Raw genomic sequence first — 144,179 nt, 5'->3', positions numbered from 1 at the left:
AGCCTCCTCTTGACCTGGTGTCTCTTGGCTTTGTTGGCTTTTAGAACACAGAATGGTGGTGCTGGTAGGCATGTCAGGAAACTGGTCTTTGGGGTCTAATAGACTTGGATTTGAACTCTGACTCTGTCACTTAGCAGCTATGTGACATGGGACACATAATTTGATCTCTCCAACCTTTGGTTCTCTTACACATAAATTGGGACTAGTAATTTACATCTCACAGAGCAGTTATGAGGACTAATGGGATTGTTCTAATTATGTATTGCTATGTAACAAACTACTCCCAACCTACTAGATAAAAACAACCATTTTATCACATCTAACAATTCTGTGGTTCAGAAATTCTGGAAGGACATGTTTGAGTGTTCAGTGTCTGATCCACATGTGTCAAAGGGGGCAACTGGGGCTGGAGCATCTACTTCCAAATTGCTTCTCCACTCACCTGTACAGTGCCTCCCTGACCCTTGTTCCCTCTCTCCACATGGCTTCTTACCTTCCAGGGCCTTTCCATGAGATTTGAGTTTCTCACAACATGGTGGTTTCAGGTGGTTGTACTTCTTATGTGGCAGCTGGCTTCTAATAGACAGGTGCCAGGCAAGTGGAACTGTCCCTGTAATGGTACAGCATTACTTCTACTCTGTTATTGATCAAGGAAGCCACAGAGCACACCCACCAGACATAAGTATGGGGGTAGGGTAAGAAGTTTCACATACTTCTCCTGATGGGGATGGGGTAAGAAGTTCACATTTTCACCAGAGCATGTGGATTGGGAGATACTATGTGGAAATATTTGGAAAACAGTTTAATGACCACATGGTGCAAGGGTAGGCACACTTTTACAGTAAGGGCCAGATAGTAAATATTTGGACTCCACAAACCAAGTGGTCTCTGTCATGATTACTCAACTCTGCTGATGTTGCACAAAGACAGTCATAGCTAAATACCTAAATAAATAGTTACAGCTGTTTTCCAAGGAAACTTTATTTACAAAACAGGGAGCAGGCCAGATTTGGTCCGTGGGTCAAAATCAGTTTGTGATTTTTTACACATGTGTGACAAATAATAAGTGCTCAGTAACAGCATAAGGTATTATTGTCACCGTTATTAAGAACCTTCGGAAATCACCAAATGACTGTTCACCTTCATTTCTATTTACAAATGGAACCTGACTTAGCCAACATTCACGGTTTGGTACCAGTAGTGACCCAGTGCTCCCTCTTTTCAATTGACTGCGTAACCTGCGCCTACACTTCAAGTCCTAGTAAATACCACTCTCCTCCTTCCTGATTCCCCATCAGCCTTTGTCTCTTGCACTGCTGAAGAGCAGCAGGTTTGGTGGGACCTGAAGCCTATTAAATATAGTCAGGTCCTCTTTAAGAAAAATAATAAAAATTATGAGTAAAAGTGAATATTTAGGATGAAAAAAGAAATCGTAGCAAATAACAAATTTTAAAATGCTAACAGATGCCACAAAGTCCAGAAAAATGACATAGCCTGACATCTCTGTAATACTTTTCCCTAAGATCTGATCAAATTTTTAATTTGATTTTGTAATATTTACTATAGAAAGACTAGAAAAATAATATAGTTTTCTTCTGACATGGTTAATCAAATTTTTGAAAATTTATTAATAGTTAAAGAACTCATTAATGATGCCACAAAAAATTTTGGAACTATTGTGAAATAAAAAAAACTTAATCAAATTTCTTTAATATGTGAGTAGGAAGTTTTCAGGGCATTTCAAGTTCCTTGTGCAGTGACTCATCTTAGATACTCTGAATCAAACCACCCAGTGAGCCTGTTATTGGTGTTCTTGTTGTAGTTTCTATTATTAATTTTATATTCTTTCATTAATATTATCATTTCATGTCAAGAAGACAAAATATTTAAAAAATGTCCAGTGTGTTTATATAACTCACTTTACTTCATTGATTATCAAACCATACAGAAACTTACTCACTAATTTTATTGGAAAGTTATCTCTTCCTTCTTATTAATTACTTCCTTTGGTAGTTTTTGTTTTTGGTGCAATTTGCCTTTCAATATCTGAAAATTTCTATTAATTTCCTTAGTTTTCTTGATCACTTGTTCTATATTCCATTAATTTTTTTAAAAGTCCCTGAACCTTTATTATGAAAAAAATTTAATACAAAAAGTTTTAAAAATGCTATAATAGCCACCAATTTTCTGAAATTTTTGTTTTTAAAAAATAATTTTAAAGCATAAAACAAGGTATCTTTCATGTATATTCAAAACAATACATTCTCACTTGATTTATTGAAATCTTTATCAATTTGTCTTTTCAAATGGCAGTTAAAATGGTATACTAAAATGTTACCAATTTTTTTTGCATAGCATTTTGCATTTCATTCACGTTCAGATACGTGAAATGCACAAATATGTCCCTCCTCAATACAGACTAAATCTCCAATTTAATTTCCTCATAGCTGAACCCAAAAACCTACCAGCCTATCTGCTGCCACCTGATACTAGTAAATGTGAGATGAAAGCACAGTGAGAGTGAGAAAATATCATAACCTTAACTCAAGGTAATTAAAGTACCTTACTTTGGAAAATTTACAAGAACAAATGAATACATTGCTAACCTCTCCCATGCCTTATTTTGCTTTGTTTTGTTTTGCAGGTGTGAGGGAGGTTCTTCTTTAAAGGAGTGCAGAAATGGCAGGCAATATAAGTACAGCAAAAATCATGGGCTAGGGTAAGCTACCTTTTTTGCTAACCAAACCAGTAAGACTCACTGCAAATCTCTTTTCCTCTCTGAGCCTGGCTGTATACCCCAGCTCAGTAAGAATCCATTTTAGCCCACATATGGTTATAAGGACTGAGGAAGAATCCACATACTCAAGCTAGTAATGAGAAATATTTTGTTTAAATGATTCTTTGAGGAAAAAGGAAAAAAGGACTCCTGGACATGGACCACAGTGTGGTGATTGCCAGGGGGAGGTGGGGAATAAGGGGACTAGAGGTAATGGAAAAATACAATAAAGATGAAATAAAATATAAAAAAATAAAAATAAATTTAAGAAATGATTCTTTTGAGTTTCATTCTTTGGGATTGTTTTTCTCTAAACTTTATCTTTCTTCAAAACAAAGGATTAGAAGGTTTATACAAAGTCTCCATTTTCTACATCATAAATATAATCAAAACATACCCTTTAGCTAGAAATATGTTATCCCAGATGCCAAAAAAAAAAAAAGCCCATAATTTTCTACACAATGGCTCCAAAGAACCCTTTGTAAAAGACCATTGATTTTCATCAGCACACTCATTAATTTTCATGTCGTTCTAAGTTTTGGAAACAAATGAAGTTATTAATATTTGAAGACACTGGGCACTATTTCCTGGCCACCCCATTGAAAAGGTCTCACAGTCGACTAAAGACAAGTAGGGTCTAGACCTAAAATCTAGAATGAGAGCTAGGCTGACAAAAAGCCAGGGCTCGGCCACTGTGAGGGAAGTTGAGGTTTGGAACCACCACAGGCATCGAACTGGTTTGCAGAACTCGTGATTCGCAGTCTCAGGTGAGCAGAGAGGAGAGTGTGTGGGAGCAGGCCAAGGGAGATGGCATTCCAGACCTGAATCTGAAGTGTGGCCCTGGATAGGCTAGACTGTGTCTATCTTTCTGAAATAAAAACAGCAATCCCTACTTCCAGAAAACAATGTTAAGGGAGACCAGGCTATAAAAATGCTTTTTAAACTATAGAAAAATGTGAGTGAAGATTGCTTTTAAAATGGCCACTTATTTAGAAAGCAAAGAAGAAACCATCAAATTACCCAGCTTTTTAGCGATAAAGAGACATCAGAAATAAGTAAGAGGCACATTTAAGAAAACAATGGGACAGGTTGCTCAGGCTTTCCCATCCATTCAAGGGTGATTGTTTAAATGTCACTTTAACAGGAAATCCTTGGACGGGTTCCTGCTTCCTCTGCCTGGGTTTTCCTCTTTCTCTGCCTTTTCCCCTGCTGAAAGGAAAATGTGGCTCTGTGACCTTTAACTTTCTTCAGCTCTCATATTCCACGGTTCCAAAACTTGACGAGGTAAAGTGGTTTCTGTTGTCCTTACCCTCTCCCACCATTTCCAGGAACTTCTCTATGAGCCAGGGCTGTGGTCTTTCTCAGCACAGCCTGAGAGTGGAAGAGGGTTCCTCCCCTTGAACGGAGCTGTGTGACAATCCAGTATGACCAAGCACCGGAGGGAGGAAGAGGGGGTGGGCAGCACTCAGAATCCAGGCTGACAGGATTTCACTATGAACACTAAGATTTATTCACTAGTGAACTTTAGCACACTATCATGTGTAAACATATTTACTTTCTTGTGATTTCTGGGAATAATTCTGGGATCAGTTCCATGAGAGAAGAAACATGGAAGCATACTATATCATTTGTCCTTGAAAGATAAGACTCTCATCCGAGGATGCATAGAGCCTGTGCCTGAGAGATGGCCTGTAGAGAGGAAAGGTCCCCAGGAAGTCAGAAGAGGGAAGAAACAAGACGCAGTGCAAATGCAAAGCCTTCCTCTGGGGGGTCAACTTTGAGCCAGGGTGTGAAGGATCGGTGGGATTTGGACGGAGACAAGAAAAAAAGAGAACCTCAGGAGTCCAATAAGCCAATATTTATCAGATCAGTTGCTCAACAAACAGTCCCAGGAAAAATGCACCAGATTCTCAAGATTTCTGGAGGTTTTGTTTCAGACTTTCCGTTCCCAGCACCTCCCTTTGTACTGGTATGTTCAGTTTCCCTCCTGTTGTTTTGCAGAGTATTCTTCTTCCCTCCCCATCTCTTTTGTTTTACTTTTATTTATTTTTTATTTTATTTATTTTTAGAGAGAGGAGAAGGGAAGGAGAAAGAGAGGAAGAGAAACATTAATGAGAGAGAGAAAGAGCAATTGGTTTCTTCATGAATGTACTCTGACTGGGAATGAACCTGCAACCTAGGCATGTGCCCTCACTGGGAATCGAACCAGTGACCTTTTGCTTTTCTGGGCCACATCCAACCAACTGAGCCACACTGGCCAGGGCCATACTCAGTTCTTTCAGATTGATATTTCCATTGGATCGTCTATTTGACTCTTGTATTCTCCCCTGGATGAGCTAAAATTTTTTTTAATTTTTAAATTACAGTTGACATTCAACATTATATTAGTTTCAGGTGTACAGCCTAGTGTTTAGATATTTATATAACTTATGAAGTGTTCCCCCCATGAGTCCAGCACCCCCCTAACACTGTACATCATCTTAATCCCTAGATTCCACGTGGCTTAAACAGACAGGGTGCTATGACAAAGTCCAGCATAAGGCAAACTTAGAGTTCACACAGGCCGATAGCCCCAGCTCTGCCTTCCTCTGAGGGTTCATCATGAGCACACTAGTGAAATAGCTATGGACATTCCAGACTTCATTCTGGGCATAGGCTTTCCACAAAAACAATGGAAATTCTATTGGAAAAGTGAGGAAGGACTTTCCCAGAAGCCCTCTGCAAAATCCTCCTTGCATCTCATTGACCATCTTTATATCAGATGCTTGTTTATGAACCAGTCACTGGCAGGAGAATGTGATTTCACTTGGGTAAACCAGGCCTTTCTTGGGAGCTGGAAGTGAAGCATGTGAGTGTTGTGAGACAAAAGTGGATCCCTATCATCAAAACAAACAAGCAAAATATAACCAAAGACACTGAAACAGAGAACAGGCTGACAGTGACCAGAGGGGAGAGGGGAGGAAATTTCAGGGGAAAAAGGGAAGGGTTTACAGGAACAAATATAAAGGACGCATGGACAAAAGCAAGGCGGGGGGGTGTTGAAAAGGGAGGGAGGTGGGGAGGGCTGGGTGGGTGGGGTGGGATGGGAGTAAAAGGCAGAAAACTATACGTGAACAACAATTAAAATTTTTTTTAAAGAAATAACTATTAATAATGAAAAATGGATCCCTAAAATAAATCGATGCTCTGTCGGGGGAGAAAGTGGAGAACAAATGCTGGGCAGAAACCCACAATGTCCATGAACTCAGAAGTTTAGGTCCCTCTTGACTCTGAACTCGTTCCATTCCCTTTTCTGTTGTTACAGAACAGAAAGAGTTCATCCACCCAGCACTAGACACAGCCAAACACTAAACATGGAGAATTTCACTGGAGAAAGACTGACTATTTTATAATGAATGGCACCACCCAGGAGAACTCAAAGCTAAAGCACAAAAGCCCACACTCCTGATTCAAGTTTGGGGTGGGTTTTTAAGGTTATACAAAACAGGAGAGAAAAGTTTCATTGGAGAACTTGGAGCTTGGCCATTTATGGTAAAAGAAGTCAACACAGAATCTTCCTGGACAAAGAACCCTTTGCTTCTGAAAGAGGTCAGGTGTTCAAATTCAGTTATATTCTGGTCCTTTGCTTCTGTGGGGTGGGGTTGGACATTGGGGAGATTTTGGTTCCAGGTGCAGCTAGAGGTCAAAGTTCTCTCCTCTGTGCATGCTTCAGCTGCATGACTTGCAGTTTTGTTCTGTTGTCTCTGAAAAGCAACTTAGTATCTCTTTAAACAGGATAGGACCAGTTTCAACTGGTTCTGTGGTAACACTGTTTTGGATTTTTCTGATTCCAACTTGGATCCAATGAAAATGGTCCCACTTATCTGGAAGTGGAATTCAGTCACTAGGGAGAAAAGCCAGGTGAGGGAAGGGATGGTCTTGAGAAGACAGTATTGAGTGTGGGAGACTGCAAACCACAGCACTTAAGAGCAGAGCTTAGGAGTAAGATACCCAGCTATTCTGTCAAAGGCTGTGGGATCTTGGGGACTCAATCTCAGTACCCAATGAGCCTCAGTTTCACTATTTCTAAGTGAGAATAACAGTACTAGTCTTAGTGTTGTTGTGAAGATTAATTGAGATACTAGAAGTGGAATGCTCTGAGCTTGCCACATCCATGGGCATTCGATAAAAATAGCTACTTTGTTATTATTTCTGAGAAGTGAGGAAACAGCCCACAGGGAAACTTGGGAATGGGTCAGCAGGAGACCACAGCAGGTCCTGGGGGCTGTGAGTAAAATCTTTGGAGTGAGGAGAAAAAGATTTGATTTGAGAAGAGAGGAAAAGGGCTGGAATCACTCCTTTCAATGTGTTTTATTTTATAGCTCAGGCCTCAGAGAAATATCCCTCACCAGTGGCACAGTTCAATAGACACGGTACTAGCCCATACATCTTAGAGCGTTGTTCCTTCTGCCACATCCCCTATAAATCACAAAAAACAAATACCTTAACACAGCTGTGTGAACTTGGGGAAATTATGTTTCTTCTGCGGGTCTTCATTTCTCAACCTACATAATGCTGATCTCTCATTCCTTTGGCCCTAATATACTGTGAGCCAAAGAACAAAATTAGAATTTCGGCACAGCATTTCCAAAAGGTTCCCATTTCTGTCCCAGACTTGTGGTCTAAGTATTATGATGATTTACTAGGCATAAGGAATGTATCCTTAGAGTTTCTCTCTTTATTTAGAGGATACAAGGAATGTAAAACCAGCCTAAGAGTTGGGGCATACGGATAGATGATTCATTCTCATCATACTATCTTTTGAATGGTTAATAGCTACCCCTGCACTACACTCATTCCTTATCTACCTGAATGCCATTTCAGACAAACAAACAAAATAATTACCCAAAAAAGGGGACAATTTTAGAGAGACACTGGCAAGTCTGATGGACTCTGGTGATGACATTATTTCTAACTCTGCCACCCACAGGGGGTGTTTGTGCAGATGCCTTGCCGTAGTCGGCGAGAAGCACAGGGTCACTCGCCTCAGGCCCCTGAATCTCTTGGCAAATAGAAAAACTCCATCACTTCAGAGCCCTCTCAGAAGGCGGGCATTAGTATTCACTTTCACGAGAAGCCAAGAAATTAGAGTTTTACTAAAACCAAAAATTGCTGGCAGCTTTGCCAATCCACCTGAGGCTTCCTAGCTTCCAGGTAGGCGTACCTTGTTTTACTGCACTTCGCTTTACTGCACCCCGCCTGTGTTGTGCTTTTTTATAAACTGAAAGCAAGACCCCACCAGCAAAAAGATTACAACTCGATTTATTGCCATACTGCTTTACTGTGGTGTTCTGGAACCGAACCCACAACGTCTCTGAGGTGTGCCTCTACGCAAGTTCTCACTCCCATTTGGGAAGTAAACTCTTACAGAATTCTTGAATTTAAGAACTGGGAGGACTTTAACAGATCCTTATGCCAACCCAGCACATTTAGAACTTAAATCCCTGTAGTTAATGTCTCTATCTGCCAAGGTGTCATCTAGCCTCACTTGAATGCCTCTAATGAAGGTGCCAACAGAGAATATGCAGAAAAGGAGCCCAGAAAGATTGGATTCTGAGGACTAAGTGTGTGGAGGTGGTGATGGGGTGATTAAGGAATCCTGCTGCAGGGAAGGAGGGTGTTGAGACCTCACCTTGGGTCTGGCGCCTGTGGAGACAAGGACCCAGGGCGGGCTTCCTCACACGTCAGCGTTTGCATACGCAGCCTGCTAAGGGGAGTGGAATGGATGGGATGGGCAGGTCCAGAAGGGGAAACAAACCACTTACTTCCCTAAGCAGCACTTTCTCCAAGTAACAGTTTGGCACTTGTACATCTTGGTCTTTCTGAATTGTGTTGCAAGGACAAAAATATTGGGTCAGACATAATGAGACTTCAGTTACTATCCTACATCTGCCAGCAATTACCAGTTAATCTTGGACATGTTCAAAATATTATCTGAAACTTAGAAATAGGTGAAATTATTGGGTGTTCCTTCAATGCTGGACTTTTTGGACTGTCTTACCTCACCTTAAGGCAGAGCCTCGTTTGGAGAATTTTGTTCAGTAGAAATGCAAATAATTTCTTCCCGGTGAAACTAATAGCTTTGACATTTACAGTTTATGATCCTGTTAAACATAACCCAGTTTTTGAATAGCTTATAACCCAGCAAGCCATTCAACTGCCTATTTGTACAAAGCTTTTCATATGCTCTTTGGGCCAGTCTTAAATCTCACTACTTTCCTCATTAATTAATGAGCTCAGTAAAAACTTTGAAACCTGTTCATTTAACATCTGTATGGGAGACATGATTTTACTTTTCTGAAAATGAATCTTTAACAGGCAACTCACTGACTTCTGCTTCCAAAGATCTGGTTTCTGTATTTGTTAAAAAATACATTAGGACTAGGGGGTCTCTAAAGGCCCAGTCTAAGGTGTCTGAACCACTTAGCTACCTGGGACCCTCTTTCCCAGATTCCTGGGGAAATCTCCAGAGAAAGGGTCACTCCAACTCTTTGCTGCAGAGAATTGGAGCCTGACAGTGCCACTCCTTGCCACTCAACCCCCAGAAAAGTGGTCAGATCACACTAGAACACTACTCTGCTCCCCTGCAGCAGGTCTACGATTGTTTAGAAGTTCCTAGGAAGCAGACTACAATGTTTTGCTTGATTTACTTCCATTCCCCTGCCTCTCCCTTCCATAACTACCATCTACTCCCCACTAAAAACCTCAAAAATTTCAGGCTCTGCATTCCCAGGCTTTTAGCTAAATCTGGAGGGTAAGGCATCCCCACTGAGTGCTCACCTCCTTGACATTCTAAATGGAAATCGGTGTCTTTTGGCCTCCGCTGAGGCAGCAGGGGTCAAATTGCTTCTCTCTTCACTCCCAGGACTCTAAACCCACTTCCGGCCCTGACATCTGAGGAATCTGCCCTTCCAAACCTCCAGAGGCTTCTCTTCCTCTGCCTCCTTGGCCTGAGGATGTTCAGCCATTGTACTCCAGCTGGAAGTACCTTGAATTCACCAGGGCTGAGGAAGTGAAGGGTAGACAGAGGCACAGCACATGAAAGAAGGGGCAAGAAAGGCCACTGGATGCATTTAGCATTTCTTGAAATCCATAGCTTTTGGTCTTGGTCTATAATTAGTAATCAACACATAGAAAAAAAATCCATTTTAGAGGATGATGGCTTTGTTAACAGGAGTTTTTTGTTTTTTGTTTTTCCTGAGTCTTCCCAGGTCAGATCTTCATTTGCCTGAGAATCATCTCAGGGCTTACAGTGTTCATAAAATAAACATGGTTCTCTTCTGATCCCAGCTTGCCTGCGTGACCAGACTGATAATACTCGCTCATGGCTTGGTGAAGTACTGCTGTACTTCTCTCCACTCCTTTCTTGTTTTCAGCAACATTCTAGTCTTCTATATCAGGATTTAGGCTAATTCTTAGCAAGGGAATGAAGTCATGATTCTCAGGCTCCCAGGCACATCTGGCCTCCCTACTCCTCAACTATACAGCTTGTGGAAGGTGCTGGAAAAGGGGTGTTGGGGGATAGATGGTTGTAATTTGGTATCAACAAATTAAATAATATTTATTTGGTGCTGACAAGGTGCCATAGAAACAAAATCATCAAATGCTTGGTTGTGGTTATCCTTGAAATGCAATTTTAAATCAATTAGCAATACACCTATTTGACACCTGGAGTGGGTCTGTTTTTTTAAACACCTTCCTCCTTTACCTAGCAAAGAGTGTAGAGATCCTCTGGTCCAGTTAAAGACAAATTTCTCCAAGAACTTTTGGGGACAAGAGCATTTGTATCCCTGAGAAGAAAGGCCAACTCCAAATGGGTCACATACCTCTTTATAAAACCCTTGAATCTTAGGGACATGGTTCTTTCCAGGTTCAAATTCCAGGCAAGAAAAAGAGCCAAAGAAAGGGCCAGGGTGGATACTCCTGCTTCACTCCACAGCAAAAAGAGAGGAGATGCAGGAGGAGGAGCAGGGGACAGGGGTGTGGAGGGCCCAGCCTGGCCCTTTGTCCCCTCTGGACCTGCCATCCTAGTGAATCCAGACCCCAACCTCCCTGGAGCCCAGCCCCTTAATGTAATAATGACAAAATTAGAGCCACCCTTAAAATTTAAAAGATACAGAGGTAGTGATCTCCAGCATATCCTTGTTTAATTCACCAGTCTGGCCCCTCAGAAACCAATCAAATCCTGGAGAGTGACATTGGGCTATCTCAAACTCAACCAAGAAGAGGTCCCAATTATGACTGCTGTGCCAGAGTGATATTTTTGCTAGAGCAAATGCACATTGCTTCAGATACATGGTATATGGAGATTAATCTAATGAATGTATTCCTTTTTAACCCTATCAAAGGTAATCAGAAGTACTTTGTATTCACATAGAGAGGATAGCAGCTTGCATTTACACTTTTGTCCCAGGGCCATGTTAACTCCCTCATCCTGCATCATAATGTAATCTGCAGAATCTGAACCATCTGGACATTCTGCAGAACATCACATTGGTCCACTGTATCAATGACATCATGTCAATCTGAGCAGATCAGTAAGAAGTGGCAAATGCATCAGAGACCTTGATAAGACACATGTGCTCCAAAGGGTAGAAAATAAAACTGAAAATGATCCCTTGCCACATCCTAAAAGTTTTAGGGGTACATTAATTTAGAACTGCCAGGCTAGCACTTTCAAAGTAAAGGTCAGTTATTGCATCTTGACCCTCCCATCACTAAAATGAAGCACAGTACCTGGTAGTCCACAATTTGATTCATTTACTAAATGATAGAGAAAGCTGCCAATTTAGAGTGGTCTGAATAGGAAAGGGCTCTGCAGCAGGTCCACAATGCTATGCAAGCATTTTTGTCATATGGGCCATGTGGTATTTATGACCCAGCAGATACTTTGATATTACAGTTGTCTGTACTGGGAAACAGTGCCATGTGGTATTTATGGCAATACCAAGTTGGAGAAACACAATTTATAACATTTGTGTTCTGAAGCAAGGCCATGCCATCTGCATCCAAGAATTATGTGCCATTTAAAACACAATTCTTAAATGCTATTTGGTGGTAATAGAGGTAAAACTCCTGATCAAGAGATATCAAAAGATGATGTGGCTAGAGATGCCCATCATGCTCTAGGTTCTGAAAGGTCCATTAAGATAAAAGGTTGAGCAGGTCCAACACAATTCATCAGAATATGGAAGTGTTGTAGCCAGAATGACCACAAGTCAAGGCTAGAGATACAAGTGAACTGGGTGAACTGGTGGCCCAGCTCCCATGATGACCACCACTGGTGCACTAGTACCTCTCCTTCATCTCATAGCTGAGATGCATGGTGATTGCATGGTGGTGGGGCAGAGGTGAGGGTGGGGTTATATCACCTAACACAAGCCAACAGGGGAAGGAGAAGGTCAATCTTGGTTCCCCAATGGTTTTGTGGTAAAAGCTGAAAACAGACTGTGGCTACATTACAGCCTCAGTCAAGGATGGTATATGCATTATACTCCTTTCATTCTTAAAGGAATAGTAATTCATTTTTACTAGAATCAGCACATATTCTGATATGGGCTTGCATTTCTTGCTGGTAGGACTTCAGCCAGCATGAGTCTCCAAGGGCTTATGGAGTATTTGATCCACAAACCCAGGATCCCACATGTTATGATCAAATTGTGTCCCCTCAAAACTTATCTATTGAAGTGCTACCCTAGTCTAGTATCTCAGAATGTGACCTTATTTGGAAATAGGATTGTTGAAGATGTAATTAGTTAAGATGAGGTCTTACTGGAGTAGGTAGGCTCTAATCCAATTTGACTGGTATCCTTATAAAAGGGGAAAATTTGGAACACAGATATACACATGTGAAGAATGACCTTTGATGGGCAAAGGAGATACCAGGGTAGTGTTTCTACATACCAAGGAACTCCAAAGATTGTCAGCACACCACCGGAAGGTAGGTGAGAGGCATGGAACAGATTCTTTCACAGACTTAACAAACTAATAAAACACATAATATCACATTAGATAAATGATCAAATTTGTAGCAGAAGAGTTACAGCAGAGGTGATAGGCCAGAGGATTTCCTGGTCTTGTCAAATACAACATCACCCAGAAGCTGCCAGCCTGTAAAATTAATGATATAACCTCTTACAGATGCAGTTTGGTACAGCTCAGAGATGCTGTCTTGTGAAATGAGTCACCGTCCACCAGGATGTAGTACATCCCAAATTAATGACCACTATATGATCTGTCACTCATAATAGGTGAAATATATAGGCCTGGAAATCAAGAGGTGAAAGTAGGAGTGAGTTTGTTTACCATTACCCATGTTAAATCCATTGTCATTTTTGTGGGTCCTATAGTCAGAATTCAAAGTTGGGCAGGTCTGGAGATCCTAGATAGGAAATGCTTCCACTAAGGAACTCAGTAAGAATCTCATAACTGGTTATGACTGGTCTTTTCAGAGATCTTTTGCCAAGAGATCAAGAGGCAAGAAAAAGAGTCACTCTCCTGATCATCAAAGGGAAATAGACTGCTGTTACACAGTGTGGGTAAGAAGAACACATTTGACACCCAAGTATTCCACTAGGGCATCTCTTGGTACTTTCCTGTCCAAGTTTGACAGCAGATGGACAAATGTAGATGTCACAAACTGAGAAAAGCCTTGTGGCCAAGGGCTCAAATTCCTCATGGGTGAAGGTCTGGATAATCCCATTAGTTAAGCCACCTAAACAGCAGAGGTACCAAGGTAAGGAGAATCAAGAATGGGTAGTAAAGGGAGATCAGGAGTAAACAGTTGCCATCCCAAGACCAGATGTAGTGGTGGGGTTGGGGGCTTTGATTGCCCACTAAATTTCTCTCTTCATTGTTTTTTTCAAGACAAATAAAAGTACTGGAGAATCTTTTCCCAGATGCAGAGCATTTTATACCCAGGAAATAGATTCAAGTGGTCCAAGGCCTGGGTTGCAGTGGATGGAGGCTGTGGTGTGCTCCCCAGATTCCTCTTTCAGGACTAGAGCACTTATCTCCCCAGCTTCTGGAAGCATAGCCTGCTGTAGGCTTGTAGCTGAGACCCTCCCAAGGACTTGCTTTCAGCCACCGGGAGATGTCCCACCTAAGGCTAACCCAGAGGATCATGTCCAATTAGTTTTTCATAAACATTATACCTTCTCTTATCTTTCTGAGGTGCCAATACTAGTTTTACTTTTTAAATACTTTTGTCTTCTTATCCTTGAATTATCTCTTTTTATTCAGATTTCCCATTTTTAACCTTTATTTCTTCTTCTTTACCTTCACATTAGGGGATTTATCAAATATTTGATACTCCCTTGGCTATCTGTCCAAATGCAATTGTGAGACACTAAAAAGCTGACTGGAGGCTCTGCAGGGTCTTAGCATCTGATGGGTTTACTCTGGAGCTGAGTTGGTCAGTCCATTGGAGGAATCTCCCTATGATCTCCCATTTCACTATATGTACTTTTTTTCTCTTGAACTGATCAGTTTTCCCCAAGAGGTACCATTCATTCTCTCGTGGGTTTGAGGGTTGGGTGGGTCGGACACAAGGTTGGCTCCTAGGTTTGGTAGTGGGCCAAGGGATTCCCACTAGACAGCATGTAGACCTTCAAGATGTTTCTGATTGCTGAGCCATGCTGGGTCCATGTGCCCAGAATCCCTCTGTGTCAATGTCTTCAGAGTATAAACCCCCAATCTCCCTAGAGTAAGTTAAGAGTGATGACTAGGCTACTTAAAAATGGGGGAAAGAAACTTGGCATACAGTGTTCAGCCAGTACTCCTACTTCAGCCTTCCTAGGTCCCACCTTCAGAGCTTTTGTTGCCTACTATTTTTAAGCCCTCTGAAACTGTGCAGCATGAATTGCCTTGTACCTCAGTTTTCCCTTACCTGACTTATCTTTCAGATCTCTCTACTCTGCTAAGTCACTTGCCTATCATTAGTCCATCAGCTTTCTAGCTTCGACCCATTCTCTTTGACCTTGTGTATTGATGCCTTTTTTTCCCCCTTTTAGGGACACTGGAGTTTCCAGAGAGATCAGTGGGAAATACATGTTTTTAATCCTCTATATTTCATTGGAAGATGTTAATTTGTTTTACGGATGGAAAAACTGAGGCCCAGGAAGGGATAATGACTAGTCCCAGGTCATAAGCATAACCAGGCTAAAAATAAAGTGTCTAGTCCCCAGGCCAGTGTTTTTTGTGAAAGAACCAAAAAGTATGAAAACAAAAGGAATGCAGAAATCCAGTAGGGTGGTTAGGGCAGAGTGGTATTTTTAAAAAGAGAGTGCTGGTGAGAATGACCTAAGAGAAAATGAAAAGAGAGCCTTGTAGAAATACCTAGTAGACAGATGGAAATAAGGAGCGAAAGATGTCACCATACATCTCACCACCTCAGGACTGGCAAGTTCTTACATTCTTCCCAAACCAATGCTGGAAGTAGTGAGAGCATATGATAGATCCAAGTTCAAAAATCAAAGGTAATCTCTTTAGGGTGGAAATATTGGATGGCTTTAAGTAGGAGAAAAAGAAGAACAAGGGGATGGGTATACAAATTTTATATTTTTATTTTATTTTACTATTTTTTTAGCAATGAAGAGAGAGAGACATCAATGTGATAGAGAAACATCAATTGGTTACCTCCTGTATACTCCCTGACTGGGGATTGAACTCACAACCTAGGTGTGTGCCATGATGGGAATTGAACCTGCAACCTTTTGGTTTGTAGGATGATGCTCCAAGCTCCAGGCAACTGAGCCACCCAGCCAGGGAAATATTATTCATTTATAAAATGCTCTTTTTCTTATTAAAACTGGAGCATATTTAAAACATAATAGCCTGATCCCTGCAGGACTGTTGATAACTGTATTTGCTTTTTACTGTTGTAAAAGATGACCACAAATTTACTGTCTTAAAACAACATAAATTTATTATCTTACAATTCTGGAGGTCAGAAGTTGAAAATCAGTCCCACTGGACTAAAGTCATGTGTCAGCACAGCTGGCTCCTCCTGGAGGTTCTAAGGGAGAATCTGTGACTTTGAGTTCATGAGCTTCTAGAGGCTGCCTGCATTCCTTGGCTCATGGCTCCTTCCTCCATCCTCAAAACACATCTTTCCAACCTCTTGTTCCATCATTATATCTCCTCTTCCTAACTTTGATCCTCTTGCTTCCTTCCTATAAGGTCCCTTGTGGTTGCATTGGGCCCATCTTGATAATGCAGGATAATTTCCCAGTTTGGGGGTCCTTAACTTAATCATATCTGCAAAGTTCTTTTTGCTATACAAAGTAATACACTTGTAGGTTCTGAAGATTAGAACATGAACTTTGGGGGACCATTATTCAGCCTACACAGTAACTTTCTAATAACACTCATGACCCCAAATTCTTGTGAAAATACAGTCTATATATATTGATACCAATGAATAAATGAGTGAATAAATGAACAAACACCTTTTAGTTATTCAACAGATATTTATTATTGGGCTTATTATCTGCTAAGTCATGTTTTAGGCTACGTGGAAAGGAAGTCCAGAAAACCAGGGATTAGTCTATAAACTTGACCCTGCTTGGTCTCAAAGCAAATTCTTTGTCATAGTGGTTCATTGATTGCCATGAAATTAAGACAAGAGGAAAAAACAAACTTATTTTCATCATTCTATTTAAATTATCTGCCGAGAACCAAGGCACAAAGAGCAGCAACACAGATGATACAGCCCCACTTGAGTAAGTTATCCTGGCCACGGGAGGTACGTGGCATCGTCGAGGTAAAGGATCTGGAAGAGCTGTCTGGAGCAGGTGCTCTGTGTGAATACCTGTCCTGGCTTCCCCAGGTGGCTGGAGTTCTCCTGAAACTCCCACATCCATGTGTAGCTGCCCCCACTGAAGGTAATGGGTCTACTGCCCGTGTGGGCTGTAGGTCTGTCCACCCTGGGGAAAGTGATTCTGCTGCTTGGATGGGCTGAGACCCTGTTCCACATGCAGCCTGCCGGTCTGCCCCTGGTGTGGGCTGTCGGCCTATCTCCTGTTTGGACTGAGGGCCTGCCCCAGGCATTTGGGTTCCAGCAGTGGCATGGCTGGGCCCTGACATCTTATGCTCAAAGGAACGCCCACTCCCCTGAGCTTCCTTTGCTCCAGGTGACTGGTCCCTACAGCTACTTGCTCTCTGTGTGGGCTGTGGGTCTGTCCCCTTTGTAGCCTGAAGACCTGCTCCTGGTGTGGCTTGTGAACCTGTCTCCTGTTTTGACTGTTGGCCAGACCTCCTTAGAGCCTGAGAGTATGTCCTCTGAGGGATCTGTTGTCCTGACCCCAGGGTGGATTTTGAATCTGCCCTCACTGAAGGTAATGGGCCTACTGCCCGTGTGGGCTGTAGGTCTGTCCATCCTTGGGGAAGTGATCCTGCTGCTTGCATGGGCTGAGACCCTATTCCACGTGCAGCCTGCCGGTCTGCCCCTGGTGTGAGTTGTCGGCCTACCTCCCATTTGGACTGAGGGCCTGCCCCAGGCACTTGGGTTCTAGCAGTGGCATGGCTGGGCCCTGACATCTTATGCTCAAAGGAACGCCCACTCCCTTGAGCTTCCTTTGCTCCAGCTGACTGGTTCCTAGCTTGTTTTTGTCCACAAATGTCACCAGTGTGAGGCAGAGAGCTCCCAATCTCCATGTAGGGGAGAGGGGATTTGGATGGTTTTGTCATGCAGTTTTGTGAGCTCTGAACACAGAAGCCCAAAACACATGCCTCACAATTGGCCATGTCATGGGACCCATCCAAAGGCAACTCCGGGATCACTGGTATCTCTGAATACTTCTTGACACCGTCTCCGTAGTATCTCTCCCGAATACGCCGCACCAGGTTGTTCAAAATCCTCATGGTGCTATCCGAAGAGAACTTGGGCTTCTCAAATCGAGGCCGGGAACACTTCTGGCACCTCTGACCAAAGAGCCGCATAAGCACCTGACCCTGGGACTTCCGGGGCTCCAGGTGCATGTGACACAGGATCTGCACTTGGGCAGAAGCCCAGTTTCGCTTGCATGAGGAACACGAGAACCTGCAGATAGAAGGAAGAAGCCCATTGTTCCCTCAGTTGATTGGTGACCTAGGGAAATGTCCAGCCTTGGCCTCTAAGACCCCTTTCAATTTGAAAAAGTATATGTGATATTGACAAATTGACCAATGAGAATAAGAGAAACTGTGTTTCCAATAAAGCTTTTTTCTGCGACCTGTTGAGCTTCCACCCATACATGATTCTAAGTCTGCCTCTTTGCCAGTAAGACATTTCTGGGAAAAATATTTCTGCCATCTGCCAGCAAAATTTAGTCCTCACAATGGTCAAGGCAAACTCTTATGCAGTATGGTGGTCCTTGCTTATCCGCAGGCACATATGACCCCCCACAGTGCGTACCTGAAACTGTGGATGGTACCAAGCCATGAATGTACTTTTCTCCTGTATATACATGCCTACGATAAAGTTTAATTTATAAATTTGACACAGCAAGAGATTAACAACAATAACAAGTAATAGAATAGAACAATTATAAACTAATACTCTTCAGCAATTTTTACATTGTTTAGCCCAAACCTATTCCTGAATCTGTATGACCATCCCTTCCTTACTCACAGTAAATGTCCACTGTTTCAGGGATCTGTTGCTGGAGTCTTCCTCCAGGCTCAAAGTTTTCTGGCACAATACATTGCAGTCAATTGTGGTATAATTTTGTTTATGTCTCTTAACCACAGATGTAATGCCTTTTCCATATTAACTTAGCACTTACCATGCACTGTGGCTGTAAGTTTTGCAGTTGGAGATGTGACAGCAAAACTAGCACAAATTTCTTTTTCCTTCCTCACAATTTCATGAATAGGAGATTGATTCTTACTGTAAGTCATAGCAACCTCAGCATATAAATTTTTTCTTATTAAGCCAAGAACTTTCACCATTTCACTTAAAGGAAGCACTTTGGCATATCCAAATTGCCAGCATCACTACTCTGGCACTTTGGGGCCATGATGAACTAAAATAAGGGTCTCTCGAACACGAGCTCTGTGAGAAGGCTACTAAGTGACTGATGGGTGGGGAGTATATGCCATGTGAAGACACAGGACAAGGGGATAATTCACATCCTGGGCAGGTTGGAGTGGGACTTCACGAGATTTTATCAGGCTACTCAGAACAGCATATGATTTAAAGCTTTTGAATTATTTATTTCTGGAATTTAACATTTAATATTTTGGACCACAGTTGGCTGTGGTCAACTAAAACCACAGAAAGTGAAACCATGCATAAGGGCAAATACTGTGCCTATTTTGAAGCAGGCACTGTGATTGGTGCTTTACGATGTTATATGATTTCATCTCTAAAGCCCTCCTTCAACAAAGGTATCATTGAGCCCAATATCTAGATGAGGAAATTGAGTCATAAGGGTGATAAAACTTGCTCAAAAACATACAAAATAAGTAATAGTATAGTCATGCTTTAGTTCCCAGCCATTTTGCAGACAACCTTGTTTACTTACCTACTATACAGCATCACCTCTACTGAGCAATGTGGCTACTTTTGCACCTAGAAAAACTGACTTAGGACCTGGGGTCATAATACTTGGCTTGGACACCCTAGTCCATAGTTTATCTCAGGGGGACCTTGGAGAAAGCATTTCCCTACGCAAAGCCTCAATTTTTATATCCATCAGGTGAAAAATATCCAAAGATTATATTGGCATCATTAAAGGAGATGGCACATGTAAAAGCACTTTGTAAACAACAAAATGCGCTTCAAAAACAGGTTGATACTTTTCAATGGTATGTTGGTAAATTGCTTATCCCATCTCAGAATGACTATCAAATCAATTCATCTGAACAAGAGAAGCACCTTCCTGTTGGGGGAAGTGCCTCAAGCAGCCCTGGCTGGTTAGAGACACTTCCATAGCTCATTGGCTTAGAAAGCAGAGCAGAAGGACTGCTGCATGGGCTCGGGCCAATGCCCTGAAAACTGTTCTGTAGTGCCCCAGGGGCTTCATTTGGATAATGGATTCTGCCACTGAAAATATTACATACACTCTCTGTATTTTATATATGCTCTATAATATGTGACACATACATATATGTTATTGATACATTTGTTATAAATAAATTAAGTATATATATATATATATATATGCATTGTCATATGGGAATGGAGAGGGAAACATTGCTCTGCTTTAGGAGAAGCAGAAAATGCTTTAAGGAGCAGGTGGCACTTGAGTTGGTTCTTAAAGGATGAATAAAGAAGGAGAAAGGGAAGGGTCTTCCAAACAAGCAGAAATCATGGACAAGGGAATAGAAGCCTGAAAATGCATGGCATGGCTAATAATTCTTAAGGAATGAGCAGAGGATACCTGAGGCAGGATAGGGGCAGGCAGGGAAGCAGGTGAGGTGGGAAGTAGAGGGAAGGTCCCTGAGTGCCATGTCAAGAGAAAAGACTTGATTGTCCATGTCAGCAATTCTCACCCTCCTGACATGAGGAAGGAAGCTGGTTCCTGCCACCTGGAGTCTCACTAGAGGCTGAAGAGAAAGATGGCCAGTAAGAGAAAGGCATTGGTTAGGGACTCCTGGCACTAGGGTTTATATTTCATTCTTGTAGCATATTTCGCTTTTATTGTCCCAGGTTTTTAGTAAAGCAATATTCAAAGTGACTGCTTGGCATTCATCAATTCTTGGGGCTTTAATGGAAGGCTCCAGCCCAGGGCTGTTCCTGAACAAGCCCAGCAGGGCTGCTGCAGCCTGGGAAAGCCAGTCAGAACTGACAGGGGAGATAGCAGAAGGCACTAGATAGAGGCAGTCTGGAACAAGTGAGGTGGTGTGGAAATAGGAGGACAGATTTACAGAATATGGAAATATTCCTCTGGGTTTCAAGAAATATTTAGGGAGGAAACCTAATAAAAGAAGAAACTTCCTCAGGTAAGCAAAAATGGAGGCTTGAAAGTCTAATTTAGATTTTAAAGAACACTGTGACCACAAAAGGATGAAAAGCCTAGTGGTATTTGTTCTTCTGCTTCTTTTTTTAAAAAAAAGTCCCCATCAGAAGATATGTTTATTGATTTTGGAGAGAGGGGAAGGTAAAGAGAAAGAGAGAGAGAGAGAGAGAGAGAGAGACATCAATCGATTACCTTCCATATGTTCCCTGACCAGGGATTGAACCCACAACTGGGATATGTGCCTTGACTGAGTATCAAACCCACAACCATTTGGAGTATGGGACAATACTCCAACCAAATGTGCCATCAGGCCAGGGCATGACATTGTCCTTTTAACAAGCTCTCAGAGGAAACAATTAATGCTAAGCTGAGCCCCTTTGCCTAGGAAGGTTCACTGCCAAGCAAGCTCTCACCTACCTGCCAAATGCTCTTTGCTGGTATTGTTTCCACCCTTGGGCCACACAGTCTGGCTGAAGAGTCCCATCCAACTTCAGGGTCCATCTGGCCCGGGGTTTTACCTCCTGGATCAGTTCTTGAAATGTCTTTTCCCAGGTCGCAACATCCAAAATTATTTCCTCTTGAGGTTTGGAGTTCATGTTTAGTGAGTAGCTCCCTCTTTTACTTGATGTGCAACAGGAAAAAAAAAGCAGTTTCAGTTTCCCCGACCACAACACATTACTAAGTTTCGTTTTAGACTGAGTACACAGGACAAGTCTTTTTCCTGAAGACAGAGGGCAGCAGAGTTTTGCTAGTTTGTAAACAGGCAACTATCTGAGAGACATCCGAGCACAGAACTCTGTTCCAGTTTCTGGGGGGCACCAATGTTAGCTTTTATTTAAGTTTTCTTTTATTTCACATCATGCAAAGCGCTATGCTCAGCACTGGGGCAAGTACCATTGACTAAGACACAGTTCCCACCCCCAGTGATGCTCAAACCCTTACGCAGACCCAGGCAGTGGGTGGGGGGAACATGTGTTCCCCACTTGTCTCATGCACCCAGTGAACTCTCACCAGTGTTAGAAGAACCATCTTGATTGAAATCCTTAGCTAATGGTTTGGTCTTCTGATATCTCTGGGGTCCAAGGGCAGGACACCAGGTAGAATGAAAGGACTATTTAACCCTGCCTTTCACTATGTAAATTATCTTGGGGGCAGTATACAATTACATGTGGGAGCCATATTTTAGTGGCAAGATAGACAGAATTCTTGTTCATGAGGTGAAGGATTGAGACTAGATGTGCTTTAAAGTCAGTTCTAATTCAAAGAGACTGAAATTCTAGTAAGTAAGCTCTGTCCCTCTGAAGTTTAAATTCAAATGGGGGACATAAGACAAGAGGACACTTATGTCCTTGGAAGCCTGATTACAGTTACTGCATCCCAGATATGATTGGCCTGTGTTCTCAGGCTTTTTAGACTTTAATGTGCTCTGGAGGCGGCAGCACCCTCCCCTTCTTCCCTCCCTCCTGGGATAGTCTGTTCTATACAAATTCTCGCTGCTTTCATAACTGTGCACACTGAGGGCACCTATGCCTATGCAGACAATTGTAGGAGCTTGGAATTGAACCCACAGAGTATTAGAACTGAAAAGCCCTTAGGAACCAACTTGTTCTATTTCCCCCCTGATTCGTATGTGTAAAGAAAACTGAGACCCAGAGGAAAGATGTTTCTGGTCCAAGGTCACACAGCAAATTAGTGCCAATACTGGGTCAGAACCCAGACATCCCGTGTCCTACCTCTGAGTCCTGCTCATCTGCCCCAACCATACATAGGTCCTTTCCCCACCCTTTTCTTCTACTTTCTGCTGGATCTAAGAACCCAATTTCATTCTTTTTATTAGTTATCTTCAGAGCATGACCACATACGCTGCCTCCTGACTCCTCCAATAGTCATTTTTCCCAAAATGTAGCCTTGACTGACCCATTGCACTCCCTGCCCATTGCCCTCTGCCTCTGCTTTGTGTGTTTCTTTCAACATGCACAACAGCTCTGGGCCAGCCTGATTCAATGGACAGGGAAGGGGGGAGACTATGGATACGAGCTGAGATTTGAGGGCTGAAAGAAGCCCATTACCTTCCCTGTAACTACAAGGAAAAAGAAGAGAAGAAAGTTATGGCCCTTCTAAAACCCCATGGATTTACTGTAAACCACTAGATTCTTTGTACCAAGGAATTGTGACTCCAGTATAATAGAATCATAGATTTGCTTTTTTGGAAGAGACCTGAAATAGTATCTTGTGACCCTTCCCCCCATGTCACTGAGAAACAAGGTATAGAAGTGACTCACCCAAGTCACACAGTGCGATGGCGGTGACCTCTAAGCTCTCACCAACAGTTGGTGCCTTATCGTAGGTTGGTCAAAGAGTTCTTAAAAAGACAGTAGGAATAGAGGCAGGATCCCCCAAAGCAACAAAGCTCAGGTCAGTTCTGTGAAAGGAGGCCATGGGAAAATTTAAATTTTCAGCAGTTCAGAGCTGGAATACATCTACAGAATAATCTAATCCTGGGGTGGCAAGCGATTTTCTCTCCCATTCTTGCCCAAGACCAACCTTGCTAATCGATGCTTGAATACTCTCTGGGTCTGGATGTTACTTCAGAATCCCTTTCATCTCAGTTCTGGATAGCCACTACTGAGCAATTGGTAAATAAAACAAATTTTTTTTGCCATTTCTGCAATAGCGCAGCTCCCTTATTTTACAAGTTTCAGAAACCAAAGCCAAGACAGATTTGCAATAAGTAGAGCTAAATCAGTTTCGTAATCTTAGATATGCGCCCATTTTCACAATATCACATGATCTTTCACAGATAAGTCTAACACAAAGCTTACCACAAACAGATGTGTTTTTCTTGGGGATATTTTAGGCTTGGGAATAAAGCAGGGTAGGCATGAATGAGAGGGGCTGAGGGTGTGAGACTGAAAGAGGAGGTAGAGGCTCTGCCTGTGGTGATCATCCACTTGTTAACTTGTTTCTGTAGTTACTTTAGTTTGCAAGTGATAGGAAATGAATGGAGGGACTTGATTTAATTGAAGGAGAAAAACAAGAAACAAGACTGTAGTCCTTAATGTAGCAAGAATTTTACTTATATTTTAAACATCTCTTCAACCAGTTAGCATAAGTTCTGGAGGTATATGTGGAACAGATACAGAAAATTTCATGGTGATTGATCTGGAGAACAAGGAGGCAAGGTGATTCCTAACCTAAGTCCATTTTTTTCCCACTTCAATCAAGGTTTCAGAATAGGGAGAAATAAATTCTGGACTCAGAGTCTCTGCTGTGTTGGTGATGTCAGATACATCTTCAACTCCCAGACACTAAGGTGGCCTTTCTCATACATAGCTGAGCAAGGACTCAAATTTCTGACACCACACTAAAACCCATGAAAGCATGCACACGTCTAATGGAGGAGTGGATTGCAAATGGGAGAAGAACAGGCAGGAGGCACAGGGAGCTATTTTGGGTAATCTGAGTGGGGTCTTCATGCTGCTCCTCTAAAGTTCTTCTTTCTGGGCTGAGGACCCTGAGCACATCAGAAGAACCACTAATCCAGTTAGGACTATCTCTCAGCATAAGGTCAGTCTGGAGGAGAAGGGTGGTAGTAGGATCACAGCATTCTAGAATGTAACAGAAGGGGCTGGTTCCCCTACACTGCACAGTATGGATAATCACAACTAATTACAACAAGGAGCAGTGAAGTTTAAGGAAAAGCAGGTGTCTTACAGTTGTCTTACAAATATCAAAGAACAGTGGGGTCTGGTCAGGATGGCAGAGTAGGTAGACACTGCACTCAACTCCTTCCATGAACACACCAAAACAACTAAATTATAGGTTAAGCAACCTGGATAATCATCTAAATAAAGACTAGCTGGACAGCAGTCCTATAATGATGGATATAAAAAAGAAGTCACGTTGAGATTAGAAGGAGCAGAGATGCAAAAGGGGCTGACCTCATACCCATGTGTGGCAGTTGAGAATCTGGATGGATATCTCAGCTGCAGAGGTCCCCTGAGAAGCAAGGGGTCTCAGCTCCACATGGAGCTCCCCACAGAGCTCCCTAGTCTGGTGCACCAGAGCTGGGAAGAGGATCCCACATAACATCTGGCTGTGAAAATCAGCAGATTCCTCTTCCTTCCTGGTGAGACAGTGAGAGGGTGAGACAGAAGGCTGCTGGAAACCCAAGCTCTCTTTTAAAGGACCAGCACACAAACTCTTGCTTGCAAGCACTCACCTTAGGTTCTGGAGGAGGGAGGGTGGCTATTGAGGGGAGGGGCACCAGAGACATAAGGGGAAAGACTGAGTTGTGTGACTTTGATGCAAGGGCTGGAAGGATAGCTACAACCATCCCTGTGATGAATCTTCCCACATTGCTGACTGGAGCCATCTTTGCTGTTTTGAGCCTTCTCCATACATAGCCAAATATGAACTTGTTTTAGCCTGGTGATTTCTATTAGCTCCCTGAGGCCCTACCCCATCCACTTGTCCATGGCTAAGTCTCTTTCGGGGGCAACCAGCCTGGGCCCACATTAAAGTTTTTCTTAAAAAACTCCAGTGAAGCTTTGTGTATGCCAGATATATAGGTTGAAACTGAAGTGTGTGGCTGCAGTGAGAGGGCTAACAAGACAGCTGCCATTGTCCCTCCTTTGAGACCTCCCACTACACAGCCTAACCTAATTCTGCATTAGCCTGGTGAACTCCATTAGCTCCACAATGATGACTCAAGACCCTGACTCACCCAAGTTGTGTTCCACCTGAGGCTCTTTCAGTGGCTGAGCCTTATGGGTAACTGTGTGACAGAGATGGGTCTGACTTGCTCCAGGGCAGCCAGCGTTGGTTCTCAGTGCAACCCTTCCCACATGCATCCAAGCCCAACACAGGCAGCTACCAATTGCAAATTGCTCTGTAGCTCCTCACGGGTAACCCCGGGGCAGTCTTAGGCAGCATCTGACATGAACATGCAACAGAATCTCTCCAAAGAGGCCCCAGAACCAACCCGCTGGGTGGCCAGCTTCAGACCACAACACAACACCGCTCCATTAGCTCCACAAGTGGCACACCCAAAGGAAGTTTTCAGTAGGCACCATAGCCCACTGATTTAAGAAAAAATAATGTAAAGATCAATGAAATGAAGAGCTGCTTCTTTGAAAAGATAAACCAGTTTGATAACTCCTTAACCAGACTCATCAAGGGAAAAAAAGAGAGGACCCAAATAAATAAGATCAGAAATGAAAGAGGACAAATGACAACTGACACCATAGAAATACAAAAGATGGAAAGAAAATATTATGAACAACTATATACCAACAATTGGAGAATATGGAAGAACTGGACAAATTTCTAGAAACATACAATTTTCTTTTTTAAAAATGTATTTTATTGATTATGCTATTTCAGTTGTCCCATTTCCCCCTTCACTCCTCTCCACCCTGCCCACCCCCTCCCACCCACATTCATGTCCTTTAGTTCATGTCCATGTGTTATAAGTTCTTTAGCTTCTACATTTCCTATACTATTCTTGCCCTCCCCCTGTCTATTTTCTCCCTACCATCTATGCTACTTATTCTCTATATCTTCTCCCCCTCTCTCCTCCTCCCACTTCCCTGTTGCTAACCTTCCATGTGATCTCCATTTCTGTGGTTCTGTTCCTGTTCTAGTTGTTTGCTTAGTTTGCTTTTGTTTTAGGTATGGTTGTTACTAACTGTGAGTCTGATGTCTTTTTTTACTGTTCATATTTTTCTTTATCTTCTTTTTCTTAGATAAGTCCCTTTAACATTTCATATAATAAGGGCTTGGTGATGATGAACTCCTTTAACTTGACCTTATCTGAGAAGCACTTTATCTCCCCTTCCATTCTAAGTGAAAGCTTTGCTGGATAGAGCAATCTTGGATGTAGGTCCTTGCCTTTCATGACTTGGAATGCTTCTTTCCAGCCCCTTCTTGCCTGCAAGGTCTCTTTTGAGAAACCAGCTGACAGTCTGATGGGAACTCCTTTGTAGGTTACTGTCCCCTTATCTCTTGCTGCTTCTAGAATTCTCTCTTTCATTTTTTTACCTTGGCTAATGTAATTATGATGTGCCTTGGAGTGTTCCTCCTTGGGTCCAACCTCTCTGGGACTCTCTGGGCTTCCTGGGCTTCCTGGACTTCCTGGAAGTCTATTTCCCTTGCCAGATTTGGGAAGTTATCCTTTATTATTTGTTCAAATAACTTTTCCATTTGTTGTTTTTCCTCTTCTTCTTCTGGTACTGCTATAATTCGGATGTTGGAACGTTTAAAGATGTCCTAGAGGTCCCTAAGCCTCTCCTCATTTTTTTGAATTCTTGTTTCTTCATTCTTTTCTGTTTGGTTGTTCCTTTCCTTCTGGTCCCTTCCATTGATTTGAAACCCAGTTTTCTTTCCATCACTATTGGTTCCCTGTGCATTTTCCTTCATTTCTTTTATTGTAGCCTGCATTTGTTTATCTAATTTATGACCAAAGTCAACCAATTCTGTGAGCATCCTGATCACCAGTGGTTTGAACTGTGCATCTGATAGGTTGGCTATCTCTTGGTCACTTAAAAAAAAAGTGGCTCTGGGGCTTTTAACTCTGTTTGAGCCATCTTTTTTTATTTTATTTTATTTTTTTCCTTTGGTCTGGTCATGCCTGTTACGTATGAGGGGCGGGGCCTTAGGTGTTCACCAGGGCAAGGCACCCTAGTCGCTGGGTTGTGACGTTGTGTGTGGGGGCGGGTCCGAGAGGGAACAATGGCACCTGCTCTGCTCTCTCTAGGACTTCAGTCCCCTTTACTGCTTCCCACAAGCAAATTGGGCCTTTCTGGTGCTGGCTCCCGGGTGGGTAGGCTTGTGTACTTTCTCGGACTCTGTAGGTTTCCCCAAGGAGCCTCCTGTGAGGCTAAGAGAATCTCCCAGCCTCACCTTCCACAGGTGTTTTCAGTCGGTGCCTTTAGGCTTTGTTTTCCGGCGCTGGGTCCCTCAGTTGTGCAGTCTGTGTTGCTGCCCATTTTTGCTTAGTTTGTCTGCACTCGAATGTGTGGCTGTGGACAGCCAGCTGCCTTGCGTGCCTCACTGGGTCTGCTCCTTGCCTCCTGCGCCCAGGGTCTGCCACCGGTCAGTGAGCTGCCCCTGCACTTCTGGGGTCTGCCAACTGCTGTCTGCACCCTGCATGCCTGCGTCTGCCAGCCACTTCTTTTTCCCGCCAGGACCCCTCGACACCTTTCCGTAGGCCTCCGACTCTGCCCCTCCTTACCGGTCTGGATGTATGGTAGTCAGACTTCCATTCGGCTCATTTCTCTCTGTTCTGGTTGTTTTTTGTTTGTAAATTTTTGTTGTCCTTAGTTTGGTTGCGTGAGGAGACACAGTGCAACTACCTATGCCTCCATCTTGGCCGGAAGTCAAAACATACAATTTTCCAAAGCTGAATCAAGAGGAACTCGAAAATCTGAACAGACCAATTACTACCAACAAAATCAAATCAGTAATCAAAATACTTCCAACAAACAAAATTCCTGGACCAGATGGCTTCACAGTGAATTTTGCCAAACATTCAAAGAAGAATTAACACCTATCTTTCTCAAATTATTCCAAAAAGTTCAAGAGGAGGGAAGATTTTCAAGCTCATTTTAAGGGACCGACATTTTTCCAACTTCAAAACCAGACAAAGACATTACAAAAAAAATTATAGGCCAATATCCCTGATGAGCATAGATGCAAAAACCATCAATAAAGTATTAGCAAACCACATTCAATATATTAAAAAGATCGTACACCACAATCAGGTTGGCTTTATTCCTGGGATACAAGTTTGGTTCAATATCAACAAACCAATTAATATGATATATTACATTAGTGAAATGAAGGATAAAAGGCATATGATCATATCGATAAACACATAAAAAGCATTTAACAAAATCCAATATCCATTTATGACAAAAACTCTCAGCAGAGTTTAAGTAGAGAACACACACTTCAACCTAATACAGGCCATATATGACAAACCACAGTTAACATACTCAGTGGGGAAAAGCTGAAAAACATCTTCCTTAAGTCCAGGAACAAGACAAGATTGTTCATTTTCATCCCTTTTATTCAACATAGTATTGGAAGCTCTAGCTACAGCAATCAGAGAAGAAGAAATAAAAGGCATACAAATTGAAAGGGAAGAAGTAAAACTGTCATTATTTGCTATATAGAGAAAACCCTAAAGATTCGGCCGAAAAAGTACTAGACTGACAAATTAATTCAGTGAAATGGCAGGAAACCAAATGAACATTCATAAATTGGTTGTAATTTTATATACCAATAATAAACTACCAGAAAGAAAAATTAATAAAACAATCTCATTTACAACTGGATCAAAAGCAATAAAATATCCTCAGAGTAAATTTAACTAAGGAGATAAAAGACCTATGCTCAAAAAGTTATAAGACACTGAAGAAAAAAACTGAAGAAGATACAAATAAATGGAAACATATGCCATGCTTATGGATAAGAAGAATTAACATCATTAAAAAGTCCATACTACCCAAAGCAATGTACAGAGGTTCAATGTAATTCTTATCAAAATACCAGTGGCATTTTTCACAGAACTAGAACAAATAGCCCTAAAATTTATATGGAACCACAAAAGGCCCCAAATAACCATAGCAATCTTAAGAAAGAAGAACAAAGTTGGAGGAATCATGCTGATATCAAATTACACTATAAGGCTATAGTAACCAAAACACCATGGTATTGGCATAAAAACAGACATATAAACCAATGAAATAGAATAAAGAGCCCAGAAATAAACTCACACCTATATGGTCAAGTAATATATGAAAAAAGTGACAAGAATATACAGAAGAGATAGTCTATTTAACAAATGGTGTTGGAAAAATTGGGCAGACACATGCAAAGAAAATGAAACTAGGCCAACTTCTTATACCATATACAAGATTAAACTCACAATGAATTGAAGACTTAAATGCAAGACCTGAAACCATAAAACTCCTAGGACAAAACATTGGCAGTAAAATCTCTGACATTTCTGTTAGCAATATTTTTTTCTGATATATTTCCTAGGGCAAAGGAAATAAAAGAAAAAATAAACATTTGGGACTACATCAAACTAAAAAGTTTATGCACAGCAAAAGTAACAAACAAAATGAGAAGACAGCCTACTGAATGTGAGAAGATATTTGCTAATGATACATCCAATATAGGGTTAATATCCAAAATATACTTAAAACTCATACAATTTAACACTACCACCTCCTCCAAAAACCCAATCTAATTAAATAATATATATGCATAACCACTAGACATGGACAACATGGTGATGATGGTCAGAGAGAAGGGGTGCCGAAATCTAGGTGGAGGTGGGCAAAGGTTGGGGAGGAACAGGGACATCTATATTAGTGTTAACAACAAAAATAAAGTAAAAAGAAAAACAAATTGGGCAGAAGACCTGAATAGAAATTTCTCCCAAGAAGATATGTAGATGGCCCATAGACATTAAAAAGAACAGAGAAATACCAATCAAAACCACAATGAGATATCATCTTACATCTGTTAGAATGGCTATCATCAATAAATCAACAAAGAAATGTTGGCAAGGGTGTGGAGAAAAGAAACCCTCATGCACTATTGCTGGGATTACAAATTGGTGCAGCCCCCATAGTAAAAAGTATAGAGTTTCCTCAAAAAAAAAAATAGAATTACCTTATGGCCTAGCAATTCCACTTCTGGAAATACACCCAAAGAAATCCAAAACACTAGTTTGAAAAGATATATGCCTTTGAAATAAATAAATAAGCCCCTTTGCTTATTTCAGTGTTATTTACAGTAACCAAGATATGGAAGCAGCCCAAGTGCCCATTAATAGGCAATTGGATAGAGAGGAAGTGGAACAGATATACAATGAAGTATTACTCAGCTATAAAAACTATGAAATCTTACCATTTGCTACCACATCGATAGATATAGAGAATATTCTGCTTAGTAAAGTAAATCAGACAGGAGAGACAAATACCATCAGGTTTGACTGATATATGGAATCTAAAGAACAAAATAAAGGAACAAACACAACAAAAACAGACTCACAGATACAGTGAGCTCACTAAGGGTTGCCAACTGGGAGGTGGAGGGGCAATGGGTGAAAAAGGTGAATGGAGTAAGAAGTTATAAAATAGTCACAGGGGTGTAAAGTACAGCATAGAGAATATAACAAATAATATTGTCATAACTATGTACGGTGCCAGGTGGGTAACAGAACTACCAGGGGATCACTTCATAAATTATATAATTGTCTAACCACTATGTTATGCACCTAAAACTAATATAAAATAAAAATAAAATGATATTACAGTCCCTCTTATGAAAAAAGAAAAGTCAAAGAACACATTTATCAAATACCTATAATCTGCCAGCCCTTATTCTCAGGCAGGGTACAGTCTAGCAGATCAGACAGGTGTGTAAAGAGCATCTATCTTCATTTCACTTCTCACTTTCCTCAGCTTATTCTTTTACTTGAGAGCATAGATTTGTAGTCAGCCTTCCCTGGTAGAGTTCTAGGCCCACCACTTATCCTCTTAGCAGCCTTGGGCAAGTCCCTTAACTTATCTGTTTCTTGGTTTCTCCAAGTGAGGACAATAATATCACCTACCTCACAGAGCCATTGTGCAGCCTGAGTGAGTTTAAAAATAGTTATTGGCACTTAATAAGCAAATAGAAGTGTTTGCTATGTTTTTGTTTTTGTTGCTATGTTGCATGGTTCTTCCTAATTTACTGTGTAGTTCTTTTTAAACATGTTAGATATATAGCAAAATATAATTACAAATAAGTATTTTTTAATTATAGCACCGGGAAAAAAAACTACAAATAAGCACACACACACACACATATGTATATATATGAACTCTGAGAGCAGAACAGAATCTGTCCTGGGCAGAGATACATATTTCTATCACACCTTGTTATCTAACCTTCAGCCCCACTCTGTGCACCTCTCTGGGAGGGGCTGGCTCTTCCCAAGGACTCACATACCACCTTTGTCTTGATAGCCAGCCATCCTGTAAGTAGTGAAATAAAGTAGCATCCAGAGATGGATACTACTCAGAACAAAGGTTGGCCTACTGAGGACACCTTTCAAGAGAGCAAAGATCACACTAAAAGGACAATAAAGTGAACCCCTTAGAAAGAACCAGAAGAAATGTGTGAAGTCAAAAGAACTGAAGTAAAAGTTCACAAGTTTTCAAAGGGGCAGTTTGTCTCACAATTTCTCTGAAAGCCTGCCTGGTTCCAGGCTTCACACTGTCCATCTGGGATGCTGCGGTTTGCTTCCACACACAACTGTTTGAATATCTGGGGGCAGAAAGAACTTTAATGAGCTTAGAGAAAGCTGAGCCCCAGAAAGAAGTGTGACCAACCCCCAGCTGCCCAGCCCATCATTGCCACCTGCAAATAGAGGCTCTGGCTCCCATCCTGGACAGCCACCTCTTTGACAGCACAGGTGGTCTAAAAACCAGAGTCAGAACTCTCCAGGTAGCATTCCAAGGCTGTGGTGAGGACGTGTTAAAGCAGTGACTTTACCCACCCCGAACCACTACCCACACAAGGGGACTAAAGTTATACCTTTAACTGACTTTTCTTCCCATCTCTGACTCATTTCACCCAGTCCCTTGCTCCTGCCCTCAGGAATTACCTCTCACAGTCTCAGCCTGCGCTTTCAGAAGAATCCCAACCAGCACCGAGGTCAAAGACCAAAGAGGAAAAGGCTCAACAAACTGGAAATCAACAACTTTCCTCAGATAATGATGAGAATTCAGATTCATCAGAGAATTCAGGTCATAGGGCCAGCTGTAGCCCTGAAAACTGAAGAGCTAGATGGTGGACACAGAAAAATCACAGCTTATTGGAGCCAAATGCCTAGGATCACAAGCCAGCACTGGAGCCAGTTATGGAAGGAAAATTTTTACATTGTCTTTGGCCAGTTGCTAGAGGCTCATTGAGGCAAAGCCTGAGAGTTAGAGAATCGAGGTGTCCAGCTTTAACTCTTTCATTAGTTTGACCTCTAGGAGCATCACTGGGTTTTCACTATGAAGATGGAGAAAAAACTTTCTAGAGCTTCTGACCAGAGGAGGAGAAAATTGGTAATGTTTTAAAAATACTCATAACTCTGTTTATATCAATATCTTACCTCGAGAGAAACTTTTTCACTTCAGCATAATGCTTAGGTGTTACAAAACTGTAACCAACCTTGGGGGCGGGAGGAAACACCCAACGCCAACCCCTTCTAGCCTTCACTGTGGGGCATAGGAACTACCTTATTCCTTCCTGTGTGTGCTTCCCTTTCTACCTGGTAATGAGACCACAGCTCATCACGCTTGCAGTGAAGAGAGGAAAGCAGGGCATATGCTCGAAGAGGCAGGGCCACACCTGTGTTCTTCTCTGGAAGAGGAGCCAGATCCTGCACAGTTCAGACTAATTCTGTGTTTATCTCATCAAATCTGAGGGAGAAATAAAGAATTTAATCATCTATGAAGGTTCTCAACAGACAACCAGAATTATTTAATCTCCAAGCCTTGGGAGAGACTTTAAAGATTCTCTAAATTCCATTCTTTACTTGCATGCTCAGTGATGGTGAACACTTAATTATGAATAAAAATTCACATAGTGTCTTTAGAGTGACTCAGAGAGATCTGGCCTTAGAAAACAAAGGTTTATGTTCCCTCTGCAACACTTGCTGAGTTAGTTAAGCTCTTTCAACCTTAATGTCCTCATCTATAAAAGAGAAATACGAATACCCATCCCATTAGGTTTCATGATATATACACCAATATGATATAGATATAAACCATAACTACAAAATTTCAGATAGTATTATTTCATAAAAAAGAATAAGCAGAGGCTTGAAATAGTAGCACTTGAATAAAATAGAGTACTTGAACTTAATATTCAAAGTGTAAAGAAGACATAAGTCCCCACATATGGAAAGCAGAGAGATATTAAAACCAAGAACCTAGAAAGTGTTTATGTCTGTGTGTTGTAGAGAAGAAAAGCAACAGATATAATAAATGACTAAATTTTAGAGCACTTTACTTCCTAGATTGTACCTTTATCCCCATATCTATGTGATCTCTACAATAATCCAATGGCTTATGATTCTTAATAAAGAATGTTTCACAATAGAGACATCTAATGCAGCTTGGTAAAATACAGTTGTCCAAGCCCACCTCTGGAAATTCTGATTCAACACGTCTTGGGCTGGGGAGAGTATGTATTTTTTTAAAAGCTCCAAGAATAGTACTGAAATACACTTCTGCGTAAAGATCACTATAAATTAAAAATGGGAGGCTCAGGAAGCTTGAGAAACTCGCTAAGATTTAACATAGGCATGACAGAGGGAGGAGGTGCAGCCAGGTGCTTTAAGTCCCACTTGTGTTCTTTTTTCCACCCTGTGATTCTGGGAGGCAAGGTCAGACTTCACTAGTCTAATCATAATGGCTGAGTTGACCTGGCACCAGAAAGCTGCTTGCTCTCTGGTGGATGGAGCCCAGGAGACAGCCACAGTGTTAATGTATGAATTTAATTAACAACAGTGCACATTGATCCAGGGAGGAGAGCTACAAGAAATGGAGACAGATCACTCAGAGCCATTGCAACACAAAGCTGGGAAGATGCTGTGCAGCCTGCTGATGGTCATACCTATCAGCAGAACTTGACTTTATGTCTGTGTGGCTTCAGTCTGGCCATGAGAGTGCAGCTCAAGTTTTGATGAGATCCCCACAACCCCCGCCCCCGCCCCACCCCGCCATGATGTCAGTGAGAATTTTAAACCTGTGCAAATAGCAGCCAAGACCTCAGGCTAGTAGCAGGATTCAAACAGGCTCAAAGCCACAGGCTCTTCTAAGGGTGGTATGCTGAGTGTTTTGAAGGCCTCCTGATCTTGACCTCAATGTAGCTATGTTGTAAAGATTCAGAATCGTGCTCCCAAGGAGAGTTCACAAAATTCAGGCTGAAATACTTTCCACCGAAGCTATTGATTTCTCCTGAGTTCATTTCAACAGGTCATTCTCACGGCCTAGTTTGTGTGTCTCTATGGGGCACTCTTCATCCTCAGCCACAAGAATGAAGATTAAGTTTTTCATTGTTGTTGGGGGAAAAAGAGGTCAGCTTGCTCTCTCTCCCTGATGACTCTGCAGAGATAATTTTTTCATTTTATTTTTTAAAATCCAGATCCATTATAACCCTGTTTCAATGAGGAGGGACTTGGTTGGTCCCAAGAGCCTCTTTCAGCATTGGGTATCAGTCACATGTGTCAGGTCTGCAGAGAGGGATGAGTGAGGGCTCCAGCTTTGAAACAAAACCCAGTGTGCACACAATATGCTCCGGAGGTGGAGACGCTGGAGATTACAGGTGATAAATGCTACTTGAGTCATCAGCGCTATTGCACTATTTTGTCTCCTTGCTCTTCCCTTGCAGTCCCCAGATTTGTCAGGCCCTGTCGTGCCCAATTTTGGTCACAGCCTGATGGATGTCATAAGGCTGTAAACACTCCCGGGTTTTACTTTTCTGTGCGCTGTCTCCTACTTTGTACTTGTTATAATCCATGTCACCCAATAATGGATTAATTTTGGAATTCACTCTTGGTTCTTATTAAGCTCCTGAGGTTTGGGAAATAATTGCTGCAAGTGCTAATATGTGGAACTGAGCTGAAAATTATTCTGGCACAGATATTCAGGGAAAAGAAAATGCTGTCCCAGGGAATTTGATAAACGTAAAGAGGATCAGATTTGGGGTGAGAGGATCTGGACTTGAATTCTGGCTGCGCCAATGGCAGATGGCCATGATCTGGACAAGTTCCTTCACGTGCCTGCCTCAGGGTCCTTTTCTGCAAAATAAAGTATTGGAGTAGATGGTCTCCTAGTTCATTTCCAGCCCTGACATTCTGTGGTTGGGTCAGGGCTCTGGACCTACATTAAGTGATGCAAAAGAGTCCTCCTGCATCCCTGTTAGTGTTCTTGACAGTGCCAGGTTGTCCCAAGTGTGTAAGACAGTAGCGAACTGGAGTGCAGTTCTCTAGATGATCAGAAACCTACCTTCTGGTAGGGTTTACTTTCCCCTTAGTGAGACTAGGGAGGAGGTAAAGCTGAGGAACAGATCTACAATGCGCCTGCTGGGAAAGGAGGAAGATGGTTTGTATAAGACAGCATATAAGGATAGTGAAGTACATGGGACTAATTACTATGGATGCACTAGACAAATGGCTACCTGGAATTACCAAAGACCTCTCAAGTTTAAGATGATGCAAAGTTATCCCAGATAACTCCCAAGAGCTAAACTACATGCAGGAGACTTAAGCTCTCAAGAGAGCATTTCATTCAACATAAGGGTTTTGTAACTGAACAAAACCATCATTCCAAGCTACCAGCTGCCCCTCTTGGGAAGTCTGGTGCAACATAAAGAGGGCCAGACTAAGAAGGAAAGACCTGGGTTGGAATCCAAACTCTTCCAGAAATGGGTTGCAGTGACTGGTTGGGGTGACCCTACTGTGAGGATATTGAATGGTTCCTCACCCAAGGTCAGCTTGAAGAGATGACTTTAAAGCCTGTTAGAGATAGCTCCTCCCCTTCTTACCACCCTTTCACAGATGGAAACACAAAAGATTTAAATAATCTGTTTATTATCACATAGCTGCTAAGTGACTGAGCCAGGATTTAAAACCTGGTGCTGTAACTCTAGAATCTGGCTCTGGGGGCTCACTCATTTCTGGGCCTTCCCACATACTACTGTCTCTGGCTAGCAGTCCCCTTCATCACCTCCTTACCCCGGAAAGCCCTACCCATCCCTTAAGTCTTAGTTAAGATGTCTTTTCTATGATAAATAATCTTTTACTGATTCCCCACACCTGGATTCAGTGCCAATCCCCTGTGCTCCCAAGGCAGATAGTATTTCTACTATAACATTTTCACACATGCAAAACTTTGCTATCACCTCCTCTATGAGCAGGAACATTTTCTAGCTGGTGCACTGTTGTGTAGAGTTCAAAGGGGAAAAGATTCAAGGCTGAAAAATCTATCTAGTCAAGTTATTTTCACTTTCTGGGGGAAAAGATATTCTTAACAAGTAAGAACTCAGTATATATATCTGCACTTCCAAAAAATCTCTTTAAAATTATGCTCTGAAAAGATAAATAAAATAAAAGCTCTAGAATAAAAATGTCTTTAGTATGCCAATATTTAATATGGATTTTGGTGTTAGCATCTGAGAGACAATTTTTACCACATTTAGGATGGTTTTTACCCCCCCCCCAAAATTGAAGGTAAAAGTAGCCGTTATTTTTAAGAAGAGAACTTACAGCATAGTGGGAATTACCTCCTGTGTGGGGTTTCAGACCCCGCACAAGATTATAGCTTCGAACCAGCCAGGCCTTTGCTCCTCATGGGTGAAGTAGAGGTAGTGGAGTGGGCCTGAGGCCTCTTCCCAACAACCTTGTGAAAATCAAACATTACAGATGGGAAGATACCTTCTTGGAAGTAAATCATGAGAATGTTTTACTACTGATGTTACTACTGATGTTACTACTAATACCAATAAGAATTAGAGTTATGATAGAATAGAAATGGGCTGCCTCATTGTAGCAATAGAACTCCTTGTCACTGGAAGCATTCATAAGGAAGTTGCACAACCCTCTCTTAGGTGTTTGGGGAGACAAATGCATCGGACATTAGAATATTAATCTCTGAGTCCCTTTTTAATTTTCTACAAGGCTATGATTTCTCCAGCACTTGGAAATGTCATAGGCCTGGGAGCCACGATTTCCCTGATGTTAAACTCAACTCCATGAATTTAAATCAAGCAGGAGTAAATGCTATATTCCAAATTAGGCTAAAGTGTGACTTTGATATGTGGCTAATGCACACAGACTTCTCTTTCACTGATAACAGAAAACAAATTATAATGGGAATTCTCTAGTAAAATATCTTACTGCAGCCCATTGACATCACCTTGGTAGGCTGAGGGAGAGACGGATCCCAGGCATCATCAGCAAAATTTGACAAAGCCTCTCTCTCGAGCCCTGTGCTCTAAGCCCACTTGCTCCTTCTTCCTCCTAGGCTCAGAACCCAAGGCTCCCATCTGGGCCCAGATGGGGTTGGGTTCACAGACTACAAGTTACCAAGAAAAACCATCCACCCATGCTCAAATGAAAACTGAATAAAAACTGTGTCTCTGTCAGTTTTTAGATCCAAAGTATTTTGAAACTTAGTCTTTCTATATTTATGCTGGAAACTGATAGTAGAGCCTCATCTCCATGAAACCAAAGTGTCAGAATGAAAAAGGAAAGGGACAACCCATCTGGCTATTAAAGCTTGCTTGGTTTACTTGATTCACTTACTCAACGGTCACCAAGAATCCTTCAAGTGCGGAGGCACCTGACTCAGCACCACATCGGGGATCCAGGAGAGAATGGGTGACAAGTTCTGTTTCTCAGATATTTATTGTAATAGGTACCAACAAAATATGACAAAATAGAAAATGACCATAGTGAGTAGAAGCAGGAAGTTCAGTTAAGGGGTGAATGAGACATGGAAAGTTTATTTTTTACCAAGAGAATCAGATAACTTTTCCTGGCCAGTCAGTATTTGAGCTGGGTCTTGAGGAAAGAGAATTATATAGATGTGCCAGGATAAAGGTGAGCCAAGGCCCAGAGGCAGGTACATTCATGGGACAAGAAGCTACCACATGGCATTTATCAAGTGCTTACTGTATACCAGGTGATGTGCAAAGCTCTTTAAACAAATTATTTCATTTGGTTGAGAAAACTGAGGCACAGAGAGGTTGAGTTGCTTCTTTAAAGTCGCACAGTTTAGCAGTGATAGAATTGATACAATGTCTGGTGGTGATTATAGGAGTTGTGTAACAGCCACTAATTCTAGATCAAGAGGCATTAGGTGCCAATTGAATAATAACTGTAATTGAATAATTTTAAATAATTTATTATTTAAATAAATAAATAAAAATAAACTCACAAAACTGGCAAGGGACCATAATTAGGGTCACTAACAATTAGATTCACGTTCCTTCTACCACATGAATTCTGAAAGACTAAGGTAACTTGTTTTCCAAACAATTATTCAGTGACAAATTCCTGAACCATAGTGCCCAGCACCATGCTTTCTCAGAGTGCTGAGCAGGTGACAACAGGGGAGACTTGGTACCTTCCCATCGCATGGTCTACACTAAAAGTGGTGCTATGCCTCCTGCTGTGGAGTTGTACCTTAGCACCCTCTAATGTAGGCAAATGGGGAAAAACCAAACAGCACCAAAATTTCCCTTTAAAATCCTTCAGGGAGCCCACACAACAGAAGCTGACTTAATGTCTTTCATTGAATCCAACACCACCTGTCGGTCCTGCAGAGCTCAAACTGATTTCTGCTTCTTGGTGATGTCTCACATGAAGTAGCTGGGTTCAAGACGCCTTACAACTCTGAGTGGCACATAGGAAATGAGCCACGTTGAGGATGTGGCAGGCTTTCACCTCCCATCACACACTCGGCTTGTCCTGGGGCCTCTGTTTATAGAGTGGTCTCCCCATGTTATTCAAATTATCTTCCTGCTCTTCTTCATCCTTAGACTGCGTGTAAGATGTGCCTGCACCAGATAGGCGAGAGAATTTGAGGCAGTGTGTGGTAAAGTTCTCTGTGCCTAGTAGACAGTCCGTGCCGGGTATGCGTGGAGTGTGTGTGTATGTGTGTAGGGGACTCATGCATAAATGAACAGAGAGGTGAGATTTTTCCTGAAGAGGAAAGTCTTTGTGGAACTAGCAAAACATACTGTGGATTTTGTATTAGTGATTTACAGAATCCTGGAATTAGAATGCCATTTGAGGGCCAAAGGCTCCCAGATGGTGCCCAGTGCAGGAAATGCACCTGCAGCATCTTGGGCAGATGGCTTCTGCCTGAATGCTCCAGGTGACACACTCACTAATTCCTGAGGAAGCCCACTTTGTGCTCAAACAGCTTCAAATGTTGAATAATTGTTCAGTATATTAAAGTAAACTTAATAGCTTCTAGTGCTATCTCCCAGACTCGCATGGAATGAGTCTCTTGTCTCTTTCCTCATGGTGGGTCTTAGGGTGCTTACCCCAGTCAGTCAGATCACTTCCTGCCCAATGTTCTGTTTTTCTCATCATGGAGCATCATGCATGGATGGTGTACATGTGTGTGCACACACATGCACATACATGTTGAGGTGTGTAGGGGAGGGAGAAGAGAGAATTGCAGCAGTTCTGAGTTAGTGGAGTATAAAAGCCATATGAAGGAGGGGGTTGAAAACCAGGCAGGCCATACTGCACGGAGCATTGCGCTGTAAGAAAAGGTTGGGCTTTATTTAGATGGGAGAGTAACACCGCCTGGTTGACAATTTAGAAAGATCTTTCTGCCTGCTTGCAGAGGAGACATTTGTAGCACCAGGACAGGAAGGAGTCCACATGAGAGCCAATGAGGCCTGAGCAGAGCAAAGGGCATAAAGATCTCCATTAGATGTACTGGAGACAAAGACGTGTCCAAGAAATCTTCGGGGGTTGGTGACTTAGACAAACTTTTGAGGTGCAGAGAGAGATCAGGGATGACACCAATGGGTGATGGGACAGTCAGCGGATGAAACATCTCCAAGAAGCTGCTGCCACAGAATTTTCATTCTGCAGCCTCAGAGCCCTCCCAGTGGAGTGTCTGCCGAGAAAGAAATGATACATTAGCTGTGGGAGTTGGCAAGAGGAGTAGAAAACACTAATTACAGGCCAAGATAATTAACCAGCAGGTCTGGGATCAGCTGCATGTAACCTCAGCTCATCTGCTCCTGAAAATGGCCAAGGGACGATATGAGGGGAAAGTATGGGCAGGACATTTTGCAAATGCTAAGGGAGCAGCTGAGCTCAGACCTTGGTGACACTTGAATTTAATGTGCTGGTCACTTTGGCTCTAGTTTCTGGAGCCCTTGGGGTGCCATATGCACTGCAGCCAGCCAGCCAGTTGTCCAAACGTCACTTATGCCTCTAGGCCACTAATTACTGGCCCCCTTTAGCCTTATTGCTACTCTCCATTAGGGGCTTGTTGGGGACGTGCACAGGAAATGGATGGGAGGCCATTAGACTGTCCAGGTGGAGAAAGGTCAGGTCTTGCCTCCTGGGAGAAAAGCCTAAACTGTAGCTTTGTAATCTGGTATTTGAAGCATGAGAAATATCTCAGGACTAGGAAGAAAGAATAAATACTCTCTTGTCTCAACCTACCCAGATGGCCTTGAGCAAGTACACTGTTGCATTTCACATAGCTTTCTTTTGCTTCTCTGTTATGTGGGCCTAAATGATTCCTACTGGGAAGATTATATGATATCAGAGCCATGGGAGTATGCATTGAAGGAGCTGTTGTCACTGCTGTTGATGTTAACTGCTAACCTGGACATTTTGGTACATTTAACTGTATGATGTTGGGCAAGTCACTTCTCTCTCGGCCTGCTTCTTCATCTGAAGAATTGCCTGTGGAGCATCTTAAAAATGCAGGAGCACACACTCCAGTCCAGATAGTATACAAGGAAGGACCCACCCAAACACTGATTTATAAAAAGTTGTGTATTTATTCTTACATGTTTAACTTCAGTCACCTTCAAAGTACTATCCACTTATCAAGACATTTTTTTCTACTGCTCAAAACAGTTTTTGAACTTGTTAATTTTGATGCCTTTTAGTGCTTCTGCTGTTTTTTTGTTTCACTTCTTCCACATCAGCAAAACATTTCCCTTTGAGGGCTTTTTTCATCCAGGGAAACAAAAAAATGTTTGGGATCAGGTAAATAGGGAGGGTAGGGTATAGGGTCATGCTATTTATGGTCAAAAACTGCAGAACACTCTCCAGGGTGTGTGCAGGTATGCTCATAAATCACCCATCAAGAAATGGGCAAACGTGTTGAGTGTTCCAAAAAAATTCACTGAAGCCAAATGCAGCCTCTCCCTACACTGCCAGCTGGTACACAGATACAGATGGGTTTCCAGAACACTCACCTACTGGGGGAAGCCTATACTACAAGTGGCCCAGCCTGCAGAAGATAATTCCGTTTTGGGGGGCCCCCTTCATATTGAAGTAGATTCTTAGGGGATATTAGAATCCCGTGCTCACTAAAAACCATTGAAATAAAGTCAGGTGCCACCTGCTTCTCACCTCTGTATACCTGCTCCCCCCATGGCTGGAGCCATTGATCTCCAGCCTCAGGATAAGCCTGCCCACAGCCTCCACCACTGATCCTGTCCTCAGGCCAAAGCTCTGGAGCTCAGCAGCAAGCCCCTCTGTGCTAAGCTGGCTCAGACCTCCTGTTTTAGTCTGACCTCTGAGCTCTGGCCAGCCATCAAGATGTGGCCTCACCTTGTCCTCTAAAAGAGCTGCATTGCAGGCTCATCCAGCCCTGACTGGCAGGGCATTGCCTTGCTTTTCACAGAGTCTGGGTTTTGTCCTTGAACTTGAGACTAATGGGAAGAGACCTGTGATTGACTGAAAGATTGTCTTGCTCTGGACCACCTGCTGGGATCATCCAAATACCCCTTGCTGTTGGACCCCTCCTTTTGTCACGTTACATATCTCTGTCTGCCTCACTGCACATGGCCTGTTGTCTGCCCAAGCAGGTGGGCCTTCAGCCTCCAGCTTTGTTCCTTTCCCATTCCAACTTGACTCTTACTCTGTCCAGCCACAGTTAAGGTCATTTTGACCAGTTCTGCCCCACCGTGCAATTTCAGTGGTTTCTAAAACCCCTCTCAACTTGAAAAGTCACAACCAGACTGGTTGCTTTGGGCCTTAAGTAAAGCACAGGGTCTCTCTGGGCTCAGCTTGCTCATCCGTAAAACAGGAGTGCCAACATCTGTCTGCCTTGTGAGAGCACTATCTCTGACTCGAACACTTCTCCCCACCTATCAACTGAACTAGTCCTACTCGTCCTCAGGCCTCAGGTCTTAGATACTGCTTCATAAACCAGGTTTCCTTACCAACATTCCTCCATCGCTGCTGTGTGCCATGACAGCAACCTGTTCTTTCCTTTGCACTCTTTAAATTCACACAGTTCATTGTGAATTATCAGCTGAAAGTCTCTCTCCTCTCCTAGTCCATCAGGTCCCTGAGGGCAGAAACTGCCTTGCTCACCAACATTGAATCCCCCATGCTTGGAGCATAGTAAATGTGAGGCTTGTGTCTGATGACTGACAGATGAGGTGTTGGGTGTGTCTGGCACACACACAGCAGGTCCTCAGTGAATATTATTCCTTCCTCTCTTCTCCTACAGAACACTGTGCAGCCCATCCCAGGACATGAGCTGCCAGTACAGGGGAGCATCGGAGTAGAGCTGGTTCTCGAGGTCCATGCTGGCTTTCCTTCTGGGCCCTGTGGAATCTACAACCCTGGCAAAAGCCACAAGCAGCTGAAAGTCTGGCAGTGATGCCCTTATCCGCAGTTATCAACATTAAAAGACTCCCATCTGAGAAGCTCTTTAAAAATACCAGTGCCTGTATCCAACCCACAGAGACTTTGTTTTAATTCTCTGGAGTGGGGCCTGGGCTTTGCTATTGTTCAGTAATTCCCCCAGGTGACCTCAATATGCAGCCTCGATGTGAGAATGATTGCAAATGGTCCAATGACCATTTTTCAGATATGAAGATGAAGCACGGGAGAGAAAGGAATTAACCCAAGAACCCATAGCTTAGATGTCCACCCACAGCTCTTCCCACTGCACCAAGTAGCAAATTGAAATCCCCTTTACCAATCACAGAGACGGCTCTCCTGGCATCAGACCAGGCTGGGAGCAGAGAGCTTGTTTTTTTCCACCCTAGAAAATCTGTTATTAAAAGCCTGTTTGTGCAAGAAGGATATAATTAAAATTGAATGAGTATAATTTCTTTATCGCAATGAATATTAATTGAAGGTAAACATAGCATCAATATTCATTTAGAGGAAGATGGAGGCTAAAAAGCAGACTGCTCATACCAGGTTTGTCAATCACATCAGAAAAATAGCAGGATGATAGGAACCCGACAACAAAATGCTGCTCTATTTTCCTCAAACCCTCTTGGATACAGAAATCAGTCAAAATGCAAATCTGCTGCCAGTTGAGTCCCATGACTGTGCATGTCTCTGCCTTGCTCAGGGCTCAGCTCGCAGAAAATTTTAAGCTGTAAAGGCTTTTTAAAAAAATCTTTTGATTTTATTTATTTATTTTTAGACATGGGGGAAGGAGGAGGAGAGAGAAGAAGAGAAACATTGATGTGCAAAACAAACATGGATCTGCTGCCTCTAGTGCACCCCCAACTGGGGACCTGGCCTGCAACCCAGGCATGTGCTTTGGCTGGGAATCGAACCCAGGGCAACCTTTTGGTTCATAGGCCTGCACTCAATCAACTGAGCCATACTAGCTAGAGATGTAAAGGTTTCTTAATGCAAGGTCAGGATGCTGGAGGGGCAACTGTCCTCTTTGACCCTCCTGGAGAGGGAGAGAGGCTAAGCAGACCCAGGCTCAGCCATGTCCTTCTGGGCTGTGAGCACTGGATAAATGGCAAAAGCACATTACTTCCCAAGGAAGAAACCCCAATGTCCTGGGGGGTCCTCAGCTATGTAAAATGGGACTCAGCTGGGAAGGGTTTTTAAAATGCAGATTGCCAAACCTCTCCCTGGTCCTACTAAATCTAACTTTTTTTTTTTGGACTGACATTTGGGAATAAGCATTTTAACAAGCTTTCATGTTAATTCTGATATTTAGCTAAGCTCAAGATCTTTGTTGTGCCAGGTCAGTTAGGGTCTTAAATCATACCATTCACTGATTCATTCATTTGTCTGATAAGTATTAATCATTAAGTATTGTGTTAGTCATAGGTGAGTACAGGGACTGGTAGTCTGTTTTATGGTTCTTCCGGGTCTTGCAAGAGAAACTAACACATTAGAAATGCATTTATAATACATAGAAATTACCACAGAGGGAGAAAAACAATATTATGGTAGCATAACAGCAGGTAAACCCAACTGTGAATGGGGAGTCCAGGAGCTTCACAGAGCAGATGAATGGAGAACTTGTGTGAGTCACATGTTCTCCCAGCAGTGAAGGTGTGGAGCTTTGGAGGCACAGCTGGAGATGGATTTACTGGAAGGCAGAAGGAGCAGTGTTTTTTTAGGCTGATGAATACTGCGTTGTGAAGCGCATGGATGTCATGCAAAAGCATGTGGATTTCATCACGTAAATGAAGAAGATTCAGGAGACTAACCTGCACCTTGGCAGATTAGAGCAGGAATGGACTCAGAGGCTGTGAGTTTAAATATTTCTTCATCATACCAGATTTAGGATCAAACAATGATTTGGATTTTAAAAAGAAATGATAACTGGAAGGCTAACATTTAGGCAGTGCTCACCAGGAATTGAAAGAAAGAAGCACTATCTTCCCAGAGAAGTCAGTGTGTACTGAATCGGTGGGGAGAAAAGAAGGGACTATAGGCTTTGCACGGCACTCATCAGCGGTGCACAGCGAGGTTGCTAACCATCATCATAGGCCAAGAAAGCCTGAATATAGGCCTTTTTACCTATGGCTATGGGCAACCACCTAACAAGCTCCTAATAAAAAGGGGGCCATGTTTGGATACAACAGCACAAACAGCTTAGGTACCAGCTCTGACAACCAAGAAGGGGTGAGCTCTGTACTCATCCTGGTCCCATGTGGTACATTCTAGGAGGGAGTAAATAAATTTCTTTCTGAAACTGACCTTAAAGAGTTCCTCAGTTCTGGCAGGGCCCACAGAGCTCCTCCACACCAATGCTTTCAGCCCAGAGATGGACTAAACAAATGTCTGAGGATGCAAGGACCCTCCCACGGTTACTCTGCCCCCTAGTTCCACCTGAATGTGACTTTTTCCCTTGAAGTACCTGTCCTCTAGACTCCTGGTTAGCAAATTCTGTTGCACATGAGAATCACCTGAAGAGATTTAAAAACTATTGATGTCTGGGTCCCAACCCCAGAGGTTCTGACTTAATTAATATGTAGTGAGGCCTGGATATTGAAAGACAAATACTACCTAAGAACAGAGAAGAAACACCTTTATCACATGAGCTAAGATAGGAGAGAAGAGGATTATTTGTCTTTCCACACCTCCAGTTTCCTCAGGTAGAACCCCTTGCCCCCCAGCACAGGGCCGTCTGCTTGGCCCCTGGCCTGGTCTCGGAGTGAAACACACAAGAAGCTTGCCTGCTGAAACCTCTCTTCTGGAAGACTGCTGGTTTGGGCATTCTTTTTAGTTTCACCATTTCTTTTGAAATTTCTTTGATCATTTTTTGTTTGAAATTTCTCCTCAGGAGTCAGCTTGGCCCCCTTCTTGAGGCCCAGGGGAAGTGCATAGTGGCACTCCAACCACTGTTGGCAAGGCGTGCTGTCAATGAGCACTATGCAGTTCCTTACTAGCGTCTTCACATGGACCACTTCGTTCTTGGGTGCATTGTAGACAACATCAGTAATCTTTTTTTTTTTGCATATGGGACACTCTAAGCTCCAGGAGAAGTTGCCCACATCCAGCCTTAAGGCTCAGTACTTCTTGTTGCTGCCTTGCACACAGTCTTTGTGTGTGCGGCGGGGCCAGTCATACATAGTGTTGGCACCTGGGCATCCCCCCTCATATTTTTGCTTCTTGTGATTGGGCTTTCTCTTGCCCCCAACCTGGAGGTACTTGTGCCAGCTGTCCTGAGAGATGCCCATGTCTCTACCAGCTGGGTAGAGACAGAGCTGCATTCTTAATCTTGGCTAAAGAGTCAACCAGTGGGTATTAGAAGGAAATTAAGAAGTTATTCAGTAATTGAGGTGTTAGCTAAAAATGCTATTCCCATTTTAATAGAGGATTCTTTTTTCTTCTACATATTTTGCTGACTCTCCTTTCAAACTTTAAGAACAATTCACACTATTACTGTAGTTCAAACAACACAATAAATAACTTTCTATAATCTAAACTTAAACTGTATCTATACTTTCCCCTACTTATAGCAACAAAAATGTTAACCTCCTCTTCCCCACATTAAACATAGGGATCATTTGGGATTTGGGATCTAACATAATATTGATTTATTTTTTTATAGTCAACACCCATTAAGATTTGATTTAAAAACTATCTGTTTCTTTTTTTTTTTAGATTTTTATTTATTTATTTTTTTAGAGAGGGAAGGGAGGGAGAGAGAGAAACATCAATGTGTGGTTGCTGGGGGTTATGGCCTGCAACCCGGGCATGTACCCTGGCTGGGAATCGAACCTGCGACACTTTGGTTCGCAGCCCGTGCTCAATCCACTGAGCTACGCCAGCCAGGGCTTTATCTCTGTTTCTTTACTCCACAATATTTCTCTCTGTAATGATTTTCTCTTGCATTCCTTTTTCACTTTTCTGGACTATACCATTTATTTTTTTCAGAAGCCTAGTGGGCCTTTTCAACCTAAAACATCTTTCTTCAGCACTGCAATATATTCTTCTCTTATGTTGTTGATTTTTCTCTTATTCATTTTGTCTATATTCTCTCCACCTTGAACTCTTATTATATATATATGTTTGGCCTCTTGACTCTGTCCTGGAAGTATCTTAACTTTCTCTCTATATTTTATCTCTTGGTCCTTCTGTTCTAAGAACTGGCAGAATCGCTCAGCTTTGTCTTACAACACACTCATTTTCTCTTCAGTTACGTCCAGTGATCTCTGTACCTCATTTATTGGCTTTTTCTTTTTAACAAACTTTTCTTTATTTGTAACATCTCTAATTGGCACTTTTTCTTAACACCCCGTTAAGAAGACCTGTTCCTGTTTTATAAATGTAAATGTTAATTAATTTTTTCCTTTTTATTTATTCCATTTTCTTTTTCCTAGGGTGTTAATTTTTCTGTTCATTGAGTTTTGTCCCTTTCTTATATAATGTTTGTTTTTCTTAAATCTTCAGCAATTCTTGTTAAAATGCTTGACTTTGTATTAGAGATTGATTTTGAGGCTGCTTGAGAGTGCAGGTGTTTTTTTTAAAGTTTGTTTGTTTGTTTTACTGAAATCTGACACCGGTCATGTGGTGGAGGGGTAGGATATGCTCTAGGCAATGAGTTGTGTCTGGACCAGACTTTTGGGTGTGGGGACTCCCAGTTACTCTGGGATGTTACAGTACTTCCTGCCTTTTAGCCCCATCCTTTTCTAAAGTCACTCACCCATGCAGCTTACTGCTTGGCTCAGTGAAAGGAGGAAGTGATAATACACAGTTCTAGCATGGGTCTTGAGACATTGAACCTGGGTAAGCACACTGCTGATGCTGACGTAAAGAGGAAGTGTGTCTCTCTTTCAATGTTATGAGCATGGGGTCCAGAGACAGATGAGGAATATATAGGCTCAAACAGAACTTAATTCAAAGTCAAATGGACCTTTATCACTTTACCATATTGCCTCCCCTTATTCTAGGTATCTATCTGTGTATCTATACATATACTATCTATCCATCTAAATATTTATACTATACATAACATATATTTAAATATGTAAAGTGTTTTTACACAAGACTCAGTATTCAATAAATGGGAGCTAGTATGAAGAAAAAACTGTTAACAGTATGTATTAGTGTCACCAGAAGTCATAAACAGCCCGTTCATTTTCTCTGTCTCTACTCTTCCTTTAAAATCAGATTTTGAGTTGGAATCTCAACAACCATTTACTTCAGTCCCTTCATTTTTCATTTTTAAGGTTAATTAAAATATTTTCATTTAAAAAGTATGAAAAGTACAGAAAGAGTAAAAAAGTGTAAGTGAAAATATTTATCCATAGTCCCATCACAATTAGCAATATCAACTCTATAGTTTATGAACTGTGGCCCAGAGAGGAGAAATTGTCAGCAGGTCATTGGCAGAGTCTTCTCCATACCAGTCCTCTTGTACTTCTCTCTGAAACAGAAAGATACTTTGTTTTTTCCCCATTGGCTAGAGGAACATAACACCTTGGTAGAGCTGCTCTCTTACACAGGAGGCCCAGATGAATGCTCAGTTCTGCCTGCTCAGTCCTTTCCTGCCTGTAATCATCACGTTGGTCACCACGATGACTGTCTCTTGGATTCCACAGCCTGTTAGAGCTTTGGAAATCATTCTGCTCTTCACTTGTCTTTCCCCTGTACTACCTGGCAAACTTTTCTAAGAAGCTTAAATGTCACCTCCAACTTGAAATCTTCCCTCCTTTGCTCAGGCACATTTCTTTCTACAGGATGTATAGGGTATTGGTTGGTTTACAGGTCTGTATTACCTGGTGGCCTATGAACTTCCTGAAGGCAAGGATCCACCACCTAGCATTATCCAGGAACATAGAAAGGCTCAATAAAAGTTTGATGAATGAATGAGTGAATGTTTGAAGGAAACTTGAGTTCACTTACCATATGAAACATGATGTAAACAATAGAGAACACCACAACTACTATTTAAATAGCCTTTCTTCCATTAACTTAGACATTTATTCCCTGACTTACCCCAGAGTCAAGGGTGGAAGGCATGTGAGGGTTCTTTCACTATAACACCAAAATCATTGCTTGAATTTATTCTACAGAACTCAGAAGAGTGCTAATCTAGGTTTCTGAACTTCTCCAGTGTCAGAGATATACCTGCTCTCCAACTCACCTTATTTCAAATTCAGAAAAACAATATTTTTAAAATAAACTATCTTAGGAGAGTGAAAGAGAATTGGATTTAAATTTAAATGTTTAGATTTGAAGCCCAGCTCTACTATTAAGTGGCTGTGGGGGTTATTATTTTATTTTTCTAAGCCTCACAATCTTATCATGAAAATAGAAATAAAAATTGCCATAGTAGGATGGCCATGGACACAAAGTATAAAAATGAATATAAAAGTATTTTATGAGCAACAAAATGTTCTACATATTTAAGAGAGAAAAGGATGGGAAGATGGGAGATTAGTAGAGAAATGGATCGGTGCTCTAAATAAAAGAGAATTATCTGTCAAAATAAAAGAAAAAAATTCCTTCTCCAAAGAGAAGGAAATAATTGGAATCATAGAACATTGTGTTACGGGAACAGGAATGCCTTGCTCCTAATTACAAGGCTAGTCGGTGGGCAGAACAGTCTCATAACTCTCATGTGATGCTTCATTCTTTCTGCCCCTTTCTGCCCACTTTTCTGGTCCCATGTCTAAGCACATGGGCTCTGAGCTACACAGTCTGGATTTGAATTCTGATTCTGACAAATGATTGAGCCCTCCAAAGTACTTTACTCCTCTATCCATCACTTTCTCATTCATATAATCAGAGTAATCCTACTATCTTCATTTAGGGTCCTCTCATCCCTCTTACTGAATTTTATTTGCACTGTATGTCATTATAATTTCCTTGCATTTACACTCAACTCCCTGGCCCCTCCTACCTCTCTGCACACTGTACTCACTTAGCAAACCCACAACCCTAGCACGTCAAACTCTCCCCATACTCTCTGCCTGCCCTCATGCGGTTGAGGGGAGCTTGAGAAAAACTCACACCAACACTCACTGTCTTGCTTTAGATACAGGACCAAGGTCCACAGGCATGTCCTTGAGACAGCCCAGCTGCTATATTGTGTTTTCTTAACTCATGCTCTCACTCTGCTAGAAACTGCTTTGCAACTTTCCCCTCCTCATTCCACCTTCTCTCATGCTCTTGGCTAATGACCTTGCTTTCCACATCTCTGAAGCAATCAGAAGAACATTTCCACAAATCCCCTCAAATATATTTATAAATCTGCCATCATTTTCAAACATGTGCTCTACCTCCCCTCCTGTTGCTAAATATAAATTGTCCATCTCTAATCTGCAGCTATTAAGGGTTGAACTGCACCCTCCAAAAATTTGTATGTTGAAATCTTAACCCCCATCACCTCAGAATTCGGCCTGACTTAAAAGTAGGGTCATTACAGATGTAATTGGTTTAGATGAGGTCAGAGTGGATTAAGTTGGGCTCCTAACTCACTATGACTGGTGTCCTGACACAAAAGGAAATCTTGTTCACAGACAGGCACATGGGAAGAATGTCATGTGAACAAGGAGGCAAGGTCAGGGTGAAGTGCCTAAAAGCCAAGAAATGATCAAGATTCCCTACAAACCACCAGAAGTTAGGGGAGACTTTGGAAACAGATTCTGCCTCACAGACCTAGAGGAAACCAACCCTGATGATATTTTGACCTTGGACTTGTATCCTCCAGCACTGTAAAACAGTGAATCTCCATTGTTTAATCTACCCAGTTCATGATATTTTGTTATGGCAGCCTTAGAAACCACAAGAAAACCCACCCTTGATCATCAAAAGTGACTAAATTCTGCCCCATTTGGACAATCCAAAGATACTGTTCCAGCATTCCTTGTCTTTTCTCCAATAGAGTTAGTTTTTTCCTTCTACTGTACCATCCTTATCAGCATCCACACAAACTGTTATTTGTCCCATCTTAAAATCTATATATTTTTAAATTTCTCTTGGCCCCGCTTCTCCTGCCTCCCACTACCTCTTTCCTCTTGCAACATTTGCAACAGAAATCCTTATGTTGATATGCTCACTGTCTCCCATTTCTCTCCCCCTATTTTTTCTTAAACAAACTCAAACAAGGCTTTTGTGCCCATTAGTCCACAAAAGGTCACCAGCAACATCCACATTGCTAAACCCAATGGTCAATCCTCAGCTTTGCTCTTATCTGAGAGATCATTTCTGCCTCATCAAAGCATTTCTTCGGTTTCTGGGACAACATCCTCCTCCCTTCCTCCTTCCTCTCTGACTATTCCTTCTCATTTTCCTTGGGTGGTTATTCATCTCCCACACTCAGGATGTGGAAGACCAGGACCCTATCCTTGGTCCTCCTCTCCATTTATACATATTCCCTGGGTTAGCTCATCCAAGCTCAAGGTCTTAATTGTCGTTTATGTGCCAAAGATTCATAAACTGATACTTCCAGCCCAGCCTCTTCTCTGAACTCCAGACTCACAACCAACTGCCCACTATAATAGATCCCACAAACTCAACACTTCCCAAACTAAACTCTTGATCTTTCTCCCACAGCCTGTTCACCGACATTCTTCTTTGTTTTGGTTAAAGGCAACCCCACCTTTCCAGGCACTCAGACCAAAACCTGGTGTTCATTTCTGACTCCTCACTATCTTTCATGCCACCAATACAAAAAGCCTTATTGACTCTACATTTAAAATATGTCTGAAATCCAGATATTTCTCCCCATCTCTGTTGCACTATCATCATCTCTCACCAGAATTATTGCAATATCCACCTCACTGGTCTCCCTGCTTCTTCCCTTGCATCTTATACTCTATCCTCAACACAGTAGTCAGAGAAATTCTGTAAAACATAAGCCACATTAAGTCAAGTCCTCCGGTGGCTCCCAACTTGATTGAGAGAAAGTTGAGCCCTTATAGTGACCCCCTAAGCCCTTCATGGCTCCTGCCCATTCTTGTATCTCTGACCTCGTCACTTCTATCCTCCCTCATCCTCTCTCCGTGGGCTCCTTGCTGGTCCTAGAGCATCCAGGTCGCCCTGACCCCAGCATGTGCACTGGCTGGTCCCTCTACCTGGAATACTGGTCCCTAGGTTATCACCTAGAAAATGTCCTTACCACCTCCACCTCTGCTCAGATGTCACTTCCTCGGCCTACTTGGACCACACACCTGCTCTTGGATACATCTCAGAAGACCTTCCCCTGCCCTGTCACTTCCTAATATACAATATAATGTACTTATATATTTTTCTGTCTCTCTGTACCAGAATGTAAGCTCAGGAGGGTAGGAATTTATTTTTCTATTTTATTTATTTACATGTGTAATAAGTGCCCGATAAATGCAAGGTGGGGCAAAAGTAGGTTTACAGAGTTTATTCTTGTACTATTATTATTTATTATTATATTATTTGCACAAAAACAACTGTAAACTTACTTTTGTCCCACCCTGTATTTGTTGACTGAATGAATATAAGATGTTTAAAACGGTATCTGGCAGAAAATTGGTGCTTAGTAGTTGTTAGCCATCATCTGTATTACCTCCCATTATTCAGATCAGCTTTTGCAGCAAGAAGATCTAGGAACTTGGCTGGTACAGTACCCCTTGAAGGAAAGGCACTGGGTGGGGGCAGGGGGGACTTGCAGGTTAATGAAGCATATCCAGGGCTCATTTGTTGCCAGTTGATTTTCACGGGCTCTTTCTGTTTTCCTGCAACTGCTCCCTTGTGCCAGCTTTGGATGGCTCCCTCGGACCTCCCCTGGCAGGGCTCTGCTGAAAATCACTGCTCTGCGCTCCTCAGGAGAGCCTCGGGCCTAATTTAGCTAGTGGGAAATAAAAATTAATAACCTCAGAGAAATCTCAGCCTATGTCTGCTGTTTCCTCATCTCCAGGAATTCTTAGCCTTTAAGAGGAAATAAAAGAATTAGTCCCCAACCCACAAGTCACCGTAGTTAATGCGGTTGAACAAAGGACAGGTAGATTCTGCTTCACTTATTAGGATACTTCGATGATCAGGTGAGAATATAAATGGTTTTTAATTTTTTTGATGAAATGTTTTGCAAGGGAACCGACTTAATGTGGCTGTTGTTTTACAGGCCCACTCTGGCTGTAATCTTGAAAATAGAGGGCAAGGGAGCAAGGGCAGAAGCAGGAAGACCACTTAGCAGGCAATTGTAATAATCGGGGTGAGAGATGCTGACGGCTCAGGTCGCAGGGGTAGCAGCAGAAGACGGGAGAAGCGAGAAGCGTCTGGGGTCCAGGCACATTTTGAAAGCAGCGTCAGTAGGATTTCCTGACCGGTTGGATCTGTCGTCTGAGAGAAAGAAAGGGGTCAAAGACGACAACACGGTTTCAGGACGGGCTCCGGGGAGGATGGGAGCCTTCCCAGCACCTCACAAGACCCACAGGCGGGCGGCACCCTTATATTCAGAGACTGTGAGGGGGAGGGGCAGAGGAAGGGTTGCATTATTTAAGTTCTTTTGCACCCAAACATCACACACATGTCTTCTTTAAAGCAGAACTGACAAATGTTTTCCAATTTTCTCAGAAGAAGCAAAGAGTTCATCTTCAGAATTCTTAACCATTAATTCTTCTTTCCCCTGCTTTCTCACTCTGTCCAGGAAAATTTGTTTCCTGAATTTTTACAGAACGAAATATCTTAAGCCTAACATATCCCCCCATGAAAATGCCCCACCCCTCCTGAGTGGACTCAGACCTGAACCAGCAGGTCTTGTCTGAAAGGCCCGGTGTGGATTTGGAGCCCAACCAATACGACAGGTGGCTGGCCATTCAGATGACTGAGAGGTGTGCTGGGGAGAACAGAGAGATTATTTTGTGTTTTGAAACACTAGGAGAGAGGAGGAACCCCATTTTCTGGTTCAGAATCTTCTGGACTGTGGACTCTGCAGCTGTTCAGCATTATCCTGTCCACAGACAGCTCCTCACCCCAAGGCAGAGCCCTAGCCGGTTGGGGAAAGGCCCTCATTGGAGGTGAAAAGGGAACAGCGTAGAAAAGGGATCCAGGGTCTCCCAGCTCCTCATTACTACTATTAATTTACTTTATATATTTATTACCTATAGCTGTGAGAATTTAAGACCCCCTGAAACTGTAGCATGAAATGGAAGCCTTGTGCTGGTTGTTTTAGGAATCAATTTGCCCAGGAGGCTCAGAGCTGTGGGGAAGAAAGCATAAGACACGTGGCTGTGGCCAGTGCTCGGGACACCCCAAAAGGGTTAGTCACGGCCAGGAGAGAGCCTTGGCTCCGTCCTGAGCCCCTGCAACAGTCTGCACACAGCGCAGGGCTCAGGACAGTGCTGGGTCCGTGCTCAGAGGGGAGCTGTGTTAAAACGGTTTCCCAGTGATTCCTCGCTTTCTCAATCAAGGAGCCATCAAGGCTGTTCCTTGAGTAATATCACCCTCATCCGCTTCCTATTTGCCTTCTTTAAGGAACAAAAAAGTAGAATTAAAGCTTCATGCTGGGCATGTTTATAACCCTGGGAAGGTCAACAGTAGCACTTCCAGCAAGTAGCAGGCTTTCAGTACAGGGAAGAAGCCTCACACACAGCACCTGGAGATGCTGCTTCTAGTCTTGGGGCTGGCTGGGGCTGCCACTGAGTCTCTGTGATGCGAAGAAGTCACTTTGCAGCTCCAGGCCTCAGTTTCCTCACCTGTGAAATGGACAAGATGATGTTTTCTTCATTACCCTTCATTTTTAACAAAGTTCTTTCCCAATACTATACTGAATTAGTTGTGCTAAAAATAAACTGTAGGTAAAAAACCATGAGGTGAGGGCTCAGGATGCGGGAGGGCATGAAGCCGAGCACCCAGCCAGAGACAGAGCGAGGGGAGCTGGGTCAGGCAGAGAAAAACCCTTGAGGGACACAGGCCTGGAGGATGCCCGAGGGGATGACATCCTGCATGCATTCCCCAAAAGACCATTTTTGTCTGCCCAAACCTCAGTGGAGAATTTTGTCTTCCCTCTGGATGCTGGAGGTGCCAGCCCGACCAGTTTGTCTTCTAGGATAAGGACTACAAAGGAGAAACCGAAGACAGGAGGAGCCAACCCTATGACAATTTCCTACCCACCAGGGGTGAGGTCCTCAACTCTGATTAGAATGTTTGTAACCCTGAGGCTGCTTTCTTGCTAAAATGGGCTGCAAAACCACCCAAACAAAAACAGTGTGAAGAGTGTGTGTCGGCAGGGCATGCCCTACTTAACAGAAGGTGTTCAATATGTTTTCTGATTGGATTCTTACGCTAGCTACCCTGGACTATCAGCTTCAAGACAGAGAAATTATGTCTGTCTCCTGTGCGTATCCACTGTGCTTGAAGCAGCGAGTAGCAGCTAACAGGCACTCAATGTGTGTTTGTTGAATAAATGAACTCAATGAAAAGTCATTATTCCCATTTTATAATTGAGGGCAGCAGCCTCACCGTTAATAAATGGCAGAGCCAGGGCCAGACCGAGATTCCCAATCCAAGATCATTGCTATTGATTTTGTCCCGTTGTGCTTCTAGGCCGCCAGCCTCGGGAAACAAAGAAGCCCAGAGGCAGGAGTGTGTGAAGCAGCTGTACAGTGCACAGAAAAGCAGGCAGAACCTTTGGCATTTTCCAGCACAAAGACAGATTGGCAAAGAAAACTCAGGACAGAAATGTGGGCATGGAGCTAGCTGGCAGGAAGCTCCACTCCTTCCGGTGCAGGAGACAGGTACTGGCGGCGGCCGTGTGTAGCTCTCCAGCCTCCCCTGCAGCAGAGCTTCAGAATGCAGCCTCTCTGCGGGGCTGAACCACTCACGGGGAAACCCAAACCCAAAACACAACAGAGTAATTCACACTCCTTGCATGGTCCACTATTTAGGAATTAGCCATGATAAGACTCAGGACTCATCACTCCACTCTTTCTTTTCCAAAGAAAATAACCAAGAGTTTAATTTTTCTACCAAATGGGGAGCTGATGTGTATAGCTGACCATCAGGGTGACCACACGACCTTCGGTTCTTATGGTCGAGAGGAACTCTGGCTGGTCCAGGGCTTGGGTCTCCAGAGAGGAGGTCTGAGAAGATGCTGAAATAACATGCATATTGTAAATATTCTAGAAGACAGGGTCCACACCTTTCAAAAGATCCTCACAGGAATGTCTGATTCAAATCCAGCAACATAAGGAACTAGAATGACCCCAATTACCCAGCTGTGCTCAAAGCTCCGGAAATGAGACACTGGCTTTTTGCAAATTTCTGTAATCGGGGTCTGCCCCCACCCCCCACCACCGAGATGGGGGCAGGTTGTCCCACTAGGACCTGGACAAAATGTCTCTTTCCGCATGCCCAGCCTATGTCAGAACCAAAGCTCTAGCATAGAAATGCCAAGATAACCTCCAAAATGCATCAGCTAACACCAAAGGGGTTGTTTTTAAATTTGTGTATTTAAAAGCAACTAATAAATAGTTCTGCAAAGTGAGATTTATTTCATGAGAATTTCTGTTCATATGTCTCAGAAGACCCTCACATACAGAGGCCAGACCTGGAGCTGGTGGCACTCATCAGCCCAAAATTCTAGTGAACCACCCCCAGGAGGAGGCTTCGGTAATAGAGGAAAGAAACAACAAAACAAAACAAAACAAAACAAAACGTTTCTGTGGAAAGAGATACTCTAGTACCACCTGGTGGTTGTCACTATTAATGCACCTTTCACAACAATTTTTGTACCAAGTGCCTATTTCTGATCTTTTCAAGGCTTTAGAAATTGAACTCAGTTCAAACTCCCTCCTTTATTTATTTACAAATTGTGGCTCAGCGATAATATAAAAAATGTGTCTTACAGTTTACCTGCAGCAGAGCCCTGATGGAGGCTTAGGCCTTCATACTCTCCTTCTAGGCTCTCTCACCCTGTGCAATACTGTTTGTTTAAACTTTCCTGCCATTTTGCTCCTTCCCTGAACAGGAACCTTCCATCTGGAGCCAAGATCTGGGATAACTGTCCTTCTCTGCGCTCCCACACTCCTCTGCATTTCCCTCTGCAACATTATCCTCTTCCCAGGTTATCCTGCCTGGCTTTTCTGTACCCCTCACTCAACAGGAGTCACTTGAGAGCAGAGACTGCCCACATTTCGGACCCTAGGGCCCATCCTGGAGCCTGGATCATATGAACAGATGAGTGAAGTCAGCTGTCACCAAGGCAAAGGATATGACAAATGCCTGGGCCAGGAGCACCCTTGCTGTGCCTGCCACCATGCACTACTTCCTGTTCAGTGCCTTAGAGCCCCTACACTTCTGGGGTCCTGGAAGGGACAAGATGTGGTCCCTATTGTGCGTAGCTCCGGTCAGGCCTGGGGAGGTCAGCCACTGTCACGGCACTGTGCAGAGTCTAACACGTGGGTGCCCTAAGGGCAGAGACAGAACACTGGTATAAGGCTGTGAAGCTCAAGGTAGTTTCAGAGCAGAACATTCGAGGTATTTTCTGAGACTTGAAGGTGAATTCAGGTGAACCTTGGTGGAGGGCACTGGAGCAACAGGAAGAGCCAGGCTCAGGGGCGTGAGCGTGCCGGCGTGGTAAGGCTACACCTGGAGTACAGACTGCACTGGAGAGCTGGGGGGAAAAGGGGACCCCAACCCAGCAGCTGCGCAGGGGCCAGGTGACAAAGACCTTTAATGCTGGGATAGCGGGGCTAGTAGTGAGATCCCCACAAAATATTTTAAGGAGAACTACGAGACAGGGTCCGGGCCACAGTGGGGACAGTGAATTGGGAAAAATGAGTGTGGCCTGGGGAAAGCCTTTAGAAGTTGTCCTCAAACTTTACTGTGCTTTAGAATCTCCAGGAGACAGAGCTGATAATGCAGATCCCCAGGTCCCCTCCAGAGGTTCTGGTTCGGTAGGTCTGGGCTAGCAACCTAGGAATCTGAATTTTCAGCCAGAAGCAAGCTCTTTGAGTGTTCTGGGGGTGGGGGGGAACAGCTCAAGGGCCACCCTCGAAGAACCACTAGAGAATAAGAAGAGGGGCGAGCCAAGGGCAGAAGGCCACAGGGGAGGGATAGGACGTGAGAGAGACACTCACAGTGGTCACCAAGGGAGAACAGCTCGGGGGGCGGGGGTGAAGAATGAGGGAGTAATTGGTGCCAGAAAAACCAAAGGAAGATGGTTTTAAAGAGAGAATGGCTCCCAAGCCAACTCAACTGGAAAGTTAAATTAAGTATGCACTGAAGATGGGTTATTAGATTTGGGCAACCACACAGTCATTAACGACTCTAGCCAGCAGCAGTTTTACGGGAAAAGTGGGGAGCAAAGCCAGAGAGCAGAGGAGTAGGCAGTAGCTGGAGTTGAAGAACACTCGCACCAGGAGTCATTCTTCCCTCCAGAAGCTGGGCTGGGACAGAAATGAGAAGGGGGCGGAGGCTGGATGAGAAGGAGACTGTCGTGTTGGAGAAGGATTTTGGTTTCTGGAGGGGAAAGACTTAACTATCTTTCTAAGCTGTGGAGGAGGAGAGGACCAAGGTCTCCAGCAGAGGGTTCATGATGGAGGTGGCTAAGGAAGAGAGGCTCCTGGGGAGCAGGCCGGAGTTGGGAAGATGTGCCAAGGCCCCCACAGCAGGAGGGGGCCCCTCCTTTCCTGAGGCAAGAAGAGAGAGAAAAGGGGAGAGTGAGTGAAAAATAGGTTTGCAGGATGATTAAAGTAAGAGACAATGGAAACAAATACCACATAGACTCACTTTGTCAAAATGAGAGTTCATATAAATCTGGGAGAAATAGTGAGTTTGTTAAATAACTGGATGTTAAATGACTGAAAGAGTCAAAAGACGTTCAGAGTCTAGAGGGAAGAGCTAAAAATCTAACTGCAATAGTGCAAATGTAAACTCTTCACTTGGTTTAAAATCAAGCTTCCCCAAACACAGGAGGGCACTTGACCTAACAGAGGCTGACAGTTAAAAAATTAATTGGTGACACTCTCCATCTGAATAAAAGGAATTATGAGGCTTTTAAAAGCTGAGACTGAAATGGTCAATCGGGGATCAACCTCAGGGGTTTGCAGAATTCTAGCCCACCAACCAAGCCTTTGTCCCTCCACCCCTTCTTTCCTGGAGGTATGAAGGTGAGGAGGAGGGTGGCGTGACTGCTGAAAAACTTTGTCTGTACTTTGCTTTATAATTTTTTTAAAGTCACTCCTTTGCACACCTTGAAGTTTAACTATATTAAAAACCAGTTCTTTGAGATCTATCTCAAAACTGATTACACTGATTTCACCAAATGAAACTCATAAGTCTCTCTGACAACCAGAGAAACTTTGCGAGAATGGAATCCTAAAACCTGCCTCCCCACCTCAGAGACGCTGATTGTGTAGGTCTTGGTGGAGAGGGGCTGGCCATGAACCATCTGATGACAAGTTACATTTGGAAGCCACTGAACTAGTGAGGAAATCTTTGAAGGCATCTGGTTCCCATCCTAAGGAAAGACAACATTCTTCCTTGTGCTTCACAAGCACTGAGAACCGTTAGATTGTGTTTGTGGCGAGGATGACAAACTTACATGCTTCACACTGGGGCTGGCTACGTTTACTAATGACATTGGTTGGGATGACATACAAAATGTGGGAAGGCTTGCTGAGGTTTATACAATCTTTGCCTTTAAAAAGTTTGGTTTTCAATGTACACTGGTTAACAATAACTATATATTTATTCTTTTCTAATCTTTTCAAATGACTAGTCTTTTATGAGCAAAACTCTGTGTTTGATGATGCCATGCATGCTCTGAAGAAGTGGTTTGGAACAAACTCGTCAAGCCTAAAAAATATGGCACAATTAAGCAAATCATGTATTATCTTTCCTCTTTAGGTTTAAGTTTGTTGGTTGTCGTGTCTCTTTGAGTTATAATGTACCTGCCATAGAGCTGGTCCATTGTAAGCGTCATTTGATTATTTTTAGCAAATGGCTCCAGCTGTGCAATCAATCATAACCCCAGTTACTAAACACAGCCAGCACCCCACAAAGGCCCCCTCATACCTGTTAATAGCCCTGCAGCCCACAGAAGCCTCTGATCTGCTTTTGTTTCTGACGGTTTGCCTCTCCTAGAAATCTCATGTAAATGGGAACACAAAACATTGCCTTTGATGTTTGCCTTCTTTCACTTAACACATTTGTGAAGGCCATCCTTTATGTTATACGGACACAGAGTTGACTCCTTATTTTAGCTCTTACATTTTAATCTATAAGCCATTTGTAATTCATTTTTTGTGTATCGTGTGTCTGAGTTTATGTGTTTATTTATGTATGTATGCATATGGATATTCAGTTGTGCTTCCACCACATCAAAAGGCTGTCTTTCCCCCACTGACCTGCTCTGGCACCTTTGTAGGAAATCAGCTGACCGTAAATGCACAGAAGTTTTTTTGGGTGGACTTTCTCTTCTGTTCCAATGATTTACATGTCTATCTTTGCAGAAAGGCTAAGCATGGATTTGTGAAAGCTTTGTTTCAGTTATACATACTAGGTTACTGGTAAAACGTGTGTCTTACTGAGGATAGTGGTAAAAATACTTTCTTGAAAAATATTTTCTAGGCAGTGCCACATAATATTCATTATAAGACACCAAAAAGGGGGTCCTAGAAGAGGCTATTAGGACCCCAAAGACCCTGAAGCAGAATGCAGCACCATTCTTTGCAGAAAGGGAAACCGAGGCCCCCGGGGAGGAAGTAAGTTACCTAAAGTCATGCCCAAATGCAAACCCAGGTGCCCTTCCTGGAAACCGCATCTTCCCACTGTGCCAGCTGTCCCTCCCTGCTCCTGGGCAACTCCTTACGCTGTTTCCACCTCTCCTCCCTCCACTGAGGTCCTACCGACAGCAGCTGGGAGCCCACGTGGGCGTACAGATGGGCTGGGCAGGGTGCCCAGGTGCCCCGTCTTCCCTCTTCTCCTCAGTCTCCCCTTGGAGACTCCCTGGAAACAGTCTTCTCAGGTCCTGCATTGCCTCAAGATGACTGTTCCCTGTGGTCCTGCCCCTCCCTTTTCAGGGATGGTGGAGCTGGCTTTTCTTCAGGGACACTTCTCAGAATGGAAAAAAGAAAGCAGCACCATCGACGTCAAGTGGCTCTTACACAACAGCGGCGTCTTGCTGAGAATCGTGTAAAGAACTCAGAAACATATGGATTGAATTTCCCTCAACTTACCCAGGAATGCAATAAGTCAGGGCCGTGGAGGAAGGCTGCCACTCAGCGGTAGCCCTCAGAGCACTTGAAAGAGCCACCCCCCCAAAAAACCTCCCCAAGGACTTCTTACCCTGGAGCTGTCCCATCCCTCTCACATTCCACGGGCTCCTACCCTCAGCCAGGCACAGGCACACTGGGCTCTGTCCCTACCGAGCTGGGCCTGGTGGCGATGGCAGCATCCCAGGCAGCTCCCTGCCTCCTTCCTTGAGAGGAACACTGTTCTTCCAACCTCACAGGCTGGGCAGGGTGTCTGCTCATTACTTCATTCATTCTTCCACTCATTCAACTAGTGTTTATTGAGCCCTGTGGGAGGAGGGGTAGGAACATAACAATGAGCAAGACAGCACAGTCCTGCTCTCCTATCTGGTGAAAGAACTTTCTAGCCTCCAAGTTCTCGAGCCTTTTGAATAGGGGTGAGTTCTCAGCTCTGGCAGCGTTCAGGCAGAAGTTGATAGACTCCAGGAGAATGGGTGGCTGACCTCCCAGCTCTCTGCCAAGTACTAGTTTTCATGAGGTTGTAGGTTCCGGGAACACGGCCACTGCTCCCCTCCGCCCCCTGCCAGCCCCATTCCCATGGAAGGCGCCTGCAGGAGCTTGGAGCTGGAAGTTTTCATTGGAAGGCAAGGGTAGTCCCTGGAGAAGCGGCAGTGGGTGTCCAGAAGCGGCAGGTGTCCACCTTTCCTGTGGAGAAAACCAGTATTATTCTTATTCACTTTATTTTCTGCCTTTGTCCCCTCAGAAGAGCTCTGAGAACTTTCTCCTGAAAGAGGATGAACCTGAAGAATAAAACAAAAATACTTAAACAAAAGTTAAAATTCTGGATAAAAAGTTCTTATTGGGAAAACTGCATGAAGGATACATGGGAACTCTGTATCATTTCTCTTACTACATTGCGAACAATTATATTCTTGTGTGAATGTGCAGGGTACAGGAAAGCAAAACAGGAAAGACATGTTATTCATAATTCCACTCCTTTGGTGGTGCTGGGTATGTGTTGTACTATTTCTCATAACCGAATGCAAATCTATGACTACCTCAAAATTAAAAAGTTTAATTAAACTACTTAAAAGTTCTTGATAGTTAGACTATGAATGTGCAAGATGCTACTTTTAGTGGAAAGAGAATGATGAGTGTGAGGGAACTTTTCTGTAAATCTGAAATTACTTCAAAACAAAAAGTTTAAAAGCAAGGACAGAGTACTGGGTGAAGAATTGGTAGACACCGACTTCCTACATAACCTTGGACAAGTCCCTTGTCCTCTCCGACCCTCAGTTTCCTTATCTATAAAATGAAGGTGTTGAACAAGGCCATCTGCACGGATATGTCCCACCCCACCTGTGGTCCAGTCTGTGGCCCTGTACCTGTGTGACTCCCACCCTCTTCTCTTCACCTTTTCCCCAGCCCAGCATCTCAGATTCTCCATTTGTGTTGTAGGGAAAAACAAAATTAACTCTAAAAAATTGTGAAAGTAATTATGAAAGGACCCAGTGGATGCTAAGTGAGCTAAGTCGGAATTCCACCACCCCTCCCCCTCCCCATCCTCATCCCCTGACCCCTGAGCAGACACAAGCTCTCAACAGCAACTTGGGGGTTCTAACATAGCTGGGCAAGAAGTTAAATGGAAAGGTCAGGTCCTCAGCTGTTTCCCCAGAATGACGGTTTCCACACGCTGGATGCATCCAATTACCTGGGGAGCTGGTTCCATCACAGGTTTCTGGCCCCTCCCCCAGCGCTCTCATTCAGTTGGTCTGGGGCAGGACTTCAGAGATGTGCCTCTCTAGCAGGCTCCCAGCTTCTCTGCAAGCCTAGAGGACAAGCACATGCTCCACATTCTAGAGGGAAAGCAGACTTGCCTGGGAGTTGGGCTCTCAGGGCTGGAGCCAAGGAGGAGAAGGAAATAAAGACCTGGGGGAGGGTGACCAAAACAAGGGGGTCTGGAGATCAAAGTAGGGACTCCTCTCAGGATGGGTAGAGGGAGGAGTTTGCTGCTCCAGCTTTTCCTCTTTTTTCCTCCCTTCCCACCAGAAATGAAGGCCCACAACCCCCTTTCTCCCACCCCTGGGAAGGCAGCAGGGCCAGGTGAGGTCTGGACTTGGGCTGAGGGAGAGAAAGACAGGAGTGCAGAAAATTTCCAAAGCCCAGGACACAGAATCTGGGAGGGAGTTGAAAACTTAGTCAGTTCCAGACTTGTAGGTTGGGCGAATGTTCCTGGGTGGTTTGGGGGAGCTGCATTGAAGCGGGAGGTTGCCTATGACTGTGCTTGTCAACACCCATGTGCTCCAGTAGACAGTGACGGGGAAGACGGAGAAGAAGAGCTGACTGTTATTAAGGATTCAGGTTAGTGCCCAGCCCTGGGCTAAGCACTGTATACAATTTATCTCCATGAAGCAAGCATTATCCCCACTCACACACAGTAAGTGTTCCCAGGCTGCACAGGTACTCACACCTGCTGATGCCTGACTTCCGCCCCTGTTCTCTCCACTGGTTGCAAGGCTCTGTCACCTCCCAACAAGCTGAGTGACTTTGACTAAATCAATCTCTTGGAGCCACAGTTTCTCTGCCAGTAACAAAAGGTGATGGCAAATATTCCCCAAAGAGTTTTAGGGAATAGGCAAAACAGTAAGGTGGAACTACTGGGTGAAATGCAGGTTGCTGGGTGAGTCTCCACCACCCACCTGAAGGTTAATCGTAATGAACAAGGCCTTTGATGCCCAAAGGGTAGCCACCCAGCAGTCTTATGTTTGGTCTGGGCACCACTGGGTTAACATTTTTGTCCTGTTTTAAATAAAACCCTTACCAGTGTGATGTTTTAATATCACTGATTCCCAAACCATTATACCATGGAGCCAGAGTTAAAAAAGAATTTAATTGAAAACCAAAACATGCCCAGTAGCAATATTTGTTTGATAAGTAATTTCTGCTTCAAGTTCTAACTTGGAACAAAATGTATTTTTTGGCAAATTTCATTTTGTAGTGTGTGATATATAATGTCTTCATTGTATCTCTGTACAGAATCCTGAAATATTCAGAAAAAACAATGACAATAATAATAATCCTTTTCAGGTTTACAGCACCAAATGGTAGGCTGGACAGCAACTTGTGTCTCTTCATTATAGATGAGGGAACGGGCCCAGGCAACTTACAAGGGATGCTCAAGTTCTCAGAGCTCCAGCCATCCATCCAGATAGTGTGGGTGCAGACCCACTGCTCTCTGTGTTGTACCGTAATGCTTACGTCAAACACTTGAGGAAAGAGCATATCAGCCCACCCAATACGATCCACCCAGCCCCACCCCAAATCAATCAGGTCTCTTTTCATATGAGTGTGTACTAGCCATGCACTGGGAAATGTCCCCCTAGAATCAAGACTATGTCAGAGGTGGAAGGGGCCTTGGATATTATCTAAAGATTAACACAAGGCATAGATGTTCTGAGAAGTCAAGAGAAAAGATTAAGATCACCCTGCCAGAGGGACTGGGGGTCTCATCCCACTGTCCTCAGTACATAGGAATATGAAGAGAAGCTGTTCATTCAACTAGCCCCAGAACTCCTTCGAAGAGAAGATGCTGGGAGGCTTCCTGGAAGAGATAACAAATGAGAGATTCAGAGGGTTTTACAAGTATGTTTGCCCTATATCTCCCTGATTGTCCAGGAAAACCCAAAGGGGTGGCCTGGAAAGGTATTACTATTAGCACTGTATTGCAGAGAAGGGAGCTGAGGCTTAGGGAAGAAAACTCGTTTGTCACAGTTTACACCACCAGAAAGAGTGGTGAGGGCTGGACGAAACCCAGATCCTTTGTTCCCTGTCTCACTACTGATTCAGCCATGTCCCTGAGGACGTGTGGGAAAGGCTCCTTTATATACTGTAAGTTCCCATCCCACCCCACTGGTGGCCGCTTTTATAGACCTTTTCTCAGGCTCTGGGAATGACTTTGGGCTGGCAGTGACTAGCTGTGACCGACTCTCTGTGTTGTGCAGCTCTGTTGATTGAATTTTCTATAAGCACGTCTCTGGGGAGCTGTAAGGACTTACAGGTCTTCAAGAGTTTCCTGTTAAGACCATTGTCCTAGGAAGAGCCTGGAACGACTCTCAAATGACTTGATTTTTTTTTCTCAGTAGTTGGTATTTTAGTATGGCAGATCCTTAAGTTAGGCAAAGATTTTCTTGATATATCACCAAAGCATGCTATATGGAAGAAAAATGGATAAATTGTACTTCATTAAAATTAAAAATTTTTTCTCTGCAAAAAATATTAAGATAACAAAAAGACAAGCCATGGAATAAGATGAAATATTTGCAAATCATACCTCTGATGATGGAGTTGTGTATATAATGGACTCAGTGTACATAGCTAATTTAATTAGAAAACGAATAATACAATTTTTAAAATAGGCAAAAGATTTGAATAAACACTTTACCAAAAAGGATATAAGGGTAACAAATAAACACATAAAATGCTCAAACTTATTAATCATTAGGGGAATGCAATTAAAACTCAATGAAATACCCCTACATACATATAATTGGCTAAATTTTTTTAAAGAACTGACCAGATCGAGTATTGGCAAGAAAATGGTACAACTAGAACATTCATTCACTATTGGTGGGAATGCAAAATTGACACAATCACTTTAGTGAACTGGTTGACAGTGTCTTAAAACATTAGACATACATCTCCTCTACGATCCAGCCACTTCAGTCCTAGAGATGGACCCAAGAAAAATAAAAGCATAATTCCAAACCAAGATATGTATGTGAACGTTCATAGCAGATTTATCTGCAATAGCTGGAACCTGGGAACAACTTGTTCGCTTATTAGGAGGTAAATAGAAAAATAAATTATGGCACATGACACATGAAACATGGATAAATCTCAAGGTAATGATGCTGAGTGAAAGAAGCCAGGCAAAAATGAGTGCATATTGTGTGATTCTATTTGCACAAAATTCTAGAAAGTGCAAACTCATATAGACTGACAGAAGCAAGATCAGTTCTTTTCTAGGGAAGCAGGGACAAGGTGGAGTAAGAAGGAGAGAGTACAAAGAGATACAGGAAACTCTGAGGGAAGTTGAATGTGCTCATCATTGTGATTGTAGTGATGGTTTCATAGCTGCAGAGATATTTTAAAGCTTATCAGATGGTAAGATTTAAACTAGTGTAACTTAGTTGATAACAAATACACCTCAGAAAAGCAAGTCTGAAAATAAAATAACATGAGCTACTGAGAAAACAGAACAGGTGAAAGAAGAGTATTTCTTAATTGATGAATAAAAATAATTTCCTGGTGAAGCCTCTATGAAAAACAGTATGGGGTTTCCTCAAAAATGTAAAGATAGACCCAGAGATTCCACTCCTGGGTATTTATCTAAAGAAACCCAAAACACTAATTTGAAAAAAAATATGTGTATCCCTTTGTTTACTGTAGCATTATTTACAATAGCCAAGATATGAAAGCAACCTAAGCATCCATCTAGAGGTGAATGGATTAAGAAGTGGTACAACTGTACAATGGAATACTACTCAGCCATAAAATCTTGCCATTTGCAACAACATGGGTGTACCTAAAGGGTATTATGCTAAGGGAAATAAGTCAGAGAAGACAGATGCCATATGATTTCACTCATATGTGGAATCTAAAAAACAAAATAAATGAGCAAACAAAACAGAAACAGACTCATAGATACAGAGAACAGGCTGATGGTTGCCAGATGGGAGAGAGGTTGGAGGGCTGGGTGAAAAAGGTGAAGGGAGCAAGAAACACAAATTGGCAGTTACAGAACAGTCGGGAGATGTAAAGTACAGTGTAGGAAATATAGTTGATAACATTGTAATAACCATTTATGGTGACAGATGGGTACTAGGCTTATCAGGGGATTACTTCACAAGTTAAAGAAGTATCTAACCACTATGCTGTACACCTGAAAATAATACAAAGCAATACTGAATGTAAACTGAATTGAAAACTAAAATTTCAAATAAACAAAAAATAAATAAGTAAAAAAAAAATAAACAAATTTGCCCGAGGCATAGCCAGCTATCCTGAGTGTAGTGTGTATATGTGTGCGAAGTATTTTTATTTTAAAAATCCTGCTTTCGAAAAAGTCGTTGTCACCCAGGTCTGCTGTGTTGTGACAACCAAAGTGTTTAAGTTTGCCCTACGGTTTGACCTGAGAGTGCCACCCGCCACAAGGTCCATGTGCTCCACACGCGCTGAGCTTCAGGCCAGACCGGCTCTGGGCGGGGTCTACAGGGAGGTCCTTCCCGCTGCTTCCCCACTGCTTCAGTGTCATCACATTTTTCCAGGGCCTGGGCGTGGTGTGAGATCAGGAGGCCTGGGTACTTAGATGTCATTGGCTCCCTGTTTATTCTCCAGCCTCTCACCCACTAGGTTCCACCTCCCACATTGCTATCAAACAGAAACTTTTTAAAACGCTATCTGATCGTGTTAGCCTCCATTTTAAAACCTTCTCATCCCCCCATTGCCTAAAAATTCAGGGGTCCTCAATCCTTTCAAGATTCTGGATCAGGGGTAAACTTTCCTCCTCTAGCCTGGCCCCTGAGCTCCCTACATCCTGGCTGCTGCTTGCCTTCCGGCTCTCTCCCTCTCAGTCAATGGTGCCAACACCATCTTAAGTCAGAATTCTGGGGGTTTGCTCGGCTGTCTCCCTCCCCCTCATTCCTCACTCTGAATTTGTGCCCAGGTTCAGGTTTTTTTTTCTTACAAAACTGTATTTTGCCTTTGCCCACTTGGCTCCATGTCCACTGCCACCACTCCGATCCCTCCATGTGTCCTCACTCCTAATCAGGGCTATTTTATGACTTTTATGGGTTCCTGGAACTTTTGCCTTTATGAACCCTTCATCCACAAAAGATAAAAAAATTATATTTTAGTGCTGCATTGGTATAGAGGCAAACACAATCCAGGCTGGATTCAAGTTATGTATTTATTATTATTTTGTGGGGTTTGTTCTGATTTTAAAAGAAATTAAAATTAAACATTTTCGTGGGCCCCAGGCCCTGTGCCCACTGCACCTGTTGGGTGCTGAATGGGCACTGGTCCTAATTACGGGTCCCAGCCCCTGACTGGCCTCCCAGTTTCCCCTCCTCAAATCCATTCTCCCCACAGCACCCAGAGAGACCTTTTCTCATTGTGAGTGAAACTGTGCTGCTCCCTTGATTAAGCACCCCTGACCGTGGCCTACAAGGCTGGGCACTAAGGGCTTTGCATTGTTACAGACACAAATCAAGCTTTTCTCCACGACGCCCTCCAGACAACTAATGGTTAAGTCTCGTACATCTCCTTCCATGCTTTCTTTTATGATATATGGAAAGTATATACAAAGGGTTTTGATATGTACTAAATATGTACAGTTGTGGGGGATGGCTATTGTTTTCATTAAAGAAACGACATCCTAAGGCACATATCATACTTCAACATGCCCTTTTCACTCAATACTAAGTCTTGGAGGTAAATCCATGTTGATACTTATAGATCTTTCTCATTTCTGCGAACTGAGTCTCCATATATTGTAGTATGAATGTGTTATATTTACTAATTACTCTATAATTTTCACCTTGACAAATAATGCTACAATAAACTTGCTTGCACATATGTTCCTCTAAAACAAATATCTTGAAATAAGAGTCTTGATTTATAAGATGTGTGCATTTTTAATTTACCAATCTTCCAATTTTCCTTTCAAGTGGTCATGCCACTTTACACTCCCATGTGCCTCACATGAGTGTGCCCATTTCTTCACAATTTCACCAACACTAACCATCTCTTACATCCTCCAGTAACGCTTCCTGAAAAGGACCGGCAAATGGCAAGCTTTTAGAGTCTGAATATGTCTTTCCTTCAACTTCACTCATAGAATCCTTTGATTGAGTGTAGAATGAGAGGTGTAAGGGATTTTTCCTTTTGCACATAAGATAATCTCTATTCCCCTCTTCTTCCGGGTGGAGGGTGAGAAATCTGCATATTAATCTAATTTCCACTCTTTTGGTAATTTTTAAGATTTTAATTTTATCCTTAATATGCTGAAATTTCACTATAAGGAATCTAATGTAATTTTATGTATGTCCCCACCTGGAGCTTGGCAGATTCTGATAATCTAAGAATTCTTGCCTTTTCTCAATTCTGGAAAATCCAAGACCAAATTTTTTTCCAAGTTTATTTGCTTTCCTTTCTCTTTCTTTAAATTTTAATAAAAATGCTATTAGACATATGTAGGACCTTCTGAATCTATACTTTATTTCTTTATACTTCTGATCACTTTATCTGGGGAAATTCTTTAGCCTAATTTTCCAAACAATTAATTAGTTCTTCATTGGGGCCATTTTTCTATTCATGCTTCTATTTGCACTTTATTTTTAATTTTAATAATTATATGTAGCCCTGGCTGGCATAGATCATTGGATTGATGCGGGCTGTGAACCAAAGTGTTGCCAGTTCGATTCCCAGCCAGGGCACATGCCTGGGTTGTAGACCAAGTCCCCAGTGGGGGCCTTGTGAGAAGCAACCACACATTGATGTTTCTCTCCCTCTCTTTCTTCCTCCCTTCCCCTCTCTAAAAATAAATAAATAAAATCTTTAAGAACAAACAAAAAACATAGAACTCAACTTAATTTGTAAAAAAATAATTATTATATTTAACATAATCATATTTAATAAAATATATTTTATAAATTGATATTGTTTCAATTTCACTAATTATTCAATTGTCTCTTTTTACATTTTAACTTGTTCTTATTTCCAATCTTTCTCCTCTTCTTGTTTCATAGATGATATTTCTCCTTTAGGTTTCTGGAGATAGCTTACTTTGAACTCCTGTTCTTATGGTTCTACTGACTCTATTGCCTCCCATGCAATTCTTCTCTTATTGAATTTACTATCTCTTTTCCATATAGAGGTTTTTAAAATATATATTTGTTAATTCTTGCTTGACAACCTTTCCGTAGATGGTTCCTACTCTTTCCCTAGTAACTTTATGTTACAGCCTAGTCAGCTTCCAGCTTCCCAGTAAGACCATCAAGGCTTCTGCACAGTCAGGATGGGTTCCCACTGCAGCCTCAGCTCACTGTTACAGGTAGCTTCTCCTCTCCTGCCCTCTGTTTACAGACTTTCTCATTTTCTCATCCACAGATTATTCCTTTTCTTGATTCTGAGTGCAGCTCTTCCTTTATTAATCTCATTTCTATGTTTTTCTTATTGTTTCTATGAATTGGGTATAGGAAGGGGGAATTTCCACATGTTGAAATACAGGTAATACAGTCCATCATTTGAAAACACCAACTCTCCAGTAGCTTATTTGTACTCATTCTATTCAACTTAACTACCACATCACCATGACTTGCACACTACTTTGTGTAAATTAGGCCCTTCTATTAGTCTCCGTCATAGAATTTTGTCCTCCTCCTTCCTACATAGCACTCACCACAGTTTGCAATTCTAGATGCAATTGTATGTTTACCTGTCTTGAGGATGACATGGATTTTTAAAAATTAGTTAAACCTCTTATGTATTTAAAAAAGCATTTATTTGTCCAAAGGTGCAAAAATATTGTTCAGATCCTTAAATTATTGTAGTGAATAAAATGCAAGTAGACAAATATTTGCTGTATAATTTGACACATGTAATAACTTCAAGTATGTGTAAGGAACAAGGTAGTGTTTATTTCTATGTTGGTTGGTCAGGGAAGATTTCCCAGAGAAGCTGACATTTAAACAAGATTTTGAAGGTTAAATAAGAGGAAGTTTTACAGACAGAAGAGGGAAAGACTACCATTCAAGACCAAGAGAACCAAGAGAGGTATGTGAGTACATGCAAGTACGAAAGACCATGATGGCATCTGGAATACACAACTAGTTTGGTATCAGTTCTAGACATTAATGTGTATGTTACAGTGTGCCGATTGCTGGGGAGAATATAGAGGTAAAAGAGCAGTCCATATAACAGAATTGTGGCAGTCAGGATAGTCTAGATTATCTGCAGTAACAAAGAATACCAGGAGTTCAGTGGCTTCCAATAGCAATTCTTTCTAACTCATACAAAGTCTGCCATGGTCCCAGGAGACTCTTCAGGGCAGCTGTTCTCCACATGTTGGCTCAGCACTGCAGGCTACTTCAATCTCATGACACCTCATGTCAACATGAGTCAGGTTCAAATGCTATTCTAAGACATTTTTATTTTACTCTGTAAACAAAGGAACACTCTGGAAAGTCTGGCAGAGAAAGAGAACAAATAAAACTTGTATTTTTATTAGAGTAGGACTGAAAGCAGAGAAACCAATTTAGGAGGTTGTTGAAATAGTCCAGTGAGACCAAATGAATCCCTTCACAAATGCAAGAGCATGGGGAATGGAAGACATGCATGATGATGGATTTTATAGATATTTATATGTAAACAATAGGGCATTGATTGATGGCATATGAGAAGAAAGAGAAACATAAATCAGGATGACAGTCAAATACCTGGCTTTGGTTTCTGAGTTGATGGTGATTCATGAACACAGTCGGAACAGAAGAATGAGCAGGTTGGGAATGAAAACATAACAACTTCTGCCCACTGTAACCTTCAGATGAAAGCAGGAGTAGACATTTGATTTGTGGGTAAAAAAACATGGGGAGATTTGGGGATAAAAATAAATTTTCTAAGTGACCACTATGTAACACTATTTAAAACTATAGTGGTAGAGTATATGAGAAATATTCAGAAAGAATGATTAAAGCTGAGTTTCTGAGCTTCCCCACCTCACAGGGGCCATTAAGCACCAGAAATTATATGCCAAGCTTTAAGAATATGTGAAGATTTAATTTTTTTCTTAGAAGACAGCCTGTTTCACAGATGTTTATTAAGATCTTATTATGTGCAATCAAAGACACAATTCTTGGTACAAGGAATACAGCAATAAACAAAAAATACGAAAAAACTTGTCCACTTGGAGACTGAGTTATTCTAATGGGTGGAAAGCAAGCAACAAATAAATAAATAATTAAAATAAATACTATCTTAGGTGGTGATTAGCACCATAAGGAAAAATGAAACACGATACGGGTATAGCAACTGTGGGAGGGACTAGAATTTGTAGAACAGTGGTTGGGTAGGAACTCACTGAAAAGGTGACACATTTAGAAAGAACTGAAGGAGCTGAGGGAGTGAGCTCTGAGGACTTTGGGGCTTATTCCAGACAGAGGGAGCCTAGCTTTCATTAGATTCTCAGTGATTCACCAGAAAGATGAAAAATGATTCCTCTGAAGTAAGAAGAGAGCTAAGAAACAGGTAACAAAAAATAATATAATGAAGAATGCTGGTGATTGGTTGTGGGATTCAGAAAAGATGTAAAGCCAAAAGAATCTGACTGACTGGAAGAAAATGGAGTGGGGTCAAATGATTGGATGTGTTGGTAAGGTTGAAGTCTAACTATGGAGTTATAGAAGGAGCCAAAGACCTAGAAAGATAGAAGATGGTGGTCAAAGAATAGGGCATTATGAGCTTAAGATTTCAGAGGTGGATATGGCTATGGGTATAGTATATGGCTAAGGTGAAATGGGAAAAGTCATCATTGAAGATGAGGTGGTCAAGGATCAACATCACTCAGGACATCAGGAGAAATTGGAAAGGAAAAATAAGCAATAGTGTCCTGTACCTAAGGTCTTAATGAAAAGAACAAAAGATAAGACTAAAAGGTTGGAAGGTCATTCACAGAGATGAGTACAGTGTGCCAGAGTGATAAAAGAGCAGGGGAATTTGCAAGGAAGGTGGAAAAGTAACGGTCAAGAAACAGCCACAAAGAGTTAGAGAAGTGAGAGCCCTGACTTCTCTGTGATCTGAGTCCTGCCCCCTGCGCTGTCTCACCTCAGTTCCCCATCTGTTTTTTAAGGCCTAGTAAACCCACCCTGTGGTTTGATCCACTTGATCCATGGAACCTTGGCATCTGAGGAACCTCTGAGAGAGAGGGTATTGACTATGAATGGAGAGCAACTATAACTGATACGAAATGGATTTAGGTGAGCAAAGGTAAGGGATATGCATATGGTGTATTAGTTTCCCAGGGCTGCCATAAAAAATACCATAAACTAGGTCACTTAAATTGCAGGAATTTATTTTCTCACAGTTCTGAAGGCTAAAAGTCTAAGATCTCCAAGGTGTTGGCAGGTTTGGTTTCTTTAGAGACCGCTCTCCTGGGCTCACAGATGGCTGCCTTCTTGCTGTGTCCTCACAAGGTCATCCCTCTGTGTTGTCTATGTCCTAACCTCCTTCCTATGAGAACATCAGTCATATTGGATGAGAGCCCACTCTAAGAATCCCCTTTTAATGTAATCACATTTTTAAAGGCCCTATATCCAAATACAGTCATATTCTGAGATACTAGGGGTTAGAACTTTAACATATTAATTGGGTGGGGCATAATTCAACCCCTGACAAATTATGTAAGTTTCAAGTTCTTAAGAACCCCAGGATTCTCCCCTGTACATCATCTTCCCCAACACTACCATGAGGAGAAATAATCAAATAAGAAACCAGGTACCCTGTGTTACCAGCTAGGCTAGTACAAGGTTCACAGAATCAAGCTCTTCAGTAAAGGTTGGTTAGATGGCAAGGCTCTCTTTGGTCAGAAGTTCAAGTAGCCCATCCCACCTCCTGCTAGTTTAAATCTTAATCTTCCCTCCTCCCATCCTTTGGCCAGGCCCGAGAGAAACAAGGTCAAAGAGAAAGCCAGAATTACCTAAAAGGAGCTGGTTCCAAGTTGTTTTTTTCACTGAATGAAATCAGGCAGAAAGCAGAAGTTGGTGTGTGTGCCTGGTTGACTCACTTTCACTGCTCACTAGTAAAATTAGACTCGAGTTTGGGGAAGAAGGAGGAAGACAATAGAAATCAAGTTAGGCTGAGAGGTTGGAAAAGGAAAGAGGAATTCCCTCTTACATAGATATGAAGGAGGTTCTATAACCCATAAGCCTAATGGCAGCTAAGAATGCATGAAGATTTTGCTCCTCAAGAGAAGTCAAACCACCTTAGCGTACCTCTTCACTTGACAATACTGTATGGTAGAGAGCCAGACTGTGATGGCCGGGCAAGGGTCTTCAAAAAACAGTTTCTGTTTAAAATACTTAGTCTGAAATAGAGTGGCCTATAATCAGGGGTCAAGTCAAGAACATGCATAAAGGACCGTTGGACAAAGATGACGGGGAGGAAGGATTGAATGTGGGAGGTGGGGGGTGGGTAGGGCAGAGGAGAGTAATGAGGGAAAATGGGAACAAATGTAATTGAACACCAATAAAAACAAAATTTAAAAAATGAAAAAAAAAAGAGTGAGGGCTATGGAAATCTGAGTTCATGGTCTCAGCCTCACCATATAATTTCTATGCAACCCTGGACAATGTATATCTCTCTCCTCAGGGACTAAATTACCTCTTCTCAATATTATTAATCATGCATACAAAATAGAGATGATAATTTATGGCATCTACTGGCTATTTTGAGAATAAAATGAGTCATAACAGAGAAGCATTCTTCTTGGGATACCTTTTTCTGTTTTGTCTTAGAGGTCATCCTCTTTTTAAAAACTACTTTAGGATCTTTTAAGCTTTCATCTGGTCTTAATAGTAGTGCAATAGATATCATTCTACACACTGAGACAGAGATGCCATAAAGTGTTTGAGTAGGGATGCACTTAAAAAAATAAAACAAAACACCTAGTCTAACATTATCAGTGTGAATTAGAAACTCAAAACCCAGGAGGACAGAGGAAAAGCTCAAGGCTTCACACTGGGTTGGAGCAAAATGTGGCCTCCATTCCCGGCACCTGGACTCACTGGCCAGTCCTCTTCCCCTGGGAGTCCCCCCTCTAGGCTGATGCTTCCAACACATAGTCATCTGTCTTCACAATTTGTTTCATATACATAAATGCCACCTATGTTATTATTTTTAATTTTTTTTAATTTAAACTGAATTTGGATTTATTTTTTTAACTAAAATCCACATACTTGAAAACATGGTACTGTCACAAATATAAAAATAATGAATAAAAAAAGTGGTGAATTCTAGCCTCCACAAGACTCTGAAACTGACACCTGTCTCCCCCCGGGCAAAAAGGAAAATAGCAGCCATGGCATAATGCACCACCTTGAGACTTTCTTCATCAGGAGTGAAGGAGAAGTTTAAAAGGCAGGACTTTTTTGGCATATGATGGAAATGGACATTGAGGGTTGACCCGTACAATTCCCATTCCACCCCTTGTCTTTACTGCCTACCTCTGATAATACAAACTATCAAACTCTTGAAGTTAGCAGTGGCGGTAGAATTTAGCTACGGCCTGTAAGACATAAAGAAAAGTATCCCAATGCTACCTTTTCCTCTTCCTTTTTTTTAATCCTTAGACACCTGCATGACATCTGGAGTTACTGCAGCTATTTTGAAAGCATGAGGTGACAAGCATGACCATAAAAGCCCAAATTCTAAGCCTGGCAGAGCAGAAAGAAAGAAAACAATGTTGAATAGCTGCCCCAGAACTACCTCCCTCCTCACTTCTTGCTATGTAAAGACAACAAATTCTATCTATTTCAGCATTAGTCAAGGTTTCTCTTATTACTTACCAAACTGAATCTTAACTGATCTGTTTATTAATTCCTTGTATATGGCACCCCAAATAAGCTTGACACTACTGGTGGTATGTCTTTCATGCTTTGGGAGACCCTTCTGTGAGAAAGCCTGTGTTGGTTTGCTAAAGCTGCCATAACAAAATACTGCAGATTGGGCAGCTTACACAGCAGAAATTTACTTTCTCACAGTTTTGGAGACTAGAAGTTCAAGATCAAGGTGTTCTTTTGAGGCATCTCTCTTTCGCTCACAGATGGCTGCCTTCCTGCTATCTCCTCACATGTTTGTTTTGTTTTCCCTGTGTTATCTGTGTCCTCATCTCCCCCTTATTATAAGGACACCAGTTAGATTAGATTCTCCCCCACACTAAGAGCCCTGCTTTAAGTTAATCATCTCTTTAAAGACCCTCTTTCGAGTTAGTCATATTCCAAGGTACAGGGAGTTAGGGCCTCAACACGTGAATTTTGGAGGGATACAATTCAGCCTATAAAAGAGTCTAAGAGCTTATTTGTTTAATAACACCTATTTTTTTCTTCCCTGAAAACTTGTGGTCACATAACTTGGCTCAGGAATGTTCAAAGTTCACAGGGAGGGTCAGGAATTTGCAGATGAGAGGAAAGTGTCTTTAATTTGGGTTCAGAAAGACTGGGCTCTAAATATTGGTCACCCTCTTGCTGACACATTTAGTCTCTCTGAACCTCAGTGTCACGATCTGTAAAGATTTGGGAAAATTATTTGTAATAAGGTATATGGAAGTACCTGGCACATACTAAGGATATTTCATCAAATCCAAAATCCCAGCACTTATAAGATGCACCATTTATGTTGTATGTACCCAAAATGGCAAGATTGTGCCATGGGAGTCATGGAAGTTTTTTAAATTACAGACTTAGGAGCCCCACCTCAGACTCCTAAACATGAATCTGGGATGAAGTTCAGGAATTGGTATTTTTAAATTCTCCAGATGATTCAGACAATCTGATAGGCTCTGAAGCAATGGCTTTCAGCATAGGTCAGTCAATGTGTTGAACAACCTAAATTTTAATTCTACGCTGTGATCTTTGGGGCTATTTATCAGTTTCTTGTATATTCTATAGAAAGCTTGGATTTCAGGCTTTGCCAACAAAAACCCATTGCCCAGATTCCTTACATTTTCTAACACATTCACGGAATTCCAGAAGGTCCAGTCTCGGGAGATACATTTAATAAATACTTCAGTAGAACATGTAAACTAAGTCTTTTCTAGTAGTAGAAATGCTGTGGTGTTGCCTCTCCTTATAGTAGTTTTCTGATCCCTCCCCTTGACTATACCCTGAGGGTGTTGGGCCCACATCTCCCATTCTATGCTTTTATGATCTGAAATGGCATACTGTTAGTTACTCCTTAGTCACTTCTATGCATATTTTAAACTTCTTGGTGAAACTTTTAAAAAGTATTCTTAAATATTCTTAAAAAGTATTGTTTTGAATACCAGCATTTGAATGCTGATTAATGGGATGCTATTATGACAAGAGTTAAAGCCAGTGTCAAGATTAGAGGGCCACTCTGGATACTTTGATTGCTTTGTAGGTCATTAGCAATCCACCTGGCCACCTTCACTGCGCTAGCCTCCCACAGCCCTCCAGCCCACATTTATATGCGTTCATAATTTCAACAGAGTTCAATCCCTATTTCACAGTGGAGCACAGTGATGCCTCTCCTCCCCCTTCCCGCATTGAGAACCTAGGTGACCTGCCCAAGGTTTCGTTCAAATTAGCCTACCGTTATTGAGCCTGTGTTCAGACCACTGCATTCCCATTCCCCCCACTCCTGCATCTGTTAATGACGCCACAGGGAGTTTTTATCAAAGCCACAGGACAGTATCACTAATGTAGTCCAACCCAATGGGAAACGTCCCCAAGCCACATCGTTCTTGTTTTCATGCAGACTCCATCACAGCCTTGGCTGTCGCCCAAAAAAGCACATATCAGGTCTGCTGTATATTGGCAGAACTTTGGCTTAGAACATATTTCAAATGCCTCCCATTGAACATTGGCAGCCTTGAAAAAACACAGCCAGGGAATTATTCCAGGAGCCCCAATTGCTCTATGACACTTTACAAGGAGAAGCTGATGGCTTTCCCTCCCAAGCTCTTCCCCCTCTGCCCCAAGTACATGACTGCATTTCCCAGTATGTGCCCTAGATGAGGAGAGGCCAGCTGAGCTGCAGGGTGAATGGAGGGAATGTCTTTAATGGGCAGAGCCCTCTGCACAGTGCAGTGTGCCTTGCGCCAAGTTATTTCTCCTTCAGCTTTAAAACCCTTGTGTATTCCAAGAGAAATGTAGTCCATGTGTTTCTGATTCATTTACACTTAAATTATTAAAATGTTGTTTTGTGAAAGTTATTTGATGTCTAAGGAGCTTGTGAGTCTTCTTAATGGGACTTTTAAATGTTTTTTTTTTCTATTCTGCCTGAAACACAAAAGCAACATTCCGTTGAAACAGTGCCTAAGAACAAACCTATTCTCTCATCCCATGTACTTGTGCCCACATTATCAACCACAGTCTCTTAATAATGCCAGGGTTGGCAATGCTGGCATTTGAATGTGTTAAAATAGAGAAACTGGAGAGAAAATGGAGCAAGGAGGATTTCAGTCAGATTCAAGCAACTGTTCCCTAAAATGTCTAAAGCAAGGTGGAGAGTACATTCATGTGAAATCTTGGTTAGAACAGGTGGTAGCCATTTCTCGGGCACACCCCTGGACAGCTAGAAAAGCATGTTACAAGTATAATCTCACTTAAGCCCTGTAGCAGCCCCTATTTTGTAGATAAAAAAAAAAAACAGAATTAAAGATGTTAGCATTGGGCCTAAAGTGCACAGCTGGCAGAGAGAGAAAGGATAGATCACAACTAAATTCTCACTCTGACTCTAACTCTGTTTTCAAAATGCCTTCAACTGAGGTTTTCTGTGGATGTTGTAAGAACTGGAAATGCTCTCTGCATTGTAATAATGAGAAGCAGTACAATATAATCAGTCAGAGCTCAGATTTTTCCCTCATTGTTTTCTAGCTGTGTGACCTTGCGTGAGTTACTTAACCTCTCTGAGCAGTTTCATTATCTATAAAATGGGGACACTATTACTACCCACCTATATGAGGTATAAAGATGATTGGATAGAATTAACACATTGCCAGAATAGCACCTGATGCGTAGTGCTTAGTAGATGTTAACTATTAGTGGAAACAGTAGTAAGGAGTAACAATGAGCTGGGTAATCTTGTCATGTAAACTCTCTGAGCCTCAGTTTCCTCATTTTTAAAATGAGCAAGATGGTATAACCCTCACAATTTTGTGGGAGTAATTGAGATGACATTTATGTATCTCTCTGTGCCTAACGTAGAACAGCTGTTCAGTACAATCTAGTTTTCACGCCCATTTGATTGTTATTACCGTGAGGGGAGTGATTTTATTATTCAGCTCAGCGCAGATGTGCTGCTGATTTTCCCACAAACCTGCATGTAGACCCTCGGACAGGCCTGGCTCTCCCTGCACCCCTGGGTATGGGGTGTCCGTGCTTCGGAGGACCCTCTCTGGCTGTAGCAGACCTCACACAGACTGACTTGGTAAACAGCACAAGCTCTGTGTTTAAGTGGGAAGAACAAGGAGCCCGCTGGAGGACCTGCACTCACATTCTGGACTCTGCTCACATGAAAACTTGTGTTTGTCCACAGACTTGGGGATTGGGGTCTGTTTTCTTTCCCAGTGTGGACTTTAGAAGTGCCTCCTTAGTTGGTTATTTCTGTTTACTTGGCGTCCTTTTGCCTTTTTGCGGTGTCCTGAAAAAGAGCAGAAAGCTATAGCCATCTGGAAAGGGAGACTGAAGAGAAATTAGACTTTATCCCCCTCCACCCTCCACACACACACACACACACACACACACACACACACACACAGTGACAAAAATACCTATGTGAGTGTCTCAGTTATTTTCTCTCAGGGACTGGAGCCAGCCACACAGGATAAAGGAGGGAACTGGAGGAACAGATCTCTCAAGGAAGACAGATTCTGTTCTGTCAGGTTCTTCGGAGTGTGTGTAAGAGGGAGTCAGAGCAGAGAGAGAGAGAGAGAGAGAGAGAGAGAGAGAGAGAGAGAGAGAGAGAGAGAGAGAAAGGCAGAGTGAGAGAGGGGGAGAGGGGATCTGTTGCAGGCAGGGGAAGGCGTGACCTGAATGGAGAATGCCAGCCAATTCCAGAGACACACAGGGACCTCAGAACAAAGATAAGGCATCGCTGACACATCGGGGACGAGCTCACAGACAGCTCAGGTCGGGGGAACCAGGGCCAGGCAGCAAGGAGCACTCAAAGCAGGAAAATGAGGTGAGTGCCAGGGCTGGAGTGGGCACCGCGTCCCTTCGGTGACCTGGTGTCAAGTAGCCCTGCGGGGTCTGACCTTGTCCCTGGGCTGACTCACCTTCGTGTCCTGCGGGTGATACCAAGGGTTTCTTATCAATCGTCGGGGCTCTGAGAGGCAAACGTGGGCTGGGGCGCCTTCCCCGGGACTCCGGAGACCTGCAACTTGAAACGGGAGACTTCGTGCAAATCCTGCCCGGGGCTGCGGAGGCTCCGATTTCTCCCCCTGCCAGCGTAGGGTGCTGCCTGCTGGCGAGCGTGGCTTTCCTCCTGTTGCCCACAAGGCTCGTTTTTTGTTTTCCTCCTCTGCAAAGAGCATTGGCTTATCTCTCCCAACACTTTGTGAGTTAGGTATGTGTTTGTATGTTTATTTGTTCTGACCGGAAAAGAAACCAGCTTCCCACAGCTCAGCTCTGCGGTTTCTTAAACCTGCAGGACTTGGCCAGTCAAAGCCTCAATTTGAAAAACTAAAACCCTGTCCCCATTTTACAGTTTCCTATGAATTTGTAAATTCCTTACTGAAATCAGAGGTGGCTGGTGGCATGAATCAGGCTACCAATTGAACCAAATGGCTCTTAAAAGGGATACCACAATTTTTTTTTTAAAGAAGCGTTTGGAGTTCTGAACCTAAGACTTTAAATTCTAATTGTTTTTATGCTCTTCAACATTTCCTATTCCTCAGCCTATACTTAGAGTTACTGGATCCTTTCTACTAGACATTTTTTGTAAGTTTTCCTCTGCAAGTCTCAAAACCCTAACACTGTAATTATTTTTACTACTTATAAGTGTTAATGCTGTTAAAAATACCCAAAAAAGAAATGAAAAACACTCCAGGTTTGTTAGGTCCCTAAACACCTCTTTTGCCATTGATTTTCTTCTCAATTGAAAAAGGGGTTCTGTTTGTTTCTCTTTTGCAAAGTCACCTAGCGGACCTTCAGACTGTGGACCCTTTGAACTCAGGTTACCCGTGGTTCAGAGGGGTGATCAGGTCTCTAAGGTTAATTCAATCATTCTGTTCTTTTTAAATCCGTCGTAATTTTAGATCTGCCATCTAAGTTCATTTTCCTTTCTCCTAAAAGAGATGGAATCTATGCCATCTCCATGGAATGACAATTTGATTGATCTGTCACTGTTTGAACCCCACCCTACCGCCCAGCGCCTCAGTCATACCAAACTCCAGGGCCGATTAGCAGTTCTGTGTCTTTGTGTTTACTCTTCCCTTAACCCCAAATGTCCCTTCCTCTTGTTTTCTACCCAGGGGGCCAGATTGCCCCAGTCAGGTCAGACATTGCCTCCTCTCTCCTAGCCCACATCCCCAGAGTAGCATCCCTTCCTTTGTGCTGTCTCTCTGCTTTGGGGCTACATCTCTTCCTGTCTTTGTAACATTTCCTTGTTTAAAACTCCACCATCCCTCCCAAGACTGAATGTGTCTTAAGGTACAGAATCTATGTCTTGTTCATATTTGTATGCCTGGTACCTAGCATAATATCTGCTTTCTATTAGGCATTCAATAAATATTGGCTGAATTGAATTCGGTTGTTAAATTGGAAAAGTGCTATTGAAAAAGTGCTCCATTAGAAGTTTTCAAGGAGTCTTGCCTCACATGGAAGGGCATTTCAGAGTTTACAAAACACTTTTTTATAGACACTGTCTCATCTGGTCTTCAGATTTTGGATAAGGTAAGGATTTATGGAAAAGTGAGGATAAAAGCAGGTAACAATTTACCCAAAGCCACATGGATGGTTTTTGAAAGGCTCAGACCTAAACTTGGATCTTTGGTTTCCCAGTCCATGATTTTTTCTACTATATTCTATCAGACTCTCAACCGAGTGTAACATTCTATACTGGCAGCTCTCACTCCTAGCTGCACATTAGAATCATCTGTAGTGCTTTAAAGTGCCAAGGACTAGACCGCACTTCAGACCAATTAAACTAGAATCTGTTGGGCAGGGGCTTTGGTATTGGTATCTTAAAAAATTTTTTTTCACATAAAGCCATGGGTTTTTGAGTTATTTTTCACAGGATTAATTGCTTTGGCCAGATGCCTGGGTATATGGGCATGGACCCAGCTTCCTCTGTGAGCTTTGGTTATTCCCTTCTTCTGTTGAAACTAATTCACCATATGGTATTGGGTATGCCATGTCACCTCTTGGGGTATCCTTTTCATCATCTGTCAAGTAAGGGTGTTGTCAAAGGGATCTATACAGTCCCTTTCAAGTCTTCAATTCAGAAACAGTCTGGGTGTAGCGTAGGTTGAAATGGGGGGACTGAATGGAGAGGATAGAAACTACCACACATTGCACAACCACTGATCTGTGCAGGCATTTTCGTGCATTCCCGATAGCCTGCTCCTGCAGTAGAGCCAATGAAATCTCATCTTTAGATGTTACTCTTGACATTTCGAGCAAATGTAGCTAAACTTTTTTGATTAGCGAGAGAATAGATAGCAGGTGTCAGAAATTGTACAGCCGGTGCCTGGTGCATAAGAAGCCAAAAACTCTCAGAGAGTGTGACGGGGAATGAAAACCGCCACTTACATTCTTTGATTTGCAGACCCTAAAGCAAGGCAGCATATGTTCAAGCCCATTATGTGCAAGGAGATATTTGTTTCATATGTTCAACTGTTTTGAGATGCAAACAAAATAGAACAGAAAGATTCATAAGCCTTCCTCCCACGCTAACCAGTTGTCTACACAGCATGGTTCCGGGCCTCCAGGGTTGTCAGCAGCCAGCCCTTGATGGACCTGCATTAGGAGGCTCAGAGTCTCCTCCATGTGGTCTGGAAAAGCAGACATGGAGAAAGCTGACCTTTCATCCTTGCATAATTTGGATGTTGCCATTGCAGGGAAATCCGCTTTGGGAGCCAATGCTAACTCCTACCCCTTGCTTTTCGGGAAGCAGCATGATAAAGTAATCATAACTAATGTTTGCCCAGGGCTGGACAATTAACAGAGTACTTTCTAACCCTCCTTTACTCTGAAGCAGCGCTACTGGGAAGTCATTATTATCACAGATGGATAAAGAAATTGAAACCTTACATGACCTCCCCAAGATGGATCAGATAAATGAAGTCAAAGATAGGACTTGAACCTAGTTCTTCTGACCCAGGACCCAGCACTCTCCCCCTCACCCTCTCCATCTGCCCCCATACTCCCCCCACCCCAGGCAGCATTGACCAAGAGCTCCCTCCCATACTGACATTGGTACATTCCTCCCTTGAAAGTAGGACTGCCTGGGCCCTGAAAGTGAGAGTTTCAAGACTCAGCTTTCCTACAAATCCACGGGAGACTTGGACTCATGCCTTGCCTTCTCTCTGCCTCTCAGGCCCTTCCTCCAACAGAGTGCTTTAAAAAATATTGACCCTGGCAATTGGATTAAAACATTTTGTTTCTTTAGTTGCATCTCACATGTTGCTATTGTAGAGGACTTGGAAAAAATTTAAATAACTTTATTGTTTTCTTTTTATTGAAAAAATAGTACAGGTCCTTCTAAACAGATTTTAATATTTTGTATACACAAAAATAAACTTAAAAATATTCATATTCCCCCTTCGGTGATAACCATTGTTAACACCTTAGTGATATCCCTCTAGGTATTTTTGCACTTACCTATTTACCTTTTATGTAAATACTATATGAGAAACTAGATAATATATATGTGTGTATATATATAGATATATATAGCTATCTTGTGTTTACACACTCAAAAATTCATGTACATACATTTGTACACTTGGTACAGAAGGTTGGAGACAGCTTCCTGATTAGCAAAGATGTAACTATTAATCCTAAAATGCTCATATCATTTCCCAGCATTGACTTTTTTGGTTATGTAAGACTGTGCCCCCCCCCTTTCATTCATTCATTCATCCATCCATCCACATAGTCATTCAGTCATCATCTATTATATGTCAGGCTGTACCATATATAGTTATATATGTATATAAAATCTTGAATGGTCATGTGAGTCCTATAATTAGAAATTATAATCCTCATTTCACATATGAGGAAACTGGAGCTCAGAGAGACTAGTTACCCAAGATTTCATGGCCTATAAGTAGTGGAATTGGGATTTGAACCTGAATACATCTAACTTCAGGGGCTGTGTTTCTAAAGCAGTGTAGTTTGATACATGCTCTAATGGAAGAGTGTACTGCCAAGAGTTGTGGAGTGAAAGATACTCCATAGCCTGGGAAGCTTTGAGCTTGATGGTGGAGGACAAATAAGACAATCAAGTGAGGAATGATCGGCATGTGCAATGGGACGCAGGCATGGATGGGCATGGCATGCTGCCAGAATGACATGCCAGAGCATGGCTGGCACCAAGATGAAGCTAGTCAGGCAGATGAGCACTAGATCAAAAAGGGCTCATCAGCCATCCCAGGAGCAGATGTTTTACCCTGCAGGCACAGTGGAGCAGCATGGTCACATCTGTGTTTTAGAAAATCAACTTTGGTGGAAGATTGCTGAATGGTAATAAGTGGGGGCAGGGAAATCACTAAGGATGCAGTAGCACTAGTCCACAGTAGAACATTTAAATTAATTGACCATGGATAGCAGAATAAATAGGACTTACAGGAGAAGTTGATGAGCCAGGTTTGTGATGTTTGAGTTCAAGGTTCTTAGGTCTTGCTGCAAGAGAAAGGAGGTCAATCTGTTAGATCCCTGGTGTGGTGTATATTGACCATTAGGGCTTTGACCAGCCTTGGACATTCTGCCTCTTTATTGCATCAGCCACTTTAGGTGTGTTCTGTACGTTTTACTGAGTTTTCCTCATCCCTAATGCAACTCCTGTAACAGTCCATTGTCTTTGATTCCTGCAACTAGACACAAATGATAGGATTTTGATCCTTTTATAAGAACATACACCAAGAGAGAAAAAAACTTTTTTTACTCATTGTTTTAAAAAAAGGGATTTTATTTATTTATTTTTAGAGAAGGAGGAATGTAGGGAGAAAGAAAAGGAGAGAAACATTTATCTGTTGTCCCTCATGCACGCCCCATCCAGGGGCTGAACCTGAAACCCAGCCATGTGTCCTGACCCGGAATCAAACTGGCCACCTTTCACTTTGCAGGCTGAAGCCCAACCAACTGAGCCACACATGTCAGGGCTACTTAATCTTTATTAATTAAAAACAATTAAATTTAAAAAAGAAAAAAACTCATATGCTCTCTGCTGGGTAAGACAGTAGTGAAGGCCTGTGAAGGATGGCACTGGTGGCCAGTGGCCATGAGCTAAGTTGTCCTGGAATCGACACTGTGCCTGGGAGCTCAGAAGAAGAGCCACAGTTGTGTCTGTCCCCTTCTTCCATGACCCATGGGCATCCTTCAGGGCAAAAGGGTCAATCTAAACTCTTCAAGGCAAGGGGAAATAAAAAATAAAACTGAAACTGCTCACAAATAAATCCTACATTTTGGGAGAATGGATAATTCCTTCACTTGGATTTTTTTCCTTTCTATTACTAATACTATCAGATTTGACAAGCAGAGGAGAATCAGGAAAAATGACAGGGGCTTTGCTGACACCGCCAACTTTTTCATCAAGACAAAAGGTTTGTGTCTCAGGGAAGTCCTGGCAAAGACTGGTGGTTCAGGGGCCTGTGTGGAGTTGGTGGCCAAGTTCATCTTCATTATTAAGTTACATTTTCCAGTCAAGACATGATAAGAATGAAAGAGGGTGCTGTTAATGATTATACCAGATCAATGGGTATAGTCCAGGGATGTCCCAGGTGAGTCAGACAGCCTAGTCACATTATCCCAAAAGAATTTTCCAAGATGATAAAAATACTCTAGGTCTGTGCCATCCAATGTGCAACTGCTAGCCACATGTGGCTACTGAGAATTTGAGATGTGGCTAATGAAACGGAGATGAATGTGTAGCTCCCTTTCATTTTTGTTCATCTAAATTTAGGTTTAAATAGTTCCATGTGTCTACTTGCTGGTGTATTAGACAGTAGAGCTCTTCAGTCCTATTATTCATATGAAAAGACCAGAACCCTGCACGACAGCAGCTAAGTCCCCAGACAGGGGATGTGCTGAGAGAGGCCCTCAATACGAATTCTCTGAACAAGTAAAAACTCCGTCATCATAAGTCACTGTGATATGTCTCCTCAGTGGCAGGAATTCAGACCAGTTCTCAGAAGCTTCCAGGAACTTCGAGAAACACAAGTTTTGCCTGGGGACAGCCAAGAGCCCAGCAACATTTCCCGTCAAATGTTTAAGCCTAAGCCCTGGCCTTGAGTGTTATGGCATGTGGCACTGGGACCAGCAGTTGCAAAGATTCTTTGCCGCCTGTTCCCAGGGCTTTCCTGGCAGTGTTCTAAAAGCCAGCAGAGTTTCTGTCTGGTCAGAAAATACCTCTCTTGTTGAAAAAAAATTTTTTTGCATACCTTGATTAATTTTGTTAACTTTGTTTAAGGTACTGGAGATCCCATCATTGAGTATAAATCTCATCCCAATATTACTATGTTACTATTACTTACTCTTTAGGAAATGAAAGAATTTATGAGTCTTAAATGAAGCTGAGTTGAAGAAATGATAACTTTCACCTAATTATGAAATTTACATTTTTTAATAGAAAAATGATATGTGTCAGAGTCCCAAATGTGGTACTTGCTAGGAAACTTTAATACTATAATCAAACCTTGAGAAGATCACAACGGGAAGAAACCTTAGGAATCACTGAGTTACCACCTTCCTGGGTTTTAGACCGGGCATGCATGGCCTACGGGGGAAAAATAGTGACAGAAGGTCGGTTGCAGACATAGGCTGAGAACTTGGTCTCCAGGCTGCTGATTCAGTTAAATGGTGAGGTACCTGTGTCCATGAGTGTGAGCAGATCCATTTGTGTCTTTCAGGTGGCTCCCTCTTTATCATGCTCTGTGCTTCTCCTTGTGGAAGGCTTTGGCCCACACTGTGGAACTTAACAACATGTTTGGCCAGATCCAGTCACCTGGCTATCCAGACTCCTACCCGAGTGATTCAAAAGTGACTTGGAATATCACTGTCCCAGAAGGATTTCGGATCAAACTTTACTTCATGCACTTTAACTTGGAATCCTCTTACCTTTGTGAATATGACTATGTGAAGGTAAGACCCCAGATGTTTCCTAACTGGACCAGGATGTCTACTGGAGAAGCTGCTGGGAGTTAGGGAAGCCTAGGTGAATTAGATGCTGTGTTTACCCTCCCTTGTGGAGCCCAGTGAGGGAGATACACAAGGTTACATGTGGTGAATGAAGGTGTGGGTGGCAAGCTAGGTACAGGATGAATGTATAAACCTAGAAAGGACCACAAGGGAAGCTGAGGCTGGAAAAGTGTAACTCAGCCAAACACAGCTTCTCCTTTTTGTTTCTGTCCTCAAAGTCTTTAATGTTTTCACTAGCCTCTGCTCTAAGGACACCTTTAATTTAAAAAAAAAATCAGAAAAGGGCAGATACCCCAGAGTAAACATTAATCAGACTGAAACACATCCATGATTATGTGCAAATCTGAGGCCTCAGAAAGCATTGCCCAGTTCCCTAAGTAATGATCAAGTGTTTGGGAAGTGTAGGGTATGTAGGGGTAGACGGTCGGAGGTGAGATTGGAAGGTTGGATTGGGGAGAGATTCTGAAAGGCCTTGAATGTGATGCTTAGGAGTTTGTATTTTATCAGCAAAGGGTATAGGCAAGGGTGGGGGGTCACTATCAGAAGTGAAGTTAGTAAAAAATATGGAAGAGGGCCAGAAAGTAATCAACACAATTATCCCTGGGATTTAGAGAAAATCCAGAAATAAGGTCATAGGTGGGAAACTGTTCTTTAAAAGTGGTGCTGAGAAAGGTTGGAGTTCTTTTTTTTTCTAATGAAAAATATGGTTGGAGTACTTTTGAGAGATCAAATTTATTAAGGTTGTATCTGATTCATAAAAATAAATACTTACTTTCTACACTTTCTCTGACTTCCTGGAAGAAGTGCTCACCAAACCACACCAGAGTTGACTTTGCATATTGTTATCATTGTCTCATTTTTCCACATCCAGAAATCTAGCAAGAGTTACCCTTGTATTAACCAGGATGTTTGATCAACAACAAAGTAGAGATTTTGCAAGGTGCTTTTACACTTACAATCTTATTCAACCTCTAAAACGATCTTATGAAATGGGTACTACTATCTCATTTAACAGGCCAAGAAACAAACCCATGAAGGTGGAGCAACTCACCCAAGGTTGTAGGGCTAGAAAGTGGTGAATCGCGGTCTAAACCTATGTCTTGTAACTGTCAATCCCATGCTTCATTGGCTCTACAAGCTGTGCTCCCCTGAGCCCCAGGATACTACAGGGCTTTACAGGGGCCACTAGGGGCAAGGCAGGCCTGGTAAGCAGGGCTGTGAATGCCTACCCTGCTTAATAAGCTCATTTTAATTGCTGGGTGTTAATTATTATTTATGTTGGGTCTGCATCAAAAATCTCACTTGAAATGAGGTTTCTGTGACTTCAAAAACTTCCAAAATTGGTACTCCATGGCAAAGTTTCTCAATTTCAGTGCTATGGACATTTTGAGCCAGATAATTCTTTGCTGAGGAAAGCTGTTTTGAGAATTATAGGGTTTTTAACATTATTCTTGGCTTCTACTCACAAGATGCCCATAGCACTTTCCCTTCCAGTTCTAACAACCAAAACTGTCTCCAGACATTGCCAGTGTTCCAGAGAGACAAAATCTCCCCATCTGAGAGCCTCTGCTCTGTGGGATGCTGCCCCTCTTCAAATGTTCTGTGCTGGGGACTGTGAGAATTTGGAGGTACAAAAGATCTGGTCCCTTACAAAGAGAGATGAGCCCAGAAAAATAGCCATTGCACAAGATGGAAAAGAGCGATGACAATAAAAGACTGAAAAGTGGAGCCAACCTCCTGTGTCACAAGGACAAGGCAGGGGCACTTCTCCAAGTCAGGGTTCGTCATCCCAAATTAAAATTTCTGACAAACAAGTCACTTACGTCTTTCAGGAAATAATTTAGCCTCTGCCAGAACCAAACTCCAAGAGAAGAAGGATTATGGCTGGGGGGCACAGGTTGGCAGAATCCCCCAGCCCATTTCCCCAACTAAAGCTGGTCATAAAACCAAGACATTCTTAAATATTTGGGTTGGAAAGTAGACTTAACCAGCAGGAAAATGACCAAACATTGGCTTAATAAGATAGTACATTCCATAGATTTAGACAAGGCCAGATGTGAACTTTCTAACTGCTTTCCCCCCACCCTCTACTTTCAAACATGTCAACCATCTAGAAACTGTGTCAGTGAAAACACTTGCTTTTACTGGTAGCTGCAGCCTCGTGACCATGAAAATTACAGAATTTTTTTTCTTTAGCTGTAACAATAGCTTATTTTTGTTATTCCTCCCTCTCCACCCCTGGAACTATCATTTCATATGCACTGAGAAATCATTTCTCACAGGTTTTCCTCTTATTCAGACAGATGCCGGGTTTGACTTTGTTAGGTCTCTTTTATCAAGATGATAAATACGCAACAGAGGATTTAACTTATTCCTTTGCCCCAAATAAATGCAGTCTCCTGGCAAAGCAGATTAAGGAGCTGACATCAGCTGCATTTGGTAGTGGAAAAAATGACAAGGTACTTTTCAAGGGCAACAACAGAACCTGAAGAACTTTTCTGACACTGAATTAAGGACACTGCAATATATTTCTACCCAAAGCTTGGCCTTTCTGACTGGAGACTATTTTTGAAATTGATTGATGGTTTCTAACCACAGAGGTGAAACACCTTCATGAAAGCTCAAGGAGATGGAACTAGACCTTCCGGACAGGGAGCATGGTCTTGGGTTTTTGCCTGGGTTTCAGAAAATGCCTGGTCTAGTCGCATGTCTGCCATTAATTCCCCAATGATTGGGAGTGGGCAAGAAAATCTTGTAGCACTTTCTCTGCTACAAAATTAGACTAGTAACCAAAAGAACCACCAGCAATGCAGAAACTGAGTTGCCTGTCTAAAGTGCCCTATGTCCTTGTCTCTCTGATCCTGATACATTTTTCCAAAATCTTTGGAGGAAGGGATTAACATGCTGGGCTGGGAGGGCAAGATGCATTTTCTGCTTGTGCTTGCCCAGCTGACTGCCTTCTAGATGCCATCCCAGCATCAGCATTGGCCTCCCTACAGGGGCTCCAGCAACCATGGGGCCTGAGAGAGCCTTCCTTTGCAGGACACTGTGCTCTGGCCAGTTGACAAGTGGAGCTCACTTGGAGGTGGGCCCTGTGTCCTTGGCCACACATGCCCCATGCTCAGCAGAGTCCCCTTCCTAGAGTCGAGAATTCACAGAATGGCAGGCTGCTGGGGCCCTCTGGAGACTCCTCTAGTCCCACGTTGCTGCTTGTTATTGTTGTTTTTCAAATATTATCTCCCCAGGGGCTCTGAAGCTCGCTCTGCTCACTCATGCTCCTGGTCACCCTGAGGGTCACACCTTTCAGGAATTATAGCTTGACTATTGCTTAAGTTCCCGTTGGACAGAAAAGAAGACAGAAGGTCATTTTCAGGAACAAGACTAGCACTCTGGCTTCTGGACTGCCAAACCCAGAGCCTTCCACATATAGTTGAAACTTGCTCATTTTTTCTGATGTCCCCCCACACTTCACCCCCAGAATATGTATCTTTCCTGCTACAAATGAGAGGGGAGCTCTTCCCTTTTTCCATCTGCATTACATGTGAGAATGCCACAGCATGCCTGGGTGAGTCAACACTTCTCTCCAAATTCTGGTTTTTCATCTGTTCCATGAGGGGGGAGAGATGGGATGATTCCTAAAGTCCCTTGAATTCCAGAATTCTAATCCCAGTCCTCCTTGCCAGAACTTTCCAGATGACCCCACCAAACTCTCATTCTCCTAGTTAGGATAATGCCAGAAACTGGCAATAGTATGTTACAACAGCCACTTCCCAAAGTCCCGTGGTTGTAAGCATTCCAATGAGAGCCTACAGTCTGCTGGGGGCACTTTAGTGACAGGCTATTTAAAGAAAATATGTAAACACATTATGCCACTGCTGTCCTTTTCCAGGCAGTTTCAGATATCACTGATTTGATGGGATAATATCCCCTGTTTTGAGGCTCTATCATTCTGTGACTTAATTCGCTTGGCAGCTTTAAAGTGGGTTTAAAGAATGCTCTAGTTCACAGGAACCTAGCCCAGCCCAAGCCTATGGACTGCCCTTCCCACCCTGGCCCATCTGGGTACAGATGACCACACCGCTGACATGCACAGCAGTAGCTTAGAGAAGAGCAGGACCCCAAGGCTGTGGCCCAGATGCTCTCATTTTATGAAACTTCCTCTCTCTGATTTCCCTGATTTCCCTCAGTCCTTGGTCTTTAAGGTGCTTGCACATCTGCATAACAGCTTCTGACTCCTTAGAATATGTCTGCAGTGTGTTGGTTCCTATAGTGCACAGATGAAGCATACAAATCATAGCTGGTTAACGCTGCAGGCGAGGGGCAGAGCACAAATGCTGGCCAGGGAGTCGGTAGGCCTGCGTTCTTGTGGCTGTTCTCTACTAACTACGTAAACCGTGGGCAGGTGACTACTTCTAGAGAGGACTCTGTTTCCTCCTCTCTCAAACACAGGGAGTTGAACAAGATGGTCTCTAAGACCAGTCTAGCCCTGATATATATGCTTCTAAGACCACAAAAATCATAGTTCCACTCTATCATCATTATGATCAAAACCTAGAGAAGCACATCGCATTGGCCAAGGTCACACTGGCACCAAAATTAGTATCTCAAGATTCTCAGTCTTTTTCTTTAAAAATTAAATGACAGTGGAGTCCCATTTTGTGGATACTTAGGTTTTTTAAGTGTAATGTAATATAAGAATAATGGAAAGCAAATATTGTCTATAGTCAAACTTACTAAATCTCTTAAATATTGAAGGACACTGACTTTTAATACGCCCAGAAGAGACTTTCTTCTCAGAAATGTGACAAATTACAGTTCCTTTGGTTGAGCATCAAATGAAGTGATCGACTTGTGCTTAGACAGGAGCCCTGGAGCTGTAGCTGCTGAAGCATGTTTTTAGAATCCAGAACCACCGAGGGACTGCATATGCATACGTCCTACTTCCAAGTTTACTCCATGACATCTGTTCACTGGAAAGGGAGACAATAAACACCTGCATTCTGTTTTTATTCTCTTCTCACTTTTACTCACTGAGTTCATATAGCTCAGGTGGCATCTGTTAAATGTTCATGATGTAACACCACTGTCTTCTGTTATCTCTGTATCTTCAGTGTATTCAACATTTCTTCCATTCTTTCCACTGTCAGCACCATAGTTGCAATTATTATTCTTCTCACCCAGTCTGTTGCAATAGACTCCTAAATGTCTGCCAATGATCAGTCTTTCCCCAACCAGTCCACCCTCTATATGTGTCCAAAGGAAAACTATTGCTTTGACTGTGCCACTCTCAAAATCTTTCCCTGTCTCCACACCATCAATGCAGTGAAGTACAAGAATGCTATTTAAAACCTACCATAAACTGGACACTGCACCAAAGAGAGGGCCCATGAAGATGCAAAGTAGTACCTGTCCTCAAGGAATACACACTGTTGTAGTGTTTTATAAGACACATACATAATTAATGGATTTAAGCTGGGTAATTAACACAAGGGGTATGAGGTAGTATATAAGTTGGGGAGTGGTCATTTCTGGGTGTTCAGGAAAGGCTTTGGAAATAGTTAATGTTTGAGAAAAGTCTTGAGGGGTAACTAGGAATTCAATAGTGAAATTATATAAGCTTCTCGATTTCCCTAAGCATTGGTTTGGTCATCAGTGCAGAAAAAAAAAGAGTTTATAATGATACAGTGCTTTTCTCAAAGGTTGTGGGAGGGTTTGAATGAGATAACAGCAGTAAGGGGAATGAGCACTGCAAAAGGCAGTCACGCTCAATGGTTCACAAGTCAGGCTCTGAAGCCATTTAGACCTGGGTTCGGGTCCTGCCTCCACGTCTTAGAGTAAAATGGGATAATAATAATGCTTATCTCATGGGCTTCTTGTGAATGCCAAATGAGATAAATGCTTTAATGATGTATGTCCAAGACATGTGTGATTAGCTCCATAAATACTATTATAGTGGTAATGATGGCAACGGTGTGAATAATGGAGTGCCTGCTGGTATCACTGGATGCTCAGTAAATGTCAGTTTTCTCATTTACTCTGACTCTACCACCAACTGACTATCCATGACCTTGCTCTTGTCAGGCAGTTTATAGAAAGGTACTTTGAAAGGACTGTCCAAATTCAGGAGGTTATTTCTCCTGTGTGTTATCTTATAGTAGCACAAACTTGTGGCAGTCTCTTATCTACTGCTTCATTCTCATGGAACAGGAAGAGCAGGGATTATTACACTTAATTTAAAGAAAAGAAAACTGATCATAGAAAGACTTAAATGGATTTATCCCAGTCTCCACAGAAAGCCAGGTCTCAGTTCCTGGTCTTCTTACTCCCAAGTCATGATATTTATCTTCATTTGGCTCTTCTCAGAACAAGTTTTTATCATGGAAGAGACCTTGATATGCTTCCTGGCTGTGCATTTTTTCTAAGACAATACTGCCTCTGAGAGTAATTTAGTAAAATTTAGTAAAACAGGAGGACCTTGAGTGTCCTCTATTGTCTAGATTTTGTTAAAGAACTCTTTTATTCTGATTTTGAGAGAAAAAATATTTTACAAAAAAAGATGGAAATGGAGTCTGAGCTATGAAGGATGGGAAATGCCAGATTTATCTGTTTGTGGTCCACAAATTCCCATGGTGAACTCAAGGTCATTCTACCAGACTATCAGCCTCATGAGTTCAGGGCCCATGTCTGTGTTTTATTTCCCAGCAGTGAGCACAGTCTTGGGGCAGAACAGAAAAAGGCATGTCTCCTTGCAGTGAGCAAAAAGGAAATGATTGTAGTCTAGAAATTAGCCACTGACTTCTGCTGATACACTGGGCAAGTCACCTTGCTGCTTTGGTCCTCAGCTTCCCCACCTTCTCAGTGAGAACACTGAACTGGCTGGCCTCTGCAAGCCCTTCCAGTCCTGATGGTCTGCACCTCCCAGGCCATCGCCTCTGCCCCAGGCCTCATTGGTCCATCTCCATCCTGCTGTGTGACTGAGAGCTGAGTTCTGGCCCTACATTGACTCCTCTGACCCCACCCCTGATTTCTGTGCAGAGCTCTGTGTTTGCTCAGCATATGCCCTCGACCTTCAGGCTGTGGCTGACCCCATCTACTGCAGTAGTTCTGCTAATTCTGTGGGGGTGGACAGGAGCCCTTGAACCCTGAAAGAAAAGAGAAATGGGTAAATGTTTCTCACAAATGTTAATTGTATTCCCTGGTGGAATTCTTTCACTCCGGTGATGCCAGGTCCCAAACACCAATTCTAGCTGACTCAGAAGAATCAAGAAGTGAAAATGAGCTTCAGAAAAGTGTGGGGGGAAAAAGTTTATTTTACACAGGAAGTACAAACAGCACAGGCTATGGCGTGATGAAAAACAGAAGGAAGGTCACAGTGCTGGGGCAGAGAACGTGCTCAAGCGTGGGGGGTGTGGGGTGGGAGTGCTTGGGGTTGTGGACGCTCCTGGCATGCAAGTCTGTGTGCTTGTGGGTGCACAGGCTGCTCTCAGATGCCCCTCAGGCACACCAAACAGAACCTGGATTTACTCTGGTGTGCTCATTCATAGAGGAAAAAGTTAGGGAATAGGAGGCATTCATTCATTCAACAAATTTATTTATTGAATGTCTATTTATCAGAGCTTGGGGTATAACACTAATTAAAACAGAAAAAAATCACTGCCCGTAGGGTAGTTACATTGCACTTGGGGACAATGAACATTAAACGTAACTCATAAGTGAATTATATAGTGAGTCATAAGGTGGTAGGAAAATAAATGAAATAAAGCAGGGTAAAGAGGAGCCCCTTGAGTTGGGGTGGGGTTATGACTGAGATACTTTGGTCACGGTGGTCCTCATTGAGAAAGGCTTCTGAGCAAAGATGTGTGACTTTCTGGAGAAAAGCATTTCTACCAGAGAGAACAGCGGGGGCACAGGCCCCAAGGTGGCCAAGTGCCCCTTTTGAACAACAGCAGGGGCGGCCGTGTGGCTGGAGCAGGAGGGCAAGGAAGAGAGAGAGGTGTGGTGGGGAGCAGGGGTGCAGAGCCTGACCATCAGGTGGGCTGGGAAATAGGGTCCCAGCCAAATGCTGACAGGCAGTGACAGACGCTACATGCTGTTTTCACGCCAATGTTTCTTTCATTTGACCTCTTGACTCTTAGAGAGGAATGAATTCATGTCCACGGTGTATGTTTATGAAAACTCAGCCTGAACACAATTGTGTGCTTGTCAGTGATTAACAACTGGATCTGGATGGGGCGGTGGAGAGGAATGGGGCTGGGAAGGTGAGGAGAAGGGCACACCGCTCAGCACTCAATAGACCAGGCACTGCCATCTCAAGAGCACAGATAATAATAGAATGCTAAAATAGTTAGGAGGTGATGAGTTTTTGTATAGTTTGTTTTTAATATATATTATTTATATGTAAGTTTATGGAGCTTAGTTTTTCATGAAGGCTGTATTTAACAACAGTGTCACAGAAAGCCCTGAAAGGTTGGCAGTGGGTTCCTGGAAGCTGATGCCAGCCAGCTCCAGCGCACCGCCGCCTGGGGAGGTTGAAGTGACACATGACACAGGAGTGGCTCAGCAGCGACCAGAACCCAGGTTGTTCAGTCTCTGTTGAAGCTCTCTGGGAGGATTCTCATGGGAAAATTTGAGGAGGTACACGTGGGCTAGGGTGCGGCAGGGTCCTGGGAGGTAGCAGAGGGACACACTAGCTCACACATTCCTGGAAACTGCTGGCTGACACCGGCACCTGGCGGGTCCCTTCTCTCCACTAGGCACTTACTTCATCAGGACTTTCACTCCAGTCCAGACTGTGACATACCTGGAGCCTGGCTGCCTCTGCTGTGGAAGGAGACAGCAAGGCTTTATTTTTCTGCTGTCCTCCAGCAATTTTCCTGTCTGCCACTGTTTGGGGCTCAGCTTCCAGTCCCTGAGGGAATTTGCATGTGAATGGGCCTGAAGTCACCAAGGGGTCAGGTGGGGAGTCTGAACCATTCACAGGCCCACAGGGGTAAGAATTCTTCCTGGCCGGCTTTCCCAGCCTCATTCCCAGACTCCTCCCCCCACCACCCCAGCCCCACCCCCGCACTCCGCCTCCAACCCTGCTCTGGCAGAGATGCTGAGATGGTGGGCACTGCCAGCTTCCCACCTGCAGGAAGCCTGCTTCCCAGGCCCCCAGCGACTCCTCCCCAGCCAGCTCTTTCCTCTCCCTGTACATGCTGCCTGGAGACCATGCCCTTTTCTGGCCAGAGCCCTCCCTTCGAATGGGCAATGCTTGCCATAGTAGTGGGCATCTCGGACTCCAAGGACTCAGGAGGGAGCTGTGTCTCAGACCCCCAGAGCATTAATGTTGTCAGCATGTGCTTGTGCACAGTACCTACCTTCTTAGAGGTTCCCCACTGCAGGTGTTTACTCTGGCTAACAAATAAATAAGAACACTGGACTGGGATGGTCAGTATACCTTGGCCCTGATCCTGGTCTGCTGTTATCTGGCTCTGTGACTTTGAAGCAGTTTGCTTTACTTCTCTGAGCCTCAGCTTCCCCACCTAAGAAAGGAAAGAGATGGCCTTGATAGCCTTTAATGTCTTTTCTATATCCAACATTCTGTGGTTGTCTGATTCCAGTGACTGACGAGGCCTGGAAGACAGGACATCTGGAGTTTGTCTCAGGTCTACCGCTCTTAGGACATGTGGCCTTGGGGACTCACGTCACCTCTCTGGTCCCAGAATCACAACTACCTGAAGTACATTCATTACAAGACTGCCATCATATGAACGTGAAAATATCCTGCTAAGTGGAAAGTTTCACACAGAACAGGGGCCTATTACTACCAATGGGCTGGCCAAAATGTTTGTTTTTCTGTACGATGGCTCTAGTAGTGCTTAGGTGTCTTTAACTTTGTTTGAAACAATTTCATTAGATTGTATTGTGACAGCTATCATATCAGCATGTGTTAAAAAAATTACCAAAATTGGTGAATTTTTGTGCAGCCATTTTAACATTGAAGATGGAAGAAAATACGCAACACTTGGGGCATATTATGCTTTATTACTTTAAGAAAGGTAAATCACAACTGAAACACAAAAAAAGATTTGTGCAGTGTATGGAGAAGGTGCTATGACTGATGGAATATGTCAAAAGTAGTTTGCAAAGTCTCTTGTACTATTGACATTTTGGCTGAATAGTCCTTTGCTGTGAGGCTGTCTTGTGCATTGCAAGATGTTTAGCAGCACCTCTGGCCTCTACCCACCAGAAGCCAATAGCAGGAGATGGTTGACATACTCAAAATATCCAAATCAAGTTATTGGTGAAAATAAAAAATGTGTCTTTTATTTTACAAAGAAAACTAAACAGACTTTTTGCCAACCCAATACAACTATTGTCATTATTATTTTCATTGTTTTTATGGCTGAATGACTTGGGCCAGAACTTAAGAAGCATCAACCAAGGCCACCTTGGATCTTAGACTTATTTTTTTTTTTACTTACATGGCTTTCAAGAGCTTCTGATATAGAAAACACACATACACATGCACACACATCTTCTTTTCTTCTAGTCCCAGGTCCCCGTCTGACATCCAGTACCTTTAATTTGCTCCTTTTCATCATCTTTGCCTATAATTTGAATTGGGTAAAATAGCCAAATTGGGCTGTTAACCACCAGCGCAGTCCCTGGAAATGGCAGGCTTACAGTGAGAGTGACCTCAGGAGCACTGAGCACTCATGTGTGAGTCAGGAGTCCTGGGCCCAGGGCTGTCACTGAGTCATTGGCCTAAATTCATGCATCTAGCAAAACTCTTCACAAGAAAGTGAAGAGATTCCTGGACTTAATACTGTTTTCTTGTGGGTGGAAGCTTTTCGAGATCCCTCACATTACTCTCATCCTCTCTCTTGAAATAAGGGTAAGATCCTTACTGTCCCACCCACCTCTCAGGACTGCGAGGAAGCTTGTGAAGTACAGAGAGTCAAAGGGACCTAAGAGGCCACCTGCCAAATAAGGAGGCTGGGCTGAGAAGGATCTCTGGGTTCCCTTTCTGCTCCATCAGACTGGGACCTGGGAGTCTCATAAAAAGGGAAGTTGGTGCTTATGGCTTCAGTGAGGTCAGGAATGGAGTAGAACCTGGAAACAAAAAGATATATCCAGGGCCAGTTCCAGTCTCTTAATTCTTTAAATGCATGAAATTACCCACATCCTACTGGGACAGCTGCAAGTTCAGAAAGCGATCATTTCAGTTGGCTCGATCCAGCAGTCCTGTTCTTACTAATTTACTGAGTGCTGACTATATTTCAGGTACCTTTCTAAATGTTTCACATATATCAACTCATGTTGTGTTTACACATTCCTGTGATATGAATACTCTTACTTTCACTATTTTACAGACCAGAAAACCTGTATTGAAAGTATATTAGTTTCCTAGGGCTGGTGTAACAAACTACCATAAACCAAGTGGCTTATAACAATAGAAGTTTATTCTCTCATAGTTTTGGAGGCCAGAATTCTGAAATTAATGTGTTTGTAGGACTCTGCTTCCACTGAAGTCTCTAGGGAAGAATCCTTCCTTGCCCCTTGTAGCTTTGGCACTCCTTGGCATTCCCTAGGTATGCAGCACATCTCCAGTCTCTGCCTCTGTCTTTATACTTTCCTCTGTGTGTGTCTTTGTGTTCACACACAGAGGAAAGTATATCCTTCTTCTTATAAGGACAGGAATTACTGGAATAGGATCCAAGAGAATCTAGTATGTTATCATCTTAATTACATAGGTGAAGATCTATTTCCATATAAGGTCAAGTCCAGTCCAAGGGTGAGGACTTGAAGATATCTTTTTGAGGAATACAATTCAACCTACAAAGAGAATTTATTTCCCAGATATCTAATAACTGGTGAAGACTCATGTTCAACTCATATAAAAATGCTGTCCCATGTGATTTGGTCTCAGTAAGGAGTTACGTGCAAAAAACAAGAAATGTAAAATATTGAAAGTAATGCACAATTAAAGTCACTCTCTTGAAAAACAAACAAAAAATAAGGGAGAGATGTTCTTATTACATTCTTAAATGTTCAATCCTTCCCCCACTGATCTCTCTCTCTATCTATCTCTGTCTCAACATTTCCTACTCCCAAAAGTCTTCATGAACTCCATACCAAGGAATTCCTCTCTCTCCCCTCATTCATCCACTTATACCCACCCATTATCTCCTTGTCTTGGTGACATAAGCACAAGATGACCACAGTAGAATTCCCATTGAAAAATGGGAGGAGTATGAGGCATATCACAGCTACTGATCCATAAGAATCTGAAATCCAGCCAGGCACATGTTGCCTGCTCCAGAGACCACACTTCTGGATTAGAGCCCAGTTCTGCTCCCTGAGAGCAGTTCCCAGTCTATTGCTCTCTGTGGCTCTTGGCTCTGCCTCCTGGCTTCTCAGTATCACCTGCTGAGACAGCCTTCCTTTTCCATAAGAAACAGCCCATTTGCAGTTGAGTAGACCTTTCCATCTATTTCTTGTGCTTTGAAACTGGGAGTCTACAGACCTCTTTCTATTTAGAATTGTCTCAGTCATTTCTAGTCCATGCTGGCTGGTACATCTCTCTTTAAAACTTTTTGATGTCTCATCTATCAGACTCCACTAAACAAAAACAATACCTACAGTTCTTTCCCAAATAGGCCTCTCTCTCTACTTTGAAGAGCATGTCTGGGTGCAATGGGACTGTGCTCTTAAGATTCTTCAATACCCTTTTGTCTCTGCCTTAAATCTTCTACCTTTTAATGAAGGATCTTAACAGCCAGAGCTTCGACATGATTTTTATCCTGAGGCCATTTTTGCTTTTAAAATGTTTTGCTGGTATAGAGACTAGACATGAGAAATAATCTTAATTTTTCAACCCAGCTGGTCCTGCACCCTTGTATTTCCTCTAATTTCTGCTTGTACACCAAAGACTTAACTTCTTCCTGAAGTACCGTGCCATCCACAGCTAGAAGCACGCACTGACACTTGCAACGTTCTACATAGAGATCTCCTCAGCCAGATCCACAAGTTTATTACTGCATATTTTTCTACCTTCTAAGTGGTCACAGGCAAGTTTTGCCACTTCTTTCACCACTATGTGACTCAGGTCACATCTTGTGAAGCCTTCTCTAGCAGTTTCCTCACTGCTAGCCAAACTAAAGCCACGTGTTCTAGTTTTTGTTACCAGACACCAGTTTTTGACACCTTTATTGACATCCTACTTCTGATGTCAACAAAGGTATCTGTCAAAATACAGTCAGGAAAACAGAGCCTCTATGAGTATTGAGATAATGGCTATTGATGGGCATTAGAACTCATATAATTATAGGAGGAGCTAGGAAAGTGAGGGTCCCAGCTTCTCATAGATAGAGAGTTGGAAGACCACAGAAATGTTCCTAATCAGTAGTCCTGAACCTCTGGCATGGGTGGGAATGATGGTATCTTCAGAGGAATCCAAAAATTAAGCCCATCTAAGGAACTAAAGTGGGACTGTGAAAGGGGAATAATGGGGGGAGGTCTATGAAAAGCTGTTAACTCTGAGCAGCTGCCACCGCTGTGGGTCCATCTGCAAGCATTAGGTGGTCTGGGCCACTGTTGGTCATGAGAGACAGCAGTTGAAAAAAAGAGCTGGGTGCAGATTAAAGAGAGTGAGGACAAGTTATGACCTATTTGGTACATCTACATCTGTTCATGTCTGTATCTGATCACATAAGAATCTTCAGAGAGTAAAAAAACTGTTGTGCTCTCAACTCACACAAATTTGTGTTTTGGCCAGACCTACCCTGGAACTATACAGTGAAGGAGACTCTGGGAATATGGTTCCCAGATTAATTAACAGACAATAGGACAATGCACCACACTCTCTGAATGTCTGCCTAAATTAACTCTGAAAACCTCTTCAAGGGCCTAGAGGAGATATCAGAGGGGCTCCAGGATGTAGCTTTTGAATAATGACCAACAAAGCCTTTGGGTCTGTAGGACAACCTCTGTTGGTTGGACTCATGCTTTAATGGGACATGAATGTCATTGTCTATGGAATGAAGATGCTGCAACTGTGGACCAAGAGCCTTCACTCACTAAATAATGACCTTGTCTGATTCATTTAAGCATCATCTAGGCTTCAGGTTTTTCATTTACAAAATGAGAATGATTACTCCTAAGCACCTTCTACCTACCTTCTTTACCCGTTGCTCCAAGGAACTAATGGGTAGCTGTCAATGTATTTGTTAAATTCTGATAACTTTATGGACATGTGGAGAGTAGCTATAGCTGTCCTCCCACAGAAATTTGGCCAACTTTTCTGCTTCCCTGCCTTAGTTTTGTAGAGGTTTTGTGCTGATTCTACTGAAGTAGAAAATTCATAGAAAACAGACTCAGGCTTCTCCCCCTTAGATCTCTCTTTCTAGTTTTCTGTCCTTAATGGAAGCCCTTTCCTACATTAGGTGGTGGTGGCAAGGGAGGGGTGGTGGAGGTTCTGAATACCTCCAGACCATCAATTCCTTCTGCCTGGATACTGTCTCTATGATCCCTCAACTCTCCATCTACTATTTCTACTGGCCTAAATCCCACTCACTTTTCAGTCCCCAACTCAAAGAACATTTTCTCTTTCCTAAATGTTTCTGATTCCCTTCAGCTGGATGATATCTTTTCCCTTTTTAAAACTCCTGGGTCTTTCTATCTTTCATTGCAATAACTATACCCTGACATGCCCTAACACATATACATTTGAGTGCTTATCTTATTGTCCTACTAAATTTCACATTTGAAGAAGCAAGGGACTTGCATATTAAGCTCGTGCAACAAATAAGTATTTTGGGGGCATTCTCCAGATTATAGTCCAGACAGAACTTGGTGTATAAATAATTTCTGAATTAAGTTGAAAGAAAGAAAATTGAGGACATGCATCCACATGTCAGTGCCCTAAATAACAATACCCTAAAAGGACACATAATAAGGTATAAAAAAAAATGAAGAGTCTGTGATCCCTGACTAAATGGCTCTTGGTTCTCTATTATTATGAGTTTTATGTCTTCATGTGATAAGGTATTTTCCTCCATCATGGTAACATGAAGACCCTAGAAATGGAACAATCCAAACAGAAGCCAGGGCTCAGTCTTCCACCTGTACTCAGAGGTAAATGATTTTTATAAAATTTTACAATTCATAGCAGCAGCTGCAAATATTAACCAGGGCCAGTGACCGCTCTCTGTTTAGGTTATGGCTGGAACTGTCACTGAGCCACATCCTCTCTGGGAGATAGTTCGTGCACCCAAGATAAGGTTTCCAGAAAAGTTGTTTGTCAAAGTGTTTATGTCTTTTGTCATTGATGCCCTGGGTTGGTGGGTTTCTTTCTCCAGGGTCAGAACTGTTCCCAAAGCACAAATGATATCAGAAAATGCTTCTAGTTATCTCTCTACTCTTAAGCAAGTCACTTTCCCACTTCCTCTCTCTAGACCTCAGTTTCCTCTACAAGGGCATATGAAATAGCTCTTAAATATCCCTCCCCCCGAGCTCTGATATTCCAGGACTCTGTTATGAGCTGCAGGCTGACTTCACAGAGTCCCAGGGCCTTCTCTTTCCTTCTGCTAAAGGTGTACATAGCTCATATTTTCCCATGGGTCTCAGCTGCTGAGGCCCTTACCTGTTGTCTAAAATAATGTTACTTTGCAGGTGATGACAGTTTATCTGCCCTCTTGAAAAGTTCCCTAAACCTGGAAGATATAAGGTCTCTCCCTAATCCAAATGATCTCTGATCAGTTTCACTTGAAAGTGTCCATGTTAAAGGCATTATAGAACCCAAAAGACATTGGGGATCCCAAATTACAGGAAGGGGGTGTTGTGTCTGGAAGTGTTAACACTCAGGACATCAGTATTCTTTAGTAATTGATTTTGTATTATATGGTTATAGACCACAGGCAAGTTCAAGCTAATCAGATTCTTCAGCAGGAAACAGTTTGTGTATTGAAACTGCTCAGCATCTTCTAGTATGTATGTATGGATCTGTATGTATGGATATAATAATGACTTCTTAGAATACGAGTATGTCAGAATTGGAAGAGAACATAGAGCTCAACTATTTCAAACCCCTGTTTTGTTAGGTAGATAAACAAGAACTAAAGAGGAGATGGCCATACAATAGTTAATTGCAGATCAGGAATAGGCTTCAGGACTTCCAACCACACCTTCCATTATTCCAAAGCAGTGGCCACCACCGTGAACAGTGCAGTCCAGCTCATGCAGTCACTCGTAGCAGAAACACTTTCCCAGGCCTACAGCCTAAACCTACTTAGTCTTAGTTTTATTAAGTTCTAAGAAGAGCAGTTTAACTGTTTCCTGTTTTATGACATATTTCAGCTAATAAACTCATAAAAATACGGGAAATAAAACAGCACATAAAAAGATATAAGAATTGCAAAAGCATTGTTGTCTGAGAATGTTCGATGTAGGGCAAGAACATTACGCAACGCAATGTCCCCAAGATGGTTGATGTTCATAACAGTGTCCCTGAATCTGCAAGAAAAGGTTAGTATGTTTCACCTAAGAAAGCAGATTTGTATAAAGCACTTCATTAAATAGTATTACAGCAAAAAATGTTTAAAATTTTTAATTATAGTTAAGTAAAACTTGAGCTTTCTGGAAAACTCAGATAACAGAAATGAAAAAGCCAGCTGCGATGTTCCAGGAAGTGACATCTCAGCTGCGTGCAGATAGGCACATTCTACAGTAAAAAGTCTGGTGCAAGTTTGGCTAGTGTCTGCAGAGGAAAGAAATAAATAGCAAAGCCATGATCTCATCTTCTGTTTACACTTCAATTCTCAAAGTTAGTGATTAATTGTCCTTGTGTTTTGTTGCCAGGGAAAATTGTTTTCCTTTAAAACATCCACTTATTTTAAATAAATAAATCGTTAGTTTCAAAACAGAAGTGCCAAATGTCAAGATAATCTGGCATACTAAACTAAAGAACAAAACAATGAATTCATTAGAATCTACTAGAGATCGGCAGCCTCTGAGAATGTTCCTTTAATGACTTTGGAATGCAGCAGAAGCCATTCTTGGTAAGAGATTTTCTTATGCATCTTGGCTAAAACATCAGTCTAGAAGTTGCAAACACAAATACAAGCTTAAAAGAATTGTGATAGGTGTAAATGATGGAGTCCTGAGTAAGCCAAGTATTCGTGGTCAAATAAATAATACAAACCAGCTGCCACACTGTGCTTCCCAAACCAACACACATAATCAGCTTAGACAACTAGTTTAAGATCTCTGCTTGGGGCTCTGAATTTACACAGGGCCTCTGGCTCTTCCAATGTAGTGAATTCTTTTGGCAAACAGGCAATTTTTGCACTTGAGTCTTACCACAAACATACACAAAAATGAACTATTTTTGGATGATTCCAGTAGTTTTGGTATTATTAAAACTACCTATTAAATATAGTTCTGATGACATGACTTTCCTGTTCAAAAGTTTTCGATGTCTTCCCTTTACTCACAGAAGGTAGAGTCACTTATCATTATGGCATTCAAGGTCAACCATAATCTAATTTCAGCCTATTCTTCTAAGTGCATTTCCTACAATCCTCAGACTACCTGGCTTCTCATTGTTTTCAGAATGAATCTTGTACTTTGAGTTTTGACAATAAATAACTATGTGCCAGGCCATGTTCCAAGCACTGAAGACACATCTGTAAAGAAAAAGTCTTCTTGTCCTGCAGCTTACCTTCTGATGGGGATATTTCACCTCCTTCTGAGCTCACTCTCAGAGTTTGTTTTCTATCAAACCTCCTGTCACACTGTATAATAGCTTTATGTGTGTTTTCATCAGTCTGAACGCTATTTCCCCATGCACAGCTCTGTGTCTCATTTTTATTATCCCCATCATCTGCTTTGCCCAGTGTCAGACACACTCTGAATGCTCAATGAATGATATATTGTATATAGTTTCTTTTCTTTGGAAATTTGGTAAGTTTCTGTTGCATATAGAATCCATCTATGAGGTTATTTAACTCTTTTGAATTTTAGCATGAAGTTTTTAACAAATAAGCCATTTGGTTGTCAACAGGAATGATGTAGCCATTTTTTTCTCAATGGGAATGACAAAGGTCAAGCTGCTCCTTATGCATCTAAACAAAATGAATGAAACAGTGATTGAATGGCCACTTTGATTTAACCTATAACGTGTCTTTCCTTAAATCCCAGAATCCCTAATCCTCACTCTTCGGGTTCCCCAGGCTGCCTGGTCTACTCATGGGCAACCCCTCCCTCTTTTCTACAGGAGACCATCAGAGAAGCTGATTTGGGAAGCTATTCATCTTGTTCCCTTTCTCTTTGACCTCAAAGGTAGAAACTGAAGACCAGTTGCTGGCAATCTTCTGTGGCAGTGAGAACACAGACACTGAGCATACCCCTGGCCAGGAAGTGGTCCTCTCCCCTGGTTCCTTCATGTCCATCACTTTCCAGTCAGATTTCTCTGATGAGGAACGATTCACGGGCTTTGAAGCCCACTATGTGGCTGTGGGTAAGTTAAAAATTGATGCTCATACCCAGGTCTCCCTTTCTCACTAAGGATTATAAGTGTCATGTGCTTTCTTCTTCTCAATGAACACATGTACACTCAGCACACAGATTCTGCCATGAATGTCTTACTGCATTTGCTTTATTACAATCTATCCATCTGGTAACTAGTGACATGGAGCATCTTTTCATGTGCTCCTTGGCCATTTATATATCCTTTGGGGGGAAATGCTTGTTCAAATTTTTAAACTGGATTGAGAACATACATCCTTTTTATCTTTATATTTTCAATGCTTACGACAGGGCTTGACCTCCATAAGCAACAAATAAAAGGGAGCAATGGCATGGAGTAGAAGTTAAGGGTCCACACTCGGGAGCCAGCCCACTTAGATTTGAATGTCTGTTCTCTCCACCACCTTTATCTGTGTGCCTGGGAGTCAGTTATTTAATGCCTCTAAGTCTCAGTTTTATCATCTATGGAGTGGGCATAGTAAGACTCCTGCTTGCTATTATCACAATTCTTAGAGGATAGTAGTACCATTGGGAGTCAGGTTACTTGGGTTTGAATCTGGCTGTCTGTAATCTTGGGTAAGCTTCTCACTTCTCCGAGTTCCAGCTTCCTCACGTAAACAGAGATAATGGCTACTTCTGGGCTTCATGCAAGGAGTAAATGACAACATGCTTGTATCTCCCAGCATAGTGAATAGTCCATGCTAAGTGCTCTGTGTATGTTGGCTGTTGTCTTCATCATCCCACATGGATGGACTCACTGAGAGGCTCTGCCTGTCCTGCAGATGTGGATGAGTGCACCGAGCGTGAGGACGAGGAGCTGTCCTGCGACCACTACTGCCATAACTACATCGGTGGCTACTACTGCTCCTGCCGCTTTGGCTACATCCTCCACACGGACAACAGGACCTGCCGAGGTGGGGCCTAGGGATGATCCTACTCATCACCACTATGTGCCACTTTCCAATCAGATGAGGGAGGCCTGGAGGAAGGACAGATATGAAGTAGGAACAATTAAAAATGAAGTTAGAGAGCTGTGCTTCCAGGAACTGCGAGGAAGATGCTGCTGCAATTCCCAGCAGCCCTAGATGCTAGGCCACCTTTCTTCTGAGCGGCAGAAATCTCTGCCCTTTTCTCCCTCTCCCCTCTCCTACTGCAGGTCAGCAGTCAGGCCAAGTTAAGGAGAAAAGATTTCCCCTCACTCTGAGCCAGGAACTAGACCTCATCAGAAGTAGTTTTTTCTCTTCTATTCCATGGTCCCTAAGTGCCTCTGTGACAAAGAGAACCTAGGTCCAAAGAAAGAAGAGGGAGAAGGGAAGCAAAGACTGAGAGAACAAGAAATCCTCTCATTCTTGCTATCTGTTTGCATTGCTCATCAACATGCCTATTCGGCCACTGTCTCTGCCTGAGCAGAGCTGGGTGCACAAAGGGGTTCAGCTACTTTCCAGGAGGACCATCCTGGCAAATGGGTGACACAAGCAAACGGTGGAAAGTAGTAAATGCTGTACCAGAAGTGTGGTCACAGCACGATCAGAGCAGAGTCTGCCTGGGGAGTGGGCAAACACTTCCCAGAAATGGTGACCCTGACAGACATGAAAGAATAAGGAAAGGAAAAGGAGAGCAATTCAGGCAGGGAGAACAACTTCCGCAAGCCTTCCAAGGTCTGATAGAATTTGGAATATTTGGGGAATTACCAGTAGATTAGTGTAAGCTCAGGAGAAGGATCTGTGTTTTGGAAAAATCCCTTGGAAGCTGAGTGAGGGATCACTGGAGGAAGACAAGGCTTGAAACAAAAATTCTTTTCCTTTCTCCTTCTTCCTTCTTCTGAATAAAACCCCTGTATGACTCATCAAGAGAGAGCAAGCACATAGAGGTTATATTTTCTATAGTTTCCATTCAGTAAGCTTTTATTGAGTATCTACTATGTGCTAAGTACAGTGGAGGCTAAAAATGAGCATGGTTTCTTGACCTTTTTTCTTATTTTTATCTGTGCCTCCAGGAGCTTTTTAAAGAATTGTCTTTCTAATCTCCCTAATATCTGCCCCTCCCCATGAAATTTTAATACAACAGATATGCTGTATGTATTATTTATGTACGATATACCTATCTATGTAAATTCATAAAAAGAATAATACTTGCTCCCCAACCAAGGACCAATTTTAACCATCTTTGGGGCAATATCATTGCCATGAGAATGCCTGGGGCAGAAAATAAAAGCAGATGGGAATTCAGGTGACCTCATCCTAAACCATGTTTACAGCTCAGAGTGGTGGAACTTCAAGTTAGTCATGCCCCCTTTCCTGGTCCATAGTTTACTCTTTTGCAAATTAGCAAGATAAGCAAGTGGTTAGAAAGGATTGACATCCTAGATCCAGGATGGGTCAGCCCAAGAACAAAGGTTCAGTAGCAAATAGAAGGACTTTGGTAGATGCCTAGACTGGGTGGCTCAGTTGGTTGGAGTGTCATTGCATATGCCAAAAGGTGGCAAGTTTGATTCCTACTGAGGGCACATAGCTGGGTTGCAGGTTCAATCCCCAGTCAAGGCACACACAGGAGGCAACCAATCAATGTTTCTCTCTCACATTGATATTTCTCTCTCTCTCTCTCAAATCAATAAACATATCCTCAGGTGAGGATTATAATAAACAAACAAACAGGCAAAAAAAACCTCAGTAGTGCTAAGCCATGGCCAGGATCCCAGAACACTGGCTCTCTGGTGCAGCAGATGCAGTGGGAACAGAGCAGGATCCCTGAGCTCAGAGGACCTACAGTCTAGTCGGGGCAAGGGAGTCCACAGACAAATATCTCACATAATGGCAAGTAGTGGTCAGCAGCATGAAAGAAAACAAAGCAAGGCCAGGAGGGAGAGTGAGGGTGTGTGAGAGATATCGAGGCAGGCTTTAAGCAGAAACCTAATAGAGTTCTAAGCTGAGGGGACAGCAGGACAAAAGCATTCCACACATGCCCCCACCAACCAATCCATCTCAAAATCTTCCCATCTTAAGTCCCCTCCCCTCCCCCCCAATGTCAGAGTATCTGATGAGAAAGCTTATCAAGACTCACTGCCTTTGAGTCTTGATTCTGCAAATTACTAGGTATGTGACTTCACTGAACTTCAGCTTCCCCATCTGTGAAATGGGGATAATGATTCCTGTTTCTGCTCACCTCTTGGGACCACCGGGAAACCATGCAGTGGCAGATAAGAAAGGAGTGTCTATGGCCATGGTGTGGTGTGTCACTTTGCTTGGGTGTATTTCCCACAGTGGAGTGCAGTGACAACCTCTTTACCCAGAGAACTGGAGTCATCACCAGCCCTGACTTCCCCAACCCTTACCCTAAGAGCTCCGAATGCTTCTATGTGATCGAACTGGAGGAAGGTTTCATCATCAACCTGCAGTTCGAGGACATTTTTGACATTGAGGACCACCCAGAGGTGCCTTGCCCCTATGACTACATCAAGGTAAGCCTGCAATAGAAATTTGCCCTGGGAATGCTAGAAAATCTTGCTGAATTGGGAAAATTGATCTTACCTTCCACCTTCTCCCAGGACAGGGGCCAAGCAGCTCACTTCCCAAAGAGTAATTATATAAAATAACATCTACCAGTTTAATCAGATCCAGTCTAGGTATCTTCCTTGATCCAAAACTAGCTGCTTGGCCACCCACAAAATCCTTTTTATCATGTAATGTAAGATCATCATGAAGTAACACCAGGGGTAAAGGTCATGGGGACCACCTCAGAATTCTGTTCACCATGCACAATTTCCAGGGGCTCCACCATGAGCTTTATCCAGGTACTTAAACTCTTAGGGCTTTACTTTTTCCTCTCTCTGCATTAAGGGTGATGAGATGAAGATATCACCCAGGATTGTAGAAGTCAATGAATGAGGGTTAAAGAGTTCTCATCCGCAGAGGTGGAAGGAAAAGAGTTAAAGACATAGGAAGGACCCAGGACTGGAAGTTGCGAAATCTGGATCAGCTAATAGTGCCTATTCCCTTTCCTCTATCCCACTGTCTCTATCCTAGTTGGAACCCCATCATCTCCTGGTCAACTGTGAAGCTTCCTAGCTGGTTTTCTTCTGTTCTTCTGTAGCATCCAGGCTTATCTTTATGAAAGTCAGATTAGATCAAGGTTGCTCTTGGAAGTAAACATAAACTCCTCAACACCCTCTGGCACTTGCCTGCCTTTCAACCTCATGCACGCCATGGCACTCCCTCTACTCCAGCCACACTGTTGTCCTTCCTGTTCTTAACATTTTCCAAGATATTTCTGTCCTTTGGCTTTGACCTTCACGTATGCTGTTTTCTCTGCCTGGGAAGTATTCTCCCCTCCTCCTCCAATGACAAGCTCTTAGTCATCCTACATGTCTCAAATCCAATGTCACCTCCTCAAGGTGGCCTTCCCTGGCCACCTATTTAAAGTTATTATTTATCACATTATTGATGAATTATACAGATGACATAGATTTTACTACATAAATTATAAACATATTGCATATATTTATTGTTAGATTCTCCAAGCTAGACTACATGTTTTTTGAGAGCAGAGGCCTTTTCTATCCTGTGCACCTGGACAAGACTCTGCACCTTTCTGAGTCATAATATGTTCATCTTTGAGCAGAGGATTATCAGCCTTCCTTGTCCACTGTCAGGGCTATTGTACACTGTAAATGGGGAAGTGGAGGTGGAACAGTCCAGTGAATAGTAATGCCCACTAGAAATGTGAGTATGTACTAGGATTCACGCGAAGGCTTCCAGAAAACCCCAGGTGCAGTGTAGAGGGGGTCCCTGGATCGGCCACTGCTGCTCTGTTCTGACCCTCTTTTTCTCTGTCCTGCCTCTTGCAGATTAAAGCTGGTCCAAAAGTTTTGGGACCCTTCTGTGGAGAGAAAACCCCGGAACCCATCAATACCCAAACCCACAACGTCATGATCCTGTTCCGCAGTGACAACTCAGGCGAGAACCGGGGCTGGAAGCTCTCATACAAGGCGACAGGTAACTTGGTCATCATGCTCAGCCTCGTGGAGCAGAGGCTGAGGGGTTGGGGGTGCAGGCCTGGGACTTCTCTGAGGTTGTGGCAGGACCCCCGGTTCTGCCACCGAGTACACCGAGTACACAGGCTCTCTTCTGACTCTGTTGATCATCTATAAAATGGGGTTAAGGACAGCAATGATGATGCATTTGGACTTGCTTTTCTTAGAATCACATGGTGATTAAAAAAACAAAACAGTTTTTGAATTGCACCCGCTCATACTGTGACTCACTGGACTTGAAGAGAGAGGACCCTTCCAGCTCCAGCCCTTTGCAAGTCTGAGGCAGGAATGTGGGCATGGGCCTGCAGCTCAACATGTTCTATTGTGGCAGTTCACCTCCTGTGTTTCCCCCAGACTGGCAGAGCCCACAGCCTCCAACACCCCAAGGCAGCCAGTCCCCACCCAAATGCTCATAAAGCCATTTGACCCAAGGGATATGCAATAACTTGAAAAAGAAGAAGTGGGACATCAGTGGCAAGACCACAGCTGGGCATGACTAATTCAATTCATAAGCTCCAATATCCTGGCCTGGCCTGCATTATCAAATTCAGTATCCAAAAGTGAGGAGAATATTAACAAAAGAGAGTTTGTCTAGGAAAAAATGTCAGGCATAGCCCCAGACCTGGGAATCCTATCTGATTTAGCCTTTGAAGAGAGGACTCAGAGGTATATGATCACAGTTTATCACTGAGGAATGGCCTTGGGAAGAAAGAGCCATCAGAATCATCCTGAGTTCCCCAAGAGGGCAAACTACACCTGATGAGTAAAAATGACAATGGTATAGATATCAGTTGAATATGAAACCCCTCTTACTTTAATCAGAGGAATCCAGTATGAAAGGTACAGGTTTGAAAGGTACTGAGCTCCCTGTCACTGTAGGAATGCAAATATGTTTAACATCTACTTTGGGAATTTTTTTTTAAAGAATAAGGTGAGGGTTGCACTCAATGACATTGAATAGGCTATCCAACCCTGAGTTTTGATGAAATCTTCCGGCCAACCACCTCATTTTACAAATGAGGAAATAGAGATCCAAGTTGAAAAGTGACCTTCTCAAGGTTCCAGTAAAACTTTTTCACGGCTTATTAGGTCCAGGCCCCTTATGCCCAGTTCTGTGTGTGGTTTTTCCACCTCCATCACACGTGGCAGTCTAGGGACTGGCCTCTCACTGCTGGACTTTTGCTTGTTTTCTCACCTTCTGCTCTTCCATTGCTCCCCACCAGGGAAGGAGTGCCCAGAGCTACAGCCTCCTGCCCACGGGAAAGTCGAGCCCTTACAAGCCAAGTACTTCTTCAAAGACCAGGTGCTCATCAGCTGTGACACAGGCTACAAAGTGCTGAAGGTACAGGGTCCTGCATGGGGAGTGGGAGCCACCAGGCCAGAGAAAGCCTCCAGAGCCTCCCAGACCACACAGGCTTCCAGAGCTTGTAATGGTCTCACCATAGTGTTTTCTAGCTTCCCCATAAATCTTCAAAACGTTCCAGAAATTCCAGTCTTCTGAAAATTTAGAGCATGTGTTAGAGGCTCTCACTTCTGGAAGTGGTGTGAAGTCTTTTGTCAGGGTGTGGGCTGGTTTGAATTTCAAAATATCTAGATCTGCTCAGCCCTACCGGCAGGACCAACAACCTTAACACATTTGGGGCTTGCTGAGGGAAATGGGAATGGAAACCAGAGACTTTAGAGATGGCAGAGAGGCACTGCTCACTCCCCCACCTGATGAAACAGTGGTTCTCCTAGGAATCACCTGCTCAATTTAAAAAAACAGAGCCACCTCCCAGGCCCACCTGAGTTCAATGAAAGCAGAATCTCTGGGATGGTACCAGTGACTGGTGTTTCTATATGTTGCCCAGGTGAGTCTGACATGATCCAAGCTAGAGGACCACTGCTCTCGAATAGTGGGGTCCCCACTGCAGCATCACCTCACTTGTTAAAAATGTAAAGGCTAGGTCCCCAGTCCAGACCCAGTGGATCCAAAACTGTGGGGGCAGGGCCCAGCAACCTGTGCAAAAGCCCTCAGGGATGCTGCTGCTTGCTCAGGTGTGGGGGCCACTGCTCTGAAACAATAGTCAAGGGTATCAGTTTTCCTTCAGGGAGAGTTGCCCAAACACCTTTCCACAGCCAGCCCTTGACTCTCTCCAGGGTAGGAATGGGAAATATAAACTCAGCAGCTATCCTTTTCTTATTGTCAAGCTTGACCTTGGAGGCTTTTGGTTGGAAAGTCTCAGTTTAGGACACCCAGGTTTGTAGTTTGAGCTGGTTTTACTGGGAAACCACCAGCAGCCCCACCTCTTTTCCTTCTCCCCACACCTTCTGTGTGTTTCTTCCTAGGATAATGTGGAAATGGACACATTCCAGATTGAGTGTCTGAAGGATGGCACATGGAGTAACAAGATTCCCACCTGTAAAAGTAAGAAAACAAAATGGGTTGATTAGGAAGACCATGAGCTCCCCAACACTGGTGGGATTTGAGCAGAGACCACACAAGGGGGACAGCTTGGCAGGTACACTTTAAGAGAAAGGGGCCAGGAATTCAACAGACACATGAGAGTTGGACAGAAAAAGCTACTGATGTTCCTTTCAGCAATAAGGCATTAAGAGTCCAAAAGAAACTTCTTGTGGGTCCCAATGTACTTTCTAAATACTAATTTTACCTCTGCCTGCAGATAGGTTGCCAAACTTGCTAAACAAATAGCACGTCTCCAGGTTTGAAACTAGCTCTGGCAATAGCTAATTCAGGAAACAATTTTGTCCCCCATGCCCACAGCCAAGTGACCTTGCCAGTCTCTATGTGGCCATCAGCCATAGCCACTAAGTCTCCTGGAACAGCTTATGCTTTAGGGCTGTGGTGTCAGCACAGTGGACATGTATGAGGCAGGGGACAGAGTTCAGCATGGCTCCTGTGGCCCCCAGAGTTCTTGTCTTGTCTATGATCCCAACCCACCCTGTGACCATTGACAAGATCCTTCACCTTAACTGTAAAATAAAGAGTTTAAACTAGCTTTACTATTCTAGAATATGTCCTGGAGATTCTAACATAATGTAGCCCATATCAATCACCTAGTGAGTTTTGTAAAAATACAAATTATTAGCCACTATCACTTCTCCCCCTACCCAGTCCCTACCCAGTTGATTTTGATGCAAGATTTGTAAGGACCACAGTTTTAGGAAATTCATCTACGGCAACAGTAATGAGAGAAAGCACAGGGACAGAAAGAGGAGGAAAGGGAGAGAGGGGGGAAGGAAAGAAGGATTTGCTTTAGAATGGACAGGTGAAATGTCAAGAATTAAGATGGGTCCTGCCCACCCCTCGTTCATGACTTCATGTAAAATTTGGAGTTGTGTCCTTGTCCTCTCAGTGGTTCATATCCATGGAGCTGGCAAATCCACTCCCACTGCCCTAAGGGGACACCATCAGGGTGGGACTCCCTTAAGACAAATCTCAGGCAGAACTTTGGAACAGAGCAGGTTTGTTTTTAAGTTTCTTTTTTTAATATGATGATGTGGATGGAGTCAGAGGCCAGTGTGGGGAAGGAGGGTCATTTTATGGCTTCAGCAAAATGTTTATATGAACCCTTACTCGATGCCTGTTCCAAGATCTAGAGGGAAATCAGATGGAAAGGACAAGGTTCAGACATGGAGGAACTCAAATGCCAGCAGACACATCTGCCACCTTCCCCAGCATGTGGCTCATGTGTAGCGCTGTGCCTGAGTTCTACCCAAGCAAGAGGGTGTTCAGGAGGAGGAGGGAAAGGAAGATGTGGGGTGTAGAGGACAGAACGTGTTTTTGGAGTCAGAAAGTTCTAGATTCAAATACAGACTCAAACAGTTGTAGGTCTCTAAGCAATTTACTCACACTCTTTTGGCTTCAGTTTTCTACATTCCTGATTACTCTGAGGACTGTGTTAACATGCATATCATTACTGAAGAGCAACGGGAATAAGTAAAAACTCAATAAAAGCTTATTTTCCCCCCACCCAACTTCCTCACTAGGAAGAGTTTTGGTTTCTCTCATTCATGCTTTTGGAAAATAGGAAACTTTAATAACAATTTTCTTCCCTGATGAAACACTTTTTATTGTAACAGAAGTGTTGATAGAATAAGGCACTAGTATATTCAATAGTACTCTTTTATGTGACTTTTGTTAGTATACAAAAGAGCCTGTCATTCTGTACCAAAGAAAAGAATGTTTTCCCCCCTAATATGGCCTGGTTCTCCCGGCACAGCTTGGATTAGGACTATGAGAATCCCTGTTTGGACAAACCTGGCACCTCTGCTCATTCACTGAGTCGGTATTCATTGAATATCTCTCTGTCCCGGGCATGTGCCAGGTCCTAGGGGAGATGCAAAGATGAACAAGACTCAGAAGTTGTGAGTCCATAGGGACTGCGGGGAAAGGGGTTGGGAACATACAGGAAGTGTGTGCTGTGAGGAAACCTGCACCAGAACAGGAAGTAGAAATTACTGGTGGCCCTGCCACCACCTTGCTGCAGTGACCACAGACAAGCCCTGCTCCACTCTGAATGTCATCTGTTAAATGAGGGTTGGGACCAGAAGAATCTGAAGCTTGCTCCAGCAGTAGAATGTTTTAATCCTCCTGAGCCAGCATTTATGGCTGTGCAAATTCTCTGAATGGCACAAATTCCACAATACCAAACTGTCCTTCACACTGGCTGTGCCTAAACTGTGCATTCTCAATCAATTCTGGTGGAGTGATTTCTGTATTTCCTGCATGAACTGCTTCTGCTTTGCTTGCTAATTTTCCCCTTTCTCTCCTTTCTCTCTCTTCCTTCCTCTGCCTGCTTTCTTTCTCTGGACCCACTGATCCCTCTTTGATCTTCACCATGGTGGCAGATACCGAAATGGATGTGGAGAGCGAGTCTGAGCAAGTGACCGAGTGAATGACTGGACCCCTACACAGTGGAGACGTCCAGGAACGGACCACTCACAAGACCCCCCCGGGGTCCCAGAGCTACTCTGCCCTTCCCCACCCGCCAACACTCCATCCCCCATTTCAGTGTGGATTAGAAAGGATGCTAAATAAGGCAACATAGTCTCAAGCAGTTGAAACTCCTGTGTGTATAAGAATGATCCCTTTTGAGGTTTCACCCATTATTCAAATATTACTCTAGAAAATAGTGAAAAGACAATGGGAGATTATTTTTAGCATCTCTAAATGGACTGTATTCTTCTCAAAGGAAAAATGACTTTGGTCCTAGAGACATGAGATTTTATAATATACAATCACATGGCCTTAGATTGACCAGGTCAAAGTGGGCCCTGGTTTTTCCAATCTACTCTGCACTCCAAGTTTAAATGGGCCAGAATGCCTGTGACTTTATGATTTTACTATTTTTACCTGTTGCTACTTTCTTAACATAAGTAGGTGGAACTAGGAGTAATTCATGTAGCCTAGATTTTTAGGGAGTCTAGATATATCCTCATGCCTAAAAATTTCCCTTCCACCTATATAAAACACAGGGCTGAGAGTTCTCTGTCAGGGGTTCTTTCTTCTGGGGCTTACACATTTTGCATTTCTGAAAATTCACTGATTAAAGTTTTTCAAGAGATAGGCATCACACTTGAAAGCAGCAGTCCTCAGCTCAGGGGCCATGGGACACCCTTGGTCATAAGCAGTGACAAGGGCTGCAGGTGGCAGCCAGCATGCTGGAAATCTCTGCTTCAGCCTAGACAAAATTGGGACACACAAAACAGAGAAGCCTTGCATTGCATTGTGACTGCTAGTCAATTTGGTAATGAAATGGCCTCTGGAGGAGGGAAGAATCCTACAAGGATGAACAAGGAACAGTCCAGAGACTGCAGAGCCAGTCTATGGCAGGAGCGCCCCTAAGACAGGACATGGAATAGCACTAAATACAAGTGCCAGATGAATCAGTATTTTTAAGCCCGCAAAGTGTAACAGACATTGTACTTGATGTGGCAGAGGGAATCATAATTTAGGCAGAAGGTTTGAAATAGACCCAAATAATTGCAATACCAGGCAACATAAGGTGCATCCATCAGAGAGAAGTTAATAAATAAAGTGCTTGGCAAAGAGAAATCTGGAAGCAGCCCTATCTGATTAGAAGAATGAGACAAGGCCTTCAGCAAAAAGCAATCTGTAAGGCTTGGAGGGTGGCCAGAGCATGGAAACACAGAGTTTCCCATGTGGGGAAAGCAGCAGGTGAGAGAGGTACAGGAAGGGTCTGTGATCCTGGAGCATCCATACACCATGGGAAAGGATGGAGATGAGCCTGGGTGGGAGAGTGGGCCATCCCTGGGTTGAGCCAACAACTGTGATTCTTTAGGAAGCCCCAAAATTGTGGCAAAGAGTGCTCAAGGTGGCAGGTTAAGAAACATGTGTCTGAAAGAAAATAAATGGCAACAAAAAGTGACAATGGAGACAAGATGGAGGGTGGTGCATCCCACCTCAGAGAATAATGAGAAAGGGAGGTCAAGAGAATAGGAAGGGGAACTTTGATTCCAGAGTGTGGAAGTGGCCAGAGGAAGCTTTAGAGAAAAGGATGAAACTCTTCCTAAAGCCAAGAAGGTAGTAGACTAGCTAAGAAAGCAGAGCCTGGATATGGCATCTTTAATGGTGCCAGGCCTCTCAAAAAGGGAAGTTGTTGCCAGGCCACAGAAAGACGTGGACATTTGCCTGCCGCATAGACTTGCGGAGATGGTCACCCCTTCCCTGCTCACTCTATTCAAGCTGAAGTGACCTCCATTTTCCACTATGTTCACCTCCTCTATACAGTTATAGGACCAGCTTTAACAGTAGGCAAAGTTACTTTTCTGGCATGATGTGGAAGCAGAGCAGACTCTGTACCCAGAAAATTTCTCCCCACCAGTGCTGGCCACATCACATAGCCTGACCATCTATCTCACCATGTCTAGGACCAACCCTGGAATTTCTCCACCTGGAATTAGGTATCTGGTCTTGAGGCTACCTTAGGCAAAACGAACTGATAGACCAAAGTTAAGGTAGACAAGACTAATACCAACATCCAGGCACCAATCAATGGCATTTCCTAAAAAGGGAAGAAAAATCTGATTTGAGACTCAGCAGGAAAATACATTTAAAACTGTTGATAGCTTTCAGTAATAAATACGACCACTTCTTGCTGTCCTAGTGCTGACCTTCACATGCTCTCCTCCCAGACTAGAAGAGCATGTCTACACTGGATGATGGATACAAATGGGAACAATTTGTCCAGAGCGGTTAAAGGCCAGGACAAAACACTCCCCAGTTCTCCTGGGTTTTGCTTTCCTCACGGGTAGAAGGGACCTACATCTACTCCTATCCTTCACCCACTGTGTCATCCCAGAGGACATTGAAGTTAACTACATTTTAAGTTTGACAACTCTTTGTTCAATCAAACAGTTGAATATGGAGTGCTAACGTTAAAAGTCATAATATCTAAATATAGCATTTCAGAAATAAATTGCCCCCTCTTTGCTTTCCCAGATGAGCAGGTAAAATTCAGGAAGAGGAAAACTCTGGAAATACTACCAGAGCCTTGGAATGCAGTCCTTTGAAGTTATCAGAAGATTACAACTGATGTCCATCATTATCCAGCTACTATGATTATAGACAGTTCCAACTAGAAAATAGATCCTTAAGAATGGCCAGTTCAGTTTACTTAAAAACCACTGAGTATACAGTCAGGTCTAGTTCCCTGACCATACATGCTATATGACCTTAGATGAGTCAAGTCTACTCTCTGAGTTTATCTCTAAAGCAAAGATGATATTCTAGATTACCTGTGTTAATGTTTCTTGGCAACTATGAAGTTCTGTGATCCTTCTATGATTCCTCAACTTTGATAGGGGTTGTTAGACCCAAGATCAGGATTTCCTTGGAAATGAACAGCACACCCTAATGGAGAAACACCACCCCCATGAAGAAACACTGACAAGTTGGGTCCTCAGCCTCTGACCTGGCTTCTGGAAGACTTGTACTGGACTCCATCAGTGCTGGAAACTCCCCTGAGACATGACTGGATGAGCAATCTCCCCTAAGACCACCTCTGAGGAGCAGGCATCTTTGGTCTCATCCCACAGTCAGCCCCAATGTCCAAACACCAATGACTGGAGAAAAGAAGCAGGTGAAGGCTAAAAGCTGGTCTTCCCTGACCCTACCTCCTGACTTCTGTGTCTACAGAGAGCCAGCAAGGCGGTACTGTGGTGGGTTTCTTTCTGTCAATTTTTTTTTGGCACTAAACTCCAATATGAGCACATTAGTGGCTCTTACTCAGCATGTGGTTGGATCTGGTAGAACTGAATATTCTTTGGTTCTTGTCAGCCAGAATTTTTTGGCTGAGCTGTAGGCTTTGTGCTTGGGCAGGAGAGACGAAGAGGATTGCACAATAGACCTGGAAGTCAAGGAAAGGGCCTTGGGGGGAAGAAGATGGGGCTGCTTAAATTTCAGCAGACCTACCCTTGCCCTGAAATTGACATCAGGCCAGGTGAGTTGACCACACTGTAGATGGTAGACACCCCAAAAGCAAGGCCACTGGTGATTGCACAGGTTGTACCCTCCAGAATCCCTGAAGCATCATTCTCATGGACTATAACATGGCTTACTGAAGTTGTGTGCAGGGCACAGCCTGCACACCTGTATGAGACAGATGTACCAGATAGCCCCAGGAAGAAAAACAAAGGATAGTTGAGGGATCTCACTCTCTTCTCTCTCAGTTGCCAACTGTGGAGCCCCTGCAGAGCTGGAACATGGGCTGGTCACCTTCTCTACAAGGAACAACCTTACCACATACAAATCTGAGATCAGATACTCCTGCCAGCAGCCCTACTACAAGATGTACCACAATATCACAGGTGAGCCCTGCATGCTAAACCAGTCCCCTTCTACCTCACACCCTCTGGGCCTCAGGGTTAGGTTGGGGCTGGAACAGCCTGTCAGCTGGCCACAGTTTGGGAGGAATGGGAAGGAAAAAACACTTGGAGATATGCCTTGCGTCTCCCTGGCTCAGGCCTGTACCACAAAAGTTAGGCCATATGCCAACCCTATATCCACATATACATACCCACAGCCTCCTACAGAGAAGGAACCCTCAGGGAGATGGGAAGGCTGATCAGTTCTGCCTCTGCCACAGACTAGCACTAAGAAAATTCTCCCAATTTCTCAAAGCCTCCAAGTCCTCACTTCAAAAAGAGAGCAGTGACATAGCTCACAGAGCTACTATAACACTCAGATGAGATGGTAGACATGAGTATAGTTCATTAAAGAGTTTGTTAAGTGGAGAAGGAAGGGAAGTGCATGTGTACCACAGAGCACTGTGTGAACCAAGGCCTGCGTGACTAATGATGAATGAGAAGTGCCTGCCAGGGGCTGGGCAGGGCCGGGAGGGTATGGAGCAGCCCCCAGACAGACCAGGTGGGAGTCAGATTTCACAGAGCCTTGCACACCATGCTGAAGTGTGTGGTGTTTGTTTTTGAGGGTGATGGGGAGCTCTTGGTGATATTGAGCAGAGGAAGAACATGGTCAGAATCTCCTTTTAGAAAGAACCTTCAGGTTGCAGAGAGGACTGGCTCAGAGGGAATGGCATTAGAAAGACATTTTGGAAGACTTGCAATGATCCACAATAGAGGAATTAGGAACATAGATCCATTTTTTCATGTGCTTTAAATCAACCATTTCTCTCTTTACTTCAATCTTTCTTCACTCTCCCAGGTATATATACCTGTTCTGCCCAAGGAGTCTGGATAAATGAAGTACTCGGGAGAAACCAGCCCACTTGCCTGCCAGGTACCTCACCCTCAAGACCTCTGCTTTAAGGTCTCCTATTCAAGGCCTTTGGGCCTCAGGTGCTCTGGCTGTTAGTGTAGTGGGGGAGTAAGGGGCATGATGTTTTGATTGTTTTTTAAGCTACCTTCTGAGATTCAAAGGTCAGAGAAGCCCAGACTCACACCTTCTCAAACCAACCAGCCTCTATATTCACCTGTTCTATCTGGCCAGGAGTCTTTCTGTCTCCTCTCTCTGCAGTTCTGCTCCCTACACAAGTTTTTATCCCACACAGTTTGTGTTGGAAAAATCAAGAAAGTAGGCACACCATCCTCAAGCACTCACTGTACTATAGAGGAAACAAATAACATCAGGTAACAACTCTCCGACAGAGTAAGTTCTTTCAAAGATCAGTGCATTCAAATCATACTAACTGCTGCCTCCCTGCAGCTTACCTTCTGACCCACTTTAAAATGAAAAAAGACCTTTGGTAACAAAGAATATCACCATGCATATGGATTTAAGGGATATTTTGTAGATAGTTGCATTAACATTAAAAGTATGAATGATTTGCATCATAATCATGGCACATGTATGTATATATTGCAATTGACTTATTAGAAAATTCTAGTCCTAAATGCACACTGTAGGGTTAAACAAATAACCCACAAGAATTGAAGTTAATATTCATAACAGAAATATATGCTTTAAAAAAAGGAAGAATAGCAGTAAATAAAAGACAAAACCATCCAAGACAGCATGAAGAGCAGTGCTGATTCTGTCTGCTCATTTGCTCCTGTAAGGAGCTTCACAGTGTGGTTAAGTGTTGAGTAGCACTGGTATTTTACTGAATTTGAGTGTTAGGTAGAATGAGATAATGTTGTTATTTGACTGCTACATTTTAGTAACCCTCAATAACACTCAGTAGGCTTCTAGATATTAAAATGGAAAGGCTGTGGAGTCATCTACCATTGCCCTTAAGAACTGAAGAAAGTGTTGGCATTTGGGAATCCATTTTGGCCATCACACGAGCTATGAGGTCCCAGAGAAGGAGGAAGTCATGGCATGCACTTGTCTGGAAGTGGAGGGGTGAGGGCTGGTTAGGAAGACTTCATTTAGGAGGGCTTTATGTTTAAGAAAGAATTCTTGAGGTGCTAAAACAGGGAAAAGATCAACCTACCCACAGTCTACTGATCCCCATCATCTCATTGAGGCTTAGCCAGAAAGACACCCAAGGCAAGACACCCATTGGTCAAGCTTCAGAGAAAATGTGGAATGGTGGAACTGTGACAAACTGGAGGAACAAATCTCTACTTTGCTAAAATACCATATGAACCAAATAAACAGTGCTGGAAGTAGATTCTGTCCTGGGCAGCCAGGCTGTGACCTCTGGAAGGGGAAGAGGCACTGAGTTGGCAGTCAGGAGCCTGGGTCCTAGTCCTGGTGCTGTTATTGTCTCATTGTGACCTTTGGTAAGTGATATCACCTCTCTGGGGCTAGGATTCCATACCCCAGAAGTGAGAGAGCAGAAACATGTGATCCATGACATTCTATACCTTTTAGTGGTCATTATCCTCTATATTTATACAAAACATCTTAGATATAATGAGTCATCAAACTATTTTAACATTTGGTGTTGGGCAAACCATGGCGTATCATTGGACCAGGCTGGAGATTTATAAATTCTCTCCTCCTAAAACACTGAGACTGAGATTGAACCCAGAGGGAAGCCAGAATGGAAAAAAACATTTCATTGGTCATCATACCAATATCTACCTTTTCCAAGAACACTGTTAAGCAAATAGTATTTGTCCCTTGTTTTACAGATGAGAAAACTAAGAGTAATTGAGGTATGATTTATGCAAGGATACCCAAAGAAAGCTAGGGGCAGAGCTAGAAGGCGAACCCAAGACTTTTGATGTCAGCACAAGCAATGCTGAGCCATTCTTGATTCTTATTATATTTTATGCCATCCTCATGAACCCCAAATTTTAGAATATCAAATTTTTGTTTTAAAAGTCCTCCCTCACTTCCGGCAAGATGGAGGAATAGGTGGATGCACCGTGCCTCCTCGCACAACCAAGATTAGAAAACCAATAATTTACAACAATAATTTACTATCAGAATAACACCCAGATCCGGCAGAGGATTTATCTGAATGGAAGTCGGGCAGCCAAGAAGTTGAAGTAGACGTGTTCATCTGGACTGGTAGGAGAAGACCAGCCGGGCGGGCGCGGGGCTGGCTCGGGTCGGCGGCGCGCGGAGGTCGGGGGAAGGTTTGGCGCGAAATTGGCGCAAAAGCCATCCGGCGCGCAGGAAGGCAGCGGTGATCCCTGAGTACGCAAGCTGCAGCTGGCAGACCCAGAGGGGTAGCGGTTGTGGACCAGGGCAGAACTCGAAGCCCAGAAGCCCAGACAAGGGTCTGAGTCCAGGGGAACGGAACTACCGCCATTGTTTTCTCCCGCCCCGCCCCCACATATAACGTCACAATCTAGCGACTGGGGTGCCCAGCCCCGGTGAGCACCTAAGGCTCCGCCCCACACCGTTACAAGAGCAACCCGACCGGAAAAAAAAAAAAGGGAGAGACAGGGGGAAAAAAAAACAAAAAATAAAACTATGTTTTCAACAGAGCAGATCAGTCCCCCAGGACTCATCCTTTTGAGCGACCAAGAACTAGCCAATCTATCAGATGCGCAGTTCAAAACACTGGTGATCAGAAAGCTCACGGAACTGGTGGATTTTGGACGAAATTTAGATGAAAGAATGCAGATTACCATAAAACAGATGCAGGAAGACACGCGGAGGAGAGCCAATAGTGAAAGGAAGGAATATGAGTCTCAAAACAATACAGTGGACCAGAAGAAAGATAGAATCAACCAAGCAGGAAAGCATGATGAAATAAGAATTCAAAAAATTGAGGAAAAGATTAAGAGCATCCAAGACACCTTTAAACGTTCCAATATCCGAATTATAGGGGTACCAGAATCGGAAGGGGAAAAGCAACAGATTGAGCACGTATTTGAACAAATAATAAAGGAGAACTTCCCCAATCTGGCAAAGGGAACAGTCTTCCAAGAAATCCAAGAAGCTCAGAGAGCCCCAAAGAAGTTGGACCCAACAAGAAACACACCAAGGCACATCATAATTACATTAGCCAAGGTAAAAACGAAGGAGAGAATCCTAGAAGCAGCAAGAGGTAAGGGGACAGTCACCTACAAAGGAGTTCCCATCAGACTGTCAGCTGATTTCTCCAAAGAGACCTTACAGGCAAGAAGGGGCTGGAAAGAAATATTCCAAGTCATGAAAGACAAGGACCTACATCCCAGATTGCTCTATCCAGCAAAGCTTTCATTTAGAATGGAAGGGCAGATAAAGTGCTTCTCAGATAAGGTCAAGTTAAAGGAGTTCATCATCACCAAGCCCTTATTTTATGAAATGCTAAAGGGACTTATCTAAGAAAAGAAGATAAAGAAAAGACATGTATAGTAAAAGGACAGCAAACTCACAAATATCAACAACCACACCTAAAGCAAAACCAAAAGAAACTAAGTAAACAATTAGAACAGGAACAGAACCACAGAAATGGAGGGCACATAGAGGCTTAGCAGCAGGGGGGTGGGAGGAGGAGAGAGGGGGAAAAGGTATAGAGAATAAGTAGCATAGAATGTAGGTTGAAAATAGATAGGGGGAGGGCAAGAATAGTACGGGAAATGTAGAAACTAAAGAACTCATAAGTATGACACATGGACATGAACTAAAGGGGGAAATGTGGGTGGAAGGGGGGTACAGGGTGGAGGGGAGAGAAGGGAGGAAATGGGACAACTGTAATAGCATAATCAATAAAATATATTAAAAAAAAAAAGTCCTCCCTCAGCACCTCCAGTCTCCTAGAGCCCAAGTCTGACTTCAGCCCAAAAGCTATAGTATGTCAAGAAGATTCTCCCAGGAAAGACAGGATGTAGAATGGTGTCAGCCTAAAAGAATAGCCCCATGTCAATGAGCTCTCTCAAAAGTTTGTTTCATTATTCAACCTTTCAAAAGTATAAGAGCATACAAAAAAATTAGTCTTTTGTAGAGAAAATGAAGCTAGAGTCACAAGAAATGGGCTCTACTTCTGGCTTAGCCACTAGTGACTTTGAATATATCACTTTCTCTGAACCTTGGTTTCTCCATCTGTAAATTAGCTGTTTTCCATGTTTCCCCATCTCTGACATTCCGTGACCTGGGTTATGCCATTGGCACCTTAGTTGGAAAAAGGCACCCTTCAGCACTGGCTTTGTTATGATCATGGACTAAGCCACAGGCATGTCTTTCACCAGATGAGGGCCTTTTGGCGCTAGATGAGTCAGTCTGTGAGCTAATCACAGACCTGCCTTGAGGTGTCAACTTGTAAGCTGCTGTTTGTATTTGGGAGTCTAGCCTTCAACTGTGAAAGGCCAGACCACAGACAGTTAGCAAAGGCCAGCTCACATCTGGCCTGGGGTGAACACAGGGTGCCTCAGGATCATATAAGACACATTTGGCATCAGGAAGAACATCTGAAAAGCATTAAGTTTATGAAAGCCTGACCTACCAAAGTTGCCAAGAACACTCAAATGCTTTTTGGTCTTTAAAGGATTGTTGATAGTTTCCAGGGCCAAGAAGTGTAGCCTGACCATTTGAACCAAGAGGAGGCCAATGTTTATACCAGGTTTACCTCCCAGGCCTAAGAACCAGGCTGGGAAGGGCCCATGTGAACTCATTCTTAGCCAGCAGGGTCTAATGTTGAAGACCCTCTGTTCATGAGCCAAAGGTGTTTGGCTGCAGGAGGATGGTGGTGCATGTGCATGCTCGGGTTACAACTCAGTGGAACGAAGTTTGATCAGACCTTTCTTCTTCCCCTGAAGGTACTGCAGGGTTCCTGGGTGCAATGATGTATGGCTCAGAACAGGGCCCACACATCATTGCTTGTAGATTATGCCACCTTTCCCTATCCTTAGATGCCCTGGGCATCCATTCATAGCATGAGTCCTTTGTGCTAGAGAAGAAAAGGTTAGAGGGGCCTGCCATGTGATCTTTACATGTTATGAGGCATTGTAGGATATAGGCCAGTACATCAATCTTAGAATCTAGTTAGGCCCTTGCTACTTATTTTAATAGCCACATGCCCTTGGACTAGTCACTTAACCTCTGTAGAGTTTTACTCACCTATAAAATGAGGGTGGCCAGGGCAAATGAATTAAAAATGAAAGGAATCTGAAAGGTCCATGGCGATCATCCTGATCAACTGCCTCATTTAGCAGATCAAAAATTAAAATCTAGAGAGGGAAATTTACTTACCCAGAGTCACACAAGACATAGGAGAGAAAAGCCAGGTCAAGGCCTCTGGTGTCTTGGCTCCCAGTCCAGTGTTTGTTGTGACCTGCTAGACAGTCTTTTAGTTTCCTTTTATCTCTCAAGGCTCATGACCTACAGTTTTCAGAAGTTTTCTGAGTGCCCACAATATCGACCACTTCTGAATATGAGGTGTTGTTCTAGAGAAAAAAGGGCAGAGGTGACCACTGCTAGAGACAGGCCTGGCTCAAAGTCTAGGTCAGAAGTGATCCTGGCTAGAAATGGTTCAAGGTAGTGACAGTCCATGCATGAAATGGTCTGGCCCGTAGATGGCCCTGACTACAGAAAGTCCGGACTACATGATGGCCAGACTAGAAAGACTTACGTCAAACATGACCCCACACAGAGCTTTCCCAGGCTAGTGTGACCCCATGATGTAGATAGAGTAGGGTCCTGTGGTGGCATAATCTACAGTGGGTGAGATGTGAATTTCTTAGTGGCTCTCTTCACATGGCTGACCTAACCGGTCTCTGTCTCTTGTCCCCACTCCCTCCTTCTCCTTACAGTGTGTGGTCAGCCCTCCCGTTCCCTACCAAACCTGGTCAAGAGGATCATCGGGGGCCGGAATGCTGAGCCTGGCCTCTTCCCGTGGCAGGCTCTGATAGTAGTGGAGGACACCTCAAGGGTACCAAATGACAAGTGGTTTGGGAGTGGGGCCCTGCTCTCTGAGTCCTGGATCCTCACAGCAGCCCATGTGCTGCGCTCCCAGCGCAGAGACAACACAGTGACACCAGTCTCCAAGGAGCACATCACTGTCTACCTGGGCCTGCATGACATGCGGGACAAATCAGGTGCTGTGAACAGCTCGGCTGCCCGAGTGGTACTCCACCCAGACTTCAACATCCAGAACTACAACCATGACATAGCTCTGGTACAGCTGCAAGAACCCGTGCCACTGGGACCCCATGTTATGCCCATCTGCTTGCCAAGGCCTGAACCTGCAGGCCCAGAACCCCACATGCTAGGACTAGTGGCAGGCTGGGGTATCTCCAATCCTAATGTGACAGTGGATGAGATCATCAGCAGTGGCACGCGGACCTTGTCAGATGTCCTACAGTATGTCAAGTTACCTGTGGTGCCACATGCTGAGTGCAAAACCAGCTATGAGTCCCGCTTGGGCAACTACAGTGTCACTGAGAATATGTTCTGTGCCGGCTACTATGAGGGCGGCAAGGACACGTGCCTTGGAGACAGCGGTGGGGCCTTTATCATCCTTGATGACTTGAGCCAGACCTGGGTGGCCCAAGGCCTGGTGTCCTGGGGGGGCCCTGAAGAATGTGGCAGCAAGCAGGTCTATGGGGTCTACACAAAGGTCTCCAACTATCTGGACTGGGTGTGGGAGCAGATGGGCTCCCCACAAGGTCTGCAGGAGCTCCAGGTGGAGCGGTGATCTGACTGACCTCCTCAGAGCTTGCCTGCCCTGCCCCAGCCCGGGCGAGGCTGACCACACATTTCCGACGGCACACTCCATGTTACTCACCAGACCAAGTGGAATGGAACCTGCTGCTCCCATCTCCCTGAGACAGCCCCAGGACCCTGAGAGGCAGCAGAGTGGAATGGGGCAAAGTCTGTACACAGGAAACCTGGGTCCATGGCCCTGGGCAAGTCCCTTCCCCTCTCCAGGCCTCGCTGTCCTCAGCACTACGAGGGAGCTGGATGTCTGGGCCAGTCCTAGCACTCCTCCCTCTCAGGACTGCTTTAACCCAGGGGCTTCGTTCACTCCTATGCACTTATCAAACCCCTAACTGGGGGCCTAACTAGGCTTGATTGTTAGAAAATGTTTCTTTATGTTGAACTGAACTCTGAGTCAATATATTTTTCCCAGTTTTGTCATTTGGGCACAGACAAGTCTGGTTCCTCCTCTAGAAGAAAACCATTCAGGTCTGGGGAGATGGGGATCATACCCCAAGGCCCCTCTCTCCCAGGGTACCCTTCGCAGTACTCTTAGCCCTGAGGTTCCTCTCCCAAAAGCTTCCTGCAGTCCAAGCCTTAGCCTGCATGTTCCCTGTTAAAGGGATTTCAAAGGACAAAGAGAAAGTTTGGGTGATGTGGGGAGGAGAATAGCAGTTGGAGTCTCCCTGACCCTGTTAAGTTCCTTCTGTCAACTCAGAACATGTCATTTGGGAGCATATGTCACTCTAAAATACCAGCTGACGGCAACAGGGTATCCATACCTGCTGCTCCAGACAAGCATGAAGCAACCTTCCAGCCTTGAAATGTATCATCTGAAAAGTCCACCTGAGCCCCAGCCCCAGGCATGGAGATTCATCTGGACTGCTTGGAAAAAGAGAAGGCCCCTGATGTGCCCTGCTGTGTTTCTGGGCAGGAAGATGGAAGAAGGGTGGGTTAAAGACATTAGGAATGACCTCATCCCACCAAGGCTGCCCAGCGTACCTGGAGTCTGAGCCTTTCAGAGAATCCACCCAGCATGGATATTCAGAAGGATGCACTCCTCTGGCTTCCAGGACCCTTAGAAAAGGCAGCAGAGACTTGCCCGTGAAAGGCAGTGAGAAGAGACAGAGAGCCAAGAGTCCTGGGCTCTAGCCCCAGCTCTGCCCCCAACCAGCTATATAACCTTTGGCAAATCACTTTCCTTTTTAGGTCCTCAGTTTCCCCATCTGTAAAAGGAAGGTATTAGATCTCCTTCAGGGTCCTTTTAGCTCCATCATTCAGTGCTGCCAATCACCAACAGCCTCTCCTTGGCCCTCACGGGGATGATGGTCCTCCTGGGATTTTCCACCAGAGAAAGGCAGCCAGAGAAACACCCGAGAGGGATTCCAAGAGAACAGCTGTGGAGTGTCCACTTTTCTAATGGGTTCATGAAACCACACTCCTTTGTCTATGAGCGGTGCATGTAGAGGATGCTATATATTGTATATTTTATATCACAAGCTCGCTATTCTGTAAGGTGCTTCTGCACTCCATTCTTCCTGTCAGGGGTCTAAAGTGGAAATAAAACCTCTGTGGATAATCAACAGCCTTCGTTTGGGGGTTTGGTTATTGTTAATATTTGTTTGTTTCGACTCTGTAAAAAGAAACTTGCATCTCATAAAGCTAAAACCTCTCGAATTATAGAGAAAGTACAATTTTTGTCACCTAGATAGCATCCAAAAAAAAGTGATGAGGAATGGAGCTGGTTACTGGCATGTGTCCTCGAACCTGCACATCCCTTCATTGCAATGCCAGCTAGTTAAGTCCATGACTTCAAAGAGCTCAAACTAGCATGCAAGGCAAAGTTCTGTGCTTCTAGGTCTCACACAGGCAGAAGGAGGTGAGTGTCATGAGAGGAGTGGAGATTGCAGTATCATGGAAACTTAAAAAGAACAAGAAGTCCATATGGCTGGAGGGGGCCTGGGAAGCTTTGCAGAGGGTCTGCAAAGGCTGCACTGGGGGACAGAAGGGACGGGGCAGAGTGGGCAAAGATGAAGTGTGTGTGCATAGCGTGGGAGCCGTGGGGATCAAGGGAGAGCAGAAATAGCCCTGAAAGCCATACTAGGTTTGCACTCTGTCCTGTGACTAGTGGTTCTCTAACTTCTAGTACTTCTGAGAATCATCTGAGATACATTTCAGAAATGTAGATTCCTGAGTCTCCTCACCAGAATTCTAAAATTAGCAGGGCTGAAGGTGGGCAGCATAGAGTGGAAAGTGGCTTGTGCGGAGGGACTGAGCTAGAGGGAGAGATTGGAAAGCTACTGCCGTCATTCTGGAGGGAGATGGTGAAAATCCACCAAGCCTAGTGCCATGAAGGCCCAGGTGTGGGGGTGGGGAGTTTAAAAACATTTCAGTGAGGTGTTCAGCAGGGCTTGGTGTCTAGGCATAGAAGTAGAGGAAGTGCAGGGTGTAGGGGCAGCACAAGCTAGCCTGCCGGTGAGGGCTTTCCACAGGATGCACTCATGCTGTGCCTGTGTTTAGAGTTTATATTATAATGACAATGTCATGCTTTTTACACATCGGGAACTAAAACAATTCTAAATTATGTTTTACAGTTTATATGTAGCTTGTTTCAAGGATTATCATGTCTTGTGTTCTATACATTTCAGATTTTTACTTTCCTCTAGATATTTGGATTGTGTGTTGTGACACATTGAGACACTGAGGGGTCATGAGGTTATGTGGAGGAGAAGACACACTACTCTCTACTTCTCCTGGTGATTTTTTTAAAACCGGTTTAGTTACTGGATATGGGAGTGAAGAAATGGGTGGCAACAAAGAGAGGCCAGTGCAAACAATAACAGATATCCGAATAACAAAGAGGAGAAGGTTGGTGAAGGGTAGAGACAGGACTTGGTTTTGCTGTACTTGAGAAATTTATGGGCAAACCAGCTGAAGATGTAAAGAAAAGCTATTTAACAGGAGCGAGCAGATTGAGACACTGATCTGAAATCCATCAGGGTATAGGTGGTGTGATGGCATGGGAAGCAATGGTATTGTCTACTGGAAGTTTGCAGGAAAAAAGGGGAGGGGGTGTGAGGACTAAACAACAGAAATACCAGCACGGGAGGCATAGAGGCAAGAGAAAGAAGAGAGACAGAACGAAAAGAAAGAAAAAAGGAAGGAAGGAAGGAAGGAAGGAAGGAAGGAAGGAAGGAAGGAAGGAAGGAAGGGAGGGAGGGAAGAAGAAAGAAGAAAGAAAGAAAGAAAGAAAGGAAGGAAGGAGGAAGGAAGGAAGGAAGGAAGGAAGAGGAAGGAAGGAAGGAAGGAAGGAAGGAAGAAGGAAGGAGGAAAAGAAAAAAAAAGAAAAGAAATAAAAGAAAAGGAAAAGAAAAGAAAAGAAAAGAAAAGAAAAGAAAAGAAAAGAAAAAGAAAAGAAAAGAAAAGAAAGAGGGATCAGAAACACAGGAAGGGAAGTGCTTCAGAAGCCATGGAGGAGAAGAGTCATTAGAGATGAAAAGTAGTTAACAGAGCAAATGCACAGGATGGTTCAGAGGAACACCTTAGGCTGGACATGACCCAGAGAAAGGGACCCAGTCTCTACTGTCAACTCTGAAAGAATAGTCAGGGAACAGGCCTCACGCTGATGTTTAAAATCCCTAACCCTCCCTCCCTGTCCCTCCTTCATTCTCCTCCAACCCCTCTTTCTCCTCCTCTGCCGCCTCCTCCTTCTTCTCCTTCTTCTTCTTCTTCCTCTTTCTCTCTGTCTCTCTCTCTTCCTGCCTCCTCCCCCCACCCCACCCACTCTCTCCAGGCTTCTCCTAGGTTTTACCTCCTTCCTGAGGCAGGACACTGCCTTTACATTCTCCCTTCTCTAAGGTTTATAGTAAAAATTATATGCTCAGTTCTTATTATGGTGATTCCTTGAAACCTACAAATTTTTTACTGCAACCCCTGACTCTTCAAATGACAATCTATACTTCCAGACTTTGGTTTGTGCTGTACTCTTTCAAAAGTCAAAGCTGTATCTAGCCTCACCTAAAACAAGGTTGCTCCAGCTTCAATAGTAAGGAGTCACAGGGAAAGGAGACTTTCTAGTGATGAAAAATATATGAAAATAGATTTCAAACAGTATCTTCCTATATAGGTATATATCACTGTTGAAGTTCTGTTTATGGGCCCAGAGCCATTCTATCTCCATTTATGGCTGTGGGTCTACTAAATATTCAAATAGCCACTTTACTTCCAGGTATGCAGAGCATAGTACTTCTTCCACATTCAAAGGAGAGGGAAGGATGTGGAGGCTGTCAACTCTCCTTTCCAGAGGCTTGACTAGGGAAAGGAGGAGGAGAGACTGAAATGAATAGGAAGCAGAGAGGGTAGAAGTTTGATTTTAGGATGAGAAGGCCTGACCGTGTTTTACAGGCAGAGAAGAAGGAGAGATTAAAAACACAGGAAATGAAGAAGAATTCCCAAAGCCAGGTCCCCAAGAGTTTGGAAGTGAAGAGATACAAAGCCAAGAATTAGTTCTGAAGAGAAGAAAGTTTACAGAGGGAACAGACAGAAAGAGGAATAGTTGGAGCACTTCACACCCAGTAGACTCTGAGTATCTCCTGGGAAAGAGAGAATTATAGGCTCACAAAACTGAAGAGTCTATACCAAAAGGCTTCAGGTATGGTTAGGTCAAGGAACTCAAATATCAGGATACAATCTCTCCCTTACTTTACTCCTCACCTTCTAGCTCCACTTTCACTGTTAGTAATGTTATTCTGAGCAGACTGTCTATGAGACCTGGGCTTATAGCCAGGAGCTTAGCAACCCTAACAGAGAAAGGCCTTTCTCTCTCTAATGTTTAGCAAAACTCCCAAGTCAGGCTGTCATTGGCCTGGCCAGGGTTACATTCCTATCTCTGAGCAATTGCTGTGTCCAGAGAATGAGAAGCATTAATTAGTCAGGTCTGGGTCACATCCCTACCCCTAAAACTGAAGGTAAAGTCATTCCAACTTGGGATATATAGACTGGGAATGGAGGAAGGCTGGGTCCCAGAGGAAAACTGGCATGCTGCCTCTGGATGGGGCAATGCATACTGGGAGATCAAAAAGTAATAGATGTTCCTAACAGAGAGAAATGAGCTTGTAGCTCTGACGAAGGGCAAGATGGAGCCAAGAGTGTGACATGTCTCTCCCTCCCTTGGCTGCAGTGTGTGGGCTCCCCAAGTTCTCCAGGAAGCTCTTAGCCAGGATCATCAATGGACACCCAGCTGAGAAAGGCACCACCCCCTGGATTGCCATGCTGACACACCCAAATGGGCAGCCCTTCTGTGGGGGCTCCCTTATAGGTAAGGAGAAAGTGGAAGGGGCGGGGAACCCAGGTTAGGAGCCAGGGTAGAAGTAAAAGTACCCATCCCTCTTTTTGTAGACAAATCAACATTTCTTCATAAAGAGACACTGTCTACTCTAGTAGCAGGGCCCAGAAGTACAGCATAGAAAGAGCCCTTAGCTGGTTCCAGGAGACATGTATTCCTATTCTATCTGCCTCCTTTAGTCAACAAACACCTACTGAGTCCTGGCCGGTCTCTGGTACTTGGGTCATAGAGTTAGCCCCTCAAACGTGGATAACAACACGTGGCTCAAAAGGAAGGGCGTACCAGGGCTGCGGGATAAAGGAGAACGAGGAAATCCACCCTGGAGAAGTTAGGGAAGGGAGATGTACAAAGGCCTTCAATGCCCTCCTTAGGAATTTAAATTTTATCCTGAACACTAAGGCAGATTTATAGGTATGTTCTCTGGAAAGTTCTCCCCAGGGAAAGTTCTCTCCAACGTGGATTGAAAAGGGGAATGACTCAGGAGCCCAGAAGTTCAGTGAGGTAGCTATTGCAATAGTGGGGAGGGAAGTCATTAGCTTCAGAATAAGGGGATGAGGGATGGAAAAGAGGCAGATTGAAAAGCACTGGGAAGTGGAGTCATCAGGAGTTTTTAAGTCCTCACCTGAGGCTATGTTCTTGATTTGAGAGAGAGAGAGACAGAGAGAGAAGAGAGAAACATCAATTGGTTGAGCCACCTGTTCAGGGCAAAAGTGTCAGAATTTTGTAGTGGAATAAATGTGGTGAGAGTAGGAGTAAAGGCAGGAAAGGAATGGTTGGCAGCTGCCTCCTGCTGCAATTTTTGATCCAAGGTCAATTCCATCTCTGACATCATAGAAAAATTAATAGCATTCTAGAGCCCACAGCCAGTTCCTGGTTTGATCCCATCACAGAAGACAAAGGTCTGGATGGGTCCATGTGTGCCTGAACAGCTCCCAGGGCTGCGGGCCTCACCCCTCACTGACCCACCTCCCCCAGGGTTCAGTCAGGTGAGGACAGCTCCCATCAGGGATCCATCCCTAAGGGGCGGCACAGGCCACCCTGGGAGATGTAAAACTGCAACCAAGTGTGAGCGCTCCTCAAGGAGGAAGTGATCCTTGCAGTCCCACAAACCAAGCTAAGTGTTCCCACTCTATGGAGCCTCCCAAAGGGGCACAGAGAGTGATAGAAGTGACAGGGGCAGCCCTGTGGGGACTGGGCAGGGGAGAGGACAAAAGAACTGAAGGGGGGAGAGGGACAGAGAGACAGAGACAGAGAGGACAGAAAGAGACATGGAGAACAGGAGAGAGGCCTGGAAAATAAGAGAGAGGGAACTTGAGAGAGGTAAAGGAGAAAATAAAAGTAAACGAATATGATGAAAGGAAGAGAGACAGGTACCCAAGACAGGGACACAAGATACCCAAGTGACAGGAGACATTAGGAGAGACATAAAAGCATGGAGGAACCAGAAGTGAGGAAGAGGTCAGAAGAGAAGCAGAGAGATGGTGAGGAGGAGCAGAGGGGAGAGTGGGGAAAAAGACCATTTCGTCGGCCATTGCCAATATCGTTAGAATGTGAGTGAAAGAGATGGATTATGTGTTCATGGTTCTAAGAATTTAGTTTTCTTAAGCCTTGAATTTTAAAGTTCTATAATATTCTCTGTTAATTCATATCTACTACATGTTTATCCCCTATTATGTTTTGAAGATGTTAGAAGTCTGTTTCGCTATCCTTGGCTGAACTGCAAGTTCTCTCATGCTCCACCCTGCCCAGCTCTCCCATCTAGAATCTCTCTCTTCCTCCTGGTACTCATTGTTGTAGAGGGAATGTGGGGTGGGAGAGGACAGAGAAGCAGAGAGGCAGGGAAGAGGCTGAGGGATGGAGGAAAGAGGGAAAGAGCTACCCTTTTGGTGCCCACACTGAAAGCTGGGTAGAGGGAGCCTGGCTCCGGGACTCTTGCAGAGCTGGGAGGTAAAGTCACATCTCTGGACTCACCATGACACACCTCTGGGTTCATCTAAATGGCCCAGAGCCCTGCTCTGAAATAGGCTCTCCTACCTGGCTACCTTGTCCCACTTTATCCACCTGGAAAATTTGGCCAACAGTCCCTGGCTGTGGACAGGGATCAAAAATGTCTCCAGTGAAAGAGGGTGGCCTACATGGAGCTCTACTCAGAACCCAGTAGCCAGAGCACAGAGTGGGTCCCAAGAGAGCCAAGTAGGGCCTGGGACCTGTTGCCAAAAAATACCTCTGCCTGGGACTCTGAACTCTGACCTGATACCCCTACCCCTAAGCCCTGGTGCCTTTTTTCTCTTTGGTTCATCCTGGTTGTGCCTCTAGGTTTAGTTAGTTATGGGTTTATCATTTGCTTCACCTACAGGCTGAACCAAAACCTGACCGCACATTAAACAAAGGGAAGGAACCTGTCCATTGAAGGGAAGAGACAGCCAAGACAGGAGACATACTCTAGGCTGATGGTCAGGAGACCCAGGGTCTGGCCCTGGCCTGTCACTAACCTTCTGGGTGACCCTAGACATCCCTGCTTTGCTCCAGGCCTCAGGATCCATATCTACAAAATGAAAGGTTAGGATCAGAGCAGTGATGACATAGGGTCACCTGGGGAACTTTTAAAACATACATGTGCCTGGGACATACTCCCATGACTTAGCTGGTCTGGTTCCAGGCCCAGGCACTACTTTTGTTTTGTTTTGATTTTTGTCTTTTTAGTTCCCCAGGTGATTCTAAAGTTTATCCACAGTTGAGAAGCACCATGCTAAAGGAGTGCTTTTCAAACTTTAGTGTGCATAGGAATTACTTGAGGATCTTATTAAAATTCCCAGATTTTCCTACTGAATGCAGATTCTGATTCAATAGATCTGAGGTGGGAACCTGAGAGTCTACATTTCTAAGAAGTTTCCAGATGAGGCTGTTGATGCTGGTCCAGGAACCACAAGGCCAGAGAGGTGGGCAGTGAGCACAAGGTTCTGTGTGGGCCCACCTTGGGCTGTCAGGAGCTCACCAAACCTATGCATTTAAAGGAGCCCTGAAACCCAGTTTCAGATATTCAGCCTTGGTTTTGGTTGGAATAGGCAGATAAAATCACAGATTTAATTCCTCCTCTTTAGATTAGGATATGAGTGTCTGACTAAGGGCTTTGAAATGCAATGGAGAAGGGTACCCTAGAGTAGTCTGAAGGCCCTCAGCTCAAGACAGGTGGGGGTAGTGCAGGGCAGTCTGTGTGCATAATTCTCTTCTCAGGCTCCAGCTGGATTTTGACCGCGGCTCACTGCCTCCACCATTCACTGGATCCAGAGGACCCAGTCTTCCACACTTTTACAGGCTCACCCCTTCTGACTTCAAAATCATCGTTGGTGAGTGAGGGGCAAATTGATTCCTGAAGCCAGTTGTAGTTCTGGGAAAGGGATATGTCCACTAACTCATTCATCAGGGCAGGACACCTGGATGAAGAACCAGCTGAGACTGGAGTCCAGGGACCTGAGTCCAAGCTCAAGGCAATGATTTCCAGGTACAGGGACCATGAGCAAGTCTGTGAAGCCTAGGCCTCAATTTTATAATAGGAGAATAAAGGGACCAGTCTAGTTTCCAAAGATGCTTCAAGCTTCTATGAATCCATGGTTTCGAGTGGACAATACACATACAATCCAAGCTTCCCCTCCCCAAGACCACCAGCTAATTCAACTCAATTCCCTACTGATACTATGCTAGGATCTAAGGACACAAGCATTCTTAAGATCCAGCTCCTTCCCACAAGGAGCTTACAGCCTAATAAAGGAATAAAATATGAGCAGGGAGACCTCTTAAAAAAAGCAGTAAGTTCTGGGGGAGAGAAACGGATAAAGCGTCTTGGGAGTCCAGAGGGAAAAGACTTCTAACTGAAGAATCCAACTCAAGAATTGAAGAGGCTTCATGGAGGTGGCAACACAGGATCCAGGCACTGAAGGGTGATTATGTGATTTGGACATGTGGCAATGAGCACTGGAGTGAGTATTTTAAGGCAATGAGATCAGCTCACGAAGCAAGGACAGAGATGGAAGCCAATGAGAATATGTGTGGAAAAGAAGGTAGGGCAGGATGGCTGGGAAAGGTGTGAAGGAAAGTATTAAAAGAATTAGGGCTGAAAACAGGCTGGATGGGACAGGGACCTGCAGGGAGCAAGATGAGACCTTATTTTCTGTGCCTCCATTATCTTCATGTCTCATGTGCCTTATTCTTGCACAGGTAAACATTGGAGGTACCGGTCAGATGGGACCGAACAGCATCTCGTGGCCAAACACATCTTCCTCCATCCCCTGTATGACCCCAACACATTTGAGAATGACGTGGCTGTAGTGGAGCTGTTAAAGGGCCCGGTGCTGAATGACTTTGTGATGCCCATCTGTCTGCCGGACAGGCCCCCGGAGGAAGGTACCTCTCCTCACCCCTGATCTCACCTCTGCAGAATAGCAGTTGCCTCCACAGAGACTTCTTCTCTGGTGTCAGTGAGGCTCAGGTTGCCAACAAAGCCAGCTGACAGCATCTGCATGATTCCTCAGCTACCTCCCCTAAAACAGCTAAGTCAGAACTGGTTCCAAGGTAGCACATAGTAAACAGGCAGGCTTGTTCAGTGCTGTAAGTACTATATCAGTCAGAATCCAGATGGGAGAACAGAAACCAGACCAATTATTGTAACAGAGAGACTCTAACATAGGGTGTTGGAGGACTGGAGAAGTAAAGGGGGATGCTGAGATACTGGGGATAGTACTTGCAGGAAGAAACCACCACTCCTGGGGCTGGGGGAGCACGTGGAAGAGGATGGAGTTATAGAACCCAGAAGCTTGGACAAGGAGCCTGTGGAGCAAGAACTCAGACCCCTGTGCTGACAGTGTCAGGGGAAAGAGCTGGAACCAACCACCACTGCTTGGGTAAGAAACTGTTGGTAGGGTTATGCCAACAGTAATGGCAAGTCTTCCTGGAATTGCCCCCCTTTTTGCAGAACCATCTGTAACACAGCAGGAATGCCATTTAGAGTCTCATTCACTGCATCATAGAGCAGAGTATAGAAGGCTAAGTTTGGAGCTGAGGGACAATATCTTAATCACCAGCATAGACTAAATCCTCATGCCACTATTTCCTAGTTGGTTGACCTTGATGAAGTTGTGGAACCTCTGGCCCTCTGCCTCTACACTGAGGATAATACCTCAGGGGATAGTTGTGATATTTAAATAAAATATTATAATTAAATATATCCAATATAGAGTGAGAGCCCAACCCAGGGCAGTTGGCTTCCCTTCTATTAGAAGTGCAGTAGTGCCATATCACAGCTAAACTCCTTTAGTTCAAAGAAGTTATAAAAAAATTACTGAGTAGAATTTGAAAAGTATTTAAGTGGAACAAGCCAACAGGAAAGACACAGGTATGGCTCTGACTCATCAGATGCCATGCGCCTACTCTGTGCAGTTGCTTTATATTCATTAACTTATTTACCACTTATAAAAGCCTTGTGAGGCAGTATTGTAGTCCCATTTTCCAGATGAGAAAACTGAGGGTCAGCAAGGTGAAGTGACTTACCCAAGATACAGCTTGTAAGAGCAGATCAAGGGGCCAGAATCCAGGTTTTTCAAGTTAAAAGTCCACTGCTATTTTCAGGATCCAGGCTTTTAATTTTTCTTCAAATTAAGAAATAAGTTCTCTCTCAGTGCTCAACCCATTTCCATAACTCTCTGAGATTTGCCAACTTTATAGACTTCTAATTTATCAAAGCTGGGAGGTGGGGAAGTAAAAGGATCCCACGTCCGGCCTCTTCATTTTATGGATAGAGAAACTGAGGCTCAGAATGGGAGGGAAGAGTGAAGGCTTACTAAAGGTAGCATAGTATATTGTGGACTAGGCCAGACCGCCCCCCCCCCCACAATTATTGATTGAGCACCTACTATGTGCTAGCAATGTTGCAGGCATAGGGATACAGCAGTGAACAAGACAGAGGAGATGACTGCCTTTGTGGAGCCCAGGGTCCATGCCAGCTGGCAGTGGGGAGAATAGACAACTAAACAAACCAGCTAATGATTCATAGAAACAAATTCCTAGACTGTTGTTGCAGGTAACCTCCAACCCAGCAGTCTTCCCCCTCACCAAACTGCCTTTCTCAGAGGGTACAAATGCAGCCCTTCTTCCTCAGGCAGAGGATGATGGGGCCGTAGGGCACTACCTTCTGAAAACCCCACAGACAGCCTCTCTGCTCCCACTGTGTCTTTTCTCCTCCAGGGGCCATGGTCATCGTCAGTGGCTGGGGGAAGCAGTTCTTACAAAGATTCCCAGAGACCCTGATGGAGGTGAAGTTCAACTTATGCCCTGCAGAAATGTGACACCTCTGCCCTGCATGGGACCTTCCTGCTCCATGTTGCCACTCAGGGACTTGGAGGCTTGAGCAGAGGGGTGGTTGAGAAGACACCAGGTGCTCACCACTCACCTCAAAGTTCACTGGGAACTGTGAACCCCAAACAGTTTGATCTGTCTGTTCTGCACAGCATGGGTCTCCAGTCTCTAAACATTGTTGGCTGTTCTGTAGCTCAGCTCATGGAAATTCTGGCAGAAACAGCAGACTAGAAGATCCAAAGGATTGTCCATCTGTAATATGATAAAGACTCATATAGCAAATTAAACATGAATGGGCCACAGAATAGGCTCTTGAGAGCTGCAGTTCTTGTAGTATACACTGACTGTTGCACTTAGAACTTCACATTCCTATCATTACATAAAAGAACACTGAACTAGAAATAAGGAGCCATGGCTCCAAGTCCTGGCTGCTACTGACTTGCTGGGTGATCTTAAACAAGTAATTTGCCTCTCTACCCGATAGAAATAGTACCTCAAGTTGCAAAGTCACAAGCAAACACTGGAACGTTCTCCAAAGCTGTCTGGCTCTGAAATGGACTGGGTCCTATGACTACCATGGCTTGTTTCTAAATCCTTCGACATATGTTATTTTAATGTACTTTAAATTCTTCAAATTTGCAACAAAACCATCCATCCTTCATTCATTAACTCCCAGGTGTTTATTTGGTGTCCTCCCAGTACTAGACATGGTGCTAGCTACTGGGTACGCTGGGGGACAAAAGGACAGCCCTGGTCCCTGGCCATCTTGGGGCTGATAGTCCAAGTGCAAGGTACACAAAGTAGTTTTCGATGTGATAAATGTGATGATGGAAAAATGTGGAATGCTCCTGGAATGGCTAGACAAGCATTATTATCACCAGTTTACACATGACAAACTGGAACTCAAAAGAGGGCCAAGGACTTGCCAAGGTCACACAGCAAGTTCATGACTGAGACTATACTGGATCATGCATCTCCTGATTCTCCATTCATGTGTTTCTTCCCCTGTACCACAGGGCAGTTTCTGAGGACCAGGTCTAAGGGAGCCCAGGCTCATCCAGGATGGGGATAGGGATGGGGAGGAGGCAGTTATAGGGGTTGTCAGGACAGCAGGAACTCCTGGTCCTGGAGTGGGGACCAACAATGGCTTTGTGTTTCAGATTGAAATCCCAATTGTGATGCACCACACCCTGCCAGAAGGCCTATGCCCCAACGAAGAGGAATGTGACCAAGGACATGATCTGTGCTGGGGGATAAGGAAGGTGAGTCAAGAGGCTAGCATATAATAGGGCACCACCTGCCAAGAAGTGGTGCAGAGCCCAGCAATGGAAAAAGCTAGAGACCTTGGAGTCTGGTAGGCCGAACAGTGAGAGAGGGGAAGGAAGGTTGAAGAACAGGTCGTGAAAGGAAGGATTCTGCTGGAGAAGCTGCGTCAGAGAGAAGAGTGCTAAGAAATTTCCATTATCCCCTTCTCCAAGTTCAACTTTTCACCTATGAAACAAGAGAGTTCTTAACCTGCCCTTCCTAAATCACTCTGAGGAGGCCTGACCTAGAACTTCTGAGCCCAGATTTGAGTCAAATGATCTGCTTGCGTGCCCCCTCGTGCCTAATTCTCTGAACTACAAGTCAGCGTTGGGGAGAAGGAGGCTCCAGCGTTGGGGAGGTTAGGGAAGGGGACAGGTTATTTTAACCTGAGTATCTTTTTTGTTTTTCATATAGAGGGGGGAAAGACGCCTGTGCGGGTGACTCTGGAGGTCCCATGGTGACCCTGGATAAAGAGAGAGGCCATTGGTACTTGGTGGGCATAGTGTCCTGGGGCGACAACTGTGGAGGAAGGACCGCTACGGCATATATTCCTACGTCTACAGCAACATAACTGGATCCAGAGAGTCACCATTATGAGTACTTGAATTCAGTTTTTCAACACCTGTCCATGGTCAGTTAGCAGCAGAGGATAATTATCTGATGCAAGACACCTTTGCCCTTCACCCACCTCAGTCAGCCCATTACTGGCCAATAATGGGGCCATCTCAGCCCCATTTTCTCCTTCTCTAAAGCAGCAAGGTAGCTGAGTGATCAGAACACAGGGCTGAGTCCAGCTCTTCACTCAGTAAGTTTGTAACAGTGGCAGGCGACTTCACCTCTTTGAACCTCATTTCTTTGTCCATGTTCTGGAAATGATACACCTTACCTACCTCATAAAAAGTTTTGGTGAATACTGAATTAATTAGTATGTACACAGCTCTTAGCGCAGTGCAGTCATAAGCTAAGTGTCCAACATATGACTTAGCAGTCAATGTGTCTACCAGGCAGGCAAAGTTCTCTTATAATCCTGGCTGGTCTTAAGGATGACTAGTGTGTACCCTTCCCCTCAACTTTGACCTCTTCTTTCAATCTGCCCCCAAATGCTCTGTGCTTCTGTGCTACCACACACCTTTCCAACCCCAATCCCTGCCCCCCATAATAAAAGAAAAAGAGAAAGTCTTATAGCATGTCCCACAACAATGTGTGAGCAAGACACCAAATTGTGAGAGAGCCTTGCAAGAAGCAGGGCAGGGAGGGAGACTGGGAACAGTCTGCTGGGAAGCCAGACACCAGGTTCTAGAACTAGCTCTGCCCTGAGCTCTCCGTGTGACTGTAAGCAGGACTCCCCCTCATCCCAAAGGACCCGCCAGCTCTGACTGTCTAAGATCCAAAGAAGCCATTTTTTCCTTGAGGAGATAAGTCAAAGCCAAATAACCAAAAGGCAAAAACTACCTTAGGGTTTAATAGAGTTTTGACACAGAGAAAATACTGCTGCTGCAGCAACCTCCACCCTCATTCACCACCCCCTGGTTCCCAAAGACATAGCCCAGGCAAAGTGCTAGTCAAGGAATCTTCCCTTGTTCCTAAACACAGCGTCAGCCCTAGGCCCCAACCCCCTTCCCTTCTGAGAATCTGAGCTGCACAAGGTCAGCCCTGATAGGCTAAACCAGGCCCCTGAACCCTTCCTCCCTGTGTCCAAAGCTGACCCCACACAGCCATTCTTCCGATTCCTCACCCCTGTTCCTTACCCTGAACACCCTAGCCCCATGTGGTGATAAGTGTTTCCCATGCAGAATTCCCTGGAGAGCCAGCTCCTGTCTCAGGAAGTTCCTAGAGAACTCACCCCATCCAGAACCCTGAGATTTAAGCCCATCAGGCATCAGAAGTCCAAGTCCCTGCCTGGTTCTATGAAAATCTGTCTTCACAGCAGACTTCAGTTCTTGACTTGTGCTAGAGCTACTGGAATCATTCAGGGTCTCTTGCTGAAAGAAAGCACAAGGAATGAGACTGAAACTTGCGGACACTAAGCCAAAGGCTGAATGCTCATGGATAGCAGGTCACAGGCTGCTTCTGGTTCTTTGAGCTAGTCATTCTACCTCTCTGTGCCCTGCAATTTACTCTGGAAAGGGAAGATGACAGTGGGACCCAACTCCATCAGACGTTTGTCAAGCAAGCTCGAGATCCTTTTCTTGCACCAAAGAAGAAGTGTAACGCAAAGCTTTGGAATTGTCCTAGAGCGTTCCAAAACACCATACCTTCCTGATCCGCAGCACAGCCTGGGAATCCTCATGTACCAGGCTGTGCTAACCGCTCCAGACACTGCTGAGATAGGGGGAGCAATGATTCCTACCTTCCAGAAGCTCCAAAGGGGGAGAACTGACACATATACAAGTGCCCACCTTCAACAGAATGAACCCCCCACCCCACCCACCCATCACGGATGTGTTGAGCAACATGGAGGCACTGGAGACAATGTGGTGCTGGAGCTGAACTTTGAGGAGGGTGGGGCCTTCCACAGGTAAGACAAGGAGGCCTTCCAGGTGCAAGAGAACAGAGTAAACAAATGTTCCCTGAGGCTTTCTTCAGATGACACTATCTTCACTCACAAAAATTGACATGTCTAATAGACTAATGTTCTGATTCTGGAATAAGAACCAACATTTAAGGGGGACTTTCTCCTTAAAGTCAGTTGACAATGAGACTTAGCCTCAGGATTGTATACGTATACAGGCCCCCCTCCCCCACTAATCAAAAGGGAGAGCCTTCCTGTTAAGCCTCTCAAAAAGCCAAAATAGTGCACAGTGAAGGAACAATTACCTTAGGACACATCTTACTAACTGATGCACAAAATAAACCAAGATAAAGGTGCTCACAGACATGGTTCATAACTATGGCACCTTGTACTGAGATGCTGGGCCTGGTTCCCAGGCAAGGAGCTTGGTTGGGCACTATTACTGCTCAGGTGTGCGCAATGTTTCTGTAAGAGCTTGCTGCAAAACAAGTTTCTGTAAGAGCTTGCTGCAAAACAAATCGCAAACCCTAATTTTGCTTTTCATCTTTTTTTTCTTAAAACTGAAAATCCACTTCAGATTTCTTTTGCTTAGTGGAACAGGTACTAATGTAAGGTACTTTTTTGTAAAAGTGAAGTGCAGTAAATCAAACCTTCAAAAAGCAGAGGCTATCTGTCTGTACTAACTTTGGGCTGGACACAGTGTATCCCATCTATTCTCCCCACTGCAACTTCATTCTTATCCCGAGGAACGTCTACATGTGCTGTATAAACATATGTCATTCCCAACACTGCTGCTAAGGTCCAAGAAACCTAAATCTCTCACAGAGTCATAGAAGCAGAGAGTTGGCGTGTCTGTTAGGACCATCTTGTCTAACTTCATGACCTCTTTCTTGAACATTTCTGGAGATGGGAAACCCACTACCTCCAAATGCAGTCCATTCCAACTTCAACAGGAGCTGCCTCTTTAAAAAGTCTCTTCTGTGCAACCAAATCCACCTCCCTAGAATATAGTTTTTATATCTAAAGCTATGATTTCATACCACGAAGGT

At 43.5% G+C, this 144,179-nt stretch overlaps 3 protein-coding genes and 1 long non-coding RNA gene across 6 annotated transcripts; 2 read left to right on the top strand and 2 right to left on the bottom strand.

Annotated features, from left to right (window-relative positions):
* Positions 1-16,264: 16,264 nt before the first annotated feature.
* Positions 16,265-21,396, bottom strand: LOC114515262 (receptor-transporting protein 4). The gene is made up of 3 exons (XM_036017832.1): positions 21,175-21,396; positions 17,305-17,855; positions 16,265-16,851 (listed from the first exon to the last, which is right to left on the bottom strand). The coding sequence occupies exons 1-3, from the start codon at positions 21,351-21,353 to the stop codon at positions 16,478-16,480; spliced, it is 1,104 nt and encodes a 367-aa protein (XP_035873725.1). The 5' UTR covers positions 21,354-21,396; the 3' UTR covers positions 16,265-16,477.
* A 54,948-nt stretch (positions 21,397-76,344) lies between these two features.
* LOC118498835 lies at positions 76,345-80,078 on the bottom strand. Its single transcript, XR_004901314.1, has 3 exons — positions 79,991-80,078; positions 79,714-79,860; positions 76,345-77,991 (listed from the first exon to the last, which is right to left on the bottom strand). It is a non-coding gene; the product is annotated as an uncharacterized LOC118498835 (long non-coding RNA).
* Positions 80,079-80,230: 152 nt separating this feature from the next.
* MASP1 (mannan binding lectin serine peptidase 1) lies at positions 80,231-129,206 on the top strand. 3 transcript variants are annotated; one of them, XM_036017829.1, is made up of 12 exons: positions 80,231-80,400; positions 87,141-87,182; positions 87,290-87,521; positions 105,903-106,080; positions 106,871-107,002; positions 109,349-109,545; positions 110,932-111,079; positions 112,341-112,459; positions 113,446-113,524; positions 119,812-119,949; positions 120,806-120,880; positions 126,736-129,206. In XM_036017829.1, exons 1-12 carry the CDS (start codon positions 80,396-80,398, stop codon positions 127,617-127,619), a joined length of 2,229 nt encoding a protein of 742 aa, XP_035873722.1. In that variant the 5' UTR covers positions 80,231-80,395; the 3' UTR covers positions 127,620-129,206. The 3 variants fall into 3 exon arrangements, with proteins under 3 accessions (XP_035873722.1, XP_035873723.1, XP_035873724.1); XM_036017830.1 differs by lacking the exon at positions 87,141-87,182 and having other exon boundaries at positions 80,238-80,400; XM_036017831.1 differs by lacking the exons at positions 119,812-119,949; positions 120,806-120,880; positions 126,736-129,206 and adding an exon at positions 115,969-118,343 and having other exon boundaries at positions 80,247-80,400.
* A 7,753-nt stretch (positions 129,207-136,959) lies between these two features.
* On the top strand, positions 136,960-142,872 carry LOC114490966 (mannan-binding lectin serine protease 1-like). Its single transcript, XM_036015750.1, has 5 exons — positions 136,960-137,023; positions 137,181-137,366; positions 139,203-139,270; positions 140,474-140,575; positions 141,035-142,872. The coding sequence occupies exons 1-5, from the start codon at positions 136,960-136,962 to the stop codon at positions 141,077-141,079; spliced, it is 465 nt and encodes a 154-aa protein (XP_035871643.1). The 3' UTR covers positions 141,080-142,872.
* The last annotated feature ends 1,307 nt before the right edge of the window (positions 142,873-144,179 follow it).

This window comes from Phyllostomus discolor, chromosome 2 (genome assembly GCF_004126475.2).
Source record: "Phyllostomus discolor isolate MPI-MPIP mPhyDis1 chromosome 2, mPhyDis1.pri.v3, whole genome shotgun sequence".
Classification (NCBI taxonomy): domain Eukaryota; kingdom Metazoa; phylum Chordata; class Mammalia; order Chiroptera; family Phyllostomidae; genus Phyllostomus; species Phyllostomus discolor.
This window is presented reverse-complemented; position numbering and strand designations above follow the sequence as displayed.

Coding starts and splice junctions, on each gene's coding strand:
- LOC114515262 (XM_036017832.1), bottom strand. CDS start 21,353: ATGAACTCCAAACCTCAAGAGGAAATAATTTTGGATGTTGCGACCTGG. Junction 17,856..21,174: donor CAGCAAAGAGCATTTGGCAG/GTAGGTGAGAGC, acceptor TTCTATCTGCAG/GTTCTCGTGTTCCTCATGCA. Junction 16,852..17,304: donor AACCCAAGTGCCTGGGGCAG/GCCCTCAGTCCA, acceptor TGCCTGGGGCAG/GCCCTCAGTCCAAACAGGAG.
- MASP1 (XM_036017829.1), top strand. Junction 87,522..105,902: donor GTGAATATGACTATGTGAAG/GTAAGACCCCAG, acceptor TTGACCTCAAAG/GTAGAAACTGAAGACCAGTT. Junction 106,081..106,870: donor AGCCCACTATGTGGCTGTGG/GTAAGTTAAAAA, acceptor CCTGTCCTGCAG/ATGTGGATGAGTGCACCGAG.
- LOC114490966 (XM_036015750.1), top strand. CDS start 136,960: ATGAGATCAGCTCACGAAGCAAGGACAGAGATGGAAGCCAATGAGAAT. Junction 137,024..137,180: donor GAATATGTGTGGAAAAGAAG/GTAGGGCAGGAT, acceptor ATTCTTGCACAG/GTAAACATTGGAGGTACCGG. Junction 139,271..140,473: donor TCCCAGAGACCCTGATGGAG/GTGAAGTTCAAC, acceptor TTTGTGTTTCAG/ATTGAAATCCCAATTGTGAT.